Source organism: Peromyscus maniculatus, chromosome 17, assembly GCF_049852395.1.
Source record: "Peromyscus maniculatus bairdii isolate BWxNUB_F1_BW_parent chromosome 17, HU_Pman_BW_mat_3.1, whole genome shotgun sequence".
Taxonomy (NCBI): Eukaryota; Metazoa; Chordata; class Mammalia; order Rodentia; family Cricetidae; genus Peromyscus; species Peromyscus maniculatus.
In genome coordinates, this window is record NC_134868.1 from 30,984,363 (window position 1) to 31,128,541 (window position 144,179).

Sequence of the window (144,179 nt, forward strand, 5' to 3'; positions counted from 1 at the left end):
ATATATATATATATATATATAAATTTTATTTATACATCCTACAAATCTCAATGCACACACACACACTCACACGGTCTATGGTTCACAAAAGGGGTCTAGAATGGTGTAACTTGGTTTTCTGCAACCCATAAATTTTCATATTTTGCATATGTAATTAAGATAATATGAATTCCTTGAAGTTTTGAACCTCAAATGGTGAGAAATTATTAAAGAAATGTTCTACATCTTCAATCATCAGGAAAATGCAAATCAAAACTAATTTGAGATTTCATCTTACACCGGTCAGAAAGGCCAAGATGGTGGAAACAAATGATAGCCCATGCTGGCAAAGATTTAGAGTAGGGGGAACACTCATCCATTGCTAGTGGGAGTGCAAACCCAATTTGTGTCATTTCTGCTCCTGTAGATAACCTCTAATCCACATTCCTGTAAGTAACCCCATAAAACTTTGGAGTCACCAAGCTGGATTTTGATGGTATCAGTAAGTAGAAATGTTGTTGGTTCTTATCTGGGATGAGTAGATGCTGCCCATTGCTTGTATCTCTTAAGGTAGAGTGTCACAAATTGTAGCATGAAGCAAAATCCCCTCAAATTCTGTAGTAGATATAACCATTTATTTATTCATTTGGTGTGTTTATATTAATATAGGCAAAAAATTTGAGATTACTTTTTTTAGCATTAGATTCCATTCCTCTTTATAGGTTTAACAATTTTCCTTTTGTAACTGGATCAAATTACATTTCTTTCACTCATTTTATTTGGTTATATTCTTTTAATGAATAAAAGTGTTACTGTCTAATTAGAAAGATATAGAACACACAAAAATATATGAAAAATATAAAAATCTATACACATTACTATATCATATAGTAAGTATTCAATGCATATATTTCCTTCTCCCTTCCTACCTTCATACCATTTCTCATTATTATAATTTTTAAAAAGAGAAACAATTGAGTTTACAATAACTGTGGATATTTAGCTGTGGAGTTTATACAGTTAACTTGCCTTCCTATAACTGTATGTATAATACATACTCAAGTATGTATTGTTTTAATGGAAGTTTCCTAGTTTAGAATTACTTATACTTGGATTTTAATAAAATAACCTTGAGGGTAAATAATAAAGCTTTGGGGAACTGAGTTATATGCAGAATAGAATTTTAAGTAAATAAGATTTATTGAACATTAAAAACAAACATTTTGCATTTTTCTACAGAGAATACTTTATCTTTGGTTGTATTTATGTTAAATACTAAGTAGCCAAATGAGATTCAATTTATATTCTTAGGATGATAAACATCAATTTTATTCAGCTTACAACTCTGATACTGTAATTTTAACAAAAACTGACATTTAATATTGTCTATGATATTATCCAAACTGCTGTTTGAATTTACAATATAATATGTAAGCTACTGTCAAAAGTCACTTTAAGAAGCCTTGTTAACTATTCGTTTGTTTTATAGAAATGATAGAAAAATGGAGCTTCATGAATGGAGAATAAATACTTTATTCTTTAAAGTATTTAAAGTATTCTTAATAACTAATACTTTCTTAAGTGTTCTTATTTTCTTCATACACTCACATAATCATCCCAAAATGTTGCTTACTTATCTCTTCATTTTCCACCAAATATGCACTCTCCCTAAAAGAACTCTATAATAAATATTCATTCTAGTGTAATAATTACCAAACTTTGACTTAATAATTAAAAAGCCTCCTAAATAAATTATTTTTAATAGCCCTCCCTTCCCATCTCTGTTCCTTCCTTTTCTCCTTCCTTTCTTCCTTCTTCCCTTAACGTTCTTTTATTAAAAATTTTGTAACTGCAAAATGTGCGCGCGCACGCGCGCGCACACACACACACACACATATTATATATATATATATATATATATATATATATATATATATATATATATATATATACCTAAATCCTACATTTACTGAACTTTATAATTTCAGAATATCTTCTAGTTGATGGGCTCTAAATTTAGCCTTATTAATTCTTTCCAGTGATTTCTAAATACTCTAATGATTCAAAGAATGCCAATGGAAAAGCACTGAAAATAGAGTAAATAAACTCAGGCAACAAAGACAGAAAAACCAAGTTCTGAATAATTATCAGCCTCTCATGGGCCATTCAATTATATCAACATCACCTTAAATGTTTATCATTACTTAAATCTGTTAAAAACAGTTTCCAGTGTTTGCAAAAGAAAATATTTTAGCCGACAAAGAGTAAATCATAGTCTTACACAAAAATTAAGTTAGATTTTGATTATCTTAAAAGATGTAGAGTTGGCCAGGTGGTGGTGGCTCATACCTTTAATCCCAGCACTGGGGAGGCATAGGCAGGCAGATCTCTGAGTTCCAAGGCCATCCTGGTCTACAGAGCAAGTTCTAGGACAGCCAGAGCTACACAGAGAAACCCTGTCTTCCATCACCCACCCCCAAAAAGATGTTGAGTTATTTCATACAATAATTACTTCACTAGAATTTTGACATAAATCTAATTTTGCGCATATTTGGCATCTTAAAATCATAGCATTGTCAGTATAAAATCCAGAAATATAGAGAACAAAGAAGGTATTGTAAAATCTACAATATGCACAAATTTTCTTATAATCTGATTATTATCCCCTTAGACTCTCAGACAGCTCCAAATATGAAATAGAGATGTCTCACTTTTAGAAATGAGTGCATTTCATGCCATTGTAGCCTTAGTCATCTCGATGTACCCCTTTCACCCAGTGGAGTCACGGTATTTTAATACATAGCCATAAAGCCATGACTGTTCTAGGGTTCATCTTGAGATAGCAATCAAGGTTCAAGGGAGATAGCATTAAGTGCAGACTAAAAAAGCTGTTATGTATGTGCCAACTATGCTTTTCCCTACCTCTACAATTTAAAGGAAACATTTGTGTTCATCATGCTATAGAATGCAAGGACGTTCTCACTTTGTTCTATTTGTCAAAACAGTCTGAGTCTACACTGATTCAAGGTGGGAAAGAGATATATTTCACCTTATATGGCTTAATAGCAAGTTTGCACTGTAAAAAGAGCATATTGATTCCTTTTTCATTTCAGCAGTCATTTGAAAAATATTACACAACAGAAAAATCTGAATGTATGTAGCTCCTTGGCTACATTTATTGCAGAGATTAGGCAAAACAGACACTTGATAATCTGTGGTAACACAGAAACACCCTTTTAGCTTCTCTCTCCTAGTCTGGAAACTAGAAGACTTAGAAGGTGACCTTCCCTTCTACTGGATCTCCAAATGACATTAGAGAGTTTTCAGTGGCAATGATAAAGTGGAAAATAATTAACAGGATAAAAACTTTCTAAGCTACTGGCAGATAATTGCCTATTCTGCTTCACGTTGGAGTTGTTTTTTTTTTAACATGATGTGATTGAAAGTGAGGAACATCATCACAGAAACTGACATCATGTGTGGTGGTGCATGTCTATGACCACAAGATTCAGGAAGCTGAGGGAGGGGGATCACTATAATTCGGCTGCCAATGTGGCATACTGTATCAAACTGTCTTCAAAAAACAGAAAATTTAAATCAAAACCAAAATGAGACTGTTTGAAATGCCTATTTCATCATGACATCAGAAAACTTCACATATACCAGCATCTCCTAACATAATCAGGGATAATAAATGCTGATTTGAATGTATATTAAAATTAAGAGAATTTAAGATTTGTTTAAAAACAGTTGATGTGTGGTATTCATTAATAATATGTTCATGATCCATTGTGATCACAGAAGTCTAAAGGGGGATGTGACAAAGAGCAGCAGTTCTTCATTGAGGTGCTTTGTCACCACACCTGTATTCTCCCCATTAAACTTCACCAAATAGTAAATACTTAGTTCATTTTAAAATAAAACCTAGTTCAATTCCCTGAACTTTTTTTTTCAGGTATATAAAATGTTAATAACAGTTCATTTTAGAATCTTAGGGTTAAAAACGTATTTGTTTAATAGTTTTTACAACATGATGATGGGAAAATATAGAAAGTCAGATAACTGACATTTTGTAACATTAAAATAAACATTTACATTTAGTGTATTTCTTAATTCTGTTTAAACCAAACTAATTAATACTTTGTAATTATTTACACTTATTTTTTTTTTTATCAAAATGTTTTTCCAAACTGTAACTGATTTGACGGTTGGATCTGCACATTTCTACGGACCTCAGACTACTATTACTGCTGTCAAATTCTTTTTTTTTTTTTTTGACTTTTATTTTTTTCTCTTTTTTTTCTTTTATTTTACAATACTATTCAGTTCTACATAACAGCCACAGATTCCCTTGTTCTCCTCCTTCCTGCCCCCCTCCTCTTCCCCCCAGCCCACCTCTCATTCCCACCACCTCCAGATCAAGGCCACCCCCGAGGACTGAGATCGACCTGATAGACTCAGTCCAGGCAGGTCCAGTCCCCTCCTCCCAGATTGAGCCAAGCGTCCCTGTATAAGTCCCAGGTTTTAAACAGCTATCTCATGCAGCAATCCCAGGACCTGGTACCACTGCCTAGATGCCTCCCAAACAGATCAAGCCAATCAACTGTCTCACCTATTCAGAGGGCCTGATCCAGTTGGGGGCCCCTCAGCCTTTGGTTCATAGTTCATGTGTTTCCATTCATTTGGCTATTTGTCCCTGTGATTTATCCAACCTTGGTCAAATTCTTAATTCCTCCTTTTGTATAAGAGAAAAAGATTTAAATTACAGAAAAGAAAGAGAAACATCATAAAGGGCCACTTAAGATGATTTCTTGAAATTTGGAAAGAAGTGAAGTATTATTTGCATGCTCATAGCAAAGAAAAACTGAGGATAATGCACTTAATATTGTTAGTATTAGATAGGGTGAAGGCCAAAACCATCTTAAGGGAATAGGAGTACTTATTGAGTGACAGATATTAATTTATATTTTTCTGATTCAGATGTTTAAATGATTTTATTTTGTAGGTCATTTGATTGACATATCTAAAAAAATAATTTCATTACCCATGCTAATTCTTTCTGGTGGAATGTGTGTGTGTGTGTGTGTGTGTGTGTGTGTGTGTGTGTGTGTTTTTAAAGCTGTGTGCCTATACAGCATTGTAAATGGCAAATTGAATTGACATTAAAATTACTTGTGTGTCAAATTCAAAACCGCAGTGCTTAATGGGAACATATTGACTGACAGAAGTATCAGAAGTCTTATTCAGAATCTTATTTTTCATTTTTTAATTACTCATGAAGTTCAAAGTATGACTATATGTCCTACATTAATTCAATCTTTCCCTTTGCATGGGTTTTGTAATAAAGTATAAAACTAAGCTGAATTGACATAAATCTGTCTTCAGAAGATATTTAGCATTAATGGAAATAATTATTCTATTTCTTTCCAGAATGTCGTGATAAATTGTGAATTGAGCATAATTCATCACAGTGTTTCTTCCCTCTTAATAATGAGACAAAGAAACACCGTGATGAAGTCAGTTTCCATTATTCAGCTTTCTTTAGACATTTTACCACATTATGAGCTCCAACAGGGAAATCATTATCTTTCTTATAAGGAAAAAATGAGGCCCATATTTCAAAAATTTAAAATGTCTGTCCTGGGAGATCAGTGTACTTACTTGTCTGTGCTTTCACAAGCACCATCACTCTTAGCTATAACTCATTTTTGAAAGGCCAACAATGAGGTAGAATAATGTTTACCAGATTTAACCTCATTCATTTTAGTGGTTAGATGAATCCATTGAATATGTGTAAAGGAGATGAATATGTCCATTCAAAAAAGTATTACAATAGATGCCATGTAGAAATTTCTGTTCGCACTTAGTCATTTATTACCATGACTTTGAGAGGCTTAAATACTATGCTCATCAACAATAAGCATTAGGTGTCAAACAATAGCAGCAATGCATATGTAATGACAAGTTAATGCAAGGTCTGTATGAACTTTAGAGTACATTCATCTTGATTTTGTGGAGGTAAGAACAATGCAAACCCGTTTTCTGGCAGGTACAAACACACCATGAAGGATTACTTATGACCACAGTTTCGGTATCATCGTTGCTATGCTCTACTACTCAGATATTTTTGTGGGGACTGACTTTTTAATTCTCCTATCAGTTCAGAAAGTTAGCCAGGAAGTGACTTCAGTTGCTAGTCTTTTCCTGGACTTATTATCATGTAAAGATTGCTGTCTTACCCTAAGCTATTTCACTCTTGAAGGTCAGAGAAGAAGTCAAGATATCTGCCAGACACTTTTGGGTGTTTAAACTATCTTAGTAATAGTTGGAAATACAAATCTAGTGCACATATTAAGTGATGCTAATGTTGTTAATTGGATACAGCCCAAAACAGGGGAATCTTTGGCTAATGGGCAAGTGATCTTGTCTCATATGCCCTTTGTGCTAACTTTTGGCATACCTTAATTATCATGCAGACCCTTATGACTCTGTAAAAAGACCATGATATCATTAAAAGAATATGATGAGCCAAGTAAAGTATGAAGTCAAAGTTTGGTTCACAGATATATCAGCTCAGTACAACTCTGCTAATAGATACTCTGGAAGTGAAATAGAAAGAGGACACTTCTTATCATTAGGTCACTTACTTTGAGGGGAGACAATAATATCTTTTGGATAGAATACATATGGACTCACAAGCAGTAATGAAAGACAATGATATTAAATCAGGAATGGAATGGAAGACTCAAGAAAATGCTAATGGATTTGGGAGTAGGCTGAAGACACAATTGTTATTATTTTACTCTAGGAATGCCCATCACAGGGCACCCAAGAATGAAATATTACCAAACAACATGGATAGCTGATGTGAGATGCCATGTGCTGTCAGCCAGCTTGGTGCTGATGTAAGGGACCATGAATGGAAGGTCCCATGTGTATGATGGAGCCTGAGCTTGTCTAACAGAACGGACCCCTTACTCCAAGCCTGGCATATTTATGTTTGCTCTTCAACTTCCAGCATGTCAGAGTAAGGTTAACCCTGCACTTCCAAAAGAACATCAGATCCAGATACCTGAATGGTGCGACATTAACACCCTGAGGTAGCAATTTATTTATTTTATTTTTAAGATTTATTTTATTGATGTGTGGGTATGTGTGTTTGTCTGTGGATTTTCCATTTGATGTAAGTGCAAGGCAAGAAGGGGCTGTCATATCCCCAGTAACTGGAGTCACAGATAATTGTGACCAGCCTATCATGGGTATTTGGAAACAAATGTGGGTCCTATGTAAGAGCAGTGAGCATTCAGAGTCATTTCTTTAGCCCCCTAGGTACCAATTTAAACTCACACACATAATTATCATCTTCTTTGTAGCAGAGTGTCAGTCAACACCATTACTTAAGGCCTTGAAGAGTTGTATATGCAGTAATTATGAATCCATGCAACACCCGACTACTGGGACCACTCTTCAAGAAAATAAACGTGGCATGATTAAAACGCAGGATGTTTGGACTCTAATACTCACTGCACCATTTAGAATCTGCTTGCATACTAACGTGCTCAAAGACACTTTTGTAGGTGCAACTAATGCACAGGGGCCCCATGAAGTAAGGCAATTATTCTCAGTAGATTAACAGCTATTGTACTATGCAGTTTCCCCCATAGATAAAACCCTGAAATCTAGGAATTCTAGAGTAGGAAAAAATGGCCTGTGTATTAATCCCCTTCCCACCTCCAGAAAACCACTTTCTGTGTTCTGCAGCCACTTGGTCCTAAACAAACATATAGAGACTTGTTATTAAATACAAACTGTCTGGTCTATGGCTCAGGCTAATTGCTATCTAGCTCTTACATCTTTAATTAACCCATTTCTATTCATCTATGTATTGGCACATGGCTGTGGCATTACCGGTCTGCTGGCATCTTGCTCCTTGAGTGGCTAGATTCCTTCTCCCTGAATCTTTCTTATATTCCCCACCTGGCTGTCTCCTGTATTTCCTTAGACCAGAACAGTTTCTTCATCAACTAATGGTAGCAACACATATTTACAGTATACAGAAAGTCCATCACATAGGACTTCCCCTTTTCTGTCTAATCAAAAAGGAAGGTTTTAACTTCAACAAAACAAAATTATATGTAACAACACAGTTATCAAACAAGAATTATAGTTACAATATCTCGTCTATTTGTATTTGGCAAAATTAAAGAAAATATTCTATCATCTGTCCTATCTTTGTGAGTCTAAAGTTTTATATCTAGTTTACCTTTTATTATAACTAAGGAAAGCTATAACTATCTAGTCTTCAACCCCATCAAAGACCCCAGAAGGGTAAAATGTCACCTAATGACAAGGACCTCTAGCTTCCTTAACAGTCTCCTCAAGTTCTTTTGTAATGTTGGGATATTCATCTTCAGCCTATAGGCCTAGAGTATCTGGAGCACTTTTTAGTGAAGCAGTTAATCTGAAGGACTGTTTGCCTATTTTGGCAAAGTTCAACAGTCACTTTCCTCTGTGTCCTGTAGAATGTCTGGCCATTTTTTTCTGTAAAGCAGGAACCCGAAGGACCATCCTGCCTTCTTTGGGCAAAGTTCAGTGGTCACTTTCCTATGGGTCCTGCATGGCTAGTTTATACAGCATACTGTCAAGCAGTTCAGGCAAGAGCAGTTTCTTGCACAGATGGCCAGTTTTGCCATGATGAAAATAAATTCCATATGGAATGTCTTTGATGCCCATCATCCTCTATGAAGTAAATTGGTATTGCCAGGAGTAGACATGTCTCATTGTCCAGAAAAGTCTAAGTATTTAAAATATTTTAAATGCCATATTCTGTAGGTCTTTAAAGTGTATGAAGATTACTTACCTAATTGAAATACATCTTTGCATACCTAAAAGTCTTAACTAACATAACTATAAGTTTGATTATCATAGATGACTAATTATTAATTTGTATTTGTTAATTATAAATTATAATTTTAAATGAGACACATAAACATAGTACCTTAAATAAGAGTAGAAATATGCATATAGTATAACAAAATTATCATTAAATTTGTATCAATAATCCAAAATCCATACCTATATAAAGTATTTTGAGATTAAAAATTTTTTGGATTAAAGTACATTCAATAATCTACCCTTTCTAAAAATCATTTCTAAGCCGGGCGGTGGTGGAATACGCCTTTAATCCCAGCACTCAGGAGGCAGAGCCAGGCGGATCTCTGTGAGTTCTAGGCCAGCCTGGGCTACCAAGTGAGTTCCAGGAAAAGGCGCAAAGCTACACAGAGAAACCCTGTCTCGGAAAAAAAAAAATCATTTCTATGTCATATTCCCCTGTTTTCTTTAGAAAGAGATTGACTATGACTAGTAATAATTTATAATCAATTTATAATTTATAATCAATTCCCTTTAAATAAAAACAAACATTTATAAACAATATTTGGGGAATTCAGGTGTAGCTTTTCATTATACTTCCTGCTGATTGGGGGCACTGGTAATCTTATGGGGATCCTGAGAAAATTTTAGAATTATGGCTAAATCTTGGCTGTAGTAGTCTGTGAGGCTGTATTGTCTCAGCCAGTTGCCTTGAAGTTATTTTGGATGTTGGATCATCTGAGCCATCAATCCCACTGAAGACCTCTCAGGGAGTCTTTCTTGGTGGAAACATATTAACCTTGAAGGAATCCATAAAGTCTCATCCTGTGTGGAAACAGGTAAAATCTCTTTTCCAAAGCAACATATCCTTATACTCAAATTTTGAAGTCAAGATATCTTTAAAATATATATGCTGGTTTAACTTAGCCGCCCCTAAAATCGAATGTCTCTCTGTAGTTAAAAATTCCAAAGACAATATAGTAATATACAGTATCCAGACTCTGTATACTTTTCATCTTTATGTGACTTTTTTCTTTATTATTCTATTTCTTTTTAAAAGACTCTCTACCCTTTTTTCCTCAAACCTATGTATATTTTTAAATATATTATAATCTGTTTAGAAGTTTTTTTGTCCATCTGAGTCTGTTTTATTGTACATCTTTAATCCTTTTTGACCAATTGAGTTTTTAAACTCTTAAGCTGTTTGGCTACAACCAAAGCAATCGCCCTGGCTTCTGGCTCTGCCCCATTTGACTTTCCAACACTGAGCAGGTATCAATCATGCTTACCTCCCCATTTCTGGAAAGCAGTATTAAGTAGCATGCAGTTGTGTTCTTAAGCCTATGGCTGTGCTTCCAAGCCTACAGGCAGTGGCTGAGAGAGAAGCCTTTCTGTATCATGGCCTGTGAGAGAGAGACATGGGAGTCCACCATGTTGCTGCTGAAGCCGAATGTGGCCAGGGGACACATCCCTGTATTACGGGTCCATAATGAGACCTGACTAGGAAGCTGTTCCTGGTTCTGTTTTAGAACCATTGTTTTTTTTAAGCACTAAGGTTTTATGTGGAAATTCTTGCAAATGTCTGGGTGCCAAATGTAGACTAACCCCATCCCACCCTGTCTTGCAGCTGCCTGCTATTATTATAATAATTTGTCAGAGGCTTAATATTAATTATAAACTGTTTGGTCTATGACTCAGACTTATTGCTAGCTAGCTCTTACAACTGAAATTAACCCAATTCTATTAATCTAGATACTGCCATGTGGCCATGGCAGTATTGGTCTGCTGGTGTTTTGCTCCTTAGGCAGCTGGATGGCGTCTCCTCTGAATCTGCCTTCTTTCTCCCTGTATCTCTCTTGTATTCCCCACCTAGCTGTCTCCTGTCTTATTATAGGCCTGAACAGCTTATTTATTAACCAACAGTAGCAACACATATTCACAGCATGTGGAAAGACCATCCCACAGCAGTTATCCTGCTAAAAGAAGAACAGAAAAGAAGAATCATATTCCTTGGGTGGGGCTGGGATGATTGACAATCACTGTCTTCAGGAAGTAGGACTGCTATTATACAATGATGATAGGGAAGGCTCCTTAGTATCATGGAAATCAACTGAGTGCCCCAAACGATTCAGTTTTCTTAAAAAATGAACAGATGCAGAAGATTTAGCTTGAGAAAACCATGCTAACCACAGACTTGGGTTTCCCGGGGAAAACTATTTGACTCACTTCAGCAAATAAGGAGTCTCAACCAATAGAAGTATCAATCATCTCAAGGAGAAAAGAATTAGAATAGACAGGAGAGTTGGCTGAGTATTAGCTGCAGCCTTGTGTACTACATCAGAAGCTGTAACTTGTTCCATTAAGCTTCTTCTCTGTGGTTCCTTTTAGGAAAAGAAATACAACAGGGTCCTATTAAAATAACATATAGAACTTACTTGAAAGAAGTGACTCCTTGAATCATTTGGCACGATTTCCTGTGACACTCAACTCTGCTTCTCAAATTGTTGTCAGCCAATGAATTTTAACTGCCAGTCTCTGAGTAGTATCTTTGGCTAAAAAAATTATCAGTCCTGATCAAGGGCACTTCATGTACCCTAAGGGCAACTAGATTACAGTGACTGGTCAGTGTATTGGTCTCAACTCAGAACACTTTGGAAGGATCATTCCTTCTTTGGTAGTTATCTGAGGTCAATTGAGACTAAACTACTACTTGAGTTTCTCTATCCAACCACATCCACTCCATCCTTCCAACACAAATATTGCTTATAAGAGTTCTTCGTAATATTATACTTGTATGCTTATCAATTCTACATTCCACATATTGATCTGTAGAAATGGATATTCATATCAACATCTAAATTGTGAGGATTATAACACTACTAGCCCTTGAAAAAAAACAGGTTCTTCTCTGCTTTGGTTTTCTTCTGAACATGCACCAACAGAGAAGTTATGCAGCATCTTTTAGGGCAATAAGACCTAAGACGATAACATACATTTTGGCCATATGTACTTCCAGCTTAATTCTTTCTTCTGAAGTCATTTTTCAACAGAGTTTTGCATGTTTTCACAGCAAACATGCTATTTTACCTGAAAGTCTTCTCCTGCTCTTTATTATTATTGAGTTACTAATTGTATTTATGTTGCTTGTCCAAACATCATTATATATTTCTATGTGCATGTAAAGTAACAAAGAATAGCCAAGTGACTCTTGTTTTCATAATCAGTGAGGTAATGGTGTGAATATATAGATCACAAAAAAATGAGATCTGGCTTAGTTGGCACTTTGTTGATATGCAAACCTATAAAATTATGCTAATTAATTTTGGCTTATTATGAGATTGTTCTTAAAATTAATGTGTCTCAAGATATTTAATGTCATACTTTTACTTTAAAATCAGATAGCTGAGAGGGTGCCTGAACTGGTCTACTCCAGAGATCAGATGAGTGAATACTCTAATTGTCATCATAGAGCCCTCATCCAGTGACTTATGGAAGCAGACGCAGAGATTCACGGCCAGGCGCCAGACTGAGGTCCAGGAGTCCAGTCGATGAAAGAGAATAGGGATTCTATTAGCAAGGGACATCGAGATCATGATGGGAAAATGTACAGTGATGGACAGCCAAACTAGTGGAAATGCATGAACTGTGGACCAATAGCTGTGGAGTCCCCACGGTACTAGACTAGGCCCTCTGGATAGGTGAGACAGTTGTTTAGCTCAAACTGTTTACCCGCCCCCTAGCCCCAGGCAGTGGGATCAGGGTCTGTCCCTGGTGCATAATCTGGCTTTTTGGAGCCCAGTGCCTATGGTGGGACACTTTGCACAGCCTTGGTGCAGGGAAGAGGGGATTGGACCAGCCTCAGCTGAATGTACCAGGCTCTGCTGACTCCCCATGGGAGACCTTGCCTTGGAGGAGGTGGGAATGGGGGATGGGCTGGGGGGTGAGAGGAGGGAGGAGAGGGGGATCTGTGGTTGATATGTAAAATGAATAGAAGATTTCTTAATAATAATAAAAAACCAAAACAAAAGATGAAAGCTGGGACTACTTTGTGACACATTTTAAAATTCCCATGTGTAATTTTGATTGGGGGCACCTCTGTGAAAGTAACATGGTTCATTCAGAAATAAAACCTCAAAGAAGTTTCCTGTTATGGAGGTCATCTAGAGCTGAGCAGCAGGATTTTAAGTTCAAACATTCCTAACCTGATTTCTGGGTATATATAGTTCCAACCCCAACTGAGGTTAGGAAGGAGTCTGAAAAAATTACAAAGGAGAATCAGTTTTCTACTTTACAAATGCAAATTAAAAATATACCAAATGTCCTTTGCCCTACAAAAGCTTTAGGAAGTGATCTCCGGTCCCAGTGCATTCAAGAATACTTCCTTCTTTCTCTTATATCAGGTTCAGTGTAACTGAATTTATATTGAGGTCTTTGATCCACTTGGACTTGAGTTTTGTGCATGGTGACAAATATGCATCTATTTACAGTCTTCTATGTGTTGACATCCAGTTATGACAGCACCATTTGTTGAAGATACTTTCTTTTTTCCATTGTACAGTTTTGGCTTCTTTGTCAAAAATCAGGTGTTCATACGTGTGTGGATTAATGTCAGGGTCTTCAATTCAATTCCATTGATCCACGTGTTGGTTTTTATGCCAGTACCAAGCTGTTTTTATTACTATAGATCTATAGTAGAGTTTGCAGTCGGTGATTGTGATGCCTCCAGAGGTTGCTTTATTTTCAGGATTCTTTTAGCTATCCTGGGTTTTTGTTTTTCCATATGAAGTTGAGTATTGTTCCTTCCAAGTCTGTGAAGAATTGTGTTGGGATTTTGATGGAGATTGCATTGAATATGTAAATTGCTTTTGGTAAGATTGCCATTTTTATTATGTTAATGCTACCTATCCATGAGCATGGGAGATCTTTCCATTTTCTGACATCGTCTTCAATTTCTTTCCTCAGAGACTTAAAGTTTTTATCATATAGCTCCTTCACTTGGTTAGTTAGAGTTACCCTAAGGTATTTTATATTATTTGTGGCTATTGTAAAGCGTGATGTTTCTCTACGACAGCCTACAGAATGGGAAAAGATCTTCAACAACCCCACATCTGACAGAGGGCTGATTTTCAGAATATATAAAGAACTCAAGAAACTAGACACCAAAATACCTAACAATCTAATTAAAAAATGGGCTTCAGAGCTAAACAGAGAATTCTCAACAGAAGAAGCTCAAATGGTAGAAAGACATTGAAGGAATTGCTCAACATCCTTAGTCATCAGGGAAATGCTAATCAAAATGTCTCTCAGATACCATATTACACCTGTCAGAATGGCTAAGATAAAAACCAATAAAGACAGGTTATGTTGGAGAGGATATGGAGCAAGGGGAACACTCCTACACTGTTGGTGGGAGTGCAAACTTATAAAGCCACTTTGGAAATCAGTATGGCGGTTTCTCAGAAAATGGGGAATCAATCTTCCTCAAGACCCAGCTATACCACTCTTGGGTATATACCCAAGGAATGCTCAATCATATACCACAAGGACACTTGCTCAACTATGTTCATAGCAGCATTATTTGTAATAGCCAGAACCTGGAAACAACCTAGATGCCCTTCAAATGAAGAGTGGATAAAGAAAATATGGTACATATACATAAATGGAGTACTACTCAGCAGAGAAAAACAATGACATCATGAGTTTTGCAGGCAAATGGATGGAACTAGAAAATATCATCCTGAGTGAGGTAACCCAGACTCAGAAGGACAAACATGGTATGTACTCACTCATAAATGTATGCTAGATGTAAAGCAAAGGATAACCAGACTGCAACCTACGGCTCCATGGAGGCTAGCTAGTAAGGAGGACCCAAGGAAGAACACATGGATCACCCAGTGAAGGAGAAATAGATGATATATACATGAGCAAATTGGGGGTAAGGGGGGTAATGGAGGGCAAGGGATGGGGGATGAGAACATAGGGGAATGGGAGGATCGAGCTGGAACAGGGACAGAGTGGGAGAGCAAGGAAAGAGATACCACAATAAATGAAGACACCATGGGAACAGGGAGAAACAAAGTGCTAGGGAAGTTCCCAAGAATCCACAAGGATGACCCACCATAGACTACTGGCAATAGTTGAGAGGGTGCCTGAACTGGCCTACTCTGGTGATCAGATGGCTGAATACCCTAAATGTTATCATAGAGCCCTCATCCAGTGACTGATGGAAGCAGGTACAGAGATCCATGGCCAGATGCCTGGCCAAGCTCCAGGAGTTCAATCAATGAGAGAGAGGAGGGATTCTATGAGCAAGGGACATTGAGATCATGATGGGAAAATGTACACAAAAACTAGCCAAACTAGTGGAAACGCATGTACGGTGGACCAATAGCTAAGGAGCCCTCATGGTACTGGACTAGACCCTCTGGATAGGAAAGACAGTTGTTTTGCTTAAACTATTTAGGCCCCCCACCAAGCAGTGGGATCAGAACCTGTCCCTAGTGCATGAGCTGACTTTTTGGAGCCCAGTGCCTATGGTGGGATATTTGCACAGCCTTGGTGCAGGGAGGATCAGATTGGGCCTGCCTCAGCTGAATGTACCAAGCTCTGCTGACTCCCCATGGGAGACCTTGCCTTGGAGGAGGTGGGAATGGGAGGTGGGTTGGGGGGAAGGCTGGGAGGTGGGAGGACGGAGGACAGGGGAATCTGTGGTTGGTATGTAAAATGAATAGAAAACATCTTAATAATAATAACAATAATAATAATAATAAATCAAATGAAAATGTAAAATATATCTTAAAAGAACTAAACAACAGTCAAGCAAAGACATTAAATGGAAACAAAGATGGGCCATTATTCAAGGTAGACATTTGGAGTTGACTATGGTTGCACTTTGCCAAGGTTACTGCTCTTGAAAATATCTCTAAGTCTAATCATTCAAACTGAAAGCAAGCATAACTAGTGCATAAACTAGTTCTTCACTATAACAATTCTTTCAAGTTTTTCTTTATTTTAAAAAAATGTAAAAATTTAATAAACAACCCCTTATTTCCATGTTTTAGCAATCCAGTACCTACCTTTCCTAAGAGGTAGACATGCATGTTAGAGATTAGATAATGAGTACAAACTGATTTAGAAATGGTAAATAGTATACAAATTAAATTATCAACAGGTGCCGGGCGTGGTGGCGCACGCCTTTAATCCCAGCACTCGGGAGGCAGAGGCAGGCGGATCTCTGTGAGTTCGAGGCCAGCCTGGGCTACCAAGTGAGTTCCAGGAAAGGCGCAAAGCTACACAGAGAAACTCTGTCTCGAAAAACCAAAAAAAAAAAAAAAAAAAAATTATCAACAGGTATATAATATATATGTGCACACACACATATATATATACATACATACATATATATAGTTTTTGTTCTAAAATCAAATAATATGATAGTCAAAGCACAATGATTCAGTTCTACACAACAGACCAAGTAAAATTTTGTAATATTTATTTATAATAATAATAATAATAATATTGGGTTTTATTTGATGTTATGTTACTTCCTATGCTATACCCTCAGCCATATAAGATTTATAATAAAATAATACATAATGACTATATAATGTTTTGTTGTAAAATGCAACAGTCATTCTCATGAACTTGACTTGAGGCTAAGACACTAGTAGCACAGATAATTTTCTTTTTGGCTTTTAAGGTGCACAACTTGGCAGGGAAACATAAGTATCAGACTTGTTCTTGAAACCATTTGTATTCTGAGTGAAGAACTAATCTATACTTTCCTGTAAGTTCCTTGTTTAATATGTTTATTCTATTTTAAACTCACAGATGTGCTGTGGGGTGTCTTTCTGTATGCTTGAATATGTGTTGCTCTCATTGGTTGATAATAAGGCTATTTGGCCAATGATGAGGCAGAATACTGTTAGGTGGTACATTTAAACTGGAGACTGAGATGAAGAAGGGTGGAGTTGGGAGACACTGCAAACTGCTGCCAGGAGACGCAAGATGTGACAGAACAGGTAATGCCATGAAGCCATGTGGCAAAACACTGATTAATAGGAATAGGTTGCATTGAGTTATAAGAGTTAGTTAATAATCAGCCTGAGCCATAGACCATACAGTTTGTGATTACTATTAAACCTCTGAGTAATCATTTTATAAGCAGTTGTGGAATCTCAGGTGGGAGAGGTTTGTCTGTACAGTGGGGCTAGGCAGGACCAAGAAACTTCCCCCTACACATATGTGCAATTTACAAAGGTCAACACTTCCTCCTGGAAACTGTCCCTAAGGACTGAATTTACCTGTGTTAGTTTTCTTTCTTCCTTCATATATACACTACCCTGGGAAACCTGTATACACTGTAAAGTAAGAATTCTAAACATCTCTGTAAGCTTTTTTTTTAAATTAACTTCTGAATAAACTACCAAAAATTTGATTACTGGATTACATTTTTAAAATTAAATTTCAAATTAATTTTCAATACAAAGACTTACTTCATACATTTATTTTTTTATAATTTGATTTAATATTACATGTTAGCCACAGATTCCCCTGTCCTCCCTCTTCCTGCCCACCCCCCATTCCCATCTCCTCCAGGGCAAGGACTCCCCTGGAGATACATTATTTTTTAATCATATTTATTCCTCTCCTGCCCCGTCTCTTCCCACACTCTCCCTACGTTTCAATCTACCCAACTTTATGTTATCTCTATCTTTATCTCTCTCAAAACAACAACAAGGAAAAACAAAACATAAACCCCACAAAATTAACCTGGAGTTCTCTTTGTGTTGGTCAACTACACCTCAACACAGGGCCTGCCCTGGAATATGGTGTATATCCAGTGAGGCTCCACTGTACAAAACTGACTATTTCCTCTGCCACCACGTATCTATTGCAAATAGCTTCTTGGTTGGGGTAGTACACTTCCCATGGTCAGTCTGGGACCCTCTTTGATTTGATCTTGTACAAGTCTTGTGCATGCTGCTACAGTCTTAATGAGTTCATGCATGCACCATTCCTGTTCTGTCTGCAAGACCCTGTTTCCTTGAAGACATCCATCACCTCTGGCTCTTACAGTCTTTCTGTCTTCCCTTCTTCACTGATTCCTGAGCCTTGAGGGGAGAAGTTTGATGGAAATATCCCCCTTAGGACTCAGTGTTCCAGAGTCTCTCACTCTCTGACTAGTAGTTATTGTTTTTTAAATGCTGTTATGTATACTTTCAATTTTTTCCTTTCTAGAATAAACTTCAAATTTACTTGAAAATATGAAATAAAATGCTTTAAATGAGCATTTTTTTTCTTAACTAAAAATACTTGCAGTGAACAAAAGGAAGGATTCTGTATTAAGGGGCAAGTCCAAATTCTACATAATTATAAATCAAGAGGAGTGATAATGGCTGGGGAATTGGAAGTTCAAGGCAAAGCTGGAGTACACCACAAGATGGGAAGGAAGGAGGGAGGGAGAGAGAGAGAGAGAGAGAGAGAGAGAGAGAGAGAGAGAGAGAGAGAGAGAACTGGGAATAACTAAACAATTAGCACATTTATTTTGTTTTCTGGCTTCCTTTAGTCTCTTTCAAAGTTAATGTTGCCATTGATTTTTAACATACTTTTTTTCTCCTACTATTCTGATTTCTTCTATGAAGACACAGAGGAAATACGTAACTATCTCAGAAGAGAATGAAATTAAAACTTCACCAATGAACATGGCAAACTGGATAGAGAAAAGCCCATCAGGCCTCAACCCTCAGAAAGAACTATAGGCAGCTGAGGAACTGAGGAACCCAAATGGTCGCCTTTCTCAGGGAAGAGGACACCAAGTGGTTGCCCAGTCCATATAATCAGTCCTGAAAACATACCTGCAGAAAGTAGTATTCATACCAAACAGGTTATATTTGGGATTATGGAGTTATATGAATAAATGCATGCAACAGCAATTAGTGAACAAAAAGGACATGAATTTGAAGAATAGTGGAGTGATCAGTTGAATGGTTTTGATGGATAAAAGGAAGTGGATAAATGTTGTAATTAAGTTAAAATCCCTCCCCCCAAAATCTAAAAGGAAAAACAAACAGAAAAAAAGTCATTTTGACATGGAGCCTCTACGTCTTCCCCTAGTGTGCATCTCTGTCAGAAAACTTTTTTGTTTTATTTTTTCTTGTTTTTGTTTGTAGAAGAGATGAGTAGGATTCAAACTGAGGATAACTTAAAAGGTTATACTTCTGAAGATAGAAGACATAGATACAAGGTTTTAATGAGATTATTGATGTCCCAAACACAGTCACCTTTGTTCTACCACTCACCTAAATTCATAGAGAGTTTGGATTTATAGAGAAATGAATTATAATGGGGTGAATAAGTATTTCCAGAGCATGAGATATTCAAAGCACCTGCCCTCTTAGCTGTTGGCTTTTAGGAATCTGAGATGCTCAGACTTATATCTTTTAATTTCCTGTAACTTGTCATCATTTCAGTAATTTACAAAATTCCACACACACCCCCAAAAAAACCTCCCAGAAATCAATCACATAAATAATTTCTCCTGATTCTGAAATACTATACCTGTAGCTATTGTAAGAGTTTCATGGGTACTATTTTCTGGATAATATATTCACAAAAGAAACAAGCTGTCCTAACTACTACAATTACAGTATAGGTAATACAAGAAAAATAAAAAGAAGATATTTTATTGATATAAGTAGTATCCACATAAAAGACATTTTCAAAGTTCAGTTCTAGCAAGAGACAAAGATTGGGATTTAAACCACATACTCAGCTTGAAACTAATTTATAAATTAGGAGTAACCAAAAGTAACTTTCATAAAAGTTATGTAGAGGTAAATGGAAAAAATTAACCCCCTCAAAGAAAGGTGGATTAAATAGACTCCCTTGGGTACTGGAGAAAAATACAGTTCCCCAGATAATACATAAAATATATTAGCTCTTTATAAGTCTGGGTTACAATTTATAATTCCCCTTCCCTCCTCCATGCCAAATATGATGAGAATTAAATTTATGTCTGGCCTGGGTAGATAATGTACAGTATTGAACCTGTAGAACAGAAAGGAAAAGTTCCATAAACTGGAGTAATCTATTTAAAACTGTTTCATAAAACATGAATTTGCAGAAACACACACACACACACACACACACACAGCATTTGAAGAAACAAATCAATATGAGCAAGGGCAGAAAAAGCAGACGCCACAAGAGTGATGATTAGGCTGTTACATGAAAATGTAAAGTAAGTATTTTTAAAATGCTTAAGAAAATGTTAGTGTTCAAAGAATAATGATACAAGGAACAATTTAAAATTCATTTTAATAAAAATAGAATTCCCCAGTAGAAAAAGTCTGTGTAATGCTTAAAAGAATAAATGTGGTAGCCATTGAAAATTAGTGGAGCAGAAAAACTGTGTTTGTGGAAACATAATAGCAAGATACTATCAAAAGGTTGTGTCAAAAATATGGATGAGAAAAAAATAGCCCTGGAAAATAGAGAATAAAGTTTAATGGAGAAATTCTGCATTAGAATGTTTAAAAACTGAGAAAGAGGAAAGAAGGAAAGAAAGAAGAAAGACAGGGAGTGAGGGAGGAAAGTGCATAAAACACAAACACCATGAGAAAAATCTTAAAATAAATGAATGAGTTTTCCCTTATAAACTGTTTATTTCTCAGCAACGAAAGTTAAACTATTAAGAGACAATCAATAGTTTAACTACTTAGATGAAAGTAATGGCCAATTTAATCTTATTTGCCTGGTTGAACTATCTTTCAACACTATGAAAAAGTTAATATATATTATATATATATATATATATGTATATATATATGTATATGTATATATATGTATATTTGAATGATGTCTAAATATCTTGCAAAGGAACTCATCAATAGTAAATTTCAAGGAAAAAATAAAGAACTAACTAATAGCATATGTGGAAATCAAGTAAGTAATACATAATTAATGTGATAAATCTTAGTAAACTTACATCTTCGTGGATCATACAAAAAATGCTAATAGTGGGGAAAAATGTCATATGATGCAGACTCTAATTAATTATAAAAATAAGAAGGCTCTTATCAAGAAATTTCAAGTCACCTGTAATACATAAAAAGTCCAAATTTGGATGTTTATAATTGTATAATTTTGAAATGGTGAAACATCACCACCTAAAGGACAGACTTAATAGATTATAGCACACACCAGCTAAGGCCACAAGATAGGAAGGAAACAAAAATCAAGATTTTTTTTTGACGGGTCCCTTCCCCAGATGCCTGATGTTTGGTTGAGTCCAGCTACTTAAGGCTATAGATACTGGGCAAAAGCTCACTCTTCTGGATACTTTTGGACATAACACACACACACACACACACACACACACACACACACACACAGCGCGCGCGCGCGCGCGCGCGCGCACGTGCACATATGTATATATGTAAGGGAATATATATACTGCTCCTTGCCTTTATGCAGAGGACAAATAAGCTCTCAGAGATTACTAGATCTGCTTTTCTTTATTTTGTGCATGCAATCTTATAAATACATATATATTAATTCCTTTGATATTGACACCTATTTTGACTGTTTTTAAGTACTTCCTGGTATTATTTAGAAAATTTAAAGTAGTCTTCCCAACACTGTCACATTTTTTTCTTGGATATCATCAGGAAAATATTACTATACACTACACAGAAACTCCTCAGATTCTGGGAGGGTTATTTCTCAGTAGTCCCATCATAAATAGAAAGTGGTATGAATTAAAATGTTTTTCCCCCAGGTGGTAGTGGCACGTGCCTTTAATCCCAGCACTCAGAAGGCAAAGGCAGGTGGGTCTCTGTGAGTTCAAGGCCAGGCTGGTCTACAGAGCTAGTTTCAGGACAGCTAGGGCTGTTACACAGAGAAACCCTGTCTTGAAACCCCCCTCAAAACTTTTTTTTTATATACTTAACCCAGTAAACATCATAGCTTAGCAACATTTTAAAGACCACAGACGGTGAAGTGTGTGCCTAAGATTCTTACCTCAGCTCTCAGGGAGGGAGGTGAGGTCAGGGACTGCTCAATTCTAATTCCCAAAATGCTTTGTTTACATATATATAATGTCTATCAACAGAGCAACTCAGTCATCATGATGCAATCTGATGCTTTATGAAACCTGGTATAATCAGGATGAACAAGGCAGAACGGGTGGTATCAGTGGCATATTACAAGAATCACAATTAATCATATGAGTATTGAGCAGAAAATAGGTTGAAAAGTATACGCATCTGGATGCCTCTCTATATAATAGACTTCACATCTGTGGGTTCAACCTCTTTGGACTGAAAATGCATTTACAAAATGCTTCTGTACTGTCTATGAGCAGTGCGAAGGAAGCGTAGGTACAAAGGGGACTGCAATCACTTCAAATCTTTACATTGGCTCTTTGGTATCCATTTTCTTTGTCAAGAAAATTAATTGCATAGACAAATCTATTTTACATGTCTTATTTTAAATCTTAATTTTTCTTTATGTGCTGATTGTTATTCATGGTTCTTAATCTTAAAATTTGCATTAATCTCCAAATGAGTATAACGTCTAAAGTCTTTAGTATATATAGAAAACAATGTGTATGCATAATTGTTATTATGCCTAATTGTTATTTATACTGTTTTTGACCTGAAACAACCACACAAAAAAATATATCTTTCTCAATAAAACTGAGCACTGAAATCATACAATGACTCATAGTTTACTTTATTCATCTTCTAGTATCTTTCAAATTATAGTTGGCAAAATTAATGAGTCTGATAAAAAATGGTTATATGTACCCTCAGCTCTGACATCACCATAAAAGCAACCATTTTCAGAAAAAAGAGGATGATTGAACTCTGGCCTTCCCTAATGTTTATACTCAATTGTCTCATAAAACTTATAACATTAAGAAAGGCTTAAAGTAGTCATAAAATTGCATCTAAGTGAAAGGAATTCTAAAAATATAATGTACTTCAGTAGTATAATTAAATTTGTGATTAACCATACCTATGTAAATTAATATAAGAAGTGGGTTCAAGAGACTGATTAAAAGAATTCCTGATTATAGTTACTCTGTCTGAGCCAAAATGTTACCCTAATAATGTAGTTCCCTACCATGTCTGTCAAAGTTAATAATTTGCTCCCTATTAAGATGAGGATATGTTCACTCCATCTTCTGCCCTTTGGGTGGGATGACTTGGAGAATATTGGCATATGGAATAAATCTAGCAACTGCAAATCTGGTACCTTCAGGCAGGAAACCAAAAGGAATCTTGCTGGTAAACATCAGTTGATATGAACTTTCCCATGTTTAAGTAAGTCTAGTTGCAAGGATCAGATGGCCTCTTCTTGCCTCTGTGTCAGCCGGCACACATGTGGTACAAAGACACACATGCAGACAAAATACCCTTCCAGAGAAAATACAAATAAATAAAAACTTTAAAAGTAAGCAAACTACAAAGAAACCAGCCAGCTCCTAGGGTATCTACTAAATTAATGGGTGTTAATTCTTTGGATCTGTTTAGTGTGACTGTGTGACTCAGTTTATCTTAGTGTCTTTGTGTGTTGAGTCTGACTAAATTGGAAATCCATTTTAAATACCAAGGAGGTAAATCATGTAAACCAGGTGCATAGGTTCATTTATATAAACTTGACCATTGAGTGCCTTAGGCTAATGGTAGAACTGAGTTCACTCTTCCATTTCCAAATACTCACTAACTTGGATACCAAGAGAGATTGCAGTTTGAATATCAAAAATTACACCATCTTCTAGAAAATGTGTATTTCTCTCACTTAATGATGGAATTCAGAGAACTCATTACACAATGAACTGACTTTTATTTTCCATGCATTGAGGAGAAGAAACTGAGTTAGTTAATTAACATTCCAAATCACACTTTGGCTATTTAGCTTGATGTCTGTATATGGGACTATAGGTACAGTTGCTAATTTTCCTAACGTTGTAATAAATATACTCTTCTTAAAAGCAAAGGGAATGCTGGCAGTGGTGGTGCATGCCTTTAATCCCAGCACTTGGGAGACAGAAACAGTCAGACCACCAAGTGCAAGGCCAGCCTGGTCTATAGGGCAGCCAGCACTATTCAGAGAAACCCTGTCTTGGAGAGAGAGAGAGAGAGAGAGAGAAAGAGAGAGAGGGGGGGGGGAGGGGAGGGGAGGGGAGGGGAGGGGAGAGGGGAGGGGAGGGGAGGGGAGGGGAGGGGAGGGGAGGGGAGAGGAGAGGAGAGGAGAGGAGAGGAGAGGAGAGGAGAGGAGAGGAGAGGAGAGGAGAGGAGAGGAGAGGAGAGAGAGGAGAGAGAGGAGAGGAGAGGAGGAAGCATTTAAGTTCATGAGTTACACTATTAATAACAGATGGTTTACAAAATACAAAGTGGAAAGCATCAAGCTATAGGAAGTAGCTAATGAACGCAGACTAGGAGCTGGGTGCTCAGACATGTCCAGCGTTTTAAGCCATGCTTTCTCCAGGTGACTAAAACATACTCAAATAGAATAGAATTGTTAGAGGACACAGAGACTAGAAAGTAAGTTTTCTTTTTTTATTTCCTAAATCACCTCCTAATTAAGTTTTGCATTGATTAAACACTGAAAACTGCTTTAAAATTAGTCATATTAAATAGAAAAGTGTAGAAAATCATTTAGTTTTGCATGCCCATGGGTCCAGAAAACTGTACTCAAGTAAACACTTCCAAGATTTACCATCAGTTTTGAACCAATTACTGGCATATTATGTGTATGATATGAATATATCAAGAATATCTCATAATTAGTGAGGTAATAGTTTTTATGACCCATGGCTTATAACTCACAATAAGCAGACTCACAAAAACTGGTATGAATTATTTATGTCTTTACAATCTCTTATACAAATGAAAGGATAATAAAACACATGCTTCTTGTATTTGCAGAAAATTAAACATAAACCATTATGCAAAATAAACATGTTTTTGGTGACTTAACAAAAACATAAAGTATTTTTTAATTACTTAGATAAATGAATTGACAATTAAGGGGTTTAGTATAAAATAAATGAAAACCAGCATAGGAAGACACAGGTAAATTAATAAAAACTGCTTATGTACATCAGCAGCATATTTAAAATTTAACATTTAACAGATGATCATACACATAATTTAGGTGAGAAAGGAAAAACTGCCAAAACACTCAGCTAATTATTTTCATTGTTTTGATGGTGAGTTCTTTCTCAGTGTGGGTGCTGTATTCAACATTGGTAATATAAAAACTAATTAGGCCAGCCTTGTGTCTTCAACTCTGGTAGAATGAGAATTGATGCCAATCAACTGGCAACATTATGCTAAGAAGTGGCAGAATTCCATCCTTCTCCTTGACTTGTCAAGGACTTTCAGTATTCAATACAATGTTACATAAAATTGGCTGAAGGAATTTCATTTTTCTTCCTCATAAGGGGATAATGTTCATTTACTTTTGGATTATAAACGCATATATTTTGGCATTCCCTTCTATCCCTAAAGGCTTTTTGTGAATGAATGCTAAATTTTCTTCAACATTTTATCTACATCTCTTGAAAGAGTCCTATGGTCATATGTTTACATTTTTTTTGATGTTGTGGTTTTTAAATATTCACCCAAAATTAATTCCTGCAATAAACTTAACAGATATCTAGATTCAACCACTGATATTCTCTTAATAATGTCTCCAATTGCATGGAATCAATTCATCTTTGTTTTTTTTTTTTAATTCAAGTCTTTTTCTAATTTTTTAAGACTACTATTGCTCCCTTTCTCTGTTCGTTCTCTGCTCTGCTCCCTGTTTCCCTCTCCCACCAGGCCCACCTCTCCTCTCTTTCCCTCCCCACCTTTTCCCTCCTAACAAAGCCTAAAAACTTAAAATAAATAAGACTATTATTGGCCTTTTTAGAATAATTTGAAGAATATTTCTTACTTTTCCATTTTCTGAAGGAACTTAGGAAATCAGTATTTATTAGGAATATTCATGATGAAATCAAGGCATAGACTTTTAAGTGTGGAGAATCTTAAAGAAAGTAATGATTTCGATAGATTCAGGATCATTTATTACTTATGATGCATGTTTTGATTGTATCTATCTTTTAAAGTAACTCTTACTTTTTATCTACACTATCCAATTTGATGGCATGAAATTGTATCTTAATATTATTTTAAGTATAGTAAAACGAAACCAACTGTGTCCTTTCATGTCTGTTGGATCCTGTTGGATCTGCAATGATAAGTCTTCTTTCATTCCTGTGAAAATAGTTTTTCTCTCTGTCATTCTTATCAACATAATGTGAGGTTTGTAATTTCATTGATCTTTTTCAAAGAATAATATTTTCATCTTACAGATCCTGCCTACTGGTTATATTGTTTTTTTCCTCATTTAACTTTAATTTCTATTCATTTTATATTTTAAATGTTTTAATTGAAATAGAATTACATCACTTCCCCACCCCCTTCTCTCCATCCAGGCCCTCCTAGCCACCCTTCCTTGAACTTCTCCCATGTCTGAAGTTGATGGCATCTTTTTCACTGATTGTGTTATGTGTGGCAGGGGAAGGTGCATATGCACACAAGATATATAAGTACAATCTGCCTAATCCAATATGTTTGTGTGTATATGGATTCAGAGTCAACCACTTTGCTCTAGGCAACCAATAAGGAGCTGTGTCCTGGGAGAGTCTAGTTCTCCTTGCAGTAGTCAGTAGTCTTTATTTGCCTGTAATTCTTTATCTAGAGGTGGGGCCCTGCAAAAGTTTTCCTCTTCCATGTTAATATCATCATTGATATTGCCATTGTTCTGGTCTTGTTCACTCAGTCATTTCTAGGAGACCCTGTTTTACAGGAAACCTCATGGTATTCTGGCTCTTATAATTTTTCTGCCCCCTCTTACATAATGTTTCTTGAGCCATATGTGCAGAAGTATCCATTGGATGTAGACATATCCACTGGTGCCAAACTCCACAGGATCTGTTGATCTCTGTATTGTGTCCAGTTGTGGCTTTTGGTGGTGGTCTGTTTGGTGTAAAGGGAGGCTTCTTTGATGAGGCTTCTTATCTGTGTGTTTAAGGATGAGATTTAGAAAGTAATAAGGGATTATGTTGGTCTAGCATAGTAGTGGAATAGATTATTTTCTAAGGCCTTTAACTTCATTTACTAGCCCCAGGAAGATGTCTAGATTTTCAGTGACGGGGTTGATTTCCCTCCTGTTAAATGGAGAGTAAGTTGAAATGTATAGGTGTTAGCTGCCACTGATATGTGAGTGTAACTCATTAAACCTTTATCCATGTTTTGGCATGCTGGTAATTGCCGTGCTTCATAGATGTTGTAGCTGGTAGGACTGTTTAATTGCATTCATCCTTTGGGAGCTTGCACAGTATTTTCTGAAACTATGGAAGCAAGGCTTCAGGAAAGAGGCTTTCAGGAAACACCACGGAATCAATGACATAAATAAAGCACATATAAGGGGTAAAGGATTTGATAGATCAATTATCCACTAACTAGGTACACTAGGTTGATATTAAAAACAGGAAACAGAAAGAGTATAAGGGACAAACTTCTTTGTGAATGTGACAATGAAATACAATCAAAACTACTATGAGAAGTATTAAATGCAGTGGCCTAGTGGAGGCATGGGAAGAGAGATACATAGGGCCATCCTCATAATGAAATATCGTCAAGGTGACAGAGGTAACGAGGACTATGGGGGTCCAGCCCCTCGATAGTCCCCTCCCAGGGTCCGCAGAAGGCTCTATCAACCAGCAGAGAATCTTTAGGGTCGGTAAATCAGTCTACGCACTCAGAGTTCTTTGATCCATTCGCTTTAATTCCTCTGGCATAACATCCTTTATACACAGCTTCAGTTCTGTTCTCATGTCTAGCTCCTTTCTTGCCTGATTTCTCTCTATATTTATCTACTGTCCTTCTTATGTTCTTAATTCCTTCATCTAGTTCTGTCCCTTCTAGGTTCTCATCTATCTAGTTCTTTCCCCTATCAGCTCCTCTCCTGTCTCCTTCTCTCTCATCTGGCTCTTCCTCATCTTGTTCTTCCCCATCTGGCTCTTCCTCATCTTCCATCTCGTTCCTCTAGTCCTCTCTTTTAGCTCTTCAATCTAGTTCTTCCCCATCTCAGCTTGTTCCTCTCAAGTTCTTACCCATCTCGTTCTTCCATTCTCTTCTCTCTTCTCTCCCCCTGTCCTCTGCTTTACAGTTATATATCTCCCCAAAATCACAATCCTCCCCTCCACCCAGGACACTCAGCCTGAACTTCCTCAGGCAGTGATTGTCCGCTATCAGGATCAAATGGAGGGTTGATAAGAATTGCAAAGAGGGGCACTAGTTGTTAATTACCATTTGTGACCCAAAGGGGAAGTGACTAATGAATTAACTAAAGGCTAAATATGGGTAACATCTAAGAAGAGGGATCTTACGTGCACAACTATAACCTTAAATGTGTTTGGTAAAGGATGTTAAAAATCTATAAGTTGCTAGGTCAATGGGAGAAAATAAAACTGTCTTCTTTATTCCTGTGGCTCCTATCTGTTCAAGCTGTCTGCCGTTTACTGCAGGGTGGGGAAAAGTGTGCTCAGTCTCTAGGCAACCTGTGTACAGCTAGATGCCTCTGGTGATACAGGGAGGTTTGAACTGGGAGTTCTGGCTGAGCATAGCTGTTAGCACAGAAGATTATCTAAATATTCCTAGAAGTGGTTAGGTAAGTAGTTAGAGGTCTATAAAGTTAGTAAGGCTGTAAGAAAGGAGGGCCTAAGCTAAATTGTGTAAAACTATTACTTAGTGTCCACCTGGCCTAGGCGGCGTCCTCTTGTGAATTTACTGTAAGTCAGGAGACTTGTACGTGGGCTGCTATCACTTGTTAGTCCTTGGAAGTTGGGCGCCCCCCTGGGTGGTGTCTCCCTGTGGAATTTAAGTCAGGAGACTTTCAGGTGGGCTGTTATCATTGTTAGTCTTTGGCAGTTGGTGGGTGGTGTTTCCTGTAGTCCTTGAAAGTGGCTAAGGGAGATAACTGGTTCCAGAGAAAGCCTTTCCTGAGGCTGTTCTCCAAATACCTGGAATGTGTATGTCCAGAGAGTGAGCAGTCTACACTGTTAGTCCTTCTTAGGGGAAAGTCAATTGGGAAAACTATGAAGGCACACATGATTTTCATAACAGAATACAGCTGATATATAACAAGCCAAGTAACACCAAAAACTCCTTGGGATTTGGCTTCCTCTGGAGGAATTCCCTGATCCCTCCAGGTAGTGACTTTGCCATAACCAGCTGAGTTCTTATGATATATTTCTGCGGCCCGCAAGACAGAACCACGTGTGTTTGTTTTTGCCCTTAGTACAGGAGCTAGCAGAAACTAAACGCTCAGAGGAGACACTGAGAAGTCTAGAGTGTGTAGTAGAAAACTCTGAGAAGAGAGATAGCAACCAACCTATGTATTTGAGAGTAACAACAAAAGCAGGCTATAATGACAGAGCAAGGGTCCCAGGGATATGAGGGCAGACAGAGTTTGCAATGTATAAGTAGTTTAGCCAACAGCTTTGTCGCTGCATCTCCTTGTGCATGGAAGTTGCAAAAATGGCTCTGAATTGTGTGCCATGAGAAGTGACAACACCAGCCAGTTGGTCAGCAAGTACAGTCAAATGTTAAAGTCATACTGGAATGTGAGAATTTGACGTCACTGAAGTAGACTATTCTAACTTTCTATAAAATATCCCAGGTATAGGTAAAATTTCCCCCTTGGTTTAGAAGCTATTCTGTGTCCTAAGAAGACCCCATTTGGGAACTTTCAGAATGTTTACTTACAACAGAACATTTGGATACATTATTCTAAAAAGGCAAACGTGACTTAATAATGTGTAGAAAAATCAAATGCAATTGGGTTATAAATTTAAATCTTAAATAACAGAACATTTTTAAAAACAAACACATAAAGGTACATTGATGACATTGAGGGAGATGCTATACTTGGGATCTAAACTATATCCGACAGGTCTATGCTTTGAATGCTTGGTTCCCAGATTGTACAACTATTTTGAAGGTAGGTTGAATTTATTCCTGATATGCCAACTGTAGATCTTTAACAGGTAGGTCCTGGATGGCTGGAGCAGATCACTAATGTTAGGGCTATGGATGTTACATCCTCCCCTGGCTCCCAACCCACACTCACTGCTTCCTGTTACTTCTTGGTCTGTGCACATGAATGAACTGTGCCAGCAAAGTCAGGATCAAATCAGGAGGAGGTAAATTTTTTCTCTTATGAGCCTTCTGTGCAATATCTTGATCATGGCAACATAAATTAACTGAAATAGTAGGTGATTTGTTTGATTAAAAATTCACAGCCTAAAGTTAGGCAGAACTCCAGGAATCCTGCAGAAGAGGCTGGAAAGGAGCTGAGAGGTATCAAGAACATCACAATAAATCCCACAGAATCAACTAACCAGGGCTTATAGGCACTCACAGAGATTGAACGATAACCGGGGAGCCTGCATGGATCTGGCCTGGGCCCTCTGCATGTGTTATGGTGTAGCATGGTCCTCTTGTGGAACTCCTAACAGTGGGAGCAGGGACTGTCTCTGACTCTTTACTTGGCATTTAGGACCCTATTCCTCATAATAGGGCTGCCATACACAACTTCAATCCATGGGGAGGTGCTTAGTTAGTCTTACTGTAACTTGATGTGCCACATTTTGTTGATATCCATGGAAGGCCTGCCCCTTCCTGAACTGAAACAGAAGAGGAGTGGGTTGGAAGGTGGGGACAGAGGAGGGATGGAGAAGAGGAACTTGGAAGAGAGAAGGGAGAAGAAAATGCAGCCAGGATATAAAATAAAATTAAAAGAAAAAAATCAGAGGATTCAGGTTTGGTTTCCAGCACTCACATCTGGGGGGATCACAATCACCTGTAACTCCAGGTTCTGAGAGCCCAATGACCTCTTTAACCATCCCCTAACACTAGTACTCACATTCTATACACTTGTGCAAATACAAGCATACACACAAATAAAAACAAATCTTAAAATGTAGTTGTGTTAACCTTGAAAACCTGCTATGTTATGAACTTTATTATACTAAAACTGAATTATACCCAGAGTCTCAAAACCAGCCTGGCAACAGAAACCCTGCTGAGCAAAGGATAGAAGCACAGAGATCAATAGCATGATCATTTAGTCAGAACGCTTGTTATTTATAAATCTGAGACTGAGAACTGAGAAAGGTCAGTTACAGACTCAGAGAAAACATTCATATATATATATATATATCATACCAAGAGTTTTTATTTGGAAATGAAATCAGTGTAATAGATACATTTGAATAGGCTTAAATATAACCCAGAAGGATGGGGCTTGCATTCATGTGTAAAAAGAGCACAGAAATAATGTGGATTTCTGAATAAGAAATTTCCAATGGGGATATGTGCAAGGAGAGTACACACACACACACACACACACACACACACACACACACACACACACACACATACACACATCATTTTCAGATTTTCAGTGATTCTAAAGCAAAATTAAGTCTAGATACCTTCCACAATGACAAACATTGAAAAGTGTTGAAAGGCAAAACAACTTTTGGTTAAAATATGAGGCAAGGATACATGAATATTTATTAGACCAAAAGGTACAATCATGTTTTCAGTTAGGAGAATTATAAGAAAGTGTTCAAATCGGAGCCAGTACAAGCTAGACTGTAGAAGTAAATTGCGGCACTTTCAAGGTACATGGTATACAGCCGTCACATGAGTAATTGTAAGTCATAAACGTGACGTTGACTGAAAAACGCCTGCAATGAAAATCACTAAGACAAAAAGAGAAAGATGGAAGGGGAGAAGGAGGAATGGAAGAAGGATTCAAAACAGGTTAAAAAAAAAAACCAGTTACTTTTGGAAAGCAGGACATGAATAGAAGTAACTGAAGTTCCCAGGTTACTGGCCATGTTCTGTTGACTGCCTTGAGGGGAATCACAGTTGTGTTTGTTATGTAAGAACTTATTCAGCTCTGCGCTTATGATTCGCAAACTTGTGTGGATGCTGCATATTAACACAATTTAGCTTAAAATGTGATGCATTTCAGAATCATTTACTAAATTTGAATATTTGGCAGTTGAGATACATTTTCTAGAGAGCTGCATATTATTGAGTTCCTAATTATCCACACAATTTAGGCATATCTCAGATAGCTTTTTAAACTAGTTTTCATCAACAGCTTTAAATCTGTTCTTTTCTCTACTGGCTGAATGTGGAGTCAAGTGGCTTCAGATCAACAAGCAACCCTAAGATTCTCTATTCTCAACATATCTACTTGTTTACAACTCCTCTCAACTTAAAGGAGTTTATGACACATTAGTGCTGTGGATATCATTCTATATAAATAAAACACTGATTGGCCAGTAGCCAGGCAGGAAGTATAGGCGGAACAAGGAGAGAGGAGAATTCTAGGAAGTGGAAGGCTGAGTCAGAGAGACACTGCCAGCTGCAGCCATGACACGCAGCATGTGAAGATGCCGGTAAGCCACGAGCCACGTGGCAAGGTATAGATCTATAGAAATGGGTTAATTTAAGATATAAGAACAGTTAGCAAGAAGCCTGCTGCGTCCATACACATTTTAAATAATATGAGCGTCTGTATGTTTATTTTATAAGTGGGCTGTTGGACTGCCTGAGCTTGGCGGGACCCGGAGATAAAACTCAAGCTACACATTAGCTTATCCAAGATATCAATATTTCGTTAATTTTCCATATAGAAAAGCACAGCATAACATTGTAATGTTTCTATCAGCCCATTTGTGAATTCTGTCACTGACATATCTATATGGTCTTTGGCCCTGTACCATCACATAAAATCCAAAACATCCATGTCTTGGTTGTCGCATATAATTTTGTATATACAAAAATTCCAATAAAATAACTGTAAAACTTACAGTAGTGTACCATACTCAATGAAGAATGTATTGACATTAAGAACAGATAGTAGGTCTGGAAGTGGAAGTGCATGCCTTTAGTCCTAGTAGTTGAGAGGCAGCATCAGGAAGATATCTGTGATTTCAAGCCCTGCCTGATCTACAAAGGGAGTTGGGGCCAGTCAAGGAAAAAGATAGAGACCCTGTCTCAAAACAGTAACAACAGCAAAACCCCAAAATAATAACAAAAAAATAACAGATAGATAATGTGTATAAAATAATTTTGTAACTATCAAATCTTCCCTTTGGATCTCAGGGAACTCCATGAAAGAGGAGGTGGAAAGAGCTTGAGAGCCAAAGGGGTCCGAGGACACCAGGAGAACAAGGTTCTTTAAATCAACTCACACAGCTCATATGAACTCAAGGACTTCAGGGGTCTGCTCCAGGTCTTCTGTTTATATATTATAGCTTTCAGTTTAGTATTTTAATGGCACTCTTGAATGTGTGAAGGAGTGAGTCTCTGATTCTTGTGCTTCTTTGGGGGGCTCCTTCCCTTTTGTGGGTGTGTCTTGTACAAACTATCACCATTGATTATTATTATCATGACTATTGAAGGAAAACAAGATATGTATTTTTCTCAATATTTCAATATACAGATGTAAGGAAGGAGTTTATATATTTTAATAATATACACTGCCTGCCACGCTGCCTTTAAATAGGGGGCCAAAATAAATTCTCGTTCTCAGTGAGAAGAAAATAAGTTATATAATGCACCTCAAATAGTTCAGTACATAGGAGGCTTCAGGTATACCTTTCTTCCATTTTCCCCTGCCTGGCACTGTCCATCACTATTGGGCGCCATGCACTGCACTGGGCATAGGTCTATAACAGATCTATTCAAACAAACTCTAGCCTGATAGAGTGGAACTTATTGAATGGGATAGTCAGCATAAGAGTAAGCCACACACATGTGGGAACAGGAACAAAAAGGACTTCATTGGAGAGGTATTTCAGGAGAGAGCTGAGTATAAGAAAGGGAGAAATACCGTGAAGAGGTATATGGTGATGTGGAAAGACCAAGCATGCAATTCTTACACAAAGTGACTTGGTAGAAAGACAGGAAGTGTTATTATAGTGATAGATACACTGCAGTGAAGAAAGGGGTAAAATATGGATATTGTGTATGTTACCCACATCAGAGAAAGAGGCGGAGCCTGTAGCCTGAGAGGCAAAGGTGCCATGAGTGTGATAGATGCAGGTAAGGATAAAGGTCAAAGAAGGATCCATTCATGCATGGAGTATCTAGTATTTCCACTGAATTAGAGAGAAAGGGATAAGATAGATGCCAACCAGCCTAATTTTACATACTGAACTAAAAATTTTGAAAAAGCCTTTGTGGATGGATGGGCCTCTATTATCTCCATTGAACAAATGCCAAGTGTTCAACAAAGAATAAGAATCAACTGTAGAAATTTGAGGAGTCAAGCTTAGTCACATAGAATGATGGCCCAGTATTGTTAAAAATGAAGACAATGTATTTATTTTTTGTTTGTTAGTTTGTTTTCTTGTCTAGTTTTATTGTTGTTGTTTCTTTGTTTGTTATTTCAAGACAGGGTTTCTCTGTGTAGCCTTAGCTATCCTGGAACTCACTCTGTAGATCAAGCTGGCCTCAAACTCACAGATATCAGCCTGCCTCTGCCTCCTGAGTGCAAGTGATGGGATTAAAGGTATGCACCACCACTGCCCAGTATTTTTTTTATGGACAATGCATTTGTAATGACAGATTAGCCCCATTTTGCACAACTCCTTTGTGTGTTTCCATTTTTTCAATTGGGCTTTAACTTAACTGTATTTGATAGATAAGCCCAGAAAATACTGTATATAAGTAAGTATTAACATATTCAATTAATTCATTTTAATTCATAAAAACATGTTTTAATGATACAATATTAACATTTATTACTTACATCAATATGTCATTTCTGTCACAGGAAAATATTACTTATGGAGAAAGAAAAACAAATGTATTATCTTTAGATGTCATGGTTCTACCAAATCTCTTTAAGAAAACATTTTAATAACATCATTTTATAAATCCCATATTAAATAAAATACTATGAATGCCTGGATTTTATCTCAAGTAAAAACATTGTTTAGGGATAAATATAAGCATTTCATTTCAGGTGATGAATTAGTTATACATTGAATGAGTAGATAACTCAGTTAAGAAATAAAAGAGCTATAGTTTAAGAATCCCACTAAAGCTAGAGAACAAACTGGGAATGCTCTGCTTAAAAACAAAACAACAACAACAACAAAAACATGTTTTTCCCCATAATTCTTTTTTCTTTAGCGTTTGTTGAGGAAAAAAATTATTAGACATTTACTAAAATAACTTATGACTAAAACACATTTACCTGTAATATTATTTTAAATTTTTATCTGTAAGTGCTTAAGAGGAAAGCATGTATGAAAATCTACTACTTAGGTTTTCACACACTCTTCAATTGATAATACCAACTAAATTAGGTTAGTATGACAATTATGATTTATTAGATATATAATTACGAATTATTTTCCCTAATTCATTATTCACTGACCAACTTTTATTAGCATGAAGATTTCAAGAACTTTTTCACTTCCAGAGCATTTGAGTTGTTTTATTGGCAATGCACTTAAGCTCATGTGTAAAACAGGAACAGTGCCCTACTCCTTGGAAGAATGACATGATCCATGATAAAAAATGATAATGCCTGAGCAGTGCTCTGTGCCAGAAAAAAATGGTAGTGCAGACAGGCCCTTTGGCTTACAGCGATCATGCTCCAGAACACACTTCGAAACTACAATTTAGATTGCATACTTGGCTCTGTGTGGATGCTCAGCCATCCTCTCCTTGGCTTTATGGCATGTGAAAAAGTGTGGTCACCCACACTTTTTACATATAGACTGATTAGCATGTTCTTATTAAGTATTTAATAAATGATACACATTAGAGGTTAAAAAATAACAGACACAAAACCTTACTTCTCCTTCTATATTTTTGTTGTTTAGTTTTTGAAATTAGTAACACAGGGGAAGGAAAAATACTGTTAACATTTCAAGAATGAACAACCCAGGTGAAAAATGGATAGTCTAGATAACTATGCTATGGGAAATGAAAGAAGTTAGAACTTATTTTGGATTCTATTTGTTAAAGAGAAATTTGGTGCCTCTCGATAGAAAAGTATGATGTTTTATATGGAAAGAAAAAAAATAATCAAATGTTCTTGGTATCAAAAGTATACACACAAGGAAAATACATTAGTTTGAGGCCTGGTAACCTAGGTCCACAAAGTGAAGACTTTTAGTAGATGAGTTGAACGAGTTCCATTTATAAAATCTGGTAGCCATTATAAAGATCCAGGAACACATTACTAAGGAAATCGGTATAAATGATGAATTACTGAAATCCTTTACCAAGAGAATGACTGTAGAATCAGGGTTTCCACACAGGCCTCGTTCTGGGCAAAGTGATGTGGAGATGAGAGCACAATGTCCCCTTAGCATTCTTTACATTTTAAGGCTCTGCGACTAACTGAAATCTCCTCCTTTTGCCACGTGACAGGATCTCCCTATAACATCAATGTGACATTACATATCCTAAAGCTAGTTCATCTCGACAAATTCTATTAATACATGAAGTTTTGCTCAATGTTGTTTCACATCTTCACAACTTACCCATTTCTGAATAAGCCTGCCATGCCCAGAATGCTAAATAAGTGCAGAGTTTGTCAATTACAAGAATTTTCTATTTTAACACTTTTTAATTGGAAAAAATATAAAATATATTATGACTACAGTTCCCCTTCTCCAACTCCTCCTGAATTGCTTTCACCTCCCCACCAACCCAATGTCAAACCCTTTCTCTTTCTCTTTAGAAAGCAAATGAACAGGGAAGCCAAAAAAAAATCAAATGAACCAAAATAACAACAAACACACACACACACACACACACACACACACACACACACACACACACACAGAGAGAGAGAGAGAGAGAGAGAGAGGTGATAAAATTGCAAGATTCAAAATCAGAATCTACAAAAAAAAAAAAAAAAAAAAAGACCAGTAGGTAAAAAATGCCCAAACCAAGCAATATGAGGCAAAACACAATTGAGTTCATTTTGTGTTGGCTATCTACTGATGGACATGAGCTGTTTGTTTGCCTGCTTCTTTAACTTTTATACTCAATCCTAGAGTTGTTGCTGGTGTCCTTGATGTCTATAAATATTTCAGACTATGTCTGGCTCTATTCTAGAATCGGTAGAACACCTGATAATCACTTCATCCAGTGTCAGAAACAAGTTGGTCTACGTATTTCTCAAGTTTATCCCACTTAGTTTTATAAATAATAATCATTGACAAGTATTTTAGTAGATAAAAAAAATCAAAACCACTATCTTTTTCACAAAGGAATGTAATCTTAGGAGGGTTCTCGATTTGTGAAATCATGGATCCCCTGAGTTCATCTCCGGAGCTAGTATAATAGATGCTATTTATTGTTTTTCAGACTGGATCAACTTCTTAGAAACTCTAAGTTCAAACCCAAAGACTATGACCATAAGTTAATTATTCCCTTAAGCCTTATTATTAACCTGTCCATGTATACTTGTTGTGTTCATTGTCCTTTATGGCAGAATCGACTGGAGAATGACTTTTAAAGGCACATGAGATTGATAACAGAGTATCTCTTTGGATATATAGAAGGAGATAGATATATCTCCCCATTGGAAGGTCTGCCTAGCCAAATGCTATTATGAGTAACAAATCAACTTCCTTTGTGTTTGGCCTATTATAGACTCCAGAAAATGTATGTTTTTAGTCAGTATGATTTTATAAAAAATTTACCATGGTCTCTTTTTAAACAAAATTTAAATTAGCCTACAAATTATTTTTGTTATTATTAATTTTAATCAGATATACTACTATTTTATTTAATCAAAATTAAATTCTATAATTTCCCCCATCTCTTCCCTCCCTTCAACCTTTGCTTGGTCAGCCCTACAATCAATATGTATGGAAGCAACACTTAACAGAAGCTATCATTTATAATCACTTAGTCTAGAGTAGGGAGATGTCTCAGTAAATAAGGCACTTATCACACAAGCCAGAGGACCATGGTTCAGCTCCCCAGTAACTACATAAATACAGGGTAGGTGTATAGGGAAAAATAGCAGAACTTAATCCTTCTCTACTCACAATTTATTGAGAAGAACATAAATTTTATTTATTTATTTACTTACATATATATGTATATATATGTATGTATATATATTTGGTTACATATTACTTACACATATATATGTATATTTGGTTTTTCGAGATAGGGTTTCTCTGTGTAGTTTTGGTGCCTGTCCTGGATCTTGCTCTGTAGATCTCACAGAGGTCTACCTGGCTCTGCCCCATGAGTGCTGGGATTAAAGGCGTGTGCCACCACCACCTGACTTTCATAAAATAGTTTTTAAAACTAAATAAACTCATGGAAAGTTATTTTTTTTATAATAAACTTTGTGGTCAATCTAGCTTGTAAACATGAAAATAAAAGGGAGCTTTGGTTACATAGTTATTTAAACATTTGTTCCACATGCAACAAAATTTGGTACATTTAGACCATGAATAACACGCAGAAATGTCTAGCTGAATACGTTTCATCAAAAACATTAAAAATATTTGCAGTTATTATGATCCACCTCATTTTATGCCTTTCATCCCTGTGTTTTCTTGGACTTAAGGTTCCTGGGGAGAAGAGGAGAGGAGTACAGTTTAAAACACAGGAGGAAAAACATACTAATAACTTAAGAGCACAACACGATATGACTGCAGTTCATGTCAGCCTATGATATGTATGTATATATTTATAGTGTTTATTTTTTGAAAGTGTTATACATGTACATAAATTATCATGATCATGTGCATCCCACGCTGCCTCATTCCAGTTCTATCTAGCTCAAAAACATATCCCCATCTATCTTTCTCTTAACTTCATGTCTTTATTTATTGATAACCCACTAGATCCAATTAGCACTACCATATATTCATGTATTTGGGGTCTTCCATCAAGGCATGAGTAACTTACAATGACTGCCATCTCAAATAAAAAAGATCCTCTCTCCCTCAGAAGGCACTAACAGTTATATCCTCACTGGTTTGGGCATTTGGAGCTTTAAGTTGAATTGCTAACCAGTCTTATTAATAAAAAAAAAAAAAAACTCAGAGCCAGATATTGGGCTGAATATCACCACAGGATGCCTGCCCACTTCCATGCTTCCTTTGATCTTTTGGAGGTCTTATGCAGGTAACCACAAAGGCTATGAGTGCATGTGAGTTAGAGCAATAGATGTCCAGCATTGCCCATCATTCTTCTTCATCCTCTGATTTTTACATTCTTTCCACTTCCTCTTCTGGGTTTTTCCCTGATAATTTGTGGGGGTCTGGTGTCCCTTTACTTGTTGACTCTGGTAGCTAAGGGAACAGAGTAGTGGGAGCCCAGTGTTCATGCCAGAGCTGGGCAGATGGCCTACTGAATATTTTTTTTTTATAAAGCAAGGGAATAGTTTGAGGTCTACAAGCATAAAGGAATCATAAATGTATAACAGGAAAATGTTAAGTAATCTGATTTGATCAATATACATTATATTCACGTGTCGAATAATCACGATGCATCATATAGATATATACAAGTATGTGTCACAAAGAAAAAAATTATATGTTAAAGTTCTTACCATAGTTACAAGTGAAGTTTCTGAACAAATTTTCTTATGTATGACTTCTGATGATGTTTTCATAATGTGGACTTTAATCTTCAGTTTCATAAAAGAGTTGACTACTTGGGTTTGTTGACCAGAACTATCTCAAATTACATACAGAAAAAGTTATTATAACTAAAGTAGGTTCCCATTCTTTAAATGCCAAAGCTAAGTTTGTAAATGGTGCAGCTTCATTTTATAAAGTTCTCACAGTTTCAGCCAATAAATTTTTATTAGGTATTTGTTGACTTTTATATCTCCATGTTTTCATCCCAGAGTGCTGTAATGATTTTGGAAATGGAGCCTGTTTTTGTCTCAGTTTCTATTTTTTTCTGCATATAGAAAATGGCTGTAAGGAAGGATGAGAACTTTTTCAGATATTTGGTTTTCATTTAGTCCGTGACAGCTATAATCTATTCACTTATGTCTACATAATGCTATAGTTTTACTGGAAACTTGAGCGCAATCTTACTTAAGATGATCCTTTTGAGTTTATTGTTTTTGGTTGGTTGGTGTGTTTGATTTGGCTCATAAAAAGTAGTCACAAATGATTAATGTTGTTGATCACAATGTTTTAGAAATATTATTTTGGGGTACAGGTCACAGACATAAAATTGTAATTTTGAATGATAGTCAATAATAATATACTAGCACTACTAGGAATTAAATAATAACCTCAATATATGTTTCATTTTAAGATTTTATTCCTATATTTGAAATTTTCTGCTTTTGTATTTACATTTTTAAAGGTTAATTTATTTTTGTTTACTGTACATGAATGTTTTGTCTGAATGTATACATAAGTACCACATGCAGGCTTCATGCCCACAGAAGCCATAAAAGGGCATAAGATCCCCTGGAACTGGAATCATAAATGATTGTGAGCTGTCATATAGGTGCTAGGAATCAAATCCCTACAAAGATCAGCAAGTGCCATCTCTCCATCACCATTTATTTAATTTTTTGACTTAGGCTTTTCTTCAAACATTTTTACTGTGACTTTTACCTTTATTTCATGATGTTTAGGGATATTTCATTTATATTTCTTGAAGAACTTTTCCTTTTATTCATGTTGTATATTATTTACACTACAATTTGATTACAGAAATAGTCAAACTAAGTTTAATTAGAAATTTTTGTGATATATATATATATATATATATATATATATATATATATATATATAAAACTTGTTGAAGACATATCTGTAATAGAGTGTTCCACATTCATTGCCAAACTCTAACTGTAATCTATCTTAAATCTATTCTGTAACATTCTTATTCATGTCGTTTATCATTCATTTCAGTAGATTCTTACATACACAGTATCATCAGTATTATATCTAAACTGCTTCTTGATATTTCATTTAAATCAGGGAAGGAAAATTGTGAGCACAGTTAACAATGAATCATTCAGCCCTCTCTGGTCCTGTCACTCAGCCTAGTGACAGAAAAGTGACCATGCTTCCTCAACTCTGTACCTCTAATGATGAATGTCAATCCCGTTTCTTCCTTCTGTTCCTGTCAATGTAAGATACAAGCTAGCATCATCAAAAAGGAGAGAAAAATACAAAACAAATATAAAAATTATTAGTCGAGTTCTTATGATGAGAGGTTTTGCATTTTAGAGATTTGGAAGATTTTTAGATGATAGATTGTAGATGTAACCAACCGTCTTATTAAAATAAGAAACACAGAACCAATGTAAAAGAGAAAGCTGAGAGGTCAGAGCTCAGAGCTAAAACCTTACCTCCAGCAGTGCTCCTAGCTTCCCTGAGAGAGCTACTTCCTGTGTCCGTCTTTAAATAGTCTTTCTGTTCTGCCTTCTCATTGGTTGTAAGCCCAAACACATGACTGCCTGTAAGTGCCAGCCTCCAGGTCTTAAAGGCGTATGTCTCCAATGCTGGCTGTATCCCTGAACACACAGAGATCTACCTAGCTCTTCTACCAAGTGCTGGAATTAAAGGCATGTGCCACCTCCACCATGCTCTTGCTATGGCTCTAATAGCTCTGACCCCTGGGCAACTTTATTTATTAACATACAATGAAAATTACATTTCAGTACAAATAAAATACCACCATAATAGATGGATAGAACAAAATTTTCTTGGAAGAGTCTAAAATATTTTTCATCATCTCAATTTACAGTTATTATTCAAAATATATTATATACAATAAATAAATTAACTGGTAATATTGTTTCATTTTATTTTCTCTAACCATTAAAACTTAAATTCATTTTCAGTTGATTTATTAATCATTACACAGAATATATTTATATAAAAATCAATATTTATTCAAAATTCAAATTAAATGAGTATATTACATTCATATTTACTAAATCTAGAGATGATGTGTTTATCTAAGTTATTCTTTTATTAATAAAAACTTGGGAGTCAGATATTGGGATGCAAACCTGATAGATCAAGAAAGCAGCTGAGAAACCACGGGCTGACTCTTTCTCTTTACCTTCCCAGATCTAAAAGACCCAGATATCTCTCTAAGTCCCTCCTTATCTCCTAACATAGCTCTCTATTTTGCCCTCCGAAATCTCTATGGCTAATTCCTGTCAGCCTTTGATTCAAGGATTAACTTTATTAGCAGTCTTGGATTGTCAGTGAAAACAAATATCCCATAACATAGTGATGTTCAGAAGCAGAGAATACTTTCTTTGACTGAAGGCTATGGAAAGCATTAAGCCACAAGCATCTTTAATAGAACCCAAGAGAGAAAAAGCCTGCCCCAAGGAATTCTGGGAAACTTAATGAGCAGTTCTGAGAGAAGGGTGTTGAAAATTTGTTCTACACTTTGCTGGAGGTAGGTGAATATGGAGGGTTAATTTCTTATCATGTAGGCCAATGGAAAATTGGAGCTTTCTTGAGTCACAAAGCCCTAGAATTCCGTGGGCTCATTTTTTCAAATATATTGAGTACTCATCTTTCTTCCCTGTATTTATTTACTCAACCATGAATTGCTTTTTCTGGACCTGTTCATGCAAATGTCTCATTGAATGTGGTCATTGCATGAGTACAGGTACAAAAGTTAAGGATATTGCCTAAGATTGTCTACTTGGCCAGTGACAGATGGAGAATAAAAATCTGTGCCATTCTGAAGTCCAAGTTCTATTGGTAAGACAAGTTGAGGATGGGAGAAGTAGATGGACTTCACATTCCTGTAGTACTTGTCATATCCTACTGATTCATATAAACATAGACTTGTAACTCTTGCATAGAACATAGAGTTCTGTGTATTTCAATATGTATAAACAGTATATAATGTTTAAATCAGATTGCACACAATTATCTCTTTAGATGTTTATTTCTTTTGTTATTTATTTTTTATATTATATTATTATCACAACTTTTCTTCCTTTCTTTTTCTTCCTTCAAACTCTTCCATATATACCTTCCCACTTTCCCTCAAATTCATCGCTTCTTTTATTCATTAATTGTTTTGCATTTGTCAACATTCTCATAATTTTTGATATACAGTCTCTAGCTTTTTGATATACATAGAGCTAATGCTGAGGATATAGATTTAACATGTTGAAAACGCCAAATTCAATGTTCAGGATTGGATATAGCACCTCACTGTGCAATAGCATGCCAGAACTTCCCTTACATACATCTAGGAATGATTTCAAGAGTCAAGCTTGTGACTTAATTAAAATCTGGAAAAATGACAAAATCATACTCTCATGCATATCTTTTAAGGATAGTTCATCAATAATAGTTTGATTAAAGATTTTCCTTTCCATTTAAGATATTTAAAAGTAGTCTACATAGCTGTAAGTAGACTCCTTGTAATAAACCTAAAGAGAGAGTAGGAAAAGCTTAGATTATATTCATATAAATTCCCACATTAAAAGAGTTAAAATGCTTTTTTATGCTTCTGTTTATTTACTAGTCAATGGAGTAGACTGGACCAAAGTCTCTTTTAGGCACTGAATTTACCAAATATCTTTTTTGCCTTTACCATGAGGCATTTTCTTGCTTGAAATATAAATAGATGAAGTTTTGAGATGTTTCTCAGGAATGCTAAACTTGAAGGAGGAAGCTAACAACAGTAACTCCATTTGGTGTATCAAATGTCACCCTGCTGTGAAGTGAGTACTCTATAAATTGGTGACAGAATAAAAGAAAGTTGTTTGTTCAAAGAGAACACCATATGTCCAGTATAAGCTGAACTCTTTCTTTTTTATTTACAAAAATTTTTATTCATTTTGTGTACCAACCACAGATCACCCTCTCATCCTTTCTCCCTCTACCCCTGCCCCCAGCCTTTCTCCTCCTTGAGCCCCCATCCCCTCCTCTGAAAGATGAAGGCCTCCCATGAGGAGACAGCAAAGCCTGGTACATTCAGTTGAGGCAGGACCAACCCCCTTCTGCCTTGCAAGGCATCTCACCATAGGTGATAGAGGAAGACTTTATGGGTTTAGTGAGAAACTGGATGCTAGGAAAATTCCCAGGAATCCACAATGACGACCCCAGAAAAGACTACTATCAATAGTAGAGAGGGTGCCTGAACTGGCTGACCCCGGTAATCAGATTGGTAAATAACCTAATTGTCATCATAGAGCCTTCATCCAGGAACTGATGGAAGTAGATGCAGAAATCTACAATCATGCACCAGGCCGAGTGCTGGGAAATCCAATAGAAGAGAGGGAAGAGGGATTATATGAGCAAGGGGGCTTAAGATGATGATGGGGAAATCTACATAGACAACTGAACCAATCTCTTGGGAACAAATGAACTTTAGACAGACAATTGTGGAGTCTGCATGGGACCAGACTAGAACCTCTGCATTAGGGTGACAGTTGTGTAGCCTGGTCTATTTGAGGGGCCCCTGGCAGTGGGATTGGGATCAATCCCTAGTGCATAAGCTGAACTCTTATTTAGTTCAATAGTGATGAGATCTGTGCTGCACCAATGAACTGTAGAAGCAAATTTATTCTCTAATTGTAATTATTAACTAATAACCTGTTTACAGCCTTAAAATGCCTCATTTTGTTTTTAAAAGGTCCCTCTTAACTCTTTCCTAGTAGAACAGATCTTGGTTCTTCTGGAATTTCTACTCTACTCTGAAAGAAGTACCTTTTGCTTAGTATATTGCCTGAGACTTTTCAGAAAACAAACTCACTTAATATCTGGTCTCATGGAGAGAACAAATTTAGATTATTTGCAAAACAGAGTTCTAAATTAAAAATAATTTCTGAGACCTAAATTTCTGTACTGTTCCTGTGCAATATGTATAACAATAAGTGAAAAGGGAATTGTTTAAAATGAGAAGTCATTTTCACATACTACAATGTAAAACATCTTCCAACTAAAAAAAAAAAAAAAGATATTTCCAAGACCAGCTTCTATCTCATGGATTCTAACCTTGTCAAAGTGCTTTTCCAGGCATGTGTCTTCTTCAGATTTCATACATACATGCCTTTGATGTGGACTATCTGTTTTCCTACCTGTGTGCCTTGGCTATATATAGGCTATGGGTTAAAATCTGCTTTGAAATCCAGATTTTGTTTTCAGAATGGGGATTTTTATGGGATCACTTTGTGCTCAGTATTATTTAAGACAGTTCAGAACTTAAGTTCAGATTCTAGACATTTTAAACACAGTATCTTTAAATTATCTCTAGGACTTGTCTCTAAAATGTCTCTCGTTTGACCTCAAGTTTTAACTAAATATATCGAATATCAAATTTCACTTTCCAGCTTTAACATCCCAGGATGTGGTCCAAAACTGATGCAGTATTTCCAAGAGACAGACTTCTCTTTTTGCAGCCAGCTGTAGAATTCAGTCTGTGTTAGCCCTTGCATTATGGAGAAAATAGCTTCAAAATTGGAAACTTGCAGAACGCTTCTTCTGAAATCCCTCCTTCTTTAGTATGGTTGATATCAAGTTCATAAGAGCAAGTCAGAATTGTAAGAGTTCTGTGTACATCAGCAATATTTCTAGTCTACTTGGTTAACCCAGTTAGATCAAATCTGAAAGAATGTCAAGTTGTTTTGGAAGAAAACAAATAGGTGTCCATGATCCCATATTTCTTGTGAATTGAAGAGTTTCGTTGCTATTTGTGAACCTCTATAAAATAATTTGTAAGCATTCAGTGACAGGATTTGGGTTTCCAGTTCCATAGCTGTACTTCTTAAAGGGAAATGTTATCATATAATATCATGAGATATAAGAGGGAAGTTTCAATTTTCAAAGCACAAGGCATACACCTACCTACATCTGACTACATACATTGCTTCCTTTAGGAATGGCAGACTCTTTGCTTTTCAAATTCTAGAGGTCTCTTTTTCCCTTAAAACCTATACTTTTCATACAAAAATAATTTTGAATACAGTCTACATACACATATGACTATAATCATCCTATTTTTGTTGTACTAATCTTCACATTTCACTGTTAAAGCATCCTCTTTGTCATTGTATTTTCCTTTGTTAATTGTCACCTAGGTAATAATGCTACTGTAGCATTGCATTGATTTTAATGGAAAGCAGCATTCTCAGCTCACCTTGTGACCCCAGTTTTACAATATAATACAATAAAAATTTTTAACTTATTGTGAAAAATACTATGCAATGTTTGAGTCATTTGAGTTCAACTCAAAATGTGTTTGGAGACACTCCATTAAGATGAGCCTGATTGCATCCTTACATAAAATCATGAGCTCAAGATGCCTTCCTGATTATGAAATGTCTGGATGGGAAGGTTCCAAGATTATTAAATATTTATCTTTCAGTTACAATGGCAAGGAGACACAACTTACACTTACTTCACAGCAAAAACTGTCCAAACCAGCCTAGTTTCCTGATATATCTTTAGAAATAAAATCCTAATTAAGTGGCCTGGTCTAATTCAAGACTTAATTGAACTAAAGAAAGTTTCAGTCAATTGTAGATCTATATCGGGACGAAAGATGAAAGCTTTTCCAGAAGCTTGTCACTCAAACTGCTGCAGTGATTTAACAAACTAGATACTTTCAAACTATTATAAAAGAAAACTAGATAATGCCTGCGATTGATCTGATGGTAAATGTAGTCTGTGTTAGTTTTAAGACATACCTGACACTGGGAGAATTATTACCACAGAGTGCCTCGGTACTGATTCAGTGCATGAATCTCCAAAAGTCACTTTAAACAGGGGCATAGCATTGCCTTCCATTATCCACCATGATCAGTAAACACTTCCCAAAGGCTCATGGGGTACCTGTGAACACCTTTGCTAGGCTTGAATTAGCTGTTTTCCACTTACAGTCATTTCTGAAACAGAACCTCAGTGACTGATGATGCTCTCAGCAAGGCACAAATATTTTAGCTACTGTTATGATGATAGATATTACATTCCTACAGGAATCCCTGAACACCCTTGTTTTGCTTTATGAAAATAATAAGCACCCTTTTCCTGCTGAGTGTTATGAATTTAAGTTTCCAGAAACAAAGCCATACTCTTGTTAATGATTCTACAGGGTTGATGGACAGAAAGGAACTTCACTATCTCTCAGAATTGGAATGCTATAAATCCAGATTCAAATTATCTTGGGGTGTCTTACTCCCTGTAATTGTCAATCATTGTCCACCTCTGTATATGACTTAATATACTTTTCTCCTCTCATATAAAATGTTTTGCAATGTATTAACAAGACCATTAATTCCTACTAACCCAGAGATAGCATCTGAGACTTATAACAGAGACTTTTCTCTTTGCTATAACATGTCTGATGTTTCCACCAGTATATTTGAAAAATACTTAAGTTGTGATTTTCTTTGTTCTTTCACTGTAAAAATTTCTTGAAAGCATCTTGTGGTGGTGCTGTGTTCCCCAAAATATTGTGTACCTTAATAAAGGTCAGAGAACAGAAAAGCCACTAGATACTTAAGATAGGCAGTGATAGCACACACCTTTAATCCTAGCATTCCAGAGGCAGAAATCCATGTGTTCAAAGATACAGCCAAGCATGGTGAGTCATGCCTTTAATCCCAGGGAGTGGTGGTAGAAAGCAGAAAGGTATATAAGGCATGAGGACCAGAAACTAGAAGCATTTGGCTGGTTAAGCTTTCAGGCTTTCAAGCAGCAGTTCAGCTGAGACCCATTCTGGATGAGGACTCAGTGGCCTCCAGTCTGAGGAAACAAGACCAGCTGAGGATCCGGCGAGGTGAGGCTCTCTAAGATTCCTGCTACAGCATTTCCATGCTGAAACATGTTCTTTGGTGATCCCACACAATAACTCATATTAGGCCCAAGATTTAATTATATCTTATATCCTTGGAGCTGAAAGCTGCATTTCCCACAAGTAAGGTTTAATTGCATTTATCAATGAGGAAAATTTCATTAGCAAATACTAAAATAATTGCATAATACAAGACACTTATATTTATAGACTTGCATTTTGGGAAGAACATGGATTTAACATTAAAATCCGAAATTCTGCTAGAGATCTACTAAGAACTAATGAAGCTTGCTTAAGAGGAAATAAAGGAAATGCTACTTGAAGCCAAAGGATGGTTACCATTCACACCATGATACTGCTTCAGCAGTTAATTGGCTTACTACCACTAGTGTAAGGGATAACTCTTTGTTTTGGACCACTGTCCCCTGGGTATGGTGTTGTCCACTGTCTTCTTGAACCATCAGGAGCTCTGACTATCAAGAGGAAACCTATGTAAGATTGGTCCATTAAGTGTTTATCATGGGGTGGGGGTTGCTCAAGAGTCCACATTCACTCCTAAGGATTTATAGATCGAAACCAATTATTAGCATAGAGGGTCTATGGAGGCCAGTCTCTTTCCATCATTTACATCCTGGGAGGAAGAACTCACAAGGACTCACCCAAGTGAAATGGCCAAAAGTGATTGTCAACTTGAACACAACTGGAATAACTAAAACCAAAATGGCTGGGCACATCTGTGAGGGACTTCATTTTAATTAAATCATCTGAAGTGGGAAGACCCTCTTTTGAAGTGGGATTATTTCATCTTACAGCTTGAAGTCCATCATCCAGGGAAATAAGGGCAGGATGTGAGGGCCATCTGGCTGAGACCTCTGTCACCCGACTGATTGCCAAAGGTTGATTGGGCTGATCTGGCTGGCTAGGTGAGTGTTCCCTTCCAACTTTCACCACTCCATGTGCATCCATCCTGAGGCTAGAAGCTTCAGAGGAAGTTGAAGAGGATGACTTTCCCTAAAGAGAGGAGGACCGTTCACAGGTATATATATGAATAGCTGTCCTACCCAGCTAGAACCTCCAAACAAGCTCTTAAGACCCACTTGTAGCCCAGATTTTAAGGGGGAAGATACACATTTAATCCTGCTCTTTTGAGATCCACCTTTAATCTGGACCACACATTCTGTGGGAACCCTATATAAAGGTCATGGAAGAATGAAGTTTGCTCCCTCTTTGCCTGTTTGCTTTCACTCGTGCTATCCAGTCCATTCTTTCTGTGGCATGAGAACCTACTTCTTCAGGATTCTTGCTTATTCTAAAGACTAGCTGAAGTTTTCAAGCTTGTGGACTGGATTCTTGGACCTTCTGTTGATAGACAGCTATTATTGAACTAACTGGACTTGCTCCAGTAAAGCTATTCTAATAACCCCATTTATATATACATATATACATATACACTTACAAATATATATCTATACATTCACACACACATACATATACATACACACACAAACATATATATATATGTTCATGTTCTTCTAGATAACCCTGACTCACACAATAAGCAACAGGAGGAAATAAAGGGAGAGGAAAACATGATCTGAATATACAGTATGTAAAAATTATTTTCAATAACAAAAAAGAAAAACCTACAGTTATACAGAGAGGAGATTCTTTTTTTTTTTCAACCAGGTAGCTGTCTATAAGTTGCCCAAGTTTCTTTAAGACTCTCTTCACCTTTATTCTGATAAGTGATACAAACTAAACCCATTGTTTCATAAGACTTTTCTCACATGAGATAATTTATTTGTTGCTGATATTAGTGCGTGAGATAAGTAGAGATTTGTGCATGTATCCATATAAACAATTCACATAAGCCTGGAGTTCTTCCTCAACAACTTTCTATGCTATAGAGATAAAGATTGCTAATAGGGAGGGGGGAAATGGAAATTGCAAAATCGTTTTAGTAGAATATTTCCTGAAAGTTTTTATAAAGTCCCAGAATAACTCAAATATTTAAGGATTTGAATTACTTAGAATTAGACTTAAGGAAAACAGTGTTAGATACTAGTGAACCTCTAAAGTTGATGCTTAGGTTTTTTTTTTTAAATGTTTCTAATTGTCATAGAATTACATCACTTTCCCATCTCCCTCTCCTCCCCTAGCTTCTTCCAATCTCCTTCTCTCAAATGCCTTCTATGCCCCTGCTCTCTGACTATTGGTGTGTGTGTGTGTGTGTGTGTGTGTGTGTGTGTGTGTGTGTGTGCGCGCACATGTGTGCACAAAATTTGTATAAACACAACCTGCTGAGTCAAATTTTGTTGTTTGGTGAAATGGTTTAAAGACTGTAAACCCAATAAGGTTTTATCCTTGGGAGAGGCTAATTCTTTTTCGATTAGAGGCCTCTAGTTTTTTGCCCAAGAGTCAGGCTCTGTGAAAATTTCCCCCTTCAACTTTCCTATGCTCATTGATGTTGCTGTGGTTTGGTGTTGTTTATGCAGCCAATTTTAGGAGAGACTGTTGCACAGATTCCATTGTATTCTGGCTCTTACAACCTTTCTGCCCCCTCTTCTGCTCTACCATTATCCAAGAAAACTCACAAAGTTCTTAGCCACCAGCATTTGAAATGCATCAGTATATTCACTGAATTGCCCCAAACTCTAATTTACCTTCAGAAAACCTGAGTACATAAAAAGTCTGCTTCGATGTGAAAATAGACAGACTTCCAGCAGACCCATATCAGAAAGAGACCCATACCTTCTTTTCAAATGAATAACTGAGACATAGAGAAGAATTTCATTCTTCCATCCATAGCAACTCATGGAAAAACCCAGTGTTAGTAATGTCACTTGCTACTAATTTGATTCTAAAAGTAATATCTAGTAAACTCTAGAGTAAATGAATCTTAAAGTCCTGATACTTTTTCCTACTAATACAAATGTACTTTGCATTTCTTGGTTTTAACAATGACAGTTTATTAGTATAAAGTAAGATTTATCTCTTTGTGCTATGTGAGTTTTAAAACAACCTTGCCCTGAGGATAAGCCATCAAATATACTTTCTAATGGATTTGAATATTGCTAATTTTTTATTTGACTGAAATTATAGAAGACAATAGCCAGAGACAGAATTAAAATAAGAAGGCACCTATTTGAGATGTGAATTTTGAATTTAATGTGAAAGTTAAGAATAAGTAATTAGGCATGAGGCATGTTGGCTAGTATTAGTTGTTTCTAGCAAATTATGTGGGGGAACTTATTGGGTCTTTTTTTTTTTTTTTTGGTTGGTTGTGATATAATTGGCCTCAATGATATTCTTTTTATGTTGCCATTCACTAGAAAAGTGCCAGGCTTTGGAAATTTCCATAAGAGCCACAGTAACACTAGAGAAGACTCCTAATGCAGTATTACCTTCAGAGTTACACATTGTATCCCATCAGTAATGTTTTAGTCCAAAGTTGATTTTGAAAACATAGCTGGCAGGATCTGAAAAGTGCTGTGCCTGCACTTTAAAACTGTGCTTCTTTGAAACTGCTGCATAAATACAGATAAACTTTATATCCATCGTTTACTGTTGGCTAACTATACAGGGAAGGGGTGTTTAAAAGCCCAACAGTTCCCATGTTCCAGTTTGGGCTACAGAATTTCTCCTAGGGTAAACAGAAATAATTACAGTAATTATTGTTCAGACCCTCTGGCAGCAAAACACATGTTTGTTTGGAGCACTGAATGTTCAAAAGGATGCTTGAAAATGAATGGCCCTACCTGAACCACTCTTTCATAAGAGAGGGAATAATATATCTGCGGCAAGATTTTTACAAGCCTGCAGCAGCCCTTCCTGCCCATGTAAATAGTTTTACCACTCAAGTGCTGAGTCATTTCTTTTTCCAACAATCTCTTCTCAATAAGCAAAACAAAACAATACTAAGGCAATTCATGGAGCTTGCTCATTAGAGTGTCTTTGATTAGCATTTGAGACTTTACAGGTCAAATATGCTACACTCTGGGTCTGGTATCAAATTAGCCCAAATTGAGAAGTCTCCTACACCCCAACTTTATTTGATTGTGGAATTCAGAATTTGAAGGACTATTAAACACTCTGTAAAATGTTCACAGCCGATCAGCATAAAGCCATAGAGTGCAGGTGTTTCGGTAATTGGAAAAGTGCTCTGTGCTCAATGGCCCCTCAAATTCATCCTCTTCTCCAGTGCTCCTTTGGGTTTCACAATGCGGTTCAGGAAACCCAAGTGCTGACTGTACTTTTCTGTAAATTCAGGCTTCTCCGTCTGTGTAAATTCAAGAGATAAGTTATGCTTGCTCCTCTAAACTTTACTTAAGGAGCTGGTATTCCTGTCAGGAAAGTAGGCAACAGTTTCTTGTTACATGTCTGTTTAAAAACTAAGGATTTTAGACTCATGAAACATCCACATATGAGGAATTTAGAATACGCACTGTGTATAACATGTTAAAAATGTTGCAAGTCCCTTTATTTCTGAAACCAGCTTACAGCTATTCGCTAATAGTATTTACAGAGAAATCCATAGATTACTTCAAATAATATCAGTGCATGATTTTCCTCAACACTCAGTTGCTTCACATAGAATGTATCAGATCTCTGAACACTATTCTTAATTTTTGATAATATGAAAAATGTGCTGATATAAAGTGTAAAGGGTCCAGGAATGAAGAAGGCACCTTGCACACTTACCAGGTACCCTATTCATTCATTCATTCATTCATTCATTCATTCATTCTCTTTGGTAGTATAGCATTTTGAGAGCCATGGTCTCTGGTTGCCAGGAGAGATGTCTGTGTATCACACTTTGATGAAGTCCATAATTGGCTGTGTTGGCAGATGTTCATTCCTTTTCCAGTTTCAGATTAGTATGGAAAAAGCTGAGCAAAGTGACCCGGATGCACTTGTTCATCTGAGGACGCGACACCTTGACTAAATCAAAGACCTTCTCCTTCCCAGAGAAAAACTTTCTCTTGGAAGATGCCTCAGTCTCCATTATAAAGATTCTGACTCTCAAATTAACCTTTTTTTGTAATAGGGCCCTTAGCATAACCGATTCCATGATGGAAGTATCATTCAAGTCATGAAAGTCAACACATAGACAGCATCACCTGCCAAAACAAAAACAAAGATTAATCCATCAAATCCATAATTTTGGGAAATTCTCTAAATATACCTAACCTTGACTTTTGGCTTCTACACTTCTGCTTCTGGGTAACTGTTCTTGTTAACTGAAGTATATCAACACAGAATGCAGTTTTTGTGCTTAAAAGTCCACCCTTAGAAAGGCTTGGTGCTATACTGGTATCCCAAACATCTAGGGTCACTAGCTAGCTAATGAAGACTTTCTATTGGCTTAAATCATGTCCAAGCAGTCTTCTCTGGTGGACACTCTACAACAGATTTCTTTAGTGCGGGTTTATGATGATTAATAATTCAGAATATAGATAATGCTACATGATAGAGAAGATGCACTGCATATCTTCTCTGTGTCCCTTTCTAGAGAACAAGAAAAAAATCTGACTCTGCCTTTTATTTGTTCTGTGGATCACTAAGTGTAAAATTACAGAAGAATTGGAAATTGCATTTAGCTAAAAAATGAAGGTATTTTTAATTATCACTAATATAACTAAGACAGATTTCCCAGAGATGATATTCATTGAATGTAGCTAAAACTGGACAAGACCAATCCTAAGAACCCCGAGTTCTGTATATCGATTATTAACTATGAAACATGGAAGTCTATATTTTGTAAGCAATAATTTTCTTTAAGTAGTAATTTTCTTGTAAGTAATAATTTTCTAGTGACTGGCAAGTATCTCTTATTTTTAGTTGATAAATTACAGTGAATTTACCTGAATTTATGTGCTGAGAAATAATTATGCAGACCAAGATATATAAGTGAGAAACACTTCAGGTTATACATAAATAACCTTCAGTGAGTTTAAGACAATGTGCAGCCAAATGATAATATTGGGGTTGGTGTTAAAATATAGTAACCTTTAAAGGGCATAAATGGAAAACAATTGATCTCACAGTAACAATTCTTACATATCACATCTGTAAAAAAATAATTTACAAGAAGAAATTAATGGATCAGAAGATTTTTCTCACAGTAAGTTGAATCCAGATATGCATCATCTGGTTCAAGAGTCAGATTCATGTGTGTGTGTGTGTGTGTGTGTGTGTGTGTGTGTGTGTGTGTGTGTGTGTGTTTTCTATTTTCTGGAAAATTATTCAAAAATTGAATGTATGAAAGAAGATTACAAATGAAAAGTACTATATAAATTAATTGTTTCGTGAATATAAAATATAACTAAAACCGGTCTGTTAAATGTGGGGTTTTATATGAAAAGTTATTTTTAATGTTAGTTTAAATTGGTAATAAATACTTTTTAGGTGTGGCTGTGGGCTGTGTAAGGTTTGGGTCAACAACAGAATACACAGATGAGGATGGCCCCATCCAATTATATAATCTAATGTTTATAATGTATTTTAAACTGTTTTCCAGAGATGTGTGTGTATGTGTGTGTGTGTGTGTGTGTGTGTGTGTAGTTATATACCTTAGTTTGTGTACATATACTTCACTGTGTTCACACAATTCAGTTGTTGATAACAAAACATTTTGAAAACCAAGTTAAAATATGCCTACATAAATAATTGAAGAAGTTGTAAATAATTGGATAGTCAATAAATACAGCAAACTGGAATGAGTCCTTTACTAAAGCTGTTTCTATTTTTAAATTTTTGTAATATTTATTCTACCATAAATTTACAGATACACACAGAGAAATACATAATAAATAATAAGATGGGTTGTGTATGGATACTATTATTGTAAGATTGTTGAAATTTTAATTAACAGAAGTAATATATTTTTAGAAGAAACACACATGTGTATGCAGAGATGTCACTATAGAATAAAAGCATAGAGGAGAGGAATAAAAGGTTTGACTCATCTAAAATAAATCAGGAAAGAGGGAACACACATAATAAAAAGTAAAGGGAAGAAATGGAAAACTAAGAGAGTGGACAAACCAATATACATTAATTCATACAGTAACTAAAGTAGGCCAACTGCACTCCATAAATAGAAGAAATAGATATTTTAAAAACTTTCTTCATTAGTTAACTTATTTTTATAAAGTTCAATCCAGCAATATGCTATTAAAAATTAAACTAGAAGAAATAGACAAGAATGCTATGTATAAAAAAGGACCTCTTTATACATAAGAAAACTAGTATGGCTCATTACTATTTTAAACAATATAGACTTCAAGACAATCAAAATAACCAAAACTAAAGTTTAAATTTTTATGAACATGAAATTTTAATTAAGCAAGAAGCTGTGAAGAATCTTAAATGCATCCAATAATACATTTAAAATAATTTCAGGGAAAAATACTACCAGAAATAAGAGAGAGATAAATAAATAGGTAGAGGTTTTAAATTCTCTGAGCAATTGACAAAAAGCAAAGGAAATAACAGTGTCTTAGTTGGTGTTACTACTGTTGTGATGTATCACCATGACCAAGGCAACTTCAAGAGGAAATGATTTGGCTTATGCTTTGATACCATGTTCATCACAAAGGAAGTCAGGACAGGAACTCAAACAAGGTAGATATTTGGAGCTGATGCAGAAGCAATGCTTACTGGTTTGTTCTATATGGCTTGCCCAGTCTACTTTTTTACAGCACCCAGGACCACTAGTGGTTTGGTGGCCTCACTCACAACAGGCTAGGCTTTAGTCCATGGATCACTACTTAAGAAACTTCCCTGCTAGCTGGTTGTGGCTTGATCTTATGGAGGCATTTTTTCAGGTGAAGCTCTCCTCTATGATGACTCCAGCTTGTTTCAATGTGACATAAAGCTATGCAGTGCAAACAACATTTATTTGAAAGACACTGGCAACGTGGACACTTCTAGTCATTGTACCACACGTTCAGAACATTCATTTTTAAGTGAACACAGATGAAAATGGTAAGTATATCAAAGCTTACTAACCTTCAAAGGATCCAAATCATTTGAAAGGGCATTTTCTGAATATCTTACCACAGCAATTTTGGAGTATACATTAAAAATAATGATATGAGTCTGGGTTACTTCAATCAGGATGATTTTTCTAGTTCCATCCACTTGCCTGCAAATTTCATGATATCACTGTTTTTTACTGTTGAATAATACTCCATTGTGTATAAGTGCCACATTTTCTTTATCCACTCTTCAGTTGAGGGGCATCTAGGTTATTTCCAGGTTATGGCTGTTATGAATAATGCTGCTATGAACATAGTTGAGCATGTGTCCTTGTGGTATGATTGAGCATTCGTTGGGTATATGCCCAAGAGTTGTATAGCTAGGTCCTGAGGTAGATTGATTCCCAATTTTTGGAGAAACTGCCATACTGATTTTCAAAGTGGCTGTACAAGTTTTCACTCCCACCAACAGTGTAGGAGTGTTCCCCTTGCTCCACATCCTCTCCAACATAAGCTGTCTTCAGTGTAATATGGTGTCTCAGAACCATTTTGATTTGCAGTTCCCTAATGACTAAGGATGTTGAGCAGTTCCTTAAATGTCTCTTGGCCATTTGAGCTTCTTCTGTTGAGAATTCTCTGTTTAACTCTGTAGCCCATTTTTTTAAACTGGATTGGTGAGTATTTTGATGTCAGGTTTCTTGAATTCTTTATGTATTCTGTAGATCAGCCCCCTGTCAGATGTGGGGTTGGTAAAGATATTTTCCCATTCTGTAGGCTGTCATTTTGTCTTATTGACTATGTCTTTTCCTTACAGAAGCTTCTCAGTCTCAGAAGGTCCCATTTATGAATTGTTGCTCTCAGTATCTGTGCTACTGGTGTTATATTTAGGAAGTGGTTTCCTGTGCCAATTCATTCAAGATTGCTTCCTACTTTATCTTCTATCAGGTTCAGTGTTTTGTGCGTGGTGATAGATATGGATCTAATATAATCTTCTACTTGTTGACACCCAGTTATGCCATCCCCATTTGTTGAAGATGCTTTCTGTTTTCCATTGTACAGTTTTGACTTCTTTGTCAAAAATCAGGTGTTCATAGGTATGCAGGTTAATGTCAGGGTCTTCAATTGGAAGGACAAACATGGTATGAACTCACTCATAAGTGGATACTACATGTAAAGCAAAGGATAACCAGAATATAACCCATAGCTCCAGAGAAGCTAGATAAGAAAGATGACCCAAAGAGGGACTCATGGATTACCCTGGGAAGGAGAAATAGATGTTATCTCCATGAATAAACTTGGGATGGGGGGCAATTGAGGGTAGGGGGTGGGGAAAGAGACATAAGAGAATGGAATGGTTGAACTGGAACGGGGATGCAGTGGGAAAACAATCAAAGAGTATAGTAGGGTCCTTGCTGTTGTTCCCTTTGGGGTGGGAGCCAAGTAGGCACAGAGTCAAACCACACAGACACCCACCGAGAGAATGTTGAAACAACAAGCTCAGTTTATTCAGGAAGAGGCAAGCCTTATATACCCTCCACCCCACCCTAGGGGAAGGTCTGATGAATATGCATCAGCTGGTGTGACATGGCTGCCTCGCATTGGTCCAGGTCATCTCCAGATCATGTTTCAGCTGTTGTTGCTAAGAGACCATCAGGCAGACCCAGGCTGTCTCTCAGAAAGTATCTTTTTGACTTGGTTGGGCCATCTGGGCCCTCAAGCTGGTTGGGTCTGAGGGGCTGTGGGACTGGCGGGTGACAAAGATTTGTCCTGACTGTGGGCAAGGCAGGAAAACTCTAGCTACAGTGGGATCAGGATCCATCCCAGGAACATGAGCTGACTTTTTGGAGCCCACTACCTATGATGGGATACCTTGTACAGACTTGAGTCAGGGGGAGGGACTTGGACCTGCCTCTACTGAATGTACCAGGCTCTGCTGATTCTCCATGGGAGGCCTTACCTTCTTGTAGAAGGGAATGGGGTGTGGGTTGGGGGGATGCTGGAAGGGTGGGAGGAGGGAAGAGGGGGATTGTAATTGGTACGTAAAATGAATAAAAAATTTCTTAATAAAAATAAAAATAAAAAATAAAATGTATGGAAAAATACTCAAAGATTTGAAAATTAGTCAATGTTTATCTAAATTATACTGACCAAAGAAGAAAGTCCTAGGGAAACTAACATGCTTTATATTGAATGACTTTGAAACTCGTATGTGAGAGAAGCTTAAAACTGGTTACCTAACTTTATATCTTGAAAATTAGAGCAACAAGCTGAAAGGCAATTCAACAGAATGGAGGTAAAATAAAGATTTAAGAAAAACAAAACATAACTGAATAAAAAGAAAAATATACAATGTTAAATATTAGCAGAAAGAAATTTGAAAAGATTAATAGAAACAAAACTGATTATGCAATTAGAAACAAAATAATTTACAAATATAAAGAATGTAAGAGGTGGATTACTGTTTATAATGTAAACACTAAAATCTTTGTGTCTATTAGTTCAAAAAATTACATGAAATGGAAAAAAATCCTTGCAGCATTCAAAGTGGCGTATCAAGATATAAAATGTAATAAATGTGAAGATAACATGTAAAATTAAAAAGTAGTGTTTTCACTATAAAAATAACTAAATAAAATAATGTTAGGATGTATAAATTATCACCTATAGAAATCATATGCCATTCAGAAATTATAAACAAGGGGATGGAAAGATGGTCCAGTGGCTAAGAGCAATGACTGCTCTTCCAGAAGACCAGTACTAATCCTCAACACCAATATGGTGACTCACAGCCATCTGAAACTCCACTTACAGGGGCCTGGTGCCTGTCCAGCCTAGCTGGTACTGCATGAACTGATTCAGAAATACATGAAGTCTAAACATGCATAAAATTGATTTAATTTTTTAAAGTTATAAGCAAATATATGGCCTTTTAAAATTTTAATTTCTGCATGTAATTATCTGCAAATTCTTTGTACCTACCTGAGCATGTGTGTGTGAAAGCTTGTCTCTGTGTGTGGTGTGTTTTAGCTGAATTATACATGTTGTGATAGATATAAAATTGGCCACTGATGGTGCTTTGTCTCCCTGAATTCACTTGTTGTGTGATGTTGCAGGCGCTCTTGTCCATTGATAATTGCACCCTCTTGCTGCATCCTTGTATTTATACAAGTGCCTCATCATAGTCAATGAGATATTGAGCAAAATGATGAGAAAAGAAAGCTGGAAATCAATATGGATTGGTTCTTCCCTTTCTCATGGCTACTGGCATCTCTGCTAGTATTGTTATATTGGGGGCTGGTCAAAGACAGGTTGTTGTCACTTTAATTACTAATGCTGAGACTCAGTCATAAAGACGGTCCCAGAACAAACAGCCCATCCACTGAAATATGAACTAAATAATCGTTATAAACTACTAAGTTTGGGAATGTTCTGTTATTTAGCAACAATATAAAATATGCGTCTAAAACTATGATAAGTCTTTCTGATAGACATTGCAGACTAATTTTTCACTGGTCGACCTTTCTTGATGATATCTCCATTTGATAACCATAGAGACAACACTGATTTATTGTGATTACTCCTCATTTGGTTCTTCTTTTACCATAAACTTATTTTCAATTTTTCCCTTAGTTCATTTAATGTAAATAAATGTAACTTGACACAAAAGGTGATTTTTATACTGCCAATTAAATAGTCATATCAAGGTTTGGATAAGTGTCCCTCAAAGGTTTGTGTATTGAAAGATTGGTATCTAGTGGTGCCTTTAGGAGGTGGTAGAAACACTGAGAGGTTGGGAGCATTGGGAAGTTTTCTAGTCCAGATTTTGAAGGGGACACCGGGGTCCCTTTCCTCTTCCCCTTCTGCTCTATTTGTACTTCTGCAATAAGGTGAAGGAATTGCTCCTCCAGGTGTTCCTTGTTGTGATATGCTGCCTCATCCCAGATCCCAAACCAGCAGAGCATATAGTTCATAGACTGACTCTTTTCCCCTTATAAGCCCTGATGCAACAGGGATGGAAGGCTGACCAACACAGTTCATTTGCATTTTTCATGGCATCAATGTGCCCTGTTTTATTTTTCTTGCTGCTTTCTTTCGATTTTCTTATGTTTGTCTCTTGCCATAGTTTCAGCAGTCAACGTGACACAAACTGAGTGTCATCTGAGAAGAAGAAACCTACATTGAGGAATTATCTCCTTCGGATTGCCTTGCAAATGTGTCTGTGAGGTGTTTTCTTAATTGCTAATTGATGTGGAGAGCTCAGCCCACTAGGAGCAGTAAAATCCATAAGTAGATGAGCCTGCTGCACAATATATTGTAGCTGAGTGATCCAGGGAGGCAAGCCAGTAAGCAGAACCCCTTCATGGTCTGTGCCTCAGGTCCTGCCTGCATGTTCCTGCTTGAGGTCCTGTTGTGGCTTCCCTTGATGATGGGGTAGTTGGTGTGCTGTGACCTGTAAGCCAGATAAACTGTTGCCTCCCCAAGTTTATTTTGGCCAGAGTATTTTATCCTGGCAACAGAAAACAAATTAGGACAACATGCTTTCTGTTTCTCCCTCATCAATTTTTTTATTGTAATTTTTAAAACGAGTGTGATTTAGAAATCATGGCACTAACATAGAAGTTCAGTAGTACTCAAATTATTCAAACAATACGCAAGTGTTACGTAACAAAAGGTAATTTACTGATGTGTTATTTTACTTTTTATGTATTATCAATAAAAAAACTCACATAAACAAACAACCAAACAGAAAAAAAAAACCATGATGTGCTCCTTAGAAAACCCAGAAAATGGACATAAGGAAAGGGAAATAGAATAGATAGTCATGGATTGATGGAGGAGGGGTATGTGGAACAAGGGAGAGCAGGTGGGGAAGGGAAAGGGGCACAAGGGAGGAGACACAGAGAGAAACAGCTAAAATTAAGGGCCAGTTGAAGAGCAATATGGAAACCTAAAAATGTAGAAGCTTCCTAACATATATACATGTATGAAGACAATATAAATGATACCATCAAATAAAGGGGAAGAAAGAGTCCGAGATTGCCATCTCTAGTCATCAGTGAGGATTTCAGTACTGAGATTGGGTACATCTAATTGTCTTGTTGGTCAAAGGGGTCACATGGGTACCACAAACAACCCAGGCTGTGGCCAAGACTATAGGTTTCTCTGCACAAACTGACACCAAGTTCCCATTGCTGAAGACAACACATGTATAACCAATCAAATGTGGAGAAGTGGAGCTGGTATCTATATAGAGCCTTTAGCCCTACTGTTGAGTGCTCTTGGTACCTACCAAGTTAGTTAACACTCTACCAAAGGAGAATCATAAACACCAATCAGCTACAAACCCTTTGACTGAAAATAGTGTGCTGCCTGCAAAGATGTGCTAGGGCATTGGTGGAACAAAGCTTGTGGGTGTAACCAATCAATATCTGACTTGCCCCAAGAGATGGAACAGTGCTTGAGTGGCCAAGAACCAGAGACTAGATAGTCCAGAGACCTAGGGCAAAAACAAAAACTATTGTTGAAAAAAATAAAGATGAAAAAGATGTAGCAATAAAACATTTCCTGATGATATTCAGCTATTCTCATAGATCAGTGCCTTGTTCAACCATCATCAGAGAAATTTCCTTCTGCAGCTGATAGAAACAAATATGGAGGCCTACAGCCAGACATTATACAGAGAATGAGAGACCTTGGAACACTCGGCTTTATCTTCAATCAAATCCCTGCCTTTAGAGATCAAAGAAGCCCTCAAAAAAGAAGACAGGAAGAGTGTAAGAGCCAGACAGTATGGAGGACACCAAGTAATCAAAGCCCTCTTAAACCAACATGATCAAAACCCATATGAACTCACAGGGGCTGAGGCAAAATGCACAGGGCCTGCATAGGTCTGCGTATATGTTATGGCTTCCAGTTTACTATTTTTATGGAATTCCTGAGTGTGCAAATGAGTGGGCCTCTGATTCTTGTGCCTTCTCTTGAGTTCTTTTACTTCTATTTGTTTGTCTTATCCAACTTTGATGTATTAGTTTTTATCTATTTTATTTTATATGATTTTATTTTATTATTATCTCTCTCTCTTTTTTTTTTTTTTTGGTTTTTCGAGACAATACTGTTTATTATGTCATGGGACACAGAAAGGAGTGAATCCAGACAGGAGCAGAGGTAAGGAAGTACCAAGAGGAGTAGAGTGAGGGAATATTGTAATAAGGATGTTATTTGAGAAAAAAATCTATTTTCAATAAAATGAAAAAAAAATCTTTTTAAAAATGAGAATTCAAACAAATCCTTAAGCCAAAATTTTAGAATTTGTTAATCTATTTGGATCTAATTATATGTTATTTTAGTAAATTTGTTCCTGTGTTTTTCTGTTTATCGCACTGTAATAAATATATATTTATTATTTTCTCACTCACTGGTTCTCTCTTTTGCTTTTCCTAACATGCTATTTAACTGAACGACTTATGTCAATCACTTTCTCAGATGAAGGCAGTTTAAGATTTTATGTCTGTGAAGTTCTTAATGTTGAAGTCTGATAGTCACCAAATCTATATGAATGTATGGATTCATTCATTGTTGAATCCAATGTGCCCAAACTTCATTCTTAGAAATATTGGTGTCCTGGCATAGTAATGCTATCCAGTAAAAGGATTTTCCTTTATTCCTAAAGGAAACACATATGCTACTGGAATGTTTCATAATTAATCCATATTGGCTAGATTTTCTTCTACTGCAAGTAATGTCAATTTAAATTCAAACCTCAGACCATATGAGTAAAGGCCTAATCCTCAAAAGAAAAATTCATATATTTCTCCCTCATATGGAATGTGCATATGCGACTATTTTCCTAGTGGAATCTGTTTATTATAAGGAGAATGTTTCTCAGCCTGAGATGGTTTCTAAGCTTCTGGATCCTTCTTATAGTGCTTTTTTTTTGTTCTCTCTCTCTCTCTCTCTCTCTCTCTCTCTCTCTCTCTCTCTCTCTCTCTCTCTCTCTCTCTCTCTCTCCACACCCTTCCTCCTTCCCTCTCTATCCAGTCCAAAAGTTGAGCCTACAGCCTAATAATCGCTAGGTGAGTATTTTGTGACTAAGCTGTTTTCTACCCAATTAATCTAAGTTTTAAATTCTTCTCAAGGCATAAGTTATATTGTTCCATTTATCTCAGGTCTTATAAGTTATGTAAAAATCATTTGCATCCCAGAAAAGCCTAGCGTTCACACCTACTTACCACTATGACACCCACTTAACTTTTGGGGTAGTTAGAGGCCCATGGGGATCTTCACTACCTTGGAAATTCAGCAAAGGAAGGCCTGAAGTTTATGATTGTAAGTTATCCCATATTTGTATATTTGAGTCCATAGGGGGATTTCAGGATGTTTATTTTGTCATCCTGGTAGTAACGTTACTTTAGCTCCCACAGCATTTATTATTTTATAAAATATTTTCTCAAGTGTAAGAGCCACACATAGAGTGATAAAACACGGCATATGCCTAATTTGTACAGCATACACCTCCTTTACCACTTTCTGGCATTTTCATCAGCAAGTTTAGGTTAACAAAGATTATATTGCCTATAAAGTTATTCCCCCAGATTTTAGAGAAAGCTGGAAACTACTTGGTTTCAGGCAAGGAAAGAAGAAGAGTACAGCACTGGGCCAGGAAATACGGTGCCCCAGCAAATGCCACTTCCTGTGAACCTGCTTTGCGCTGGGGAAAAAAAGAAAACCTGTACTGCTGTGCAAAAAGCCCCTGTAATTTTCAAAGCTCCTTCATTTAGGTGAGTATTGTCCTTCTGAGTCTTTGCTCTGAGTCATCTCTCTCGTCAGAACAAAACAAGCATTCAGTCTGGCCCCTGCTGTATTTTAAATGACTCAATTTGTTAAAAAATATCGTGCTGACAGGTTTGATTGGTTGAGAGTGCTGACATACAGACAATCCAGCCGTTTCCCTTAAGCCACTAGCTCATGTGGTTTGCTGCAAACACTGCAATATCACCTGCTTCCTTCTGCATGCCCATTAAAAATGCAAATAAACCTTGCTCTACTTTGACATCAGTGGTTATGGGGTGTGCATTTTTTTTTTTTTTTTTTTTTTTTTTTTTTTTTTTTTTTTTGCTATCTTAGCTCTGCTCTAATTCCATTTAAAATGAGGGCCCTCAGAAAATCTCAGCTTTCTTAAATGTAATATTCCCCACCCACCCCAATATACAACATTTCCCACCTGCCCCGATATACAACTAGAGAGCTTTCCCAGCATCAGACAATGGGCACAAACCATCTCCTGCATAGAGTTAGCAATGATTTGCCGTGAAAGAGTAATAAGGTAATTTGAACTCAAACATCCCTTTCTGAAATACTGTTAAAACAAAAATCCTTGTGAGTTTGGGGTTTCTTTGGTAATGTTATATCTTCAAGAAAATTTGAAGAACCCCAAAATCAGATGCAACTATAAGTTTTTCATTGCTTTTTAAAATTGTGTGTGTGAGCCACAGCACACTCGTGGAGGTCAGAGCACAACTTGTGGAAAACAGCTCAGTCCTTAAACCAAGCAGCTCCCATTAATAGCATGCAGGTCCTCAGGCTTGAGGGCAGGCTCCTTTATGTGCTGAGATACCCCGTTGTACTTTTAAAGAATAAAAAAAAGTAGAGAAAAATAATAAAGAACGCTAAAATATGAAGATCTATTTTCAAGTTGAATGCTTGGGCTTTAAAATATATAGTCCATACACAGTTCAAAGTTGTTTCCTAAACAAGGGTATACATCAAGTTACGTGACTGTTTGACTAGGAGGTCAGCCCTGCTGTGTGTTGTATGTACATGTTTGTAGATGACAAGAGCATTCTTGCACCCTTAAATATATTGCAAGCAAGACTCCGTCAGTCTTTCTTTGAACAGAGGAGTCTCTTCCCCATATTGTTCATGCTTTCTACTTGAGTTTTAGTACAGAGGTCTTTGGCACATTTTTTCTTCTGAAGACAAAACAATGTATTTAAATGCTGATGGTTATTATTTATCCACCATATGAGGATATAATAGTAGAAAGTTATTTAAAAATAATGTTCCTTCATTCCAATGTAGTGTGGATCACATCACATCTGATAGTTTGAAACAAGTTCTTAAATATAGCTTAAGGACATACATACAATGATGAATCCATGTGTGGTATTAAAAATTAGTTGTCTAATGAGAATTAGAGTCAGAACTAAATCCAAGAATAATGGAAAAATCATCAAAATCTCTACTCTACATTGTGAAATTTCATACATTTTAGATGCTAGTAAAGTAAATATCATATTATACTAAAAATTCAAAATCCATTAAAACAAAAGTCAAATTTAAATTATTAATTTGTGATTCACTTCATATCCAATATTGTATTGTTACTTTACAGAATGACAATAAGTTTATTATATTTGTAGATTAATATTTTACCAGTTCTATTTATATTAAATAAAATTAGTCATTGTAGAGATAATGTTGAAAACATATAGAGCTCTATAAAAGTTTAAAAATAAGAAAATGAAAACTAAATGCACCTTTCTCTTCAAAACTCTCAAATTTTGAGATATAACTGATTGATAGACACGCATTTTAAAATTCAACTCTAGTCTGATATGTAAACTTCTATACCTGTTTATGTGTTCTAAACATCAGAAAATTTAGTATTGATGCTTCAAAATATAGATTTATCTATTAAGGACTTAAGATACCCTAATTACATTTGTTTCTCTGATTAAATCTCAAAATTTTCATCTGTTCTTTACATTTTATGATTCTCATTACAATCAGTGAAAATGGTTTCAGTAATGCTGTAGAGCTGAATTCTATAAGGAAATGGTACAGTGGGCAGTACTGAAGAAAATTTTCTGGAATGGCTTTGTCATATTTAAAAGTCCTCGTACATAGAGAAAAAAGATTGCTTTGTGAGAAACAGGCTTTGTGTGGCTTTTTTTTTTTTTTGACTATAGAAAAGTTTCATAGATAGGTAATGGTTCCCAGATCACTCAAAGTTTTCTATGTGGATAAGCCTTATTAGACAAATGATTTAAGTCATCGCCTCCTGCTCCTGGGGCCACTGCAACTGGGAATGCCATGTGGAATCCATCATAAAGCTATCTATCTAAAGGACATCAAGTACAAGAATGTGAATCTACCGATTCTTATACATATCAGATGAAGTCAAGTATTTGAAGTCTATAAATCAGACCTAAAATCTAAATTCAGCATGCTGTCTTTGTGCCATGTCTTTTCTATAATATGTGAAGTAGACACAATATTATTATATTTATTGATAATATTCGACTAATACTATTAAATAGAAATGCTAACTTCTGAAAAATGCAATTCCATTTATATCAAGAGCCCATTAGTGGGGAATTGCTCACTAAGATAACATGAAAAGTGATGTGGAATGGGCAGATACAGTGGCAAATACCTTTAATCACAGCACTTAGAAGGCAGAGGCAAAGGAGCTCTCTTTGAGTTTGGGGTCAGTTTGATTTATATAGTAAGATCCAGGCCAGCAGCTCCATCTATATAGTTATACCCCATCTCAAGAAGGCAAAATACAAGAATGTACAAAATGGAATTGATATAGTATCAATCAAATGCTCTTTAGAAAACTTATGTCTGAGTAGGATAGTATGTGCCTATAATCCCAGAACTCATGAGACAGAAGCAGGATGATCAGGAGTCAAAACCCTGGACCATAAAAAGCAAGCTCCAGTTCAGTAGCTTGGCTTACATGAGACCCTGTTTTGAAAAATCAACAACAACAACAAAAAAAAAAAAAAAAAAAAAAAGAAAGAAAAGAAAATATATATAGGCAAAAAGTTCTGCTACAAAATTGTGACACAGTGCATTTTTCTTTCACTCAGGAGTTGTATCTTGATATGCATAGAGTGATAAAACAACATGGGATTTGACTTTGTATTTGGATCTTCAAATATTTAACTTCTCACTCATAAATTGCCTATCACAGGAGTAGGGGTTTAGTCCCATGAGCAAGTATAACACGAATTGCTAAGTGGTCTAATTTATAAAATCCCAGAGCCAGATAATGGGGTGAAAGCTGAAGGGTCAGAGAAACAGAACGAGCCATAGCCAACCCCACCTTACCAACTCCTCAGCCTCCATAGCAAGACTTTCTGGTTACTCACGCCTTATATACCTTTCTGTGCCCTGCCATCTTCCTTCCATCCTAGTGCTGGGATTAAAGGTGTGTGTGCTTTGCAAATACTTGGGGTAGCAAAGGCATGAGATCTCAAGTGCTGGGATTAAATGGGTGTGCCCCCACACCTGGCTCTGTTTCCAGTGTGGCCTTGAACTCACAGAGATCCAGATGGATCTCTTCCTCCCGAGTGATTGGATTAGGGGGTGTGCCACTACTGTCTTGCCTCTATGTCTAATCTAGTGGCTGGCTCTGTCCTTTGGTCCCCAGATACGTTTATTAGGTACAAAATGTATTGGGGTACACAGTATACCACCACAAGAAAGTGTTTGCCTTGTACATACAAGGCCCTGCGGTTCAAAACCCAGTAATCCAAAACAACCAACAATTTACTAAAAAAAAGAATCTGCCTGACATTATTGCATTATTACAAATATCCAAAATTATGAGTTATCCTCATTCCACACTGAAACAGTGACCAGCTTTTTACAACCATTATCTCAAGAATTTAAAATTTGACTTTTCTTCAATGGCTATGGGTTTATCTTCTCTAATACTCAGAGTACACATGCTGTTATACTGAAGGTTATATCACTCAACCAAACCTATAAGTTACTCATCAAACTCCAGAGAGGAAGACTAAACTAACTCCTCAAAATGCAGTTTGTACTAAGCAGTGGCCTAAGAGTATTCAGAAATCAATCAAGTCCACTTTTGTATGCTTCTAATTATAGGATTTTTTCTTCATTCCTGGTGCCTTTGAACTAAAAAATTATGTACAATTGTTTTATGTGAACTAATTACCTTTCTAAAGAAACCAAATGAAAATTCTTGGGATAGACTAAACTGTAGATTACACTATTAACACTACTAAATATGATTTCAAAACAGCATTGAGTATGGATTTCAGAAAACTGTTTCTTTTAGAGATGAACCACATACATATGCATGGTCGGAGTTATTTGAAATTCCATGAGGTGGAACAGAATGTTCTTGTGGATACTGAATGTTGTTTTGTTTGAAGCCACTCCAAATAACTATTGTGTAAAGAAGGGTATACAAATATATGCTGTTCTTTGACCATCTGTCACTCACCCCCAAAAATAAAAGTTGTAAAACAAGTTCATGAATTACTGATTAATGTATATTAATGTGTTTTAAAGTTTCCATCTATCAAAACAAAATATTTTGAGGATAAAAGAATATTTTTTAAAAAAATAATTGGTATTTGTGGCTCTACTGCAGTCAGGGTCTGTGTTGATGTCCACATCTCCTGTTACCATCAAAGGTCATGCTGGTTCCAAGGGTCTGGGCTTCCACCTGAGCCATGTTGGTGTCCAGGGTGTCACTGGGCCGTCCCGATCTGAGTGGCCTTTGCCACCACCTGAGTGACATCCAGATCCGGACTGCTGCTGAGGACCATGTATTCGTCCATAGTCCTACTGAAGCTGGTGTCTGTGTTGAAGTCCATGGCCTATGTTGCCACTAAAGGCCACATGGAAGCCTGGGGTCTTAGTCTCCACCTGTGGCCTTGTTGATGTCTGGGGCCATGCTACTGCCAGAGCCATCCTGATCTGAGTGGCCAGTGCTTCCACCAAGAGCCAGGATGTCAACCAGGCTGACCTGCTGCCTAGGGCCATGTCTGGGTCGTGGTCCAGCTGCATCTGGGGTCTGCTGAAATCTGTGGTCCAAGTGGACAGTAGGGCCTACTTGGAGGCCTGGGATCTCGGCCATAACCTGTGGCCTTGTTGGAATCTGTAGCCAAGGCCATACAGATTTGGGTGGCCTGTGCTGCCACCTGGGTTCATGATGTTATTCAGGCCCAAGCTGCTATCAGGGGCCATGTCTGGGTCCATGGCTCTATAGTGGCCCTATAGTGGCCAGGGTCTGGGTGGATGTATGTGGCTCCTGTTGCCACGGGGGCCTGTGTGAATGCCCAGGGTCAGGTCAGCCACCTTAGTCTAAGTTTGTTTCTGAGGGCCATGATGCAGCCAGGCCCATGAAGATCTGAGTGCCCTGTGCTTCTACCCAATGCCATGGTGACATCTTGGCCTGATCTACAGATGAGGGCCATGTGGCCCTACTGCAGCCAGGGTCTGTGCTGATGTCCGAGTGAGGCTCCTGTTACCATGGAAGACCATGCAGATACCCAAGGTCTGGGGCCATGCTGGTGTCCGAGGACCCCACTTCCACTGGGGCCATGCCAATCTCAGTGGAGGCACTGCCACCTGGGGCAATGGTGACATCCAGACCCAGCTGCTACGTCCCACAGAACCCTGGGGTTGGGGCTTTAACCTGAGACCTTGGTGGTGTCCAGGGGTCATGCTGCCTCCAGAACCATCCCAATCTGAGTGGCTAGTGCTTCCACCTGGAGCCAGGATGTCATCCCGGTCCAAGCTGCTGCCTAGGGCCATGTCTGGGTCCATGGTCCAGCTGCTGCTGGGGTCTGTGTTGATGTTTCTGGTCCGTGTCACCTCAGGGGCCATAGGACCCATGCGTGATGAAAGCAGAGGTCCATCCTGAGCAGGTCCCGCCCTTTGCTGGCCCAGGGAAAGCTGGCCCTGCCTCTCCCTGGACTCTGGAGCAGGAGAGCTGGCCTGGACCCTCACAAGAGAGCTGACCCCTGCTCTCAGGAGAGATGGCCCCACCCCTTACCACAGGTGAAGGGAACCAACCCTGATATGATGGCATGGGCCTATGGGAGCTGGCTCTGCCCCCTCACCTGAGGCAGGAGGCCCTGGTGGCCCAGAATGACCAGCTCACCTAGCACCCAGGCCCACAGCCAATCTTAACATCTACCCCATGAAGGACCTGCTCGAGCTCGTAAGGGGAATGGTCCTGTGAAACAATATCAGCAGATTCTCCGTGACTCCGGCCTTGAGATATCCCAGAGGAGTTCTGGTGAGGATCCAGTGATGACGGTGTAAGAGAAACCAGAGGCCTTGAACTAGACCAGTGACTCATTGCTATGAACATCTGCCACTAAAGCTGATTGGACAAAGGGTATACACTGTGTGACACACCGCTCCTAACGCCACCAGGATGAAGGAAGAGTTGTTGAAGAGGTGGGAAAAGAGAAACAAAGGGGTGTTTGGGGGTTTTTGTTTTTTGATTTTATTGGTTTGGTTTGTTCTTGGTTTTATGTGTTTGTTTGCTTTGTTTGTTTTAGTTTGATTTTTTTATAATTTTCTTTTGGGGAGGCTCTGCAGGGGTGAGGGGAAGATATATGGGGGAGCAAGAGGTGAACTGAATTAGGATACATGATGTGATATTCCCAAAGAACCAATAAAGAAATTATTTTTAAAAAATAAATAAAATAAAAAATAAGAATTGATTTTAATACAAGTAAACAGCTTTACATGAATGACTCCATAGAATTAAAAGAAATCACTGTAGAATTGCATGAACAGTAGAAATTTAAAAAATTCAAAATCTATTGAAGAATAAAAAATTATATATATACATTACACATGATTTTCAAATCATTCAGTTCCTGTAACTTTTTTTAATCCCAAGCTGTAAATTGGTTCTGTTGAAAATATCAAAATCATTTTTGGAAAGTTACTAAATTGCATTTTCAAATACAACAATGTTAGGCATCACTGTGTGTTATTCTTTATCATGACATTCTCTATCTTTTATGTTGATTTTCTGCCTAAAGCCATTCTCTGTTGATATCTTCACTTATTTTCTGGGAATGTGAAGAGGGATAAAGACTTTAGATAACAAACAATGGGAACCAACACACAACAATCTTAAGCTTTGACTCATCATGTATGGCTTAACACATTCAATTCCCCCACCAGCCTTTTCCCATACATGCATTGTAAGCTTTTATCGTGAAACTCCATTCACTATCCTCTGTACCTTCTCAACCACAGTACTTGACTGTAAAGATGTTGTGATCCATAATGCCCTTTGTTTTCACTATGTCATTCATTTTCTTTCATGACTTGGCCATTTTTTAATTTTCATGTTCATGTGTATCTATATTTTCTGAATTTTATCCTTTTGTCTTTCAAAGCCATGTTTTTCAAAGTCTCATCAATAATTGTGAAATTAAAAATTGTTAGATTTAAGAAACACCCCAAAACTATAGTTGAAGCACATGGTAAACATGCAACCATGTAAATTTTACCAGCTGAATGTAGTCCCTTGCTATTTAGAAGGGCACCTAGGAATTTCAGAATGTGAATGCCCTGTGGGCAATGTTGACTGGACTCAACTGGAGCCTATCTGACAAAATACTTTTCAAACAATTAAAATAAATCAATTACATTGCCTGTTCTGAGTATAGTATTTTCAGTCATGGATATAATAAAATTTCCAAGGGTGTTTAGAAAAAGTGGGAAGAATCTTTTTGAGGCATAAATCTTTCTGTGGCATGCTTAGTCTCTCAGAGATCACGAATTACGGCAGGATAGAGCAATCACGCTGGCAAACACTGGCAACAGCTTTAATTTTCTAGTTAGAATTCTTTGTGGGTGGGCAGGTCAATCATTGCCATTTAAATCCCCACACCTGCGCATCTTCTCAGTTTGGCTGGATGACAAATTTAAAAACAAAAGAAAACAAGCTTTTCCTCCAGAAAAACACAGCCCTTGAAATGATGAGTGACAAACTCAACAATGGCCAGGGCTGTTTGTAGTGTTCTCATTTTTTCCGTCTTTTGAAGAGAGATTCATGTTTACTGTGGGCAGGTGCACCGTGCCTTCGCATACTGATGAGTTCTCAGGTGCCTTGTCATTGAACTTGAGAAAGCAAAGCTTGCAAAATGGAGGAAAGCATTTAGGGGAAACTGCTGCAGATTGCAACCACCTGCTCTCAGCCTGGCCCCATGAGTGCTGGGAGAGTGCTGCCTGGTTTCTCAGAAAGCAGACTGACAGCGCTCTCCCTCACAGAATATCAATGGTTGAAAGTGTTCTTAAACCTCTCTGAATTTCACTACCAACATCTCTCAAGAGAAATGGAATAGGGTGACAGACTGAGACGGGGGCACATCAGTGGGGACACAAACAGTAATGAAAGTTTCAATTACATTAACGACTCAGGTTAACCAAATGCATAGGAGAGAGCAGGATCCGGGATGGCACACACCTCTAGTTCTACCCTACTGCTGAAGCCCCAGAGACAACTTCAACCAGCAACCTTGAGATCATCCTGGTCAGCAAGCCAAGACCCCTCTTGTAAAATAATTAAAATAAAAATATTTGAAAGATTAACCAAGAATTTACAGTGACGATTTTCTCCCACGAGCATTGTAGATTGTTTGAGTTATTATTACTGAACTGACAGCTCCATGGAGATAGGAGTATGTTCCCATTGTTCACTTGATTTACAGTATTTAAAAATTGTTCTGCCCATGGGAGATATTTTGTAGAATATATGAGGGCACATACTCTGAGCTTATGTGATTATTCAGAAATGTTTTCTTCTCTGTTCTTTTCAATGGCAACTTCCTTGCTTTTGTCCTCAGTAACCTGTGAAGATCGAAACAAGCTCTTATGGCAAATGCCTGATAGTTTCCCAAACAACACATTTACTGGATGCCCAGGCACTTATAGCTTTTCATTTTTATAAATAAATGAACTGTGCCACAAGGATTTAACAAAGGTCATTTAGCTGTAAACACAGATTTAAGTTTTAAACCACTATGGGTGTTGATATTTTTAGTTCACGTAAACCATTTTATGTGAGTCTATTGTTACTTTGTTTATCTCTTGGACCAGAGCATTTTTTTGGATTCACTTTTAATTCTTGTCTGGTCTGTACCAGTTGTTTGTTCACTTATATTTAATCACTTCCATAAAACCGGAGCATATGACCTTCCTGCTAGATCAGTGATTCCCAACCCTCCTAATGCTGCGACCCTTTAATACACTTCCTTATGCCAGCCTTTGTCTCTTCTGCTACTGCTGGCATGAGGCTTATCTTCCCTGTATAGAGGAAAATAATGAAGTAAAAGGTGAAAACATCTTTCTTCAAAATTCACTATAAGCTGGGAGTAAACCAGTCTAGGAGTCACTTTTTAGTACAAATGTAATCCCTTACAGGAACCTGTAGGAAGTGACTGTTTTTGTTTTCTTTTGTGTTTGCCAAGTAATATTTACTCCACTTATTCAAGACAACTACACTAAGGGCCTGTATTATTTCATTACATAATATTTTACATTTACACATGTTGTTACATCAAACAGACACAGTGAGTTGAATTTTTTTAAATTTAATTGAAAATTTATTTTTGCTGGTTGAAAATGGTAGTTCACTATCTGGGCACCACAGAACTGAGTATGTAAGTTACAATTAGAAGAATTATTGAGTAATGTGTATCTGCTTGAGAGGGTGGGCAGGTGATTCCTCACCTTCAATGGTATGCACATTGTCTTTTTGTAGTTGATCTAAGGCATATTTCCTTGACAAGATTTTCAAGTGTGCCGTTCCCACACCATTGCTTGCACCAAAATTATCTGGAGGCCCATTAAAATGAAGACTGTTTGGCCCCAAAACCAGAGACTGATTCAGTAGACATGACATAGAGCTCTAGAGATTGATTTCTGACAAGTTCCCAGGTGAGAATAACACTGATATTCTGGAAATACTTTTGGGACCCACAGGTTGAGATTGCAAATGTGTGTTAGTGTGAGTGTGAGTGTGTGTGTGTGTGTGTGTGTGTGTGTGTGTGTGTTCTCACCTATATTGTGATTCTTTATCATATGTTTATTTATCATTACTTCCCTTTTATTATTCTGATCATTATATTCAGTTTCATGGGCCAGTATCAATAATCCTTTGCATTTTCCAAATTTCAATACATTATTTGATGAAGTATAAAACCAGAGTAAATATATAATTCATTATCCAACCCAAGAAAATTTGTCTTTTACAAAATCTACTTTAAAGTATTGCATTGAAATTTTTATGGGAATTGCTTTAAATCTGAAGATTGCTTGTAGTAGGATGGGTATTTTCACAATATCAACCTGGGAGGTCTTTTGATCTTCTCATGTCTTCTCCAATTTCCTTTTTCAGTGACACAATGTTTTCATTGTATATGTCACTTAACTGTTAATATTTACTCCAATAATTTTTGAGGCTATTGTGAACAGAATTGTTTCCCAGATTTTTTTTTCTCTGTATGCTTACCTTTTGTGTATAGGATGGCTGCTAATTTTTTTCTGGGTTAATTTGTATCATTCTACTTTGCTGAGTATGAATATCAGCTTTAGAAGATTTCTGGTAGAGTCTTTAGGATGATTTATGCATATAATCATTTCAATTGCAAATAAGGATACTTTTATTCTTTCTTTTCTTGTTTAACTCCACTTGATTTCCGTCATTTGTCTTATTGCTCTAGTTAAGATCTGCAGAACTATACTGAATAGGAGGCTGGAGAGTGGACATCCTTATCTTGTTTCTGATTTCAGTTTAAATGCTTCAAGTATTTTTTTTTTCCATTTAGCAAGATGTTGGTTGTGGGCTTGCTGTTTGTTGCTGTTACTATGTTGATATAGCTCTTCTGTTTACATAGGTACTTCAGGACTTTTGTCATGAAGGGATGTTTGATTTTTATTAGAGGCCTTACCTGACTCTAATGAGATAATCATATGGTTTATGCCTTTGAGATTTTAGTGGCACACATGTCATAGAGTGAGCAATCACTTTCCTAATGGATTTCCTAAAGCCTATTCCAAGAGCTGAAACTCATACTTAACATATCATCAGGTCCAAGAACCTGTGGTTCAGTGTATTTGGATTTATGTTGAGGTCTTTTGTCCACTTGGACTTAAGTTTTGTGCAGGGTGATGGATACAGATCTGTTTGCATTCTTCTACATGCTGACATCAAATTATACCAGCACCATTTGTTGAAAATGCTTTCTTTATTCTTTGGCCTCTTTGTCGAATATCAGGTGTCCATAGTTATATAGATTTAGGGCTAGGTTCTTGTTATACAGGTCTTTCACTTGCTTGGTTATAGTTACTTGTGGGTGACCTGCCTCCACTTTACCCTGAGTACTCTTGAGGAGAGAGGGATTAGAAAATATCAGATAGAATGATAGGCCTAGTTGATGAGAGGGAAAACAGAAGCACAGAATAGCTTTGGGAGGACCTGGGTCAATATTCAATGGTTCAGAACTTTATTCAAAAGGGCTTTTTATAACAATGCCAAGGGGCGAGGCAAAAGACCTCCCCCTTGCTAGCTGCAGCCAAGTGAAGATCCTTCCAAATACCTAGTTGCCATGCTCATGATCAAACTATCACCTTATGCAACCCTGCTGAGTAAAGCAAGCTCATATTCTCTGACCTTAAGTAATTTGGGCCTCCACAGTTACCTCATGATATTTTATATTATTTGTGGTTATTGTGAAGGGTGCTGTTTCCCTGATTTCTTTCTCAGCCTGTTTATTATTTGTGTATAAAAAGACTACTGTTTTTGGGTTTTGTTTTTGTTTTTTTTTCTTTTTACTTAATCTTATATCCAGCCACTTTACTAAAGGTGTTTATCAGCTGTATGCGTTCCCTGGTAGAATTTTTTGGGTTGCTTATGTATCATATTATCTGCAAGTAATGATACTTTAAACTCTTCATTTCCAATTCACATTCCCTTGATTTCAAGTACTGTATTGAATAGATATGGAGAGAGTGGACAACCTTGTCTTGTTCCTGATTTTGGTGGAATTGCTTTGAGTTTCTCTCTGTTTAATTTGATGCTGGCAATTGGCTTAATATATATTGCTTTTTATTATGTTTCAGTATGTCCCTCTTGTGTCTTTGATCTCTTCGGGACTTTTATCATGAAGGGGTGTTGGACTTTGTCAAAGAATTTTTCAGCATCTAATGAAATGATCATGTGGATTTTTTCTTTCAGTTTGTTGACTACTATACCCAGCAAAACTGTCAATTATCATAGATGGAGAAACAAAATATTTCATGACAAAGTCAATTTAAAAAATATCTATCGACAAATTCAGCTATTCAGAGGGAAAGTCCAACCCAAGGAAGTTAACTACACCTATGAAAACATAGACAATAAGTAGTATCACACCAACTAAACACAAAGAAGGGAAACACACATGCACACATGCAAAACCACCATCACCACCACTACCAAATAAGAACAGCAACAACAAAATAACAGGAATTAACAATCAATGGTCATCAATATCCTTTAATATCAATTGACTCAATTCACCACTAAAAAAATACAGGTTAATAGAATGGATATGAAAACAGGATCCATCCTGCTGCTGCATACAAGAAACATACTTCAACATCAAAGATAAACATTACCTCAGAGTAAAGGGTTAGTAAAGATTTTCCAATCAAATGAACATAAGAAGTAGGCTGGTGTAGCTATCCTAATAACAAACAAAATAGATTTCAAACCAAAATTAACTAAACGAGATGAAGAAGGGCATTTCATACTCATCAAAAGAGAAGTCCACCACGATGATATCTCAATTTTGAACATCTATGCTCCAAATGTAAGGGTACCCACATTTGTAAAATAAACATTACTAAAGCTTAAATCCCACCTCAAATCCCACACAATAGTGATGGGTGAATGTCTTTCTGTATGCTGTGAAAATATGTTGCTCTGATAGGTTGATAAATAAAGACATTTGGCCTATGGCAAGGCAGCTTATAGGCAGGTGGAAAATCCAAACAGATAGACAGGAAGAGAAAGGAGAGGAAAAAGCAGACACCAGCCCCCACCAAAGGAACAACATGCCAGCAGACCGGTAAGCCATGGCCACATGGCAACTTACAGATTAATAGAAATGGGCTAACTTAAGATATAACAACTAGATAGCAAGAAGCCTGAGATGGCCATAGTTTAAAAATATTATTAGCCTGTGTGTGTTTATTTGGGTCTGAGTGGCTGCAGGACCAGTGGGTGAGAGAGATTTGTCTTGACCATGGGCCAGGTGGGACACAAGAAAAGTTTAGCTATACAATAATAGTGGAAGACTTTAACATTCCACTCTCACCAATGGACAGATCATCAAGACAGAAACTAAACAAAGAAATAACAGAACAAACAGACATTATGACTCAAATCAACTAACGTATCTACAGAACATTTCACCAAAACACCCAAGAATATATCTTCCTCTCAGCACTTCATGGAATCTTCTCCAAAATTGACCATATACTCAGCCACAAAGCAAGTTGCAACAGATTTAAAAAAATTAAAATAACTCCCTGTATCTTATCAGACTACCATGAATTAAATCTGGATTTCAACAACAGCAGAAGTAACAGAAAGGTTATAAACTCATGGAAACTGAACAATTCTCTACTGAGTTATGACTGGGTCAAGGGAGAAACAAAGAAATTAAATCAAAAACCAATTTTTAAGGCCTTCTCTATGAAGTGCATCAATGATGAACACAATAACTATTAAGGGCAACAATTTTATGATCCTTGCTCTTATATTTATGAGATGCAGATAAGACACACATATGAATTAATGAATAGTTTTCTCATTCAGGTATAAGAATGATCCAAAATTGTAGGAGCCAGACAGCTACAGAAAGCTGCATATTATTCTGACCACATTCATATGTCATAAGTCTGTAACATGCTCCCATTCCCCAATCAGCCAAGCTGGAAAATGATCTGATTGATAGTCACAAATAAATCATAACAGACTTAATTAGGAAAGATGCATAATAGGAAGAAAGTTTTGGATACTTGAAATTTATTAAAACTTACATACTCAGATATATTTGCAAGTTTTTGAATGCATGATGTTCAGTCCTTTTCAAGCAGGATTTCAATATTTTCATTGCTTATATTTTCTTTTCATTATTTATTTCTCTCCCTCTTATATGTGTAGAAATGTGACTCCCAGGCTCTATATATACTAGGACAGTGCTTGACGCTTGAGATACACCCTCAGTTCTTATTGTTTCTATAGTTTAACCACCTAACTTCATTTTTAAGGGGGCTATGGTTATTATAGCAACTAGGAATATGATTTATTTTCATAGCATGCACCATCCTTTATGGATACCAATCAAGATCATAGTAATTTGACAAGTGACTGACAAGTCTGAATTAAACACATGTCTTTAACTTGCAACTCTCCAATTTATGTTTTGATTTTGTTTAAAATTTCCTTTTTCTATTCTTTTTCTGTCTCTTGTGTATAAATGAGTGGTAATTTTCCTTTCACATTCTTGAATGTATAGTCAACAATTTCAAATTCCCATTTCTTTATTGCAAATATTAAATGAGATTGAATCTCAGCCAGAGCAGCTTTTAGCCAAGAGGTCTTAGAATCATCAGGGAAGAAGATGGATGTTGTCGTCTCCTTTCTGCCAAAGTAGCTTGGTAAAGCATTCATCTTGTCTGAAACTGGAGCCGTGCAGTATAGTTCTTAAAGGGGCAGTTTCCCTTGCTCCCAAAGTTTTATCAAGAGGTGGTAGATTTGATATAACTCAACATCAGAGATCAGGCACAAGAAAGAAGGAAAGAAAGGGTGTTGATTGAGGAAGAAGTAAAGTCTCACTACTGCAGACACATTGGTCTACTTTCACAAAGATGACAGTCCATCAGCTGGCACACTTCAATTTAAAAACAAATGATTGTGGCCAGGGAATTTGTCTTGGCTCAAGGTAGATATATTTAACTGTACATAGGGATAGCAATAAATCATGCTAGATCAAAGGTCTACAAGATAATAGCTGAAAGGGATCGGAGTGTTTTCTTTAGTTCCAGACCAAACTCTCTGGTGCATATGCAGTGTAATACAAGTAGGCAATGTTGTCCATATACAAATTGCTTTGCATTCTACACCCAGACATTGAAACCCCTGCTCAACATTTCCCTTCATGTCTAATTCATGAACTTGGCATTTACAAATTTAAGAACCAAATTGCAGATCATTTTAAGCTTATAGAAGTATGTGGAAGGCAAACTGTGAATCCCCAGGGCGTGGAGCTCAGGCTGAGATCCTCACACATATTGTTTTTAATGTAGAATATAAAACTAAGTTTTAGCATTTGATCCAATAGGAAACAAAATATTTTAGATTTGATTTGTAGATGAGCATGGGTTTCAGTGAACATTCATGTTTTCTCCTGTTGATAGAAGTTTAAATTAGTTAGGAGATAATATTGACAAGATCTTTAAAATGTCTCCTTTAAAAGTACCCACAAAGAATTTGATGCCTCAACTATTTAATAAAATTGATATTCTGGTTATGTTTCATCTACAATGAGAGGGTAAAAATCAAATCCATCATGAGATGATTAACCTATATAAATTTATGCTTTCAGGTCACCATATCTTTCTAATTGTTGGATACAAACATTGTCTAAAAGCATTAAAGAAATATACTATCATTGTTCTGAGCAAAAAGAGAAATGACACACGTGTGTGCGCACGTGCACACAAACACACACACACACACACACACATACTTGGCTGGGGTAAAACTCAGGATGTCTCACCCTTACACAAAGAACTATAGGCAAGTAAAGAATGATCAAAGTGGAAGAAATAGTCTTCTCCAGAGAACACACCAATTCAATATCTAATAGCAAATAGTCATCCCTGAACATATATATACAAATAACATTACACAAATTGTGCAATGTTTATATGTATATCTCTTCAAATCAACAAACATAATTGTACATGTGACTCTAGTCCATTATTTTTCTGAAATAGGTCATCTTAAGTTTCCCAGATGGACCTTTAACTAGTGATCTTCCTGTATTAGCCTCCCAAAGAGTTGGAGTTTCAGTCCTGTAATACTAGGTCTGCCTTTTATCTCATATTATTAAATTCAAAATATCAACAAAAATACTCTATAATAAATGGTGGTTTCATAAATGGATAAAAGAACCATGCTTAGCAGGACCAGTGTTCTTAAAGGATATTTGCTTGCCTACAATGTTGACACTAGATGATAAAGATTGAGTTGAAAGAGAATTGGAATGAATTTTTTTTTTTTCCGTTTTTCGAGACAGGGTTTCTCTGTGTAGCTTTGCGCCTTTCCTGGGACTCACTTGGTAGTCCAGGCTGGCCCCGAACTCACAGAGATCCGCCTGGCTCTGCCTCCCGAGTGCTGGGATTAAAGGCGTGCGCCACCACCGCCCGGCCTGGAATGAATTCTTATAAGTAATATTGCTTGCACACTTCTTGACATTTAAATATAATTGTTTAATTTAAACTTTTATGCATTTGTAAGCAGGAGTAGATTTAGACAATCCATAGAATGGGAGAGTCCACTCAAATGGATAGATTGGGGTAGTTCATTCAAGAAAATAATGATATGTGAAATCCAAGTCAGGAATTTTCAGGACATATTGGGCCATGATTAGTCTTTTTGTTGAAATTAGGGGTTCAATTGTAAGAAATGTGAAGATTACAAGTTAAAAGAACCATAATGCCACCTATAATTTGTTGGACCGTTCTTTCAGAAGAAAGAACTGTTAGAGATGCTTAAGCAGAATTAGGTGGTGAGAATGGTCTTTTCAAAGGATCAGCCTGCCTGGAATATGCAAAATTCATCAGAATAGAGGGAACATGGGATTGGACTAATCTATTTTTGCCAAAGGAAAAGTGAAGGAAATACATATCATCAGTCATAATGATAAAAAAAGAATGAGTAATTATGAGAACCATAATTATGAAAAATTTGCATCTATTTATTAGTGACTAGAGTACAAAAAAGTGGCTTATAACTTCAAAATATTAATTTGTTTTTAGGAAAACACACTGTTGAAATCAGAGCTAATAAACAGTAAGAAAAAACTAATGCAACTAAGTATGTGGGCTCTGAAGAAAACATTCCTTGGGCAGGACTTTTTATTAGTATCTTGGGCCATGATTAGTAAATGTCTTTAGGGCTGTAGGCTTAATTTATAGTAATAATTAAAGTGGGGCTAGAGAGAGAGGTCAGTCATTAAAGTGTCTGAGACAAAGCATGAGAATATGAATTCAAATTTTAATATCAACCTAAAATCTGCAAGCTAAGTCAAAAGTCTATACCCTAAGAAGTCAGAAAAAAATGTATGTATTCATGTTACAGATTTTCTTCCTTAAAGTGATAAAGATATAACTACTTTTTATGTTTGTAAACAGATTTTTAAATAGCACTAGTGCTATCAGCTATTTAACTTGGAGAGTTTCCATGATGAGATCTGCTTTCAAAATATCCTGAAACTCAAATAAGTCCTGCAGAAAGAGTCTTTCTTAGCCACAGGACCAGCTGCCTTGTCACCAACAAGAAGACTAAATCTTCTCAGAACATGAGCCAATTTGAACTCTCCTTTCTCGATGTTGTATGTCACACACATACAAAATAAGAAACTAAGATTTATGGTACTTTTTAGACTCCTTCCCCACCCCAGTCAGTCTTCTGTGCAGGCATAAGCAATCAGCTTTTTACTCTTATTTTTTTTTTGCATATTCAAAGGAAGCCAAACATTCCAGAAATCCCATAATATCACTGAATTAAGAATCCTGCATTTCCTGCCTTTGCCACCCATCCAGAGAATCTTTACTGATCCCCTATCTTCTTTATTTTATAAGCACTTGTGACTATAGGTCTGTTTTGTACCACACCCACACTAAGTTGAAACTAATTTTCTTTCTAAGAGTTATTTTATGACTGTTTTAGATGTTTGACAATATTGACTTAAGTTGCTAAGGTGTAATTACATCTATATTTTAGCAAGTTACAGTTCTGATAGAAAGATGAAGAGTGAGACACTGTGCACCTGTTGTGTGATATTTTGATTGTGTTCTGGCAAATAAAGCTTGCTTGGAGTCAGAGGGTGGGACCAGCCATCGGCTGCCCGAAATTAGCCATAAAGGTTTGGAGAACTGTAGAGAGAGGAATAAGTAGGAAGGCAGGGCAGAGAGAGGATCTTGGCCCTTTTTGGACTGAGGAACTAAAGAGGTAGGAAGCAACTGGAGGCTGCTCTTGGTTCTCTCATCTTTCAAGTTCTTACCCCAATACTTGACTCCCAATTTTTTATGGATAAAAAATTAATTAGATTAATGCTTCTGGCACTAACTCAACTCTCTGCATGTTACTGTCCCACATAATTTGTTGTGGCACAAGAGTATGTGTGCGCCAGTGACTGTCACTCTGGGAAATGGTGGAAACACCATTCTGAAAGGTTTGCCTGACGGCTTCAAGAGGTGACAGGAAGGCAGTGCCAGACAGTTTTCCATGGTGCTACGAAAAGTGGATTTTTCTTGTATTTAGGATAAGAACAACAACATATTGAGAACCTTTCAGGAGGAAAGCATTCTAAAACCCATTCTGCTCTAATTCAGCTGATGCGGGGAGAAAAAAAAATATATATATATATATGGGGTAGATTATAAGGGAAAGAGAAATACAAAGACTTAATGATGTTTCCAGTAAATAACAACATCTAAGCTTTCTCAGTTGTCTACTCCACAATTATAAAAATTCTTCACCAGGCATATTGTTTCATAAAAATATAATAAAATTTTAGAGAGAACATAAAATGTTCCATCACATTTTTCAGCAAAGCATAATAATCCAGTTGCCTCTCTGACAGTTTCTACAAATGCCAATGATAGTGCACAACAGTGATCAGCCAGCAAATCCAGATTCTACTTCCTTGTGAGTTATCAGATCGTTGGCACATGTTATCTCAGTTGTGTGCTGGCAAGTTGGGTAAGTGATGAACAGGAATATCTATTACGAATAAATTTAAGTACCATGTAGTCATATTAGGAGACAACTCTAAATAAGACAAGAAGATTTGCCTTCATCCAGAAACCAAATCAAATCAAATCCATTCATTTGATTATGGGCTAAGACCAAGACACCAATTCTAATAGTCCAAAGGAACCAAAGCCATACATACTTCTATCAGAAGTTTAGTTTAATTTAAAGGAATAATGGTACTTAGATGTGATAAGTTTTATAATAACTATAGACTCTGGAGTTTACCTTTTAGAAGAAAGAACAATTAGAGGTAGTTAAAGAACAGAATGATGAAGTCAGAAAAATGTTCACACTTGATTACTCAGACATTATACACACTCTGTCTGAACACCAAAGAATGGAATCTGGGAGATTACTGTCTACTAAAATATAGTGAGAGAAGCATGGAGTACTAATTATGAGCATAAAAATAACAGAATAAGAGAAATATAATGAATGAAATTTTGACATTTAATAATTGGATAGAATTTAAATATATTGAGCAACCTTTAAATGTAAGTTATGGATATAGGTTATGTAGCTCTTTTCTTTATGCCATTCTATACTTTTCATATGTGGCTTTCTTGCTGTTCAGTTTGGAGGGAGAAATGGCATAATTACATTACAATCAAAGAAATAAAAAGAATAATAATAGCTAACAATACAAACCTGGCAATATGGTTAAAAAACAGATCTGTCAGATATAAAATATTGCCTGAAAATGAGAAAAAAATAGCTCTAATTAATTAAAATCATCAGGAGTGTATTCATGAACAAGTGACTAGTTCTCATGTGGGGTAGCTCCTGGCATTATTTAAAAAAAAATACAATTCTTCACTTATTTACAATTCTTTTGCCTCTGTGCTCTCTCTCTGTTGAGCTCATCTTCATGCTGGGAGTGGAACAACTCACACTAGGTTGGCATGCCCCTGCCTCAATGAATAAATAAATAAATGAATAGCTAAATAAATTAATAAATTTGAAACCTATCTTTTCAATGATCTATGTAGCTCTAAGGACTGTGGATACTCTAGTCACTAAAAGTTTGAAGTGGATTCCTTTCTTAGTCAGAAATATGAACATTCCTGAAAATATTTGATCTTCTATACTTTCAGAGACATATCTAGTATACTTGCAATCAACTTGGGGATAAAGTAGGAACTTTAAACTTAAAAGTGATTGCTGCTCGACTTGTGAACTCACAAAGACATGAAACATTGGGACTCACTGATTGATCTATTGTGACAAAAATGTTTTTTGTTCCTTTACCCAAAGGAAAAAAGAATATTAATCAAACAAAGTGTTTATTGCATATCTGAAAATTTTCTACTTTGAAGTTAATGAAAGTGAGCTGGGAATAAAAACCAAACCGATACAAAACTAAGACACTCTTAATGGACTAGAACCAAAGACTACCTACAGGAAGGATGATTTACAAGTACAGTGAATAGGAACTAGGAGGAAAAACCCCCCACCCCAAGTACATCAGTTTGAACAATTTTCAATTAGCATGAGGGATTTCAGGAAATAAGATTTTGGGGTAAAACAATTGAAATTTATTTCATCTTGGGAAGTAGCCATATTCTCTACCAAGAATTGCATTTTCTCAAACAGGCAGTATTGCTCAAATAACCACAAAGTCCTTGTTCTCACTCTCAAGCACAAAATAAACATATGTCTGATAGAACATTTCACCTGGGCTAGGGAATCCAGCCACACTTAGCAGGTAATCCTATTTCCATACCATTTATCGTACCCAGGGCTGTTGGAGCCCACAGTCTGTGACAGGCAGTCAGTTAAATAGAGATTAGTGTGCCGGTTGAGCAATAATTCAAATCCAAGTGAACCTGAAACCTAAAAAGCCAAAATCACTCCATCTTTCCTGTTCTGGTTCATCAGTCTATTTCAGGTAAGAGTAAGAAAGTCGAACTTCTAGAAAACTCATATTGGAAAACACAGAGTAAATGCAGTTTTCAAATAGAGTGTCATAACTTCTCTGTGTTATTAATAACAGTCTTTTATTTTATCCCAATGTCTATCAGATTGGAAATTTTCAGTTTTGCAAAATATTTTTATATTCACCATAACTGAATTATGATAAACTGAGAAAAGTGGATGTGGACAGGGAAACTGAGATAGTCTCCCATACAGTTGGAAAGGGACCACTCTGAGAGGACAAGAATGTATCATAGATTTTTTTTAAATATATAACAGTATTTTAGTGATATATAGACAAGAAGAGCACTAGAACTAAGCTGTATCCTAAGTACCATTGAAGTGGCTATCCTAAGGAAATGTAAAATATATATGGAACAAATCAGTGACACAGATCACTCTTCTACCTGATCAATGTGATGGAAACACACAGAATTACTGTAGTTAGCATTTTGAAAACAGTCTTTCCATATAAAGGACCAATGACTTACATGCATTTCATAGAAGTCTTTTATAATATTACTTTGGATTCATATTTGTACTTATTATTTTGCTGATGGAAGATTTGTATGTTTAATTTACCAGGAAAGACAAAAAACCCCACCATCTTTCCTATGTATAATTCACATAACTCTATTTTTTACCCAGAAATTATTATTGTGACATGATATTTTATAAAGCAGTAGCTCAGAAAAACCATATAACCAGAACTTAAAGCTACCATGAAGATCATAACCAGAGGAACCTTGAGATAAATTCCAAGCATACTCAGTTGGAAACATAAACACATGGAATTCTTTAAGTGAATTAAATGTTAATTAGAATTAAAAAGAGAGATTGGGGTCAAACAGCTTCAATTTCTTTTATTAGTCACATGTTTTCTGCCCAAAGCACATAAAAAGCAAGATATTTGCAAATCTCACTGATTTTGAGAGAAGAACACAAAATACTAGCCCTAATCCTACCTTCCACAGGCATCTAGGGGGAGGGAGTATTTATTACTTTAGTATTAGAAATTAGAGGAAGAGTGTGAAGATGGATCAACATCTAGAAATCATTCCCTGAAGCAGGACTAATAAGACACAAACCGATGGTAAGAACTGAGTCCAAGATTCAGGATGCTTATTCAGGAAGGCCAGGTTAATAGAAAACAGTGGAGAATAAGAGGATAATACAGTCACCTCATAGTAAAACTGTGGTTTAAAACTTGTCATTCATAAGCAGAAGTCTAATTATTGACAAAATAGATAAAGCTGGATGCATAATGGACAGAGAATATCTGAACCAGAATAGTACAAAATAATTAAGAGACATGAAATAGAGAAGTAAATAGATTTTTATTGGTCTAATGTCAAAACACGTCTAGATGGATTCACCAGTGCAAACATCAAGTAAACACTTCATAAGTGCAAGGTACATTTGAGACTAAACCATCAGATAATCCTGCTGTCTGAAGAAAGAATAATGATTGTGTTCCACTTTTAACACATGCCAGCACACAGCAGTCTAGCCAGGGCACAGTCTACTTGCTGTACTGCCAAAATTACTTCTTTACTCTATCATAAAAAAAACATTTTAGAATACTAATAGTTTCCATTTTCAGACTTTTGGAATATGGATGCTGAGACAATCAGGCTCAAGCTAGTCAGATGAGTGAAATGGGTGTGTGTGAAGGTAAGTCTATCTGTAACATAAGTAAGCGAAACCTCTGTACCTACTGAAGCATTATACTGGGGTTATGTCAGTGAGGAGCAAAGGATGTAGTTATTATTTATTGCTACAATGTTTGATAAGTTCACCCTAGTAACTAAAAAAAACCAACCCTGTCATATAAATATTTATTGGCCAATCTTTATTTGGGCCTTATCAAATGTTTAGAATTAAAAAGAAAGCTAAAGTGTGATTTGGAATCAACAACTTTAATTTCTATTATTAGTAAGATTTTTTTCCTCAAAGAATACTGAAATACTGATGTGCAATAAAGAATGTTAAAGACTAACACTAATCAAATAGCACAGAAAATTTATGGGAGCAACCACAATAAATATATAGCCTGCCAAAAATTAGGAAAATTACTCATTGGTGACATTAATCCTTTCAGATGCAGTTGGCTTTGAAAACATTGGGCTCAATGTGGAAATGTATTTATTTCTTAGTATTCATGGGAGACCAGTCCAAGTGCCCCTGTGAATCAAAGATAGAGGAGATATCTTTGTATAAGTCCCTTCTATAACTTTTACATTTACATATAACCCAATGCAGCCTCCCATAGACATTAAACGATCTCTAGATTACATGCACTGTAGAAGACTATGCAAAGACAATGAAAATGGCTAATGTAGTCTGCTGTTTAAAAAGACAGTAACAAAAAAATTCTGTACATGTTCATTACTGATCAAATTATTTTAATGCCTACTGAGTGCTACATAGTTTTCTACTATTTTTATCAATTATACATCAATGTATAAATGAGACCAAAGTCTCCGCCTCCCTTAAGTTATCTTTTTACAAGTAGAAATTTAATAAAAAGCACATGTAAGTCAGTATAATGCAGGTTCTAAGGCAGTCAGTATGGTACATAATACTAAGCAGTTTTGTGGGATGCGTGAATATCCCAGATTACACAGAAGGCCTTATTCTATTGTGAGGGTGAGGCTTGAGTAAAGTCTGAAAGGATGCAGCAGTTAGTAAGACAGATGGAAAGATGAAGGACAACTGCAAACGCCCTGAAATCAAAGCACAGGAAATGAGTTCCAGGAAAGAAAGGCATCCAGAAGCATTGCTTGGAGTTCACAAAGGCAAGGGGAAGATATTTGGGGATAGTCTACAAAGTTCAAAATTTGGGGGTAGTCTACAAAGACCCTGAAAACCCCCCATGAGCAATGGCTTTCACATCCATGGAAATAAAAAATAATACTGCAGGTTACTGATATGTTTCTACACAGGGTCTCAGATAGTTCACAATGGCCTCAAGCTTTCTGTCTCTAAATATAACTTTAAAATCCTCATTATTTAGACTCTGTCTTCCATGTACTGCATATATTGAGCATAACAATGTGATAACAGTCATATTCTAAAATGGCTTAATAATTTGAACAATGTATTCTATCATTTATGTTGAAGAAAATTATAAATTATTTATTATAAGGATTAATTTAGTGCTAAAAACAATCATGTTTATAAAAAAGCTAACCATGATAGTTTAAAAGTGAGACAGGAAGAAATTCACATAAAGAAAGAAAATAAAGGAAATAAGACTATTCATAAATGTAGCAAACAGTTTTATTGGATATCTGCCAAAATAGAATTCTAGAGCATTATGGTAATTTAGTAGATTAAATTTAAGGATGGTGATAAATTAAATGAGACATAACACTTTGATAGGTTATTATCATCAAACTTCCTTTATAAAATAAATAAATAAACCTATGAGGCATTTAAAATATGTTAACAAATTCAACCAAATAAGAAAAATTTTGACCTTAAGTGGATGAATTTAGATCAATTTCTTAAAACATAATTTCTCCTAAATTATTTCTGACCATAAAATATTAATATGGGTTTTGCTAATCATGTCATGTTGGACAAGTAATCTACTTGAAGTTTTAAGAGTTAGAATAAGCATGGAACAGATTTTTATATTTATTTTCCTCAGAGAATAGTCAAATGGAAATGTCCTTCCAATATTCATTGTGAAGAGAACTGAATAAAACAGGAGGATGGCATGAATATTTGGCAAGATGGGGGTTCCTTTCCATTCATGTGCATTTGTGCAGGTTAGATACACAAAATAGATCAATCTCTCTCTCTCTCTCTCTCTCTCTCTCTCTCTCTCTCTCTCTCTCTCACACACACACACACACACACACACACACACACACACATATATATAATTATAATTACATTAAGTATCTCATGTGTACAAACAGTTTTTGAAGAAGTAATTTATAATAAACATGAGCAAAGCTAAGATTTCTTTCAGCCTCGAGTCAAAGTTCAGTTAACGCCCGCCAGGTACTTCTCAGGAGCCCCAGTTCATGCTGTGTTGTTTTCTTTAAATGCTGCTCTTCCTTTGGTGGCTCCATCACTTACTATATTTGAAATGGTACATTCCATTACTTTAGTTGCTGGCACTTTAATTCCTTCATGATTCAAAATAACCAAAAGGATTATTTTCATGGCTTTCCAAAAGGAGGACCTTATCTCCTAAAAGTATGGAAAAGATGAATTCTAAAGTTAAAAAAAAAGGTTATGAATGTCAAAAGTACTGAAAATGAGATTATAAAACTCAAATCCACATTTTTATCATGTCTACCACAATGAACACTACTTTTAGCACCCCATTTTTTATATACTGATCTTACTGTAATATATAAGTCTACACTTTTTGAACACATATTCAGAAGCTATTTATATAATTTTCTGACAAATTTTTGGGAAAACTAAGTGAAAATGTAAACAACATATGACAGAGTATAAGAAATAGTTTTTATTTAATTGATTCTATTCATGAAATAATTTACTCTCAATCATATATAAACATAGACTCCATAAGCAATGTGAAAATCGCTTTACAATACTATTTTCATATAACTTGATACTCTTTTTGATAGGTAGTACTAACATAATAAAGATAAACTGATACGTTTTAACTATATTATTTTTAATTAGGGATTTGTCTCCTACCCAAACCAATCATACTGTAATAATGAGACAGATGGATCCATCCCATTGTCTCAATGTCTCCTTTAGGCAGATTCCACCCCTTGAACTTTTCAACATGTGATCTTATAGTACCTTACCTACAAGAGTCTGCATTATTACCATTGTGGCTTTTAGACAGTGATATTTATGTTTTGATTTAATTTAGTGAATTTAGTTGCTCTCCCTTAAATCTTCAAAGGGAGATTTTACACCTTCCAAAGAAGACTGATGTTACAATAGGTCCAAAGATGTATGTTCCCTTAGAGGGTTGCCTGCCAAGTTGTCTTAGTTTCCTCTCTTTCCACAATGATGTAATTTCAAAGGATACTGTTTAATGAACCATGGCATAATAAAGGTTGGGATGACCTTATGAATGGTCAATGGAAAGGGAACTATGTAAAGGAAGAAACAGGAACATCCTGTACTTAAATGTCACACAGTGAACTTATCGTCCAATTTGAAACATCATGTTCAATTATGAATTCTAAAACTTCTGTCACACAAGCACTTACAAAATTCACATACCTTTGAGAGAGCTCTTGATATAAATTTATCTCAAATGATTACTAAGGAGACTGGACTACAACCAGTTTACATCTCGATGGGGTTGGGGGATATCTGTGAAATGGTTTTCCAGCCTCATGGAGACTACTGGAGAAACTGAAGCTGCAAAGAACTTTGTAAAAGCAAGGAAGACACCATTTGTTGAAAAAAGAAAGTAAGAAAAAGAATCTTCCTTAATGAAGGCTGAGAGCAACTGTCTGTGGATTTAAGGAGTAAGTGTTGAGAATGCAGTCATAAACTACACTGGTTTAGGAAAGTGGTAATATTAGGTTCTCCTCTAGGGTCCGCGTTCTCACTAGCCATGGGTAGCTTGCTAGATTTTCAATACCTGGCATGAAATTTCTCTTACTGAGTGGGCCTTAGTTACAATTAGACAAATAGACAGCTGTTGGCTATCCTTCGGATGAAAACAACGGTAACGATATCGACATTGTGTCTGGACAGTCATTTTCTGAATTATAAGCTTTATAGCTGGGTGAAGATTATGAATGTTTTTGTTTTTTTCCCCATGGAAGCTTGCATAGCTTTTTCCTACTCCATTAGAGCTGGTTCTTGGGGAGTTTTCCAGGTCGTTATCAGTTTGATTCCTCTAAGTCCTGTACCTAAAATCAGCAACTTGGTCTTACCTTAAGTTCTGGGAAGTAAACAAAGGGAAAAAAGCTTCTTGGTACAACAGATGGAGAATACTCTACAGAGATCCACTGCTGGATAAAATATAGAGAGTAAGTGACAATGGGATGCCCAACGTGGTACATCTGCAAAGCAACCCCTACCCCTGAGACTCTGAGAAAGTAACAGAAGAGGGAGTGGAAAGATTGCCAGAGCGATGATGCTAGGATTTCTGCTGAAAGATGATTTTTCTTTTCTACATTAGAGGGAAGCTACAGCAATGAAATCTCAAAAATACAGTTTCCTGAACAAATCCTACATTAGGAAAACTCCAGTTGCCAATGTGGATAGAGGAAAATTCAAGAGGCCCCAACCTTAGATGAGGCACTATAGGCAATCAATACAATCAATCACTGCTGAGAGAGAGAATCTATTTTCTTCAGAGCGGTGCTTCCTGGAAGGCTGTCGAATCCCAAGTGATCAGCTGTAAACACATACATATAAGCAGCACTAAACTGAGTCAGAAAGATATAAACACACGCGCGCCCACATGCATGGGCGCGCACACACACACACACACACACACACACACACACACACACACACACACACACCAATAGCAATAATTAAAGAAGTCATGAATTTGAGACAGAGTGGGGGAACATCAGAAAAGCTGAACAGGAAGAGAGAGGAGTAGAAATAGTTCAAATACAGTACATATGTGTGGAATTCTGTACAAAATTAAATTAAAGAAAAAAAAATATTACCAGAATAAAGATGAGGACAAACTTCCTTCACTTCACTTAGGCCATTAAAGGCAAAGCTGGCCTAAAGTTAGCTCATATTTCAAGACCATTAGCATGATTCTGTTCCAGGAGACAAATTATGTACTATGAAGAAAGACTTCAAATGCCATTTCCTAAGCCAAAACATTGCCAAAAATTAATAATTTATTCATTTATCCATGTATTGAAATGTAAATAAGCAGGCTAAAGTTGATCTTGAGTGAAAAAATATAATAATGAACTAACTAGTTATGATTATTTTGCTGAAGTAAATTAAACTCCAGTGGGAGAGATAAGGGGAAAAGATTAAATAAGGAATAGGAGGTGAGTGAGACAGATATAAAATGTTATCATAGTTCATGATCATGGGAAGGGAATTGTTTGACTAAGAGAATTCTTAAAAAAGTCTTCATAGGCAAAAGCATATTTGTAGTGAACTATGAAAGCAGACAATTTTCAACAGATGAACCTAGGGACATAGTGAGTGAATAAATGATATCTAGGAGAAAGCTATTTGGACTACTATTATTGGCATGAAGTCCAATCCAGATATAGTAAATTCTCTTGGGGAAATTAAGTTGTTTTTTTTTTAAAGCAGAAAAGAGATATATTCATTGTGTCCATAATGGGAAAAGAGATAGATAGCTAGATTTAGCCAAGCTTCCAAGTCCATCTTCATTTTGAGCCTTATTATTCTTATCTTCCAAGCATGAAGATGAAAATAGATTGTTTATAACTTATTTCTACTGCTATGAAGGCATAAAATCTGTGTTTGGTCTCACTTTTGCTAGGGGAGAACTTGAACAATATTTACTGGCTGAATGATAACCAGAGTTACCTTACCAACAACCACATGGCCATCTTTTCTCCACATCATTGTAATGACTAGGAAATGTTCCTCATGGACCCATTTGTTAGAACAACTGTTCCTCAGTGGGTGGTGCTACTTTTGGAGGATGTGAAAAGTCCAAAGGTGGACTCGAGATGGAGGAATGTGGTCACTGCAGATGGGCCTTTGAAATACATTCCTAGTCTTTATTATTGTCAGTCTCTTTGCTTCATGGTTAGTCATAATGTGAACAGCCTCCACTGCATGATCCTGTCACCACGAGTCTTCTCCTATGATTGACTAAAATCTTCTGAAATTGTGAGACAAAAATATTTTCTTCTCTTAAGTTGTTCCCATAAGTTATTATATTCATGATGGTTTATTTAATTTTCAGATCCAAGGGTACATCCACCCTACATTCCCATCATGTTTTTACACAGTTTTTTTCAACATTGTTCTATCTGCTTCTGTCCTGAAGTATACCCAGTGCATCACTGTAGACACAGAGAAGAGTTTCATCAACAAGCAAAACTAGGGTATTTGTACAACTGATAACAATGGTCACTGTTCTCAAACTGAGTATGCTAGAAAATATGGCTATATTCTGATCACAATGATGGTGTCTTATAACTAAAATGTCAGGAAAGATAGACAAGAAGAACTCTTAGAAGCAGACCTGGTTTTATTGTCAGTTGGCCAATAATCTACCTGGTCATTGAGGTTTTGTTGCTGTTAATGAGTTGATAAGTCATCTGATTTTTAAAACATACAGGTTTGGTTTTTTTCCATAGAATCTGTATCCCCAACCACTAAACTGTTTTGAGTTTCAATTACATTTTTTTTATCTTTTAAATTGAAAATGTTTATAGCTCTTATTTTTATTATTGTTATTTATTATTTGGTTTTGGTGCTGTTTTGAGACAGGGTCTTTCTATGTAGCTCTGGCTGTTCTGAAACTCACGGTGTAAATCAGGCTGGCTTTGAACTTATAAAAGTCCTCCTGCTTCAGCCTCTCAAGTGCTGGGATGAAAGACATGCACCACTACCCTGGGTATCTTGTATGTCTTTACTAAAGAAATTAAACACCAAAACATAAACTGAAATATTCATTCTTAATTTCAGGTTTTCATGCAAACTTCAAAACAAAATCCCAAGAAAAGAAGATGACAGCCTCTCCAGGAATAAGAAAAGGTGCTATACCGAGAAGCTTAACAAAATAAAAGGCTTTCAAAGGACAAAAAGAAGAAAACACTATTTTTTAATTTTAGTTTTTATTTTACATACCAACCACAGTTTCCCCTTTCTCCCCTTCTCCCAGTCACCTTCCACCTTCCCTCGACCCCAGGATCCGTCCACTTCTCAGAGAAGTTAAGGCCTCCCATGGGGAGTCAACAAAGTCTGTCATATCAAGTTGAGGCAATATCAAGCCCCTCCCCCTGCATCAAGGCTGAGCAAGGTATCCCACCATAGAGAGTGGGCTCCAAAAAGCCAGTTCATGCACCAAGGATAAATCTGAGTCCCACTGTCAAGGGCCCCACAAACTGTCCAAGGCACACAACTGTCACCCACATTCAGAGAGCCCAGTTTTGTCCCATGCAAGTTCCCCAGTGGTCAGTCCACAGTCCATGAGCTTGTACTACCTCTGTGCAGCTGTCTCTGTGGGTTTCTCCATCATGATCTTGACCTCTTTGCTCATTTTCTCTTGCTCTTTGATTGGACTCTGGGAACTCCGCCCAGTGCTTAGCTGTGGATCTCTGCATCTGCTTCCATCAGTTGCTGGATGAAGGTTCTTTGATGACAATTAGGGTAGACATCAGTCTGATTACAGGGGAACAAATGGCAGTTCAGGCACCCTCTCCACTATTGCTTGAAGTCTTAGCTGGGGTCATCCTTGTGGATTCCTGGGAATTTCCCTAGCACTAGATTTCTCCCTAACCCCATAATGGCTCCCTCTATCAAGAATCTCTTTCCTGGCTCTCCCTCTCTGTTCCTCTCCAGGGACCATCCCATTGTTCCCTAATGTTCTCTTCCCACCTCCTTTTACTCCATCTCCCTCCCTCCCGGCTGCTCCAGGTTCCCAATTTACTCAGGACCTCTTATCTATTTCCCCTTCCTAGGGAGATTCATGCAAATCTTTTTTAGGGTCCTCCTTGTTACCTAGCTTCTCTGGGGTTGTGGATTGTATCCTAGTTATCTTTTGCTGTATGTTTCATATCCACTGGTGAGTGAGTACATACCATGTTTGTCTTTCTGGGACTGAGTTACTTCACTCAGGATTTTTTTTTTGTTCCAACCATTTCAAAAGGACATTTGCTCAACTATGTTCATAGCAGGGTTATCCATAATAGCCAGAACTTGGAAACAACCTAGATGCCCCTCAACTGAAGAAGGGATAGAGAAAATGTTGTACATTTACACAATGGAGTATTACTCAGTGGTTAAAAAAATTACATCATGAAAACACCTTTTTTTTGAGACTTTCAATCATTTTTGTATAATTTCATCCCAATGTATATTTTGCTTTCATTTTGGTTTCTATCTCTTTACAGCCTAAACTATTATTCTTCCTTCAGGGAATGAAGTGTTTATTAGAGGTATAAAAGGAAGTGGGGAAAATAAAATTTGTAGCTGTAATTTTTTGTGCCATTCTCTTTTACCTGGACATGAATATCCAAGTTCAAATGGTCAGCAGTCATACAGATGTGTTATTTCTCTGATTATCTCCTGAGTGTCAAATTACTTCTCCTCATTTTACACATTAAACATAATCACTGAGGATACAAAAACCAAATTACTCCACATCACTATTATTCAAATACAAATACAACTGAAGTTGGTCTACTGTGCAGAGCTAGCTTCTTTTACTGGGGCTTATAACATACTTCCTGTCACCCATCCTTACTCAATGAATATTTGTGACAATGAAGTCTCTTCATTCTAAGATATACTTTCACTATTTGTAATGATTTGATCATTGTAGAAGAAGTACTCAGCTCTGAAGTTTTGAGAAACTCTTTACATATTTTATAGTCATCATAACTGTGGGCCCTTGCAATGAGAAGGAAAGTGCTTTCAGTTGGTTTAATACTTTTTTCAAACTAAAAAGTGACTAATGAAAGTTGTCAGTTATTTTGAATGTATTGACAACCTTGTTATATATAAGATAAATTTAAACTCCTTTTGGTTATTCCAATTTACTATTAAATAAGAAGGCAGATGCTAAATGGATGTCCTCTTTCCCAGACAGACTTACTGCACAAAGAGAATTATTTTGTAGGAATAGATGCTCAGAAGGGAGAAACACTAGTCTGTCTATTGACCACAGAGTCTCAGATTGTGCAAATCTTTACCCACTGTGTTTTGTGTTTGCCTTTGTTCGGGACTTAGAGAGGCTAAGCTGCTTTCACAATTGCAACAGTATTCATCATTAAAATAGTCATACCTATTTCACCTGCCCTCATAATAGAATAGGACTCACAGTGACAGATTATTTCCTGCTGAAATATGTAAGCTCTTGTAATTTATGCAATGTCCTTGTGAGCATGCCACAGTTACCTAAAGCCAACATGGCTTTCATTTTCCCCCAGTGAAGAAACTTCCAAACACAGCCATAATTAAAAGCAAATTTCATGGCAACTAGGATGAAAACTTTCTAACATTCATTGGTGAAAATAATATTATGTCATTAAATTACAAAGATAAGTAAATTTATAAACTGAGAGCAGTAGTGGCTTTGTGGTCCTGTATTCATTTCCATTTTAAGTATCATTTTAAAAATTTAATATCATTGTAAGTAATTACCTGTCACTTGAAGAACCATGGTGTTTCCGTTAGTATAGTGTCTGATACAGCTTTGGAGAGAAGTTGTTTTTTTTTTTTTTTTTTTTTTTTTTTTTTTTTTTTTTTTGCTTCTGGAAATGTCAGAATGTGCTTCAAACTGGCTGCAAGAATAGAGAGTTAATTGGATTTAGTTTTTCTGTGTTTTTATTCATTGTTAACCACTTTCTTAGTGTCCTTTCATGTGCTTCTGCTTCCAGTCTTATTTTCCCGTGCTGTTTAAAGATACTATCACCATTGGTTACAAAACAGAAGATACCCTGTGCTAAACAAAGTAGAATTTAGAGGTATCATGAGGAAATCTGAGTATAGGAACTGTTAGACTAAGATTCGTCCACAATGAGACTCAAGGAAATATGTAACAAGAAGAATCACTTAAACCGGAAATTATCATTAACAAATCAAGAGGAATCAAGTGTGCAAGAAAAGCTGCAGGTCATATATGCTGTGTTCTCAGATACGAGATTCACTGTCTGTGTAATTGCTCTACCAGGGAGGCTATGCATTTGTGCAAATGTTATAAATTATCATAAAGCATACACTATGAAATCTCTTCGTAGTTCCACCTTTAATGATTTCCCACTTGGAGAAAGAGCCCCTGACTCACACATTCTCCTATACAAAAGTAATCTTCTTAGATCAAGGGAATAAGAGACATATTAACCACTGCAATTATTCTTTAGCCATGTATTAGCATGAATGAGAGGTTCATGGGCAATAAGGATAAAAATACAAGCAAAAAACTCTCAAACTTTTAAACTAAGTAAAAAAAAAAAAGGAGGATTCACACAGACTACTGCTGTGGCCTACTAATTACAAAATTACAGAATGGGAGGGCATCTCATTCCGAAGCTATGACTTGCTAATGCTTTTTCTTTTCTTTTTCCTGGTAACAGAATCTTCTCTTTAACAAAATCTCACTTAATCAATTTATTCACTAAATGTACCTTTGTTTTCCCACATAAAAACCATGGACAATGGCTATCTTATAGGAGGTCTTTGATACCAGGCCTGCAATAATGGGAGATCTCAGTAAATGAGAGCTACTGGTTGATACGATGATTCATTGTCTATTTATTACTCTTGTTATAATCCTCATATTGCTGGCATAATGGCATATTGAAAATAAACTTGGCACTCAAGTAGATTCAGTAATAGGGTCTGGAAAATATATGTAGTGTTGTTAAAAAATACTCATACCAAGTAATGTACATAATAATTAAAAATTAATGAGAGGCAATCTACCAATCCATGCTAAATATGCGATTTTGATGCACTCATATTCTCAAAGAATAGCAAATTATAGCTAGCACATCATTCCTGGTTTATGCAACAAACAAAGAGAAAGTAAAAGTAGAAAATAAGCTCTATCCGTCCTCAAATTCTACAGTAGGGATTACACCCATTTCTCTTAAAAATTACATGTTCTCTCTCTCTCTCTCTCTCTCTCTCTCTCTCTCTCTCTCTCTCTCTCTCTCTCTCTCTCTCTCTCTCTTTCTCTCTGTCTGTCTCTTTTCTCTCTCTCTGTCTCTCTCCACACACACACATATATATTGATTGTGGGAGCCCACAGTGACTCCATCTTGTGCCTTGATTCCATCTTGACTTACGGTCAGAGAATTCAAGCATGTTTTTGCTATTCAGGTCTCAATAACAGGATGTTTTGTCAAAGGTGGTGGTTACCAGATGTCCTGAGAATTAAGGAGGTATTTAAATTTGTCTGTTCCTTGAACCATGGTGTCCTTAAGATAAGGAGGACCTTTTGCCTCCTTACTTTCTGTATATAAGTCATGAGAAATAAATTCAGGGCTGCAGTATTCACTGACAGTCCACCAAATCTATTCTGTCTTGTCTCTTCTTAATCCTCTATCCCCTAGTCAGGTGCTGTTCAACAGGTTGGCTGGTCCCAGCGATAGACAGATAGGTAAATAGATAGATAGATAGATAGATAGATAGATAGATAGATAGATAGATAGATAGATAGATAGATAGATGATAGATAGATAGTAGATAGATAGACATATAGAAAGACAGATAGATAGATATAGACATGTTTATATATATACACACATATACCTATATAATTTATATATAAACATACAATGCAATACATATTTTAATTATTTATAATTTAATTATATATAATACATAAATGTATATATATATTATAAACTGTATGTCCTCTCTAAAGATGTATAGATACAAATTCAAGTTTTCAAAAGCCACAATCAACTTAAATTTAACACTGTATCAAGAACATCTGTGTACCAAAGCAGATGAACACAATATCAAATATTCTGTCATGCTTAAATGAATTTAATCTAGAGCTTTTACCTATTTTAAAACATGTAATAGACTCATTTCTCATATTTTAGTTTCTTTAGGAATATAATTTGATCTATTTTGATAATCTTAAACACCTCTCACAAGTCCTTCCATATCCACCCATCAACATCCCTACCTACATAATTTTGTGTCCAATTTTTTTCACTTATCATGTCCAATTTATGTGGTTCTTAAAATATTTTATATGTGGCCTTCTGCTGGGGTATGGTTGACTTAACGGGGACTACACTCCTAAAGCAAATTGACTCTCCTCATCCAAACAACCATCAATTGTCAATAGCTTCTCAGCTCGAAGTGGGGCTTAATATCATCCTGACCTCTCTATGCCAGGATTTGGTCTGATTTGATCTTGCACAATTCCTTGTGTGTTATTACAATAGTTCTGCACTCATGTGTGCTACTGCCCTCCTGTGTACAGAAAACACTGTTTATTTATAGTTACCGATAACCTCTGGCTCTTATATTGTTTCTGTTCCCTACTCCATAATAATCCCTGAACTGTTAGAGAAGGAGGTATGGTACATACATTACAATTAGATCTGAGTAGTCCAATTTCTCCTATATTTTTCATTTTGACAGGTTGAGAGACTATTTGTTAATCATCATCAATTGCAAACAGAAGCCTCTCTGATATAGGCTGAGAAATGCATTAATCTATGCCTATAACAGTAAGTCTTTAGAAATTGGTTCCCTACTATATCCTTTTAGCAAAATAGGTAGGTCTCCCTTAAAGCTTATGACCTATCTAGCCACAGGTGTCAGATATGAGTTTTATCTTATAGAATGGGCCTTAAGTCCAATCAGAAAATGGTTGTTTATCCCTATGATGTTCACGACACTATTATACCAATAGGCATGTGTTGCCAGACCAGTTTTACTCTTGCTAGTAGGGTTCACAGTTCTGCAAGATTGATGATTGTTTTTATCCTAAGGGAACATGCTTAACACCTTGCAGAACTATAAAAGGTAGCCAGTAGGGATGAAGCTTCCAGGTCAGTACCATCTTGCTATATTCATGTTCTATGACTCATGTATGTGGTGTCTTCATCAATAGGGTCATACATTGAAAATAGTCTATAACATTTGGTGGTCTATTGCAACTCACTGGCTTAAAACACCAAAGGAAGGAACAAATTCCTAGAACTGGGCTTTTTATTTGTTAGCTTGTGATGTTTATTAGAGGTATTGTCACCCCCATTGTTGGATACCTCCATTTTATATATATTTCCATTTATATGAAATCTACAGTAGTAGGTTTCCATATGACTTTTCAAAGGATCTTTGGTAAAAATCCAAATAGTTATTGACTTTTTTTCCCTGACTGGCTCACTGGCTTGCATCTTTGATAACATTTATTAAAATATATTATCATTGTAACATTTTCCCTCTGACTTCATGGTAATAATAACAATGGCCACTGACACAGTCACTTCAACCAGAACTAACAGTTTCTATCCTCTGAATTCTTGATGGTTATTGATTGACTCCATTGTGTCATTTGAATTGAAGGCCATTTTAAACAGTAGCCAGGAAATGATAGGGCAAGGGAGTAGGTTGGTGGCCAAGAACACCTTGTAGACAGGTCATAGTTGGATCTAAGATGGAAAGAATGCTTTGTTGCATTTCTGAGCTTTCTGACTAAAACAAGTACTCAGAGGAACAACTGGAGATCAGAAGGGTTGTACTTCTTACAATTCACAACAGAATACTTTGGCTTGTAAATTCCATTTTGGTGATGCAGAGCAATAGCATCAATATTTTCAATGAATTTTTCAATAATTGTTACATATATTGTGTGTAGGGGAAATTACATGGTATGGCTAGAATACTAAAGCTTTTAATTTTTTCTCTTCCTCGTTTCTATAATATAATTACACATGCCTATTTAAAAATAAATCAGCTATTTCTCAAATTGATTATGTGAGCTGTATCTTAAGAAATCTGTCACATTGTTCAGTCCATTTACTGAAACTGTGGAATTATAAAAATGGTAAATTATCCTCCTTTCAGTTGCATTTGAACTATTTTATTTTCATTTTGATAGGGAGAATAAGGGTAGATTTAGTCAAATGGTCTTATACATAATAGGAAAGGGAGAAGTCCAAAACCTAAAAATATATAAAAATTATCAAAGACCTTGATTTTAAAGAAAAATGCTTACTGTAACATCTTAATAACAATTTCCCACTTGGGTAAAGCCATTTGTTAATTGTGTGGTACACAAGAGAGCTACAGAAATCAATGAAGGTGAAACTTTCTAAGCTGTACCACTTTTGAAAATAATATACTCTTAAGAAATATGTGTTCCTAATATAATAAATAAGACATTGGTTGTAAGTATTCAAAAAGAATGTAGTAATTATATATACTTCAATGGTTTGCAAAAATATGTAAAAAAAACGTGGGTTAGAAATTTCTACATAATCTACTGGGTATTAGGAGATTAAGTGATATACTACAAAAATTGCAGGTAAGATTGGCAAAATCCTAACATAACTAAAATCTATGTGTGTTGGTAAGGGTGTTGGTGAGCCTTTCCTGATTTTCCCCAAAGAGTTCACAGACAGAAAGGTGAGGTCCATGTGGTAATGTCACAGCAGGATGGTACTGGTATCACACCGAGTGCATCAATCTTTATGGAACTTGATCCATTACTATGTACAGGTTTTATATTTTTATGTTTCACCTAAAATTGAAATTAATGCTTCAAAGAAGAGGCAATCTTTATGAATGAAACAAAAAGTAGAGCATGCGAACTAGTATTGATTATTGGATATGTAACAATGTGTGGGTAGGAAAGTTCAAGGAACCTGGGAGAACTATTGGATTCTACCATTTACCGATGTAAGGGCTTGGTGATAACATGGTAACTTCACAATGATCATAGACCTCTCTTATAGCAGTATTTTTTAAACTTAAGGTGTACAAAAGTCAAGATCTTCTACTCAATAGAGATGAACCATCTCACCCATAATGCAATTTTAATGTATTTTTGATAAAATAGCATTTGAGTCAATAATGGTTTTTATGAGAGTGATTACTGCAGTCTAGTGAGATCCACTAAGAATGTGTGCAGAGTCAAAGGTGAAGTATAGGAAGAGGGTAGGAGTTATAAAAGTCATTGTTGAGTTGTTTTGATTATTTTTCCAAAAGTGGCAAGAGCAAATGTGTCTTAAACTTAAAAATTATAGACCTTTATTGAGTTCCAAATGAACACAATTAGCCATATATATCAAAATCTGTGTCCATAAATAAACCCTAATAATTTCTGTAAACATTGGAGAATTGGCCCTGTGAATAAGCACAATTGTGAAACAGGCCTGGGGGCCTGTTTTTGGATCTCAGCATACACATAAAAGCCAAGTGTGGTCAGATAACTCCTGTAACCCTGGAACTGTTGGACAGAATCAGGAAGAGTATTGGGGTTTGTTATCTGCCGGCCTAGGCAGAAACATTGAGTCCCAAGTTTCAGTTAAAGACCTTTCCTTAATAGAATAAGGTTGGAAGAAACAGAACAGGGCATCTGACATCCTCTTCAACCCTCTGCATGCACAGGTACACATGTGCATATAGGACATGTATGCATACACTGTAAACATATTCACAAGAAACTTTCTGTAAAGTAAGGTATATTTGAAAATAAAAACTTAAAGCTAAAATGATAAAATTGCAAAAAAAATTATACACAGTATAAAAATCACATGAATCAGTGTTTTGTGGCAGTCTTAAAGGGCTGGTATGTACCAAATGACATGAAAATTCCAACTAAATTACTCTTATTTGTGTTGCTTCTGTTTTATAGCAAAACCACTACATACTATAGGAAAACCTTATTTAGGAAAAACTCAAAATAACTTTACTCTATGATATGATAGGCTAAACTATCTTTCAAGTCACTTTAAATTAAGAAAAATAGGAGACACAATAGTGTTTTAAAATTGGAAAAAAATAAAAAAGGAAGTAAGATTTTTCAAAGGAAAAAAAAAGAAATGTTAGGTATAAGAGAACCTATTAACAGTAGCTAAAAGCAAAATTGATGACAGCTGAGGTTCCCAGGCCCCTGAACAACTTCTGCTGGGCTGTCTCAAAATTTCAAACAAAAGAGATGTTGGGCCACTGGGAAATGACGGCTAAGAAACCTTCGGTGACTTTCTTTTGGCTAATAAATCAAAATCCTCCTTGCGGAAACATACGAGTTTTTCTATGCAGTTCCCCCTGGAAATACCTTCACTGATCTGGTGGAACTTGCCAGAAGGAGTTTGCATTTCCCCTCTCCCTTCTCTGTTCTACATCCATCATTCTCATGTGCATGTCCATGCAGCCATGCTACCCTCCCTCCCTGTATCATGCTATTTCTCCTGATCTGATGATTCAGATCCTAGGCATCTTTCAAGGTCTTCGCACATCTGCCATCTGCTACCAAACCATATCCAACTATCCTAGGCAATGTTGACCTTTCCTTTCCTCAGCCTCCTGGGTAATTTTCATTTGGTCTGAAACCTAACTGGTAATTATTGGAAAATCAGCAACAGCTGTTCAACTGGATGTTTTTAATGGGCCAGCACGGTGAGTGCTGTCCCATTTTGGCTTCTCTGTTCCTTTCCCCTTTCAAATGATATTGGTGTATTCCACAGAACAGTCCTTCCAGCTCCGTTGTGTATGGTATCTGGTTGAGGAAACTTCACAGGAAAATCATCTAGCACAAAGTCAAACGTCAGTACCTTCCTTTCCATTCTAGACCCCTCAGGAAAGGTTTCTGCAAATGATGCATGAGTAATACAGAGACTTAAGTCCTTGTATTTGCATTTACCTGGATTGTATTCTCGGAATCTTTCCTAAGTTCTTTCAACTGTAAGTCTGCTCTTTTGCCCCCATCTCTGCTTCTTTTCTCTCTGGAATTTCTTGCTTCTGTCTTCTCTGTACAGCTTTCCATAAATTCCAAGTTCCCTGAAACTTTTCAATAAATTGATTTTGTTCAATTAACCTGAATTTCCTTCAGTTATTTATGGCTCAGTACTCTGGGGTGTGCAGGCACTGCACACAGTGTATAAGTAGCTGGTATTATCTCAGGTCACTGGGGGTAAACCAGAGAAAAGCCACTTTTCTGTTTCTGTATAGCTTCAGTTAATAGGTATGTTTTTACACAGCAGAAATCAATCCCAGTTAATCAAGGCAACCTTAGTCACTTCAGCATTTCATTAATCCATTGAAAACCTCACAGGGAAGTTTCTAGTTTCTGGGACTTACAAAGCACAGGTCAGAGGAGGCATCTATTATTCCAAAATCAATTGGAATGCCTGACTTCTGCCTGGATTCATGGCAGGGTTATATACGGATCATGGCCTTCCCAAATCCATATACTGAATTCCTCACCTCTAGATGCTAGATGGTATTTAGCAGGCAGGCCTCTAAAGATCTAGATAAACCTAAAATAAGGTCCTTATTTTGGAGTCTATGTAGCTGATATCTTATCAAGAAGATGAAACTGAGGATAAACAAAGGCACCAGAAATGGACCCACCAAAAAGTAAGAGTTCATAAAGACTTGACAAGTAACTGATACCTGCAAGACAAAGACAGAAGCCTCAGCAGACACCAAACCAACCATCAGATGGCTCTTGGGCTTCCTGCCTCTAGAACAACAAGATATGAATCATCTGTTATTTGCAACATGAAGTTTGCATCTGTGGAAAAAAAACACACTATGTTAAACATACTTTGTTAGCCAAATACTACCATAATTTCTTCATATATATAGCTTTGAATATTGTTTAGATACTTATTTGACCCTGTTGGGCAGATCTGCAATTTTTTTTATACCCATGCTCTTAAGCACTGTTTGAGGAGCGATGGTTCAGGAGTTAAAAACAAGTGTTGTTCTTGCAGAGGACCCTAATTCAATCTCAGCACCCACATGATAGTTTACAACCATCCCTAACTCCAGGATTCAGGGTGCTCTAACAGCCTCTTTGACCTCCGTGGCCACCAAGCATGCATGTGGTGCACATACATACATACATGTAAGTAAAGCACTCATTTATATAAATTAAATAAACTTAATATTTGAAATTGTTTCCCAATAAATAATGATGTAATTTCCTTGGTTCATGCACGGTTATAAATTATGTGTTCAATGCACAATATATAAACTTACCAGATAAATGTTTACAACCTGTACCATATTGCCAATTGACACTTTTATTATTTTAGACTGAATTTACTATTTGCAGTGACTTTCTCTTCAGTTTCATGGTTCTACTCCTGTAGTGAAACAGCATCTTATAACTACTGAGATGATAGCTGGATATGAGGCTTGCCATACAATTACTTGACACATAGAAACACTCAAGTCAAACCTTTCACAGCTTGATTTCTATAAAATAACTATGAGCCCATATCATGATTTTCATATAATATAAAATATTGGTCAGCCTCTAAGCTTTCATATTACCAAATTGAAGGCAGTAGAGTGTAGTCTCAATGGTCACATATATCTTACTAATTGGCAGAAGACCATGATTAATGTTAACATGCAACAGTGCTGAAATAAGATTGGTTAAATTCAGTTTTACCTTTTGTTGTTATTTTAGAAAGAAGTGGGAATTTTCTGTGAAGTTAGAAAAAGAGAATGCTAGTTTTCCAACTGAGAAATGACACAAATATTACTGGACAGCCAACATCTGGTCTCATTTAAGTCTGTTCTGGACAGGAAAAAAAATTAAGATTACACCAGAGGGAGCAACCCTTATGCTTGTGGGGAAATGAAGGGGATGACATGGTAGGTCTTTCCAATGATTAAAAAGCTTCCATTTCCACATAGCCTTCCCACAAATAGAGCATTTATCTTTGTTCAGCTTTTGCATTTGATTGTCTAGTGTACAAAATCTCAAGAAAAAAAATGCTAGAATTCCATTTTCCTAGTGATCAATGCCAAGTAAAGGTATTAAAACCTTCCCAACTCTTTAGCAAGCTACCTTTAAAGGCCACCATAGAGAAAAGGACAATAATTTCACATTCAAGGATTTGGGTGATCATCTTACTTTTAAGGAAAGTATGAAAGAAATCTGTTCTCTCAAGGTCAATATATATGATTACCAGGAAATTTGGGGAAATTAAATTCAGTGGTGTTGCAAGGGCAGATGCTGTAGGTAATAACTTCCATATAAATCAAAGGTGAACTGAAGGTTGCCTGTTTGCCTTTTTAGCATTGTAAAACACCAGGGCCAGAAGTCGGTGTCTTTGCAATGTAGCCACACAGCTGTTGTGCACTTTTGTCAATTTTACACCTGCCTGGCGAAAAAAGTCACCTCACTGAGTCATACAAGTCTAAGGCAAGCAGTTAAAGCTGCAGAGTGTAACCGAGGGTATTCTATATGATTTCACTCCGGTCAGCCTACTTAATGTCCCCTCTGTACAATTATGAAGCTGTTTCTGGTTCTATATGACTCCACTAAAAAGATATGAGTTATAAACTTTATAACATAGTTACAATATTGTTACTAAAATTTAAATGAACGCACTGAGGCTGGAAGCCAACTGACTGTAGGATTTAAGTCTATGTCTTAGGGAATGCTAGACTTTGAGAATCAAAATGTCAAATATATGTGAGCAGAACTATTTATTTTGTTTAAAATAACTATTTTCAATTATCCAGCAGCGACTGAGGATCTTTACTTCTAAATAATCTATATCATTTCAGATATGATATAGCTAGAATATAGCAGGGGATTTCAGGCAAGGAGATACACGTTTTAAGATGTTAGAAGCTTTAGAAATATATTTAGAAACACAAACAAATACATACACATATTTTTGTACAAATAAATATGTAAGGTTTACAATTGTTAGCAAATACTAAATGTTTTGATGAAGAATAATGGTCACACACTCATGAGTTGTTTTCTTCTTGTTGAACAGCATAATTTTATCTAATAAATGGTGTATGTTTATATTTTAAGGGCCCCTAACAGAAATATCCATTTTTACTCCTATAAACTGAAAGAGACCAGGTGGAAGAATAGGATGGTGGCCTTTGAGTCAAGTTGCTTTGCTCCCACTCAATTCCAGACCTACATAGGTTGCCATAGTCCTGCTTTCCAAGTCCCATCAGCCATCTCTCTCCCCAGAAGGAAATAGACTTTTACCCTCAGCAGCAACTCACTGTCCAAAATCAAGGATGGCAAAGTCAGACTTTCAGCAGCAATAGAGATGATTGGTAGAAAGAGTAGGCATGTCTGACTGTGAGGGAACTGTGTCTTAACTCAATGTGTATCACCATTCCAAATAGCAATGACAGATGATAAATACACATTGGCTCAACTAAACTGACACAAAGCATCACTTCTAAAAGTACATTTATAATACTAGATAATGGAGGCAATGCCTTAGATGGTAAATAAAATAAATACTAGTTATAACATTACAATGACTTGGATGAATAACATAGCCCCACTGTTTCTTCATAAGAAATGTGTAATACTATTTATCCAGAAGGATTGTAGTAAAGAATGTATCGGTTAATGGCCCAATGGTTGACATTAATGGGAGCTAAAACAATTTACAAAACCATAAAATAACTTATGATGTGCAAAGACAATTAGTGGTGATGGATTTTTCCCTATAGATTTTTATCCCAAAAGACACTCAAAATAGATACACAAGTAAGAAAACAGTAGCGAAAGATATCTTGATTTATATAAAGCCTCTAGCTCTAAAACACTCAGATAATCATTACTGTCTGTTGCATAAACTTATCTTCAGTGTGCTTGGCTATGTGTATTCTGTTTTGCTTAATATGAACAATGCCTTTAGCCCCTCGTGGAAACTCTGACTTACTTAAATATACAAATTGGGTTTTGTTTTTGTTTTTGTGTTTTAAAGCCGGAATGAATGCAAGGAAAATGGCTCAGTGGGTGAAGTACCTACTGTGAAACCATGGAGACTTGAATTAGATTCTCAATACTCACATGAAAGGTTGGATGTGGCTGTACATTGTTGTGATGCCAGCACTGGGAGGTCAGGGTAGACGAGGGGATCCCAGAGCTCATTGGCCAGCAAGTCTAGCCAAAACACCAAACTCTAGTTTAGTTAGAGACCATGTCTCAAACAAATAAAATGAGAAGCAATTGAGAAAGACATCCTAACATCCTCCTCTGGCCTCTATACACTCCTGCGTAGGGAAGCATATACACACTTTTACACATATAAAATCCAAAATGGAGAACCAGGAACATGCAATGAAATATACACACAATTCATGGACTACAATATTAAATTTTGATAACTGAACCTGTTGATTAGGAGTAAATTACACTGTTATCCATGTGCACATGAGAAAGGAGGTACTTTACACACATTTGAGTTGTTCAAGTTTTAATGACTGACATGAAGGCCATGAGAAAATATGAGTTCTAAACATAGATTAGAAGTAGGATATGTGGGAAGATTTCTACTAAATGCTGCTTACATCAGCAGCCTTAGGAAGCAATCAGTGAGCACATATTTCATGAATACATTGTTCAGATTGTTTCTTCCCTATGTGTATTTACATCAAGCTCTGTGTGAGTCTCTTGGAAATCATGTTATATTCTAGCCCAAATATTTATTTTCATCTCTCATGTTTCACAAAGACTTCTTGGTTATCCTCTACTCCATAAGAAGGTGTTGATAGAGCCCCATTCCCTAAAGCACTTATTTCTTAAGCACTGATCTACCCTTTTGTCTTTCCATCAACTTTGGAGTTTTCTGCTAAGTGTTTGTTTGAAGACTGTGATATAAATCACATATACTCTGATAAAGTCTCTTCTCCTATTACAGTTTTCTGTCCCTACTAAATTATTGATCCTTGCTCTTCTCTATTTCATGTGATCTCTTTGGTCTTTTTTCTGTACTACATCCTAACGTACTAAATCTTACATTGCATCATTTCTCCAGAGGCCTGTGACCACAAAAATGGAGTACTCTCAAGAGGTTCTTCCAAAATTGTAATTAATATGAAAGGTTTCATATTTTTAATCTTTCCCCATCATGTGACAGTAAGTAAAACAGTTTTAAAAGTTTATAGTCTGCTTACCTGCAAGAGATAGATTATCCTAGTTTCCCTGCATCATTTCCAGTGTGAGGAATGATCATTTGGGGGAAATTCATGCTGCCAAGACCCTTCTCACCTTTCTATGGAAAAATCCTCCACTTCCACATTTCCATTACTTTTTCATGTCAAGCAATTTGCTTGCTATTGATTATTCCAAACAGAGCTCAAGTATATTGTTTGCATAGTAAAAAACAGAAATACTGCATTGCATCAATATTTGCACTCATATCAGGCTCCTTTCTAGCATAATGCATTAGAGAAAAGGTTATACTTTCCAGCTAATGCTTATGATATTTTTAGTCAAGGTTCTCTGTCCCACTAGCTTCTGAATATAGAAAAACAACAGCTAACATTTATTTTTTTAGCTACTCTAAAGCAAACTCCTGCATGTATTTGTTATTTTTATATTTTGATTTGTTCATATGAAATATCACCTGCACTAGATTATAAAATCCATGAGGTCATGACTGGAGAAGAGATAGCTCAGCCGGTGGCTCAAATATCAGCTGGATGAGACCCTGTATGCATTAGTTAATTTTTTAATTTGGAAATGTTCATTTGTTCACCTGCAGTAGATTATAAGATCCATGAAGTCATGGCTAGTGAGATGGCTCAGCAGTTAAGAGTGCTTGTTTCTGTTTCAGAAGACCAGAGTTCAGTTTTCAGAACCGACACCAGGTGGCTACTTGTAATTCCAGTTTCAGGGCGCCAGCTCTCTCTTCTGGCCTCCTCAGGGATCTGCATACATGTGCACATACTGATAAACACACACACACACACACACACACACACACACACACACACACACACCACATAAAAAAGTAAAAATAATTATTACAAATAAAGATTCATAGTCATCATTCATTTTAAAATAAGAAAGGAGTAGACCACAGTACCTAAATTTGAATCAAAGTAACAAAATTTTAATAGGATTCTATACCTTTGTCCTTAAGTAAATGCACACTCACTAAACAGCAATAGAGGTTATAGAAGAATTTAAGAAAATTTTGAATAGAAACAAAGAGCATCAGTTATTGATACACATGTAAACTGTGTATGTTCCCAAAAGCAATTAACTTGCCAAGTTTTACACTTCTTTTTGCAGAGTATTCCAGAATAAATCATATAGATTGTTTTTAAAAAAGGAAGGAAGGAACATAGTTACTTACCATCATGTCTGTGGTGATGTAAGATATTGAGATAATATTGGAATATGTTGCAAGTGGGCTGTCTACATCAGTGCCTGATTTACATGCTCCAAATGCTGAGTAGTGTTCTCCCAATGGTTATGACTCATCACTTAGCAATGATGACACTGAAGTTAAGATTAATATGATCCTTTTTGGCTGCATTCCTTGATATTTATCTGCTGCATCATGCTGGGAAACTACCTCAATGTCAATGGAAAGCAGCACCTCTTAATTGTTCTAATTAACTCCCTGATGCCAGCATCAAAAACACTTCTCTACTTCTTCTGAAAATAAAAACAATAAGATGGCTCACAATTTAAGTTTCCTCACATGTAACAAATTACAATTGAATGTAGGCATGTAACTGATAATACATGATATGAAATCCAAAGTTGCCAAAAAGGTTGTAACATTGACTGAAAGTCAACTAATTTCATATACATTTGGAAAACAAAACATATAAAATAATATGAAAACTGGAAATGAAGTTCAAGTGAGTAAGCATATTCATTCTGGTTTGTTCATGTCAGAAACAGCAGCACATAAGAAAATTAAGCAAATTAAATCGATAGAAAGCTTATCTTTTTAATTCTATGTTAATAATCATATTGTTATTACATAATATTATTATAATAATGAAACATAATTCTGTTAATAAGATTAGAAATGAGAGTGAACAAAATTCTGGGGAAATGAAGCAATATAATTATAGGCCTGAAGAAGTTACATATCATGATGTATCACACTTTTTTGAATTAGATTCTGTTGTGTTTGAGGGAGTGAAGAAGAACAAATTTAACTTTGTGCAACTGAGGTAAGTTTTATTTTTTTAATAGGGTCTTCAATGGCTCAGTGTAGCAATTTTTGATTTGGGGGTATTTGAATAAGTGAGTAGAATCGAAAATAAAATTGGCTTGATACAAGATGCACATCCAAATGTTTTCAAAGAGCTGATGTTAGTTGAATGCCCTGGGATGTTTATAATGTCTACATGGGTTTGGGTTCTGTTGACCTCCAACCTGGTTTGCCCACGATATCTTAGGTTTATTATAAATAATTCTACTTCTCTGTGTGGTAGTGTTCCTGTTCTCTATCAGAGCAGCATGCTCTATAATACAATTTACATGGCTAATATAAAGAAACTAGGAACCTAAGAAAAAGTCCATGTTCATTTCAATTATGCATTTTATTTTTAATTAAGGATATCTGTGTGTGTGTGTGTGTGTGTGTGTGTGTGTGTGTGTGTGTGTGTGTGTGTGCGCGCGCGCGCTCAGGTGTTCTGGTGCCTGCAAAGGCCAGAGGCTACTAGATCCCTTGGATGAGTAGCAGGAAGATTTATTTACCTGACATCTGTGCTGGAAACAGAACTGGGGTCCTCTGCAAAATCAGAACATGCTCTTAACCAATGAGTTATCTTCCCAGCCCTGAAAATATTAGTCTTTATGGATTTGCTTACTAGTTATAACTTAGGCACATTATGTAATTAATACCTTTCACATTTTCACACGGTCAGCTCAGTTCTCCTTTGACTGGGGACCAACTGCCACATAACCTTGATATGAATTGCATTTTCTTTTAGGATTACCTTTTTCCTTTTATCATTATTATGTAATTTTCTAACTGCTAAATCACATTGCAAATATATTATACCAACACCATGTGTATATAAAAGAGACCACTCATGAGAGGAACATTAGTTGACTTGTATTTCATTTACAATTATTTTATTATTCTTATTCAACTTTTCTAACAAATTTTAACCTTCTGGAAGCCACTGACAATTCTATTACTATTTTTAGTTACATGTCTGTCTATATCACATAAAAAGCCAAGTTTGATTGATTAAGTAGTGCCCCGTTAGGAGAAGTTTCTGCCTCAGATAGTTGCTGAGTCTTGCTGGTTGTGTTCTTCAAGCATTTTAATAGCTTGTCCCCTCCATTGTCAATGCAGCACTCTGACACATCTAGTAAATTTTCTTCATCAGCATGGGCACTGTTGGCTCATATGCCTCATGCTTCAGATTTTATTATATCGTATATTTTCTATAGAACACTAATCTCAGTGGAGAGCACTTAGAGATAAAATTGAATACTTTTCAGAGCTGAACTATTCTTTTTTATTAAGGCAAGTATTTAGTGAGTTTTCAGCTCTTTTAAATTGTTTTTTTAGTTTTTGAGATTATAATATAATTACATCCTTCCTCTGATCTCTTTCCTACCCCCAAACCTTCCTGTAGCTCTTCCCACTCTCCTTCAAATTCCGGCCAACAATTTTTTACTAATTGTTATTGTTTGCATCTAGCAATCAGTAGAATGTCATTGCATGTATGCTTCCAGAGCTGATCATTTGGCACTGAATCATTAACTGGTATACTCTTCTCTAGTACAGATTTGCTTTAACCAAAACTCCCTCTAGATTGGAGATCTGTGGTTTGACAGAAAAAATATTAAAAAACATCAGCATGTTTTTTTATCACTAGTGTCACAAACTACCTAATAAATATTACCTTTGCATATTTCTTTTTTCTTGCTGTAAAGAAGTATGTGTACTTTTGATGTATCATTATTGTTGTTAGGAGGTGTGCGTGCATGTGTGCCTGCGTGCGTGCGTGCGTGTGTGCATTATGTGATGTAAGAGTGAAGTCAAAGGTCAACTGCCATAAATGAGTCCTCTCCTACTACCATGGGTAGTGTGATCTAATTCAGATCATCATTTGTGTAGTAAATTCTTTTAGGGACTGAGCTATCTCTTGGGCCAACGTGACTTTTTAACAAATGAAGATCGGGAGCTTTCTCTGGTCTCAAAGAACCTGAGTGTTTGAAACCTATCACAGGCATATAAATCATTCAAAGTATTCTATCTTGCACTTGACATTGTCATTGGTATATTATTGATGCAGCTTCAGATGTGGCCTTACAGAGTGGTGTTGCCTTTAAGCCTTTAATTATGTATAGAAAGAAGCAAAGTATTTTTACATTTTCCATTTAAACATGAAAAAGTCAAAATAATTTTAGTCTTGAAATATTTTTACTTTACAATATACCCTACATGCTATCACTGAATTCAGAAAGGGTTATAGTAAACAAGTTATGTTGGTCCAGATTGTACTATAGTGCTTGAGTCCATAATTTGGCTGTTCTCACTTGAATTCTTTCCTCTTCTACTTACTGTCTTATTCCTTACTGAATAAATATAAAATGCAACGCTAGTATTTTCTTTCTTTTCAAAGATGCAATTTTCATGCAAATATGAAATATGTACATATTAAGTAGACAGGTAAATGAATTTTGACAAAATATATACTGCATAACCCCTTTCAAAATCCTGGAATGTTTGTATATGTCCCTAGAGAATATCCATCTTCTTCCTGTCATTATCATTTTGCCTGTTTTAGAATTTCAGATATATATTTCATATTTACAGATATATATTTCATATTTATCATATTTTATATAATTTTATACTTATTACATTATATATTATAATATATAATATTAAATATATGTAGACACACACACACACACACATATATATATAAAATGACATTCTGTGTCTTACTTTTTTTATTAGAGATATATTTTCATATTTGCTATTGTGGTTCATGCATATATCAGCTGATAGTATTTTCTTCTTTGGAAATAATGTTCTATTATCTCAATGAGCAACTTTTTAAATCTGCCCCTCTATTTATTAGACATTTGAGTTGTACTAAACACTGGATATTATCAGAGCTCCAAGAACTCCTGTGAACACATCTTTGGTTCTCATATCTCTTGAGTAATGTCTAGAAACACTGTGTCAAGCAGTAAGTCCCTATAGGATATTGTAAGTAATTTCCTATTTTTGTTATACACTACCTATGCCTATCAGCAGTGTGTGGAGTCCACCTTGATCCACACCCTTGCTGCCTTAATAATTCTTTGCTATCCCCTGCTTTATCATCGAATGAAACCATGTCAAAAAGGTCTTGTGAAATCCCATGTTCATTGCATTACTAATGACAGTATATGAAAAATAGAATCAACTGTACTGATAGATTATGACAAAAAGCTTCATATGTATGATGAAATACTATTCTGCTATCTAAAGTGTGAAATCCTACCTATTCATCACAATATGAATAGATCTGAATGTCATTATATTTTTGTTATTTGGGTCTGTTTTCTTTTTAGCAGTCTTGGGAAGTGAGCCTAAAATTTTGTACATTTAAGACAACCACACTGCTTTCAAGCTGTATCATCAACCATACAGATCATTATGTTAAGTGAAATAAGCAAGACATAACAAGAAAAGTTGTCACATCATTTCACTAATGTATGAACTCTGAAAGATTTGTGTCACAGAAGTTGATAACAAAAGGCTATCAGGGGCTGGGGAGATAGGGAGAGTAGAAGGATGGATATCAAAAGTTCATCAATGGATATGAAGTTCTAGTTAAATAGGAGCGAGAAACAGTGGCTGAGGATATAGCACAGTCAGTGACTGCCATGACAAATGAAGACCCGAGTCAGAACCCTAATGCTCATGTAAAACATTGGTCATAATGATGCTTACCTGTAATTAAGGTGTTAGGACAGGAAGATCCCTGAAGCTTTGCTTACTACCCAGCAAGTCTTGTCAAATCCATGAGATTTAGGTTCAGTGAGAAACCACATCTAAAAAAAAAAAATAAAGATGGGATTGACTGATTTTTTTTTTTTTTGGTTTTTCGAGACAGGGTTTCTCTGCGTAGTTTTGTGCCTTTCCTGGAGCTCACTTGGTAGGCCAGGTTGGCCTCGAATTCCCGAGTGCTGGGATTAAAGGAGTGCGCCACCACCGCCCGGCTGACTGATTTTTATATTTATTGTCAACCTCTGGCCAGTGTATGTGTGACTGGTGTGAAATTTTTCACATTTCTGTAAATATCCCAAGTATTTATAACACACACACACACACACACACACACGTGTGCACTCACACATGGGCATGCATGCAGAGAGAGATTAGATAGATAGATGATATATAGATAGATAGATAGATAGATAGATAGATAGATAGATAGATAGATAGATCAAACGGGAGGAGAGGGAGAATAAATGCTTTTGATATTGACACCCAGTTCATGCTACAGTCTCTTGAAATGGTATTATGATGGCTGAAAATGCAGGATCACATCCATGAAAATCATACCTGGCCTCTCATTTCTAACCAAACTTAATCATTCTTGAAGAAAAACATCCTTTGATTCATGGTTACACCATTCAAAAGAATGACAAAAAAAATTTAAAAATAATTTTGTCTAAATTTTGTAAGTTCCCACTAGTTTGGTTTGGTTGTCTCTGTAGGTTTCCCATTATGATCTTAATGCCCCTTGCTCAGAGAATCTCTCTTCTCTCTTTGATTGGACTCCTAGAGCTTGGCCTAGTGTTTGGCTGTGGATCTCTGCATCTCCTTCCATCAGTTACTGGAGAAAGGTTCTATGATAACAGTTAGGGTATTCACTGATCTGATTACTGGAGTAAGCCAGTTCAGGAACTCTCTCTACTATTGCTAGTAGACTAATCTGGGGTCATCCTTGTGGATTCCTGGGAACTTCCCTAGCAACCAGTTTCTCCCTATCCCCATGAAGTCTCTCTCTATTGGAGCCTCCACTGGACTGGACTGGAGTAGGTCCTCTGCATAAGCGAGACAGTTTTGTAGCTTGATCTGCTTAAGCTCCCCCCCCCCACCAGCACTAGGATCAGGATACACCCCTGGTGCATGAGCTGCCTTTTTGGAGCCTATTACTTATGGTGGGACACCTTGCTCAGCCTTGAGACACTGGGAGGGGCTTGGACCTGCCACTACTGAATGTACCAGGCTCTGCTGACTCCCCATGGAAGGCCTTACCTTCTTAAAGAAGGGAATGGGGTGCGCGTTGAGGGAGGAAGGCTGGAGGGGAGGGAGGAGGGAATAGGAAGATCTGTGACTGCTATGTAAAATGAATAAAAAATTTCTTAATAAAAAATATTATTTGGGCACAATTCAACAATTATAACCATTCCAAAATATTTCTGTTCTTGGATTCTGATAAATGGTAGTTTGCAGACACATTTTTGAAAATGTGTTTTAACCATCAGTGGTATAATCAGGAGTCTGGTCTACTTCCCCAAATTATAGGAGGCATGTAAAAAGAAAATATATTCTGCCAGTCTGTGTCATTGAGATAATTCACCATATCTCCAAACCACATGTTCTTGGACACCACAATACAAGTTACATCATTTAAACTTTGCATTCCCGTGTATAACAGCACACCTCAGTTTCTCCATCCTTAAAAATTATATGAGGGAACCCTAACTAAATGGCCCAAAACAACATTATTTTGAAGCCAATAAGAAAATGCGCAAACACACATAGAAAACTGTACTTTACCAACTTCTATGTCAAATTTTCATGAACATGGCTCCTTTTAAAGATTTTCACACCCTTTCACACACGTGTCCTTTCAACAGGCCTGATCACATCTATCATTTTCTCCTTGTCTTAATAAAATTCTTATTAGTGGGAAAAAAGTTTTCACATTTCCTTCTAATTACTTTTAATTCAACTTTCCTATCAGGTAAAAATGAATCTCAAGAGTTCCTGCCCAGAGCATCTGTAGCAAAAAGTCTATTTTTAAATAGTACATTTCCTTTTCATTTTACAGAGTTTGTCCATAAAATAAACTCGGTTTAACATTAGTGTGAAATTAGTCCATTTGGGAACTTTCAATAAAAATCGAAGTAAAACAACTTCTAAACAGTGCCCCAATCTTTGAAGAGAGGTGTTATTTTTTTCTTACAAGTTTAGCATTTCAATTGCTCTAACTTCCCTTTCTACAAACCCTGCAATATTTTATGAGTGTTTGTGTCTGAGAACCATGAAATGAAGTGCTATTAATGTCTGTCCTGTATGTACTTTAGAGCATTGTAATTTTTCTAAAGAGTAGATAATTGCATGATTGTCTGTTATTAATTCAGTAGATGCAATTGTACAGAGCAGAACTTTTGAAAATACTTTTCAGAAGTATCAAAGGACAGAACATAATTTTGGGACCTTTGGGCTTTATGTTCTTGTTCCATACATGCTGTTTTTCATTAACTGGATTGGAGGCAAAGAAAACAATTTTCTCCCACTTACAATGAAAATTTTAGTGAATTAAAAAGGGCAGTGATCTGGAAAAAATATGAAAAGTCACTATGTAAGGATGTTTAACAACAAATAGAGTGTTTATAATAAAATGTGTATTTTATCTCTTGAAATATGCACATCATTTTGCCTGTGCAGTTTTCTTTCTTTTCTTTCCGTTCTTGTTATCAGAAGAAACATGGAACAATGGAGTCGGGTGGTTAAATATAAGTTTAGGTAGGTCTACAGGATTAGAGGGAGGAATTTCACTTCAATCCTGATGATCAAAAAAAAAAATCCCAAAGTTCAGTAAGTGAAGGATGTGTCACAGGGACCCATCAGACACATGACAAGTTACTCACAGAGCACAGACTGAAATTCACCTGTATCTTATCCAGTGTTTGTGATCTTTAGTTGCCTCAAAATGGAGCAAACCTCTTGCCACATCTTTCTTTCCTTGAAATACCAGCTCTTGAAACTCTTTATTATGCAACTTTTCCTCCTTCAAATAAATTCTCTCTTCTTTTACAAACTTCATCATTCTTATTCGAAATATCTCATTTTTTCTGAACATCTGCTGTCAAGAAGACCAGATTTTGTTTTAAGAAGTATATCATCCCATTTCATCTTTCAACTATATTTTTAAAAATACCTAGTCTATCATCTCCTTACACATTTCTAATCCTTTTATTTTTCCCAAATCCTTATTATTAAAAACAAGATATACAGAACACAACAAAAATGCATTTCATTTCCTCCATTAGTATTTTTAATAAAAGACTAATCAAGAGACTGGATGATTATTACTACCACTTGATAATCTCTCCAATTTCTTCAAAAAATAGCAGTTATATGCTACAAAATTTCTGACGCAATTTTCTTTTTTATTGATTTTTTGTTCAATATATATATATATTGAACATATATATATTGAACACATATATATGATATATATATTGAACATATATATGATATATATTGAACATATATATATGATATATATATGATATATATATATATATATCATAGTTTCACCTCCCTCAACTGCTTTTAGATCTTACCCACCACCCAAATCCACACTTTTTATTTCTCTCTCTTTCTTTGGCGAACAAACAAACAACAAACAAGGATTAAAAACTACAGGAAACACACATACATACACACAAAACCTATAAAACCACAAAATCATAAACTGCAATATACAACCAAAGGAACTGTCAGACAAAAACAAAATGCCAAAACACAGCAATGCAAGACAGAAAGTCTTTAAAAATATCTTTGAATTCATTTTGCGTTGGCCATCTACTGTTGGGCATGGGGCTACCCCTTAAGTATGGTTTACATACTCATTGAGACTCTGTTGGAGTAAACTATTTTTTCCATTGCAAACAGTTGCCATTTGGAGATTGCTTCAAACTTAAGGATGGGAGCTTGTGTCCACTTCATTCTCAGCACTGGGATTCCATCTGGCTTGGAGTTGACAGTAACATCATAGTCTTTCAGGACTCACTTCTAATACTAAGAAAAGAAAGGCTAACTATCTTGGGGAATTATCTCAAGATCAAAACTGTAGCTAGAGTTTTCCTGCCTTGCCCACAGTCAGGACAAATCTCTCTCACCCGCCAGTCCCGCAGCCACTCAGAACCAACCAAGTAAACACAGAGACTTATATTGCTTACAAACTGTATGGCTGTGGGCTGTGGCAGGCTTCTTGCTAACTGTTCTTATAGCTTAAATTAATCCATTTCTATAAATCTATACCTTGCCACGTGGCTCCTGGCTTACCGGTGTCTTCACATGCTGCTTGTCATGGTGGGGGCTGGTAGTGACTCCTTCCACCTTCCTGCTCTTTCTTTTCTCCTCTCTGTTAGTCCCGCCTATACTTCCTGCCTAGCCACTGGCCAATCAGTGTTTTATTTATTGACCAATCAGAGCAATTTGACATACAGACCATCCCACAGCATAAAACACTACTAAAGTATAGAGGAAAAATTGCTCATTTGCTTCTTCTCTCCATTTGTTTCACTAAACTATAATGAATAAATTATCCTAGTTTTTCTTTGGACTATGAATAAAATTTTATATTCACAATCAGTATATGAACATATGATCAAAATTATTTTTAGGATAAATGATGAGCTTAGAGAACACATGATTGAAAATTATTTATCATAAGAAAGTATTTATCACTTTAGAATATTTGATTAGTATATATATATATACATATATATATATATACACAAGCATTTGGCTTATTAATAAATAAAATTTATCTCATAGACTTTAAAACCATGCTAGGCAATGGTGGCACAAAACTTGTGGGAGTAGCCTACAAATACTTTGACTTGACTAAAGACCCAGTCAGTGAAATGGAACCCATACTGGACATTGCCTGGGTGACCAAGTACCTGAGATTAGATAACTCGGGGACCTAGAGTAAAACCAAATGATACTGGTCTAAAAAAAAAAAAAAAGGAGGAAAAAATGTAGTGATAAAATCACTCCTAATGATATTCTTCTATACTAATAGGTTGGTGACCTATTCAGCCATCATAAGAGAAGCTTCTTGCTATTGTAGATGGTAACAAATACAGAGATTCACAGCCAGACATTTTGCAGAGAGTACGAGACCTTAGAATGCTCAGCCCTAATTGTAATGTCTCCATCAAATCCCTCCTCTCAGATATCATAGAACTCTCTGGAAGAGGAGGCTGGAAAGAGTTTAAAAGCCATAGGGAATTAAGTATGCCAAAAAAACAAAGACCTCTTAACAACATAAGCAAATATCAAATGAACTCATAAAGACTGAAGTAGCATTCACAGGGCCTGCACCAGCAGGCTGCACCAGGTCCTCTGCATTTATATTATGGCTTCCACTTTAGTGTTTTTGTGGGATTCCTGAGTGTGTGAATGAGTGGGTCTCTGATTCTTTTGCCTCTCTTTGGCTCTTTTTCAAATTCGACATGATCATTGTTATTTTATTTTGATATATTTAAAACATTGAATGAATGAATGAATGAATGAATGAATGAATGAATGAATGAAAATTTATCTGCTAAGGTAAAGGTTAACAACTGAACTTCTATGAAAAAATATTTCATAGCTGCTGGGAGATGGAAAATCAGTTGTCTCCAATGCAATGACAGTGGGTATACCAACCACTCCAGGGCAGGACTCATATTCAGGAATAGTTAACTAGTATATAATAGGTGACACAGTTTTTTTTCTGTGCTTTTATTTGGTTATATTTTGGCAGAATTTTTGTTTGTTTTGTTTGCTTGTTTTTTGTTTTGGATGTTGTTTTATTTTGTTTTCTTGGTTTGGAGTTTTTTGTTGTATATATATATTTTTTTTGCTCATTTTTGATAAAGAACTTAAAGTTGGATGGGTAGGGAGGAGGAGAAGATCTAGAATGAGTTAAGGAAGCGGAAAATATGATCAAAATATATTTAAATTCGAAAATTGTTCTAAATGATAAAAATACAATAAAAAATAAAAACAACTGTAGTGACATATTAATATTTTTTGTGAAGTCAGTGCTAATATCTATACTGTGGTAACACCACCTGGGTTATGATTAAGATGCTCTACATATAGATAAAATATATATATATATATATATATATATATATATATATATATATATATATTAGTGAATTTAACACGAAAGGTTTTTCTCTCATCTAGAAATCAGGTGGTTTTTACTCCAAAGCTAAAGCAGAGGATTCATGAATTCATTGTAAAACAAGATTGGCCATCATATCCCCGCTCCTAACAGAGCATGTGAGTCTCATCAGCAAGACTGTTTCATGGACTAAGATAGGCACAAGGAACTTAGCCACCATTGCATTTAGTCAACAACCAAGATAAAAATGAGAAGCATAGAGTTACTCAATTCCTCCCTGTCTGAGCACTTGAAGAGCCTTCAGAGCTGTTCCACACAATACTTCTGCTTATAAATCTTACGCCTGAACTTAGATAGAGGCTTACAACTGATTATAAAAGAGACTGGAAATTCCACATCCTGATAGTAAAAACAACCTGACATCATACTTCAAATGTGTTATAATTTTAAATCTCTTTCTAAGAGAGTCAACTGCAAGTAAATTCATGAAGATGTATGTGCCTTGGTTGGCTCATTTGTAAAAATAAAGAAATAAAATCTGCCTTTGACATCATGGAAGATAATGGTAATAACAGGGATACCAGATGTTAAATGCTGTGCAGAATTGCGTATTTAACTGTGCATAGAGTTTTAAAAGAAATCTCTAACGGTTACTTACTATTATTATTTTGTCAAGGATGTCTTAAAATTGAATGAACATCAACATCATTTCCCTGAGTTAATCGTATTTATGGAGAATTCGGAGATCAAAGGGCTAAGACGTTCCTAAGTTGGGACTCTGACTTCCATCTTACCTTTGCAGACATGGTCTATTGTTTTGCATGTTTTTAAAAACAGACTTTATCAACAAATGACCTTCTCTCAGTTAAAACCAAAACTCTTTGATTAAAATGACATCCATATCAAATACACAAATCATAAGACAACCAGGTTAATCATAGACTTCTTTCACTAGTCTTATTGAGCTACAGCCAAATTAAATGTGAGCATCTGGCTCATGGAAATGTATCAAATGATTAACTGTGTTATTTAAGACAGAGTTTTCACTATAAAAACTACACTATGATATCACGGCTCTGTAAACACCAGTTCTAGACATTTGGCAGTTCTTTAAATGATTTAATCATTGGCGAATAATGTTTTTAGTTCTGATGTATAATCCTTGGCTATCCATCAATCAGAAGAATAATTTCTTTGTTCATCTTATTCCTCTCCAATATAATGTTCTATCTTCATGCATGACCTGTCTCAAGAGCTGCAGTTTCAAAATGTAAATGAAAAGTCAAGTATCTTAATGTCTCTACTCAAATGAACAACATGCCTAATGTACTGTTAAGGGTTTACATTGGCAAATTGAGTTCTTAGTAGCAAATCTAAACTGTTGCTAATAAAACCTAAAGAAACACAAATAAAAAGGAAAAGATCTTTAAAACTGAGGCCACAGAGTTTCAAGAGAATGATTAATCCTGAATCTTACTGAGTGACATGAGACAGTTACTTGTGAAATCTGAACAATGATAAATACTACAAAATTTTGTATTTCATATGTTAGCCACACATTTTTCTTCAAAAATTCGCAATTATTTCTCTTTCTGCAAACATCCATTGAAGTATATTTTCAAACATTACAGTATGTATCTGCCATTCATGGGTAAGCCTGGGTTTTCTTTCAATTTCTCAAATTTCAGTTTAGGTAGATAGTATTTATTTTATATCTACTCTAAAGAGTAAGCATACTCAGTACTGTGTTTACCATACTTAAATTTGGAATATGATTTGGATAGCTTATATTACCAATTAATAAAATTTCTTAGGAAACAGAAATATTACACTTCCAAGTCCATATTTACTGACTTGTAATTGAGCATCTGTATATGAGATTAGGAGTTAATGATTGCTCCATATGTTCGGAGAGTTGCATATTATGGAAAATAATCATCTTATCACACACACTCCTGAAAATGAAGTTCAAATAAAATTTGTTCCTATTCTTAATGGCACACATTCATGCAAAATTTACCTAATTCCTGCATCTTTATAATTAACCATACATAACTGGTCCAGAGCACTCTCCTCCATAAACTTTAATTGTCACCATTGTAAATGTGTAGCCCCAATTTTATCATTATTTTTGCTCCTAGGCCATCCCTATTGCCCTTTTTATTGTTACTATTTTTTCACAAACACTGGCAGATTGGATATTTGTTTGTTTGTTGCCCCCTTTAATTTAAATGCAATTAAAAGCAGAGTCTGTCATCTTTTTCCATTACTTTTATCATTCTCTGATTGCCTGGCCAGTTCCTTGAAAGCTGAAAGTCCATAACTGTTGGTTGAATGTATGACTAATCACATTAGCATCCTGAGCCCTGGCCTCTACCCTAGTCCATTCTCCAAACTGCTATTTCCAAAAGCTAAGCTAATTCTGCTGCTTTTATGCCTAACTTCCTGCCTTAAAGCATTTAGCCCTGGCTCTTCCTTCAGCATCAAACCATCTTTCCTGGGCACTGAGCTTCAGATTACAGTGTGAATGCCATCCTCTTGAAAAAAACTTTCAGAAAAATTACAGATCTCATTAGAATTAACCAATATAGGCAACCTACCACTTAACATTTAAACTCTTATTTCAGACTTTGTCACATTATTTTATTAAAATTGATTTTTCTCCATCACCATACTATAAAGCCCAATGGAGGCACACATGGTCTTCATATATTGATTGATCATCACTGCTGACCATAATCAAGTGAATAATTAATTACTACTGAAAATATATCAAAAAAATAATTCATGACTGCTGTGCATATATATTTTGAGGATATATATACATATATAATAGAAAGCTTATTGTCATATCTATGCATGAAAACTCTACATTTGATTAGAGAAAAGTTAAAAGATCTTAACTAGTAGAAATTTTATTTGCTCTAGTGCACTTTTACAACATACTAAATTTATATGTGATTAATATCACAATGAAAAGGAATTTGATCAAGAATCTTTACCATATTGATAGTATTTGCCATTGCTGTGTTGGTACAAAATGACCCCATACAAATGTAAGAAGCATATATCAGCTGTAGTAAATGATATTTCGTTTTTAGGATGAGTTTTTTTTTTCTGTTTTAAAGACAAAGCTATTCAGATCCTATCATTGACAATATTGTTGACCTCCCCATCTCCCCAGCAGCTACTGGCTATGATTTATCTCCACTGCATTCTGTCACTTTGACTAGTTTTCCTCAAAGTGAATGATGCCTCTCTGCTCTACCTCATTCCAAGTTCAATGTGGAATCATCATTTTAAACAGGATTTTTACATGGAGATCCCACAAGCTTACATTTGATAGCTATCATATTTATTTTCAGAAATGATTTTCATCATTAGAGAAGAAATTTTGTGGTTTTAGTGATCATTTCATGACTGTATATCAAAACTCAAAATACTGTCCTCTATAGTTGATGATTGTTGTGCTAAATAAGCATCAAAGAAGACAATTTTAAAACCTAAGGAAGACAGTTGGCTCTGAATTGCATCAACAGTTTTCACAACCATGAGTACAATTTTTTTCTTTTTCTTTCTGTTTCTCTTCAATCTTTTTTAAGATATATTTTACTTGAAATGCTTTAATTGTCCTCTTTTATTGAAAATACACAATTTCATATACAATATATCCTGATTATAATTTTCCTTCCCTCTACTCCTCTCAGAACCTCCCTACCTCCCTTCCCCTCCAGATCCACTCCCTTTGCATCTCTCATTAGAAAATTAGAATGGACTTCCATGAGATAACAACCAAACCTGATCAATTAAGATAATATAAGATGAAGCAAAAACTATCACAATGAAGTTGGACACAGGAACTCAACAGGAGAAAGAGTCTCAAGAGCAGGCACTAGAGTCTGAGACCTACTCATTCTCACTCTCAGGATTCCCATACTAAGCCCAAAGCTATAAAATATATGCAGAAGACCTAGTACAGACCCTTGCATGCCCTGTGCTTGCTGCTTCCGTCTCTATGAGTTCATATGTGCCTTACTTAGTTGATTCAGTGAGCCTCATTCTTCTGGTGTCCTCTATCCCCTCTGGCCGTCTCTTTTCACCCCCTGAGCTCAGAAGTGAGGGATTGGATAGAGACATCTCATTTAGAGCTGTGTGTTCAAAGGGCTCACTCTCTGCTTAATGACTGTCTGTGGGCCTCTGCATCTGCTCCCATCTACTGCTGGAGAAAACTTCTCTGATGATGACTGATGAAGCACTGATCTATGAGTATAGTAGAATATCATTGGAAGTCAAGTTATTGATAATTGTTTTTTAGGCAGTGGTGTTTAGTTTTCCCTTAGGTCTCTGGATCATCTGGTCTTTGGTTCTTAGCTACACAGGCAGTGTCAGGTATGGGTTTCATCTTGTGGAGTGGGCCTTAAATCAAATCAGACATTGGTTGGCTACTCCGGCAAGTTCTGTGTTATGATTACTCTAACATATCTTGCAAGCAGGACAGATCGTAGGTTAAATGTTTTATGGCTTGGTTGGTGTCCACATTTCTCTTTCAGTAGCCTGCAGAGTACCTTCCCTCACAAAAGAAACTAGATGTAGGGGTGAGGGCTCCATGTAGGCACCAGCTCAAATTCTCCTTCATGTTCAATGTGTTGTGTGGGTGTTGTCCTATACAATGGGACCTCACTTTAACTAAAGAAAAAAAAAACACATAAGAGCAAGAACCAGTGGCTAGAGAGGCAGTTTCCTTAGGGGTGAATCTACTACTATTATTCTGCCAAATGTGCATGAAAATAAATAGATTCCCAAGTGATTTAATGTTACACCATAGTTCACCTTTCAGTCCTCATGGAAGATGCTTCCTTCTTAAGGGATGGTGATTAACACAGAGACCCACAACTGGTCAAGGTGCAGAGAATAAGGGACCCAGCCCTAAAGGAGACTCTATAATACACTTCTCAAGGCTCAGAGATATTTGCTGAAAAGGGGTTATGAAAACCAAAATAAGCAGAGGCAATGGATGCCTACAAAGAAACTATTTTCTGGACACAACAGGGAAGGTGTGCATACAAATTCAACAATCATGACTGCACGTACTTGACCTGTGCAAGCTTGTGACAGACCAAGTCCAAAGATGGAGGAGGGGAGGTGGGCATGAAGTCCCAGCCCTACCTGAGGAACCATTGATGATTAATAACTTCTAGGAAAGGAAGAGTTAGATTTCTTTAAGGATGTGGCTCCTGGTAGATTTATCAGTCACCAGTGGATGGTCACACTCCTTGAGTATATAGGCAACACTAGCAGGACTTGATAGGTTAAGAAAAATGAGGGAACAAAATTGGGTGGCTAGGGAATGGGGAGGGGTTCTGGTAGGAGATAGAGGAGGGTGAATATGGCCAAAACATAAACAGTGTGTAAAATTCTCAAAAAAATAATAAAAAGAAAGAACATTTTAAAAGGAGACAAGAGAAAGATCTCCCCAGTGACCCACTCTTCTATTTTTGATCAAGCACTGGACTATTAGCTGCTGCTTACTGTGTGACCTCATTGCATGTTGCTGATTCTAGGCACATGCCAGAAAACAGAGTTCTATGTTGGTTAGCAAGTGACAGTCAACTGCTCTTCTAACAGAAGAAAGAAGAAGCAATAGTAAATGCCGTAACATATCTAATCCTTTATTTTTTATTTTTTTATTTTTTTATGAAAAGAGGCAATCCCCTGATATGGTAAATGCTAATCGAGCTTTGCACCTATTTTCTTTAGATGGACCATGCGCTGGTTCTTGGCCTTCAAGTCTGTGACCAGTTTGCCCCCTGTAGGCACTGGGTTTATGTATTCCCCCAGACATAACGGTACTCGATGCCCTCAAAGTCTTCCCATCTATTTGAATACAATTACAAGTGCCCAAAGTTCTCCCCTGCTTCCTCCTGCCAATTTCCATCCTGTTCCTTAGAGCCAAACTCCAATGCTGCCGCTGTGTTCTACAATTGTAGATTCTCAGTGCCATCTTATCTCTCATTTATCTTTCTTACATGACTCAGTTTGTGTTCTGTTTCATATGCTTTGTTTTCTTATGCCACTTTAGGTTGTTGTAAGGAGATCTTAACCCTTTGGGTACTGACTGATAAAAAATTTTCATCTGTACAGCATAACTAAAGGTATATGTTTGAGGAAACAACATTGCATGTTCTTCTGATGGATATTCTCTCTATATCCTTTAATAATCATTTTAGTACACACAATTTTAATTTGTACAATATTCATTTCATAAGGACATTGAGTGGTTAAACTTTCCAGGACCTCAGTAAGAACAGGCCCAAGAGTTTGTTTTAGTGTTTGTTTTCTCTAGACAATTTTTAGGTAGAGTGCTTATCGCCTTCCATGGAAGAAAAATAATAATAAGGGTTTCTCTCTCAATTACTTTGTTATCTGTTCAATAGACGATCATTCATTTTGTTCTATAAAGAATGGGAGTGACTGTGATAAACTCCCTTTAGCTTGTATTTATTGTGGCAGAAAACACTATTACCAACAAAACTTGTACAGGCATGATGTCACTGAAAAGGATGAGCATTCAGAGTGCTGGAAATGTAATTTGAGATAGACCAACAATAATTCCCATTCTGTCCAGCTTCAGTTAATACAAAATGACAATTGGCAAAGAAAAGATTCATTTCCTTCCTGGAAGAATTCCAAGTTGTCTGAACAATTGAATTTTTCTATTATGTACAAATGGTCACTAATGCTTTTCATCGGACATTGATTGTGCATAATCTGGCCTTTAGGCTAGAAAAGAAAACATCTTAGAATGGTTTCCTAATAAAATGTGGCCACTGTCTCCATGAAAATGAATACAGAAAAAAAAATGCCTGCCAAATAGAACTAGAATACATGATGTAACTATTGATCACAAAAGATCATAGAATGTTGAACAAGCCCCAGTTATAAAAGTTCTTTGGCAAATTATGTGTAATCAGTGTAAAGTTTTCTAGGATCAACTTTCCTAGTATCAAACATCTAATGAGAAAATATGTGATGTGGTTTCTACAGATATCTATGATATCCATATTCTTTCTGTCAAAACCATGTATCTATTACTCAAAAACATTATGTACAAGCTTTTCTTAATATATATTGTATTAATATTAATTCTTATGAAGCACCACTTTGATTTCTCAATTCACATGAAAAATATGTTTGACTGTTGTATCTTGGTATTTGTTGGGTATGCTGTATGATCATCCTGACAGTAAGACTCAGTCACTCCAGGACTTTGAAACGGGTCCTTCGACTACAACCAACCCTAGAGCAGGAGACAACTTTATCAAAGTGTTTCATATGCTATGTGAATGCTTATAAATTACTTTCAGTGTGTTTATGAGACTGACCCTTCCCATCAAGCACAATCATTATCTGGTTTGTACAGTTCTGTGTAGATTGGCAGTGTTATTTTGCTCTTCTGGATCCTACCATCTAAAGATATTTGAGCACTAGAGATTCAGACTCCAAACCAAACCACTGACTCAGGGAGGTGAAAAAGTATGTTTTCACTTAGAGAATAATGCAGACTTCCAGAAAATATTTGCTAGTCCAAGTGGTATTTGAGCTCTATAATTTAAAACCCTACAAAGGCAGTTATTCTAGCTAGTAGGTGACCACAGTGTCTCACCATAAATTGCTTACGTACTTTCTGTTGCCAGATAGGATTGATCTAGGATGTAGGACAAGGCAGAGCCATGTGTGGAGAGAGGATACATAATAACTATGCCATTATTTAATAAGCCTGAAAAGATTCCTGAAGTCATCACCCTTGTCAAGATTGTCTCAGCCTCACTCCAACAACTATGGAGCAACTAATATTTGGTGCATACTTCATTAAGCTATAGACTCTGCCTATCAGATCCCCAAGAAACAAAGTGTGAAAGGTGGAAAAAGAAAATGCATGATAATATGCTCAGTTTCAACTTATCGCTATGCCATTAAACCCCAAGCGCTTCCACAGCCCATAAAACAAGAGCATGTCATAGCCTTTCATGCCACATAAAGAATCCTTTCATTTATTCTCAGTTGCAGACACCAACATACAAATTCTTATATAAAATATTTACAAGAAGTAATTTGAGGCCTTACATAAAATACTCCCTTCTTTGTGTTTCTTTTCTTTTATTTACTTTTCTATTGTTTTGTTTTGTTTTTAGAGACAAAGTTTCTCTGTGTAGCCTTGTGTGTCCTCATTATGTAGACCAGACTGGCCTCATACACACCCTGGAACTCATTTTGTAGCCCCAACTGGCCTCATACATACAGAGATCTGCCTACTTCTGCCTCCCAAGAACTGGTATTAAAGGCATGCACCACCACTGCCTAGAACCCTTTCTTAATTGTCCAAGATTGATCACATCTAAAGACTGCAGTCACACAGATGCAACTTTGCTTTGTAGGAGTCACAACCATGACAGGATACTACCTTAACCATGATCAAACTGGTGAAATCTAGCTAAGAGGGAGCATAGACATCCATCAAATGAATGTGTCCTCTACCCTAGGGAAACCCATTCCAGCACTCATGACTGGCATATAAGGTTGCAGGCATAGAACGGGCAGTGCCATTCCTTTTGTTGATTCATCAGATCATCAGAGCTCTTCATCATAGAACTCGTAAATGCCCTTTCTACTGTCAGCACATTGTTTTGTACCTGTTAAAATCAACCTCTGTAATGTGTCACACACACACATACTCACACACACAACATGGTCTCATGGTAAACCATATCTAAAAGCTTTAAACAGGAAGCTTGGAAAAGGGGTAACCAATGCTCATAGTGAAATAGCCCGAGCTGGAATATAAATGTTTTCCAAGTTAGGAAGTCTTCTATTGTTCTTCTAAAGTGAAATGCTAATCCAGCCTCACAGATTCTCACTATATCTCAGTCAGAACAATAAAGTCTTCTATACAGATGGGAGTGATTGCTACATAATGTCTCTGAGGGGGGAAATGTTAAACTTCTCATAATGTATAAACAACATGTATATAAAGGAATTGTGTACACATTTCACTTCAAGTCTTTGGAATAAAAGGAAGAGGAGTGCTAAGCTCCTGTTCTAGATGTGAAGGTTCTGATGTCCGGACCACTAATTGCCTAAGTCACTCACTTACTAAACTAAAGAAATTGACTTTGAGCCAGTAATTTTTTCCTGAGATATTGTGTAGCAAAAATAGTTGTTTCAGAGAAAAGAAAGAATTTGAGTTTGCAGTAATGAAAACGTTTACACAAAGAAAAAAACTAAAGTTGCCCCCCCAATTTTTGAAAACCCTTATATTAGTTACTTTTTAAATGCTGTAACATGTGGAGGGCACAGTTATCTGGAGTTTTGATGGCAATTACAATAGCAGGTGAAGGAGATGCCTCTAACTCATTGACCTGCAGGTCTTCCTCCTGTCATCTACACAAGGTGCCATCATGCAATACACAGATCCATATAGCTATTCAGAAGCATACTTTATGCCTGGGGACATGGCTCAGTCAGTAAAGGTTCTTGCTTCCAAACCTGGTTTCCTGAGGTTGACTCAGGTGACCCTGGGACTCATGTGGTAAAAGAAGAAAAGCAGTACAAACAAGTTATCCTCTGAATTTCACATGTGTGTGTGGACACATACACATACAAATAAATATATAAACAAATAAATGAATGAAATAAAAATGTTCAGAAACATACTGTAAATACATAACCTAACATTGCATAGCTTATCAGTCACCATACCCAACTACTCAACTTTAATCTTATTTGAACTCAAAAACAATAAAATTTCTATTTCAGGAAATTTGAAATGGTTTTTGAAAGTTTAATTAATTTGTAATCTTCAAACTGTCACCAGTAAACACAGGAGATTTAAAGGCTGGATGGCAGAAAATAAAGAAAAACAATAAACTGGAGTAGACTAATAGTCTTTGTTCCACTCATGACTTTTTGGGACAAGTCATAGATCACAGCTCACCAAGCTTCTGATTCCTTTACCATTTTGTGTGTTTTCTGGCTTTAACTCTGACATCCACATAGCCTGGCTTTGAACTTCATGTTGGACCTCTCCATCTTCTGGAAGATCTACTGTAGTCAGGTTCACACTGTATGATCAACATGAAAACTGGCCTATATGATGGTATATCGTTTTTACCTTTGTCATCTAATTTATGAAATTAACAATTTGTTATGATTCTCACCCATCAGGGCTAATGACTCTAGTCTTTCTTTTCCTCTCCCCAGTTTCCCACGCAGAGAAGGGCTACATTACTTCTTAGGACATAAGAGTATGTCCTTAGCAAACAATGTATTTTTTTTTCCAAATGGCTTAGATGATATAAGAGAGACATGATAAATGACCTTCCAGGAGCAGTATCAGGTGAGAAGCAGAAAACCTTGCAAGTTTAAAGTGTAAGTAAGGCAAAAATAAAAAAAAAATATGATCAGAATTGACAGGACACTCGGTGACTAGCAAGCCAAGAATGGATGGGTTTTAAAATGTTACTGTATGTATGAAATACTATTATTAATTTAAATTCCAAATAAGATAGTATTGAACACAGTGATTAAGAATTTCATAATTTTTCTGTTACCAACAATGAAAGGAAAGATCCTCTATTAGGCACACTGCATGCAATCATTATTTTTCTGGATGCTATGACACTTGGACTCATTGAATCCTTCAAAATGCCTCTGCAATAAGGACAGTTCAAAATCAGAAAACACTTTTTAAAACAATTATCTGAAAAGCCAGAAAGAAAAATAACAAACTGTTAAACTGTGTAGAAACATGAAATACCACACACTTTAAAGTAAATAAGCTAACCTTGACTCAAGAAGCTAGACAGCTTATTGCATAATAAAGCAAACTGGAGTAAAAGAAATATAAACTGCTAACAAGAAAATTAATAATTATAAATTTGAATAAGCCTAGAAACCAGTTTTAGTGTTAGAATATAAAACAAAGGGAGACAAACATAACTATTGACAATAAAGAAAATGTTGCTAAAGATAACATAAATGCAAAGGGTATAACAAAATGGCCATAGATCACCAAATGCAAATAATTTGGGAAACTAAAAAATTCTAGGAAATTAATTATTCTAAAACTATTCAAAAGAGCAAACAAATATCTAAAAGAAAAAGTTAGCTACTTATTACGGTAACAGGATACTGATTCACTGATGGAGATATTGAATCATTGGTAGGATATAATTACCAGGGTTATGCTCTTTACTGTGTCTGGCTTTTATCAGTGTTCTGTATTTTTGTTCTTCTATCACTGCAAAAATCTACACACTCATTAGTATCCCAATTACTGAAAATAACTAGCTTCTGTCTTTGTGTAGAGCACACCAGAGCAATTATACAGTGAAGAACTTTGATCTCTAAACAAAAATAAACTTTCTCTAATGAATATACCAAATAATTTTTAGAGAGATAGGCAATTGCTGCAGAGAAAAATTAATTTTGAAATTTAAAGTAACCGATTTTAAGCAACAAATTCCTCTACCAAAATGAAGGCACCAAGTATACAAGTAATTGTGTTAGTAGAGATTAGTGATATACAGAAAACTGAAATGAGTAGTATATGTTCATAGAGAAAATAATCTTTCTGAAACTGCAAACTACAGGCATCTATTTTTTCTTGATTGCTCAGACTCAGTCATCCTGTGACATTTTTAATTATTCTCTTAATTTTCACTTTTTCAGATAAATATATGCAAATCATTTGCTATAGAGTATCTATGATCATAATTAAATATATACATCAAACTACTTATATATAGCAAATTGCCAGTTGTAAAAATTATTCATCAGTGGCCTTTGGACTGATTTACCATGAAATTTCACAATAAAAGTAACCAATAGTCTTCTTCCACCTGATGTAATCTGTAATTTATCTATACATATGCAAAAGAGTATTATTATTAAAATAATAAGCATTATTAAAAGCATACACATCTTTTAATTAGAGTTGTTACATCAAAATGCTTAATAAATCAAACTATGATGGCTATAAATAACAACAAAACAATTTTCCTCACAAGTCTCCTATCTGAACAAGGCTCAATGTTACCATTCATAACTACTTCACCTTGCAGGATGTGAAAAATCACTTCACAAAGTCTATGATTTCCAATGCTTTTAGCCTAACTCACATATATCCCTCGGGCCTTGCTGTGCCTGAGGCTTTACCTGGTGCTGGTTGTCAAAGCATCTACACATGACCCCTATTATCTGGTTTTCCTTAGCTCATGGTAAGCTTAGATTTCAAAAGCAGATATCAAGACATCATGTAATAAAGGCCCATGCCATGAGAGTGAGTCTACCCCTGACACTACCTGGAGTGCCAGGAGCCAGAGGCTGTGTGGTGCAAAGACCTAGGATAGAACCAAACATGACCGAAGAAAAGAAATGAGTGCAATGATGCCTAACAACAGTCTTCTCTACTCATTGCCTTAGCCCAATAATCATCAAAAAGGCTTCACCTAGCAACTGGTGGAAAGAGATGCAGAGGCCCACAGTCAAACATTAGGCTTAACTCAGGGAACCCTGCTGAAGAGAGGGAGGAAGGATTGTAAGAGCCAGTGAGGTCAAGGACATCACAAGAAAACCCACAGAAACACCTAACCTGGTCTTGTAAGAGCTCAGAGACGAAACCAACAACCAGGGAGCCTACAAGAAACTGACCTTGGCTCTCTGCATATATATGACAGGTGTGTAACTTGGTCTTCTTGTGGGACTCCTAACAGTGGTGTCATGGACTATCTCTGACTGCTACCGGCTTTTGGGACCCTATTCCGCATACTGCTGGGTCACCTTGCCCCAATGAGTACAAGGCAAGGTACTTAGTCTTACTGCAACTTGATATGCCATGTTTTATTGACTGCCATTTTGTGATTAGAAATGGAGGAGGAGTGGACTGGGGGTAGTGGTCAGATGAGAGATGGGGGAGAATCTGGGAGGAGAAAAGAGAGGAGAAAATGAGGTTGGGATATAAAATAAACAAACAAACAAACAAATAAGTATAGAAAAAAAGGCCCAGAAGGTTCTAGGCAGGCTGCTGGGAGAAAAAGAGGCATCAGTTGTCTTACTCAGCTCTGTACACTGTGTGCTACAAGACTGACCTACTGGAGGATATGTCCACTGTGCAAAAATGGCATGGTGGTTATGGGCAACCAACCTCTTCCATGTGGATGTAAGGCCTGTTCCACAGAAATGATTTTATGCCTGGTGCTGTAAACCTAATCAGAAACCCATGACTGGAAAGATCATGGGCCCTACAGGTGAACCACCGATTATTGCTTTGCTAAATTTCCATGCTGTCAAACAGCATTTTCAGTATTTATTTATGTTTATAGCCATAGATTTTTTTTTTGCTACTCTTAGTTCAGAAAATCCTCATTTAGCCATGGGTAGTGGTGATTTCAAAGGCTCAAAACTGGTCTAAGTATCAAGTATAAATAAATGAGGACTCAACTGTGATGGGTTATCTGTATCAAACTCCCTCCATCCATGGTCAAGGAACTTTGAAAAAGAGAGACAGAAAGAAGGTAAGAACATGAAAATGGGAGGAGGTATAAAAATGCAGATTTGTGGTCCTGACATGGATGTTACATCCATAACCTTACAACATTGGGGTAGAATACAAAGGACCTACGCAAGATCAAACAAGTCAAAATTCCAACATGACTGAGGAGAAAACCCCAAGTAACTACTCCTCTGGGAGGACCTGGTACAAGTTGATGGCTACTGAAGGAGGTAAATAGAATCACTCACTTTGGGGAAGTGGCCACTAGTCGGTTGCTTGTGCCCCAGTGAATGGTCACACACCCATAAACACATGGGCAGCACTAAGTGGACTCACAGTTTATTAATAATAAAAAAAAGACATGAAATTCAGAGGAAGATGGAGTGGGACCACTAGGGTGAGCTGGAAGGAGGTAGTGATATATATATATGAAACTTTCAAAAGGTAAAACATACTATTAAGAAAAAGAAAGGTTTAGGTAAAAGCAGTTCCAATTTAATGACCTATATTCTGCACTCATATTGCATTAAATCTGTTACAGTCTCTTGTTAGGACATTTAAAAGTGGGCCGTTGTCATTTATCAGAAATCCTAAAGAAACATCATATGGGTATTAAGTTTAGTCAGAGCAAGTATTTTCAGTGTTTAAGTATAATAAATTACACTCAACTAACAGAGGAAGGACAAAATGATAAAAATGAATATGTAAATCCAAATGTTTCAATGACTAAATTAAATGCAAATGAAGTCAAGGTGATCATTCAGACCTATTTCATCTAATTATTTCAAGTGAATGAAGTGTAGTGAACAGTTATTTGAGTAGGTCTTGACATTTAGCTAGGAGTAAAGCATTCAGATTCATTATAAACTTTTCCCAGCAAAGAATCAAAAGTCAATTCTATCAATCATGAAGACTTCGTTAATAATATCTTTCATTTTATTTACTTCCTTTCACATTTCTTCATTATTGTGTCTTCAAAAATTGTTATTCCTGTAAGGGTCAAGTGAGAAGCTCATTAACTCATCTGTGCAAATGTGAAACAAACAAGCACAAAAACCTAGACAAAATTGTTCAACAACTGCCCACTGCAACCACATCTCCTCATCCAGCTGTTCTTAAGTAGGTAAATACTAGAAGCAAGTCATGTTTCTCTGAGGAGGGAGTTAACAAAGCATATAAGTGCATGCAAGAGAAAACTCTGTTTACTATAATTTATTGGCATAATTAGAATAAGTTTATTATTATAATATGCCACAAAAAAGTTCTTATAAATTCTTTAAATAATATCAAAAAAGTTAACCCAACTGCATTTTAAGTACTAAAAAAACAAATAAAAGAGCATGAAAATGCTTTTTTTTTCCATTGAGGAGACACAATAGAGATGTAAAGTAAACATGACATCTCTGATAGATATGTGGTTTAATTATCACCAGTATGGTAATATTTGCAATATATCCAGCAAAATTATTTGAATGATTATAGTGATGCTATTAAAGTGGTTGACCACTTTCTCTTCATTTATTTAGAAGAAAATTATGTCATGATACTTTGCTTAAATAAGACATTCCAACTATTTTAGAACTATTGTAGTTTTGACTTTACTTCCCTTGGGTCTTTAATTTATTCTGACTGTTAAATTGCTTATGGAATAATTTTAAATATAAGCTGATGTTTTGTATAGTATGTAATTAAATTGTATGGATTGTGAACTCAATTTTATGCAGCCAGAATTACTATACTCACTACATATCCTCTTTTATATTTTGCCAATATATAGCTTACAAACAATTAAAATTCTTCAATCAGTTGGAATTTACCAGTCATTTGTTTTTCTCAGACAAAACTGTAATGCCTGGGAATACATAAGCAATAAAATAAACAAAACTGATGAATTCGTTATGGTGTTTATATCCTGAAAGAGCAGACTTGTTACAACTTCTTTTTATACAGGCTCAGTGGGCATTTGATGTCTATAGGGTTGGTTGCTTAAATGATGATTATGATTGGTTCTAACATATTTTTCTCAGTCTAACATTTTGAACCCTAGGTCATAGAAGTATTTTGAAGGCTATGGAGTCTTTGGATCTTGTCAGGTTGGTGGGAATAGATTTCTAGGCACGGACCTTTGTAGGTTATAACCAGCCTATGGTTCACACCTCTTCTCTCTGCTTCCTGATTAGCCACAACATGAATAGCTGACACATGTTCCTGCTGCCAAGTATGTGGAAGTTCTGATATGTCTTCCTCAATATAATGGACTGAAGCTGTGAGCCAAGATGAATCTCTTTTCTTAAAAGTTCATGCATTTTGGTCACACTGATGGAAAAGTACCAAAAAAAAAAACAAAAACAAAAAACAAAAAAAAAAAACCCACACACTTTTGTTTGTTAGTTCATTTATTTGTTTTGCAATAATATTTTGCTCAGAGAGCTTATTAAACATAGTGATATATATATATATTTACTATAAGATAATTGGGTTTATTTTCAGAAGTCAACATTAATCAGTCAAACATATATTTTTTCTATGTTAAGATATGACACCAGAATAGATATATTCATTATAGGTATATAATTGTCTATGAATGAGAAAAATAGCAAAAAAAATCAATATTATTGGTAGGAAAATGATGATTTCTAGTATAATTGTGTATATTTAAAATATAAAAGTAAGTTATCGGCCGGACGGTGGCGGCGCACGCCTTTAATCCCAGCACTCGGGAGGCAGAGCCAGGCCGATCTCTGTGAGTTCAAGGCCAGCCTGGACTACCAAGTGAGTTCCAGGAAAGGCGCAAAGCTACACAGAGAAACCCTGTCTCGAAAAAACAAAAAACAACAACAACAAAAAAAGTAAGTTACCATTTCTGTGAAATCATCTCAGCACAGTATTCTAAAACATTTTGTTCATTTAAAATCGTATTGAATTAACTAATAAAAATACTTTGTGATATATTTTCAAAATATTTTTAATGGTTACTAGATTTAATATTTACAGACATATACATAGATATATACAGATGTATATATCTGTATATATCAAATGAAATTTACCTTTGTCTTAATTCTTTTAAGTTATAATGTGTTCCTAAAATAATTATTGAAAACGTTGATTATATTTGGACCATCTAGAGAATATTTATTGATCTTAATTGTTTCTGGTATTCTTTCAAATCTTCTGGGCATTTTAAATGATAACATCAATCTTAGCTAAAATAATTTGATATTTATGTTATTCATTCTGTGCTATAGATCTTAACATATTGTCTAATAAATCTTCACAGAACCCTCTGAGAAAGGTATTCTTTAATGTTTGTAATTATGATGATATAACTATAATGATGAAAACACCAACTGAAGTTTGGAGAGATTAGGAAATGTATCCTGCTTTACATCCGGCTACAGAGACACATGCACACCAGTGCTTGTTGCTGCTCTAGTTCATAATAGCCAGAATTTGTAAACAGTTTAGATATCTATCAACTGATGAGTGGATAATGAAATTATGGCTCATTTTCATAAGTGAATAATATTCAGATGTTAAGAAAAATCAAATTATGAAATCAACAGGTAAATGTATGGGGCGAGGAAAAAAAATCATCCATAATGAGGAAACTCAGATCCAAAAGGATAAATAATGTCTATTTTATCTTGTATGTGGACATTAACTTTTAAGATTTCAATATATGAGATACAATACAAAGGAAAAAATGATTTAGGTGGTATTTTATTTGTACTCAAATGTGATTTTAATTGTATGTTAATAAATAAAGTTGCCTGGGGGTCAGAGCTATTAGAGCCATAACAAGAACGTGGCGGTGGTGACAGCGGCGCCGCAAGCCTTTAATCCCAGCACTTGGTAGACAGAGCTAGGTAGATCTCTGTGTATTCAAGGATACAGCCAGCATTGGAGACACACGCCTTTAATTTCAATACCACAGAAGACCTGAAAGTCTCTACAGACAGGCAGTAATGAGGCAGTCATGTGTTTGGGTTTACAACCAATGAGAAGGCAGAACAGAAAGACCATATAAAGATAACCACACAGGAAGTAGGCCCCTTTTCGGAGAGGTCTCTTGGCTAGCTGTAGCAGGCGGGTAAGGCTCTTAGCTCTGACCTCTTGGCTTTCTTCTTTGCATTGGTTCTGTGTTTCTTATTTAATAAGACGGTTGGTTACATCTACATAGTTAGGGATCAGGCAAGAGTAGAGTCTCTCCCAAGGAATGGGAAATAAAATATATTGTTATGACTAAAAAAAAAGAGTAAATGAGAATAAGAGTACTAAATGGGGAGGTATATGGGAGAGAAGGGTAAAAGAGGAAAGAAATATGGGAAGGAACAACAAACACAGAAGGCAATTTGAAAAGATACAGGGAAATATATTATTGTAGACACTTCCTAAAATAAGGAACTTATGAAAGAAATACAAAGTAACTAAACAGTAGGAGAGACAATGCCCCAACTGGACAAAATGATGAGTTCTTCTAGTCATTGTCTAAGGGGGCATATAGAAACCCCAAACATCACATGCTATTGTCAAAACTATTGTTTGCTCTCCACAACCTTATGGTAAGGCAGTGTTGCTGATAACAACACTTAAACATGCCACTGAACATGGAAAAGTTGAGTTGGTGCCTAATTAGGAGCTTCACACCTACTGACAATCGTGCATAGTGTTGTACGGTACTCTTCATGTTAGTGGAGAAGAAAAGTAATCATGAATACCACCCAACTACAAACCCTGAGGTCCACAACAGTCACCTGCCTGCTGGATATACTGGTGTAGTAGTAACACAAGTATTATGGGAGTAATCAAACACTTTCTGAGTGGATTGAAGGACCACTCCATGAGAGAGAACCTATAACTGGAACCACTAAGGTAGCCAAGAGATGTAGTGGGTAGCCATTTCAGCTTTGATCTGGAAGTTCCAACCCCCATTGAGGCTTCAGTAACTGTCACGCCTTCAAGGCGGGGCCAAGAGAGGACCCTGAAGACCCGACATCCAGATGGGCCAGCTCTCTTGGTTCCTAGACCATGGACGCTGGAGGAAGACCAAGCAGAGTTCTCCAGAGAACACTGCCAGACTGTGTTACACCTTTCCCAGACCCTGTTACCTATTCCCTTCACTTGTAAGTTACCCCACAAAATAAACCTCCCTTTTAACTATGTGGAGTGGCCTTAATAATTTCACCAATATCTGGTGCCCACTGTGGGAAAGATCCATTGGAACTTTAAAGGATATGCTAAATAAACAGCAACAGGTAACAATAACTCTTAGAAATAGATTGCATAGTGCTTTATTAACCTTGAATTTTCTCAATGCTGATGAGAAAGGAACAACAGCTGTGGAGAGACATTGGACAACAGACAAAACTCCTGAGCTAAACCAACTGGTTTATTTCAAAGATGTTTTGACCTCAGAATGGAAGCCTGGATATGTCCTACATTGGGGAAGGGCTTTTGCTTTTGTTTCTGCAGGAGAAGAAAAGCTATGGATACCAACAAAATTAATAAAAATTACATTTAAACAGGTGAAACCCCTTGATGAGGAGAAGTAAAAGCTCATCCACCAATGTGACATCTCTACAAGTTGTAAGAAAAAAATTAACAATCAAAGGTTGAGGTAGGGTTCTGTTTTTGTCTTTCCAAGATAATGGAAATATCCATCTTTCAGAAATCATAAGTCTTGGATATCCAGATGTTTACAGCAGAAAAAAGAATCTATTGGTACCAATCTACACAGGGTAAAATCTCACTGTCTAACATCTGTATCTCTATCAATCTAGAAAAGTTGTGGTTCCAATTCAATTATGAACCAGCCTGGCTAGCTCAGTCAGAAGAGCATGAGACTCGATATCAGGGTTGTGGGTTCGAGCCCCACATTGAGTGCTATTTGTAGCTAGAGTTTTCCTACCTGGCCCACAGTCAGGACAAATCTCTCTCACCTGCCAGTCCCACAGCTGCTCAGACCCAACCAAGTAAACACACAGAGACTTATATTGTTTACAAACTAAAAAAAAAAGACGGTGGCAGGCTTCTTGCTAACTGTTCTTATATCTTAAATTAACCCATTTCTATTAATCTATAAGTTGCCACGTGGCTCATGGCTTACCGGTATCTTAGCATCTTCTCATGGCAGCGGCTGGCAGCGGCTCTCTCACTCAGCCTTCCACTTCCCAGAATTCTCCTCTCTTCTTGTCCTGCCTATACTTCCTGCCTGGCTACTGGCCAATCAGTGTTTTACTTATTAACCCATCAGAGCAACAGATTTAACATACAGCACATCCCACAGCAAAGAATCTGAGATTAGATAAGTCATGAGCACTGGGGAAAGATTATTACTATTGTTCTACTATAGGGGCATAACAATAAAATTACTCCTAATGACATAATGCTATACCCATAGATCAGTTTCTTGCTCAGCCCACCTCAGAGATGCATCTTAGTGTAGTAGATGGAAAGTAACACAAAGACCCACAACTGGACAATATGCCCAGATTGAAAGACTTTGGAGCACTCAGTACTACATGGCATGTCTTTATCAAACTAGTCTCTTCAAGGCTCAGGAATCCATGTGGAAGAGGAGGCAGAAAGACTGCAAGAGCAAAAGGTGTATGGCTCCAAGAAAATTGTCTTCAAGACACAACAAGACTGGTACACATTTAAACGCACAGAGACTGTGGCAGCATGAATAAGGCCTGCACAGACTCTAACCAGATGAAGTGCCAGCAAAGAGTGGGAAATGGACACAGGCTCTCACCTCATACTAAGACGTTATTTGCAATTGATACTGTTTGGCAAAGGAAAAATCCATTTTCTCCAATGGAATTTTACTGGGTATAACTATTCCTCAGGGCAGGTGTTATGGACAACGCAAAATGAACTCAGTGCTAGTTTTATAGACTTTCATTTTGTTTTTTTCATTTTTTGCCTTATTAGTCTTTTGCTTATTTATTTTGACTTCTACTTTTAGGTTTTTATGTATTTATTGCTTTATTTTTATTTGCTTCCTTGCATTAAAAAGAGAGGAAAAGAACATAGAGTTGGGTGGGTAGGATGGTAGGGAGGATCTGGGATAAATTGGGAGAGAGGGAAACATGATCAAAATATATTTCATAAAAAATTTCAGCTAAAGATGATAATTAAAAGAATTTTAAAAAATCAAATAAACAAACAAATTAATATGTCAGGCCACAAATCTGAGTAGTGTAGACTTAGACGCCAAATCCAGAGTTCCTCGTCTAGAGTCCTCTAAATGTAGCATACAACATTTCTATTTTACTTATTATTATTTAGATTAATGAAGAAGGGCCACATGTACAGCAGTCCAAGTTTAAATATTGAGAGCAGAAACATTATTAGTGCTACTTGGATTTTTCACTATCATGCCAAGTGGAAAACATTACAAAGTATTTTAACATATTACTTCTACTCTGTATTCAGAACTACCTATAAATATGCATTCCTATTGTATGGTTATGCAATGGCATAGACACCATCACAAAGACTTTGGTGGAAAAACTATAGTCACATACTTTTTATTTTATTAAACTCTTCTCATAAAAAAGTTAATACAATATCACTATCTCATTCCTGGTAAAGTGAAAACTCATTTTATGACAGGCACAAGCATAGTTGCTCTGCCCATGTGTGTGTAGCCAGTTTTCTTTAAATCGTAGTCTTTCCAACAGAAGACCACTTTAAGTTCTTGTGGATAGGTCATATATTACAAAAGAAAAACCAAGATTGCATTCTGAGATGAGACACAAAGTTTTTTTCAGCTTGGAGAATTAAGTTTTAAGGATTCCAATGATGAAAAGAAGATCACAAAAATGTACTTGCTGGAGAGATGGCTCAGAGGTTAAGAGTACTAGTTGCTCTTCTAGAGGTCCTGAGTTTAATTCCCAGCAACCACATGGTGGCTCACAACCATCTGTAATGAGATATGATGCCTTCTTCTGGCCTGCAGGGAGAGAGTGGAGGCAGAAGACTGTATCCATAAATAAATAAATCTTAAAAAAAAAAAAAAAAAAGGCCAGGCAGTGGTGATGCACGCCTTTAATCCCAGCACTCATGAGGCAGAGCCAAGTACATCTCTCTGAGTTTGAGGCCAGCCTGGACTACAGAGTGAGTTCCAAGAAAGGTGCAAAGTTACACAGAGGAAAAAAAAGGAAAAAGAAAATGTATACTCAAAAATGTGTACTCAAATGACCAAGAGAATGAGCACCAAGGCAACATACCCAAAATTTACTAATAGAAGACGCTGACAACTAGCCAACTGTGGAAGAGCAATCTCAATAACAAGCTGTTCTTTGGGTCAACAATACAGTTCGGCTGGTACATGTGCTTGTATTGCAAACTTGAGGACCCCAGTTCTAGCCCCAGAACTTAGATAAAGGTGTAGGAACAGACCAATTCCCCAAAGTTGTTCTTTGATGTCCACTTTGATGCTATGGTATGTGTTTCTCTGCTCACACATCATACACACCCACAACATACGCCAATAACATTTTTATATTTGTCCCATTTTTAATATATATATATTATTTATAGCATTTCTTTTTTTTTCTTTTGGTTTTTTGAGACAGGGTTTCTCTGTGTAGCTTTGCGCCTTTCCTGGAGCTCACTTGGTAGCCCAGGCTGTCCTCGAACTCACAGAGATCCGCCTGGCTCTGCCTCCCAAGTGCTGGGATTAAAGGCATGCGACACCAATGCCCGGCTATTTATAGCATTTCTATTCCAACTTTTCCCCTCTCCTCCAACTCCTCCAATGTCCTCTAATTCCCTTTGAAATTTATTAGCTTTTCTTTGAAAAAAAGTATGACCTGCACAATTTAGCATTTCTATAATCCTTACCTGTTTTTTCACTGGAGGCTCTGAATATTTTTCTACTGAACTTATGAGATGCTGCATTGGCGTCTCATAATTTGAATACATCTTGTATGTTTTATGATAATCATTTGTGGTGGTATTGTGTTCCCCAAAATATTGTGCACCCTAATAAACTTATCTAGGGTCAGAGACAGAACAGCCACTAGATACAAAGGCTAGAAAATGGCAGCACTCACACCTTTAATCCTAGCACTCCAGAGGTAGAAATCCCTCTGGATCTCTGTGAGTTCAAGGCCACATTGCAAACGGCCAGGCATGGTGACTCATGCCTTTAATCCCAGAAAGCGAGCCTTTAATCCCAGGGAGTGGTGGTAGAAAGCAGAAAGGTATAGAAGTCGTGATGACCAGAAACTAGAAGCATTTGGCTGGTTAAACATTTGGCTGGTTAAACTTTCAGGCTTTGGAGCACAGTTCAGCTGAGAGCCATTTGGATATGAAGACACAGAGGCTTCCAGTCTGAGAAAACAAGACCAACTGAGGATCCAGTGAGGTGAGGTAGCTGTGGCTTGTTCTGGTTCTCTGATCTTCCAGTTCACCCCAATACCTGGCTCAGGTTTGATTTTATTAATAAGAACTTTTAAGATTCCTACTATAATCATTGACTTCCAAATTTATGGAATTTGACTTTTAGTTTTGTCACTTTGAAAATTTTCCAATGGTCTTCATATTTGCTCAGCCTATACAGGGAGGAACAAGAATACATAGTTAAGAAACTGAGTTAAGGCTAGAGAGATGGCTTAGTGTTAAAAGCATTGGCTGCTCTTCCAGAGGACCTGAGTTCACTTCTCAGTACCCACAGAGCAGTACACAGCTCTCTGTAACTCCAGTTGCAAGGAATCTGATCCCCTCTTCTGGTCCCCTCAGGCACTCATGTAGTGTACAGAAATACATGCAGATAAAACATATACTCACAAAATAATAAATTAATTTAAAAAACAAAAGTGGGTTAGATCATAGCAATGAGACACACTTAACCCAAATTTCTGTTTTTCTAGCAGAGAGCAAAAAAGGGCAAAATGGATGATGGAGTTTTGAGAACATATTTTCACCATAAATTGAGGTAATGATGTCTTTTTTTTTCTTTCATACAGTAGGTAAGATGCATCATTTAAATATTAAAGATATGGGAAAGTTAAGTATCTTTTTTGATCAGCATGTGTTCCATACACACATAAAATTTTCTGACTATAATCCACAACTGTGATAATTAGGTAAATGAAATTAAATTTTAGAAAAATGAAGAATAACAGAGTATTATTTTAACTCTTGCATGTATCAATCATGACTCCTCATTCCATGCCGTGGGAATTTTGTCCTAGAACTGGATGAAATAGAGCTGAATGAAAATCAAGTCTGAAACTTGATTAGAGTACAGCTATAGATGATGAGATCATTGAATTAAAGTCTTATGAAGTATGGTTGACATTTTCTATAAGAGCCCTTCTCTGCTTTCCTAAATCACCATTCCAAAGCTTGTGTCCTGAAGGTGGCTTTTC